This window comes from Neopelma chrysocephalum, unplaced genomic scaffold (genome assembly GCF_003984885.1).
Source record: "Neopelma chrysocephalum unplaced genomic scaffold, ASM398488v2 Primary Assembly neopelma1_23b, whole genome shotgun sequence".
Lineage (NCBI taxonomy): Eukaryota > Metazoa > Chordata > Aves > Passeriformes > Pipridae > Neopelma > Neopelma chrysocephalum.
The window spans coordinates 7,089,161-7,233,339 of NW_020897692.1; the positions used below are offsets into that span (position 1 = coordinate 7,089,161).

The 144,179-nt window shown below is 39.5% G+C and overlaps 2 protein-coding genes across 7 annotated transcripts; one reads left to right on the forward strand and one right to left on the reverse strand.

Annotated features, from left to right (window-relative positions):
- The first annotated feature begins 3,584 nt into the window (after nt 1–3,584).
- SNX14 (sorting nexin 14) lies at nt 3,585–55,065 on the forward strand. Of its 4 annotated transcripts, none has more exons than XM_027695935.1 (29): nt 3,587–3,757; nt 3,844–3,964; nt 4,811–4,887; nt 5,000–5,078; nt 12,279–12,322; nt 17,221–17,308; nt 21,326–21,410; nt 22,728–22,884; nt 23,162–23,237; nt 24,089–24,133; nt 24,212–24,292; nt 24,437–24,551; nt 26,115–26,270; nt 26,561–26,685; nt 27,011–27,069; nt 31,205–31,231; nt 34,936–35,068; nt 36,240–36,441; nt 37,395–37,478; nt 37,601–37,701; nt 37,979–38,090; nt 39,929–39,969; nt 40,149–40,268; nt 47,851–47,974; nt 48,490–48,654; nt 49,703–49,798; nt 50,503–50,594; nt 50,749–50,805; nt 54,231–55,065. In XM_027695935.1, the coding sequence occupies exons 1-29, from the start codon at nt 3,618–3,620 to the stop codon at nt 54,267–54,269; spliced, it is 2,841 nt and encodes a 946-aa protein (XP_027551736.1). In that variant the 5' UTR covers nt 3,587–3,617; the 3' UTR covers nt 54,270–55,065. The 4 variants fall into 4 exon arrangements, with proteins under 4 accessions (XP_027551754.1, XP_027551736.1, XP_027551747.1 ...); XM_027695946.1 differs by having other exon boundaries at nt 3,625–3,757; nt 4,814–4,887; nt 54,231–54,361; XM_027695953.1 differs by lacking the exon at nt 31,205–31,231 and having other exon boundaries at nt 3,585–3,757; nt 54,231–54,440.
- Nucleotides 55,066–56,242: 1,177 nt separating this feature from the next.
- NT5E (5'-nucleotidase ecto) lies at nt 56,243–82,023 on the reverse strand. 3 transcript variants are annotated; one of them, XM_027695971.1, is made up of 9 exons: nt 81,524–82,018; nt 76,816–77,038; nt 71,127–71,315; nt 66,313–66,510; nt 64,733–64,884; nt 61,487–61,595; nt 60,542–60,691; nt 58,782–58,982; nt 56,243–57,077 (listed from the first exon to the last, which is right to left on the reverse strand). In XM_027695971.1, exons 1-9 carry the CDS (start codon nt 81,863–81,865, stop codon nt 56,920–56,922), a joined length of 1,722 nt encoding a protein of 573 aa, XP_027551772.1. In that variant the 5' UTR covers nt 81,866–82,018; the 3' UTR covers nt 56,243–56,919. The 3 variants fall into 3 exon arrangements, with proteins under 3 accessions (XP_027551772.1, XP_027551780.1, XP_027551788.1); XM_027695979.1 differs by having other exon boundaries at nt 81,504–81,718; XM_027695987.1 differs by lacking the exon at nt 66,313–66,510 and having other exon boundaries at nt 81,524–82,023.
- Nucleotides 82,024–144,179: the final 62,156 nt, after the last annotated feature.

The following is a 144,179-nucleotide window of genomic DNA, read 5'->3' on the forward strand; positions in this document are numbered from 1 at the left end:
CCCTGTCTTTTTATTCCCCTGCAAGTCCTTATTTTGCCTGGTGTCAGTCAGTTTCAGTCCTAAATGCATCCTGGTAGGTATTTTCAGGTTTTCTAATTGACCTGTATTTCAATGGGGGAGGGGGGGGGGGGGGGGGAACGATAAATTTTGAGTGGCATGTTACAACTGAAACTTCTTAGCCCCCTCCCCTTAAGCTTCAATTGCTTGCTGAGTCTTTTTCTAAACAAACAACAAAATATTGAAGTCTGTGTCAGGTCTCTTGGCACTTCATTCCCTGCAGAGATCTTTTAAAAACTGTTTTGCACATCTTTTCTTACACCATTTCTCTCTCCCACCTGCTGTTTAGCTCCTTACTGCTCTGGAGCAGGTGAGCTCCCCCATTCATCTAGAATACAACTTGTGTGGGATTTTATCCAGGAATCCAAAGCCCCCTGTTGCTGTATCCAGCCAATACTTTTGGCCCCAGGTTATCACTTCCTCACCCAGTTTGCTTTAATCTTGTCATACTGAGGGTCAGTGTGTGGTCCAGGAAGCAAATATAATTACCAACAACCATGGGCAGCACACATTCCATACAGCTGACAAGTACAGGTCTGCGTGGGTGGTATAGAGACCGGCCCCCCAAATGCCATAAATCTGGACCATTTCCAATTTATTAACAAACAAATTAATATGACTATTTATAGCAGTAAAGCTAATTTTGCTTGCCAAAGTGCTAATAATTATCTACCTACCCAAACCAGAAATGTGTATCACACAGTCAGCTGTCTTCTCCCCCAAAGTTTCAGTGTTCCCTTAAAGGCCAAGAAGCACTACTAAACAGCAGCTTTCACCTCAGGTTTCTTGCATACACCTGAGTGATCTTGCACTGAAAACAGTAACTGTTGATGGGTGCCCTTTAAGTTTTGAACTTGAAGAAGTCAAGTCCAAGTGCTTAACTTTTGGGGGATCTGACTGACCAACTTCAGTTTCACTTCTTTATTTAAGCTTAGCTATTTGCTGAATATTAAAAATGAATGTTCTCTAAAGTTTTCTGCTAAATAGCTTAAGTTAAAGGTTAATATAAAGCCTTCTATTTAAACTTCTGGAAAGGGCCCACAAAATGAACAGGGACTTGTGGGGAATAATTATAATGGAAAATTAGTTTCTCGTTGGGTAAATATGAAGGATTAGCTATTGTAAGTTAGCCTTGACAACTGTATCCTTGAAAGAGATAAATATATAATGCCTTGAAAAGAGCAAAAGCAGACTTGCAGAGTAAATTAAATGCAATCAGCTGGTGAGAATCTGTGTATTACAGTTCACTGCCTGGTTTATTTAAAAATGGCATTTTTGAAGGTAAATAATAAAAGCACTTTGATAAATACAATCTCAGCCTTATAACTTATATTAGCCAACAACTGTAGGTTTATATTTTAAGTTGTTGAAAATCTATACTAATATATTTTTGAATGCTAGAATATACAAGCTTCTGTTGCCATTAACCCCTCCCCCCCCGCGTGAACCCCAAAACAGGAAGAACCAGCTCCATGCAATGACCTGTATGATCAGTGAAAGATCTATTTACATTTTAACTGCTAAAATAAAATCTATCTTTCCAGAATAACCCAGTCCTGGCCACATTCCTTCAGGACCCATCTCCAGATGCATGCTTTACCCTGGCAATTCTCCAGTTGACCACAGAATCTTTGTAAGCATTTATGTGAAGAGAGAAATACTTGATAAGGAATGGATTTCTCTCAGAATTTTGAAAAGCTTGGTGTTGTCAGTATTTCCCTTTTGTTCATCTACACTTTTATTTCATTGGAAAATAGATGTCAGCAGTGTCTTTCAGTGTACCAGAACAATCTAGGGGCCATGATGACAGTGTGATGGGCAATGCCAATGCTGCTGTCTCCAGCAGAGCAGAACGGTGTAAAGCAGGTGGTGGTTTTGTCTGCCCAGCAGATGTAAAGTCTGTAAACTGAAGGAAATTCCACAGCTTCTCAGATAATAATGTACAATTACTGCCAAATGTGAATGTGGCAGTTTTAGAGTAATTATAATCCTCAACAATGAAGCTACAAATTAAAGAAACTTAACCTGAAGTAGAGAATACAAATGGAAGCAGAAGTTTGACCTAAGCTCCTTCTGGTTTGCTATGCAAGTCACTTCCTATGTTATAGTTATGTGATGCTGTGGCATCTTCATGAAATAGTAAAATTTCTTTTTAAAAAACATGCAAGATATGTGACTAAAAATCACAAGCAGGACAGCTGAAGATAAAGTAAGCAAATGGCAAGAAAAGTGCATCTTAGGAAAATTAATTTACTCTGAATAGAGTGTATCGAGATCTGTGTGAATGCACCTTTTTTTTTTTTAACAGAAAACATGGACTGACATGAAATAATGTTTTGCAGAGGCTCTTAAAGAAATTCAAGCTGACCCTGGACTTTTGCCAAGCTCTCTGAGAAAGGTCAACATACTGAAGTCAAACTGCAGCATTTCACCTGCTTGAGAGGTCAAGGGAAGTGTTGCCTGACACAACATCTGAGCAAAGATTCTGAAAGTTGTTTTCAGCTTTTGATTTCTAGGTATTGACACTCCTTCCAAATACCATCTTTTCCTTAACAGCATCGTTGGAGTTCTCACTGACAATTTGTAAACACGATTCTTCTGAACAGAAGTGTTCCATGTGCTCTGGCTTATGAATGTGCTCAAATGTGCCTGCATGGGGCTAGTACAAATGAACATACAAGGGAACAGTAATTTTTTGGAACAGCTCAAAAGCAGGCACCTCTCTCTGAGCAGGTATCTTTCATATTTGCCACTTAGAAGCCCTTTCATCAGTAGGATTTCCCAGAAGTCATTTTATTTTGGCCATTGAACTGGTATTCCCCATAACCAGTAGTGTCCTAGTAACACGGCCTTGAGTTTCATAAGACTGCATAACTACAGAGCTGCTGAAAGGCACTCAAGTGGTTTGAAAGCTTGTGACTTGCAGTATAACTGAAGGCATTATTCATGTGAGGTTCAGCTTTAAATCGTTTTCACTAGCAATAAGCTATATTCCAGACCTCTGTTTTCAATGTCTTACCCTTGTACACTACTGATGTTAGGGTGGGGTCTTGTTACATTCCCTGCCCTATTCCTTTTCTTTACAACCAATTACAAAGCTTTGAGAGGTGTTTATACGGTTTTAGCGTCTCAGTTACTGAACGATTTAGTTCAGTCATCATCTAAATATAGAGCATTTAATCAGATGCAGCAGTTTCTGTCCGCTTGGCGCTGGGAGCCCCTTGCCGTCCAGAACCCAAGTATTTATAACTAGGTAAGCTTTCCGTCATCAGAGATCTCCTATTTACAGGGCTTGGCACGCTATGTTAGACGGAGAGCTCCAAATGCCACCGGGGGGCTGCTGGCAGGATCTCCCGCGGATCCGACGCGGGAGCTCGCTCCTCCTGCGCTCCCCCTCTGCCCGCACAGGAGCGGGGCTCGGGCCGCCGCGGGGCTGCGGCTCCGGCAGCCGCGCCGGGGCGGCCGCGCGCGCTGACGTGGGGCCCGTCACGACGCCGCCATCACAGGGCGCCGGCAGCGGAAGTGGCCCCGCCTGCCCGGCCCGTGCGGGCACGGCCGCCATGGGCTGGCTGCGGGCGGCCGGGCGGCGGCTGCGGCGGCGGCTGCGGGGCGCCGAGGTGGTGCGGGAGACCTGCCGGCAGTACCCGCTCTCCTGCTGCCTACTCCTGGGGCTGGGCGCCGCCACCCTCCTCCTCAACCGGTAACCGGGTGGGCGCGGCGGGGGAGCCGGGCCCGGCGCGGCGCTGCTCCTCATGCAGTAATGTTTCCTTCCTGTGTGTTTGTAAGGTATCTTCACGTCTTAATGATCTTCTGGTCGTTCGTGGCTGGTGTCGTCACCTTCTACTGTTCCTTAGGACCGGATTCCCTCTTGCCCAATATTCTGTTCACAATAAAATATAAACCCAAGGTAAATATGTCTAAACAGTCTTTAAAGATAAGAATTTATATTGGGTAGCAATTCTTGTGTAATTCTAGCTGCATTCAGAAATAACATACATCAGTACAGCTTATATCCTCCTGATAGGTGTTTTATAGAAAACAGGTGATGATTAAGACTTTGCATTCTTCACACGTTTTTGCATAGCCCCATCAAATCTATGTATGGCTGCAAATCCAGTTGTTGCAAGTGTTTATATATGTTATTTAGTACTTTGCTCATTTTACGTTTTGAGTAATTGTAAATAAATACGTTTTGAGCGTTTGAGTAGCAGGCGGTGGAGAAATTATGTAGTTGTTTGCTCTTTTACTGGGGCTTTTTGTTTTCTAAAGAAGCCTTTGGCAAGCCAGTGCTGAGTCCTTCTTTGCTCAGTGTAATCAAAATTGTGTAAGTGGTACTGCATTTCAAAGAGAAAAACATTCCCAAAGCAGACTGCTGTTTTATAGCTTAAAATGGTTTTGCACAGAATTTCATAGGGCTGAAAAGTTATAGTTGCAGTAGTACAAGGCTATGAGTAAGGCAAGTTTTGCAGAAAACCCAACTGGTCTGTTTATTAGACTGACTAATGTATGGAGAGATGAGATGTGAAAGGATATCTCTCTCCTTACGCTTTTTTTCAGTGGAAGCAATTTTTCTGTTTGGTTCAGTTTTTTCTCTTACTGTGCCATGTTATCTTGTTTTCCTGCTGGGAGAACAGCATTGTTTTATTCAGTTCTCTGTAGTAATATACTCTAAAAGGAAATTCACAAATGTGTCGATATATTAATAGAGTTATCATTTTGAAGAATATAAACTTGTTCAGGTATCTTCTCTTAGCAGTTGGAATTGCCGGAGCTGTTTCCCCGTGGTCACAGTTGTGCTGTATGTGGCAAGGTCAAATGCAAGAGGCACAGGTAAATTAAATCTGTGGTGCCGGTAAGCTTAGTATTGCTGATATTTTATACATCGTGGTAGGAAACTTTCAGTTACTTATTGTGACTTAAACTTTTCCATGCTCTCCTGTAGACCTACGTTGCTTCTGGAAAACTATCAGCCATGGCTGGATCTGAAAGTGCCTTCCAAGGTTGATGCGTCACTCTCAGAGGTAATTGGTGCATCGTTTCTTTAATACCTTACAGCTCTGTGGGTTTTTTTTATATGTCTTTTAGACCTTTTACTTCTGGTTCAGTAGATAGCTCAGATGTACTTCCCAGGTATTTTAATTTCTTCATGTGAAAGTCAGATCAAAAGGATACGTGCCAGGAGCAGAGAGGTGAGGTGGCCTGCTTGTTAACAAGGATGTGACTGCTTGTGTGGTAGTGCACCTAGAGCATAGAAGAAATGTCTGTTTAAATTTAGAAGAATTTTGATTAGAACAGTTATAATTGAACATGTATGATTCTTGAAAAGTTGAGAATTTTGCCCAGCTTGATTTGTTGGAGTAGACGGTAAGAGATGATTTGCTCCAGCTACAAAATTTCTGTAATGAAGATGATAATTTGAGGTAGGGAGACTAAAAGAAAGGTGGAAAGAGGCTGTTTACAAGAGCGTGTAGTGACAAGACAAGGAGGAGAGGATTTAAACTGAAAGAGGGTAGGTTTAGATTAGATATTAGGAAGAAATTCTTTACTATGAGGGTGGTGAGGCACTGGAACAGGTTGCCCAGAGAAGCTGGGGATGCCGCATCCCTGAAAGTGTTTAAGGGCAGGATGGATGGAGCTCTGAGCAACCTGGTGTAGCGGTGGGCAGGTGTTCCTGCCCATGACAGGGAGGTTGGAACTAGATGATCTTTAAGGTCCCTTTCAGACCAAACCATTCTACGATTCTGTCCATTTATTCAAAATGATCAGGCAAAGCAGTAACAAAATCTATCTAAAAAAAGAAATTAGTGGATTTACTCAAGGAAAAATAGCATAGGTATATTTTTAATAACGCTGTAAATCAGGAATTTTATTTTGTTCTAATCTCTTAAAAAGAAGCTATCTGAAGAGCAGTTTTTCTTTGGGCGTGTATTTGGGTTTTTCTCCCCTTGATTGGTAATTGATGGAATATACTGGCAGCTAAACAGATAAGCTTTAGTTGTTTTATGAAATACGGAAGGAAAATACACAGGCACTTATGTCCCTTAATATCCATTTATTTAGAATTCCAGCTTTGGAGTTCTGTGGCAGGAGGATGAACAATTAGTGTGCTAGAAGCGATAAGATTTTTGCATGTCAGTTCTTGTAATTAACAACATGGTTTATGAAGTCAGGGCTACATGTGTTTGTGGTATAAGCTATCACAGTTCAGCTCTGCCTGGTGGAGTCTCAGGCATGGACCACTGCAAGAATAGGAGAAGAATAAAAACCTTGAAGGGAGGGAGGGATGGACAGTTGAGGAATGCTTTTAAAAAAGAACAACTTGCTGACTTCCTTTAGTTTAATGAAGTGACTGCCTCTGCCATTTCAGAAGTGAACATTTATTCTCTTAAATGACTTAATCTATTATTTTTTTAAATAAGTTTAAGTGTATTAAAATGACAGTATTGCTGAATACCATTTCAATAGGCTCTTACTTGAATAATGGAATATAAAATAAACAGTTCTGTGCATGTAACATTTTTAGAATTTTGGGTACCAAATAGATGTGACAGTGTACCAAAGGATGTGGTAAAATACTGAATAACTGGAAATTTTCCTCTTTAGCTTAAATGGGAATTTAATGCTAAAGAGGTTCTTTGTAATATCTTATTCATAAGGGATATGAGCAGATACCATAATTATCTTCTAAGACTGATCTTTAAAATGTGTTGCTACACCTTGGCATTTTTTATTTGATTGCTGTTGCTGTAATTCTGCCTTTACCAAAGCAGTGAGCTTTTCTTTATTGTTACTTCATACTTAGGTGGCATGTCCCAGGCCCTGCTTTATTTAGCACTGTAGACGTGGCTTTTGTGTATCTATGCCGTGTCTCTCATCCCTTTATCTTTGTGTGCTTAACTAGAGGGAGTACCAGACCTGAGTTCTGTGCCTTCCCCAGGGCAGAGAGCCAGGGTAATCCTCTTCAATGTACCACAAAAAGCAGTCTGAGCCACCATTATCAGCTGTGTAGGGCAGATACTATTTGGAATGAGAAATCTCATTGCGTTGTTCCTCACTGCAGCTCTTCTCTACTGGTTAAAAGGATAGCAAGGATTCTGCCCACACCGTATTCCTCTGGGCCGTCTGCTCTGAGGATGCAGTATGCAATGCTGACCTGGAATTAGATAGCCTGCTTAAGGTTGGAAGGAGAGACTGCTCTTATTTTCTTTTATGGGTTAGTCATACATTAGAGAGAAGCTGATACAGTGTGAACTGAATTAGGATTAATTAGATTCTGAAGGAGTGCCCACTGCAGCCTGCTTTTAAAAAGCAGATTCTTCAAATACTTGGAATAATTCTGGGATTTTTTTATTATATATTAGTTTTTCTAGTTCTTCTTTTGTAGGTTGAAGAATTTTGGCAATATTCTCATTTCCAAATGTTTCTAATTTGAACCAGTTGTATAACCTTTAAGCTTGTGTTTTGAAGTGCTTTCAGAATAAATTAGTACACACTCAAATCAGAAGAAATCCAAGTTTTTCTCACAAGTATGGATTTTTTTCTCCTTTGAATTTTGATGGCAGTTTGTTGCGCTTTGCAAGTTCTTAATCTTTTGCAGCCTTTAGGGTATCTAGCTGCTGTACGTGGTTTAGAAGAATAAGAAAAACCTGTGCTTAGATGTTCCTCCTCCGCAGTTCAACTCTAAACTGTCTCAACCATGCATCTACCAATATTGTATAGCGTGGGCTGTATCCTGCACAAAAATAATGCAATGACCCAAGTGTAATTTTGTTTCCAGTTTCTAATCCGTTTTGTGTTATGTTCATTTCTTCAATGTTTTCTTTCTTTTTGAGTGAGGACATGATCTCTGTTGGTCAGTTTTATGTTCTATATAGTCCAGGTGCTACAGATTGCATAGAGGAGAATTTAATTCTGTTGTTCTGTTAATGAACTCATCTTTTTCCTTACAATCTCGTTGTTGCTATATGAGGGATGTTTGTAGTAAAATCTGTGGAAAGTTGCTCAGCTACTCTTGATTGGCATCATGAAATAAATGCCCTACTGGATCAAGGTGCTGCTGTCTTACAATTATTTTTTTTTTTTAATATTCTTAGCTTGTCAGGTTCTTGACTTGATTATGGGACTAGAATTTTTTTTTCTTTTCTAAAAGATAGAAATGGACAAATGCATGACAAGAAATCAGTTACTGTCTGAACGTGCTCTTTGCCTTTCCTGACCTCTTGTAGCAGCACAATGGGCTGCATGCTTTCTTGTTAGGAATGGCTTGTTCTACTCTCAGGAAGTGGTCTCAGCTATCTAGTTGGACTGCCTTTTAAGGATTTATAATTGTCATTGTGGTTTATTGCTCCTTCCCACTCTAATTTGGCCTGGTAGTTTTGACCTGCTACTGACTCAGTCATCACTCTGCTCTACAGTTCCGCCTCCTGATAGCTGGGGTCAGTTGTATGGCAGTCCCCAGAAAGCTTGTCTCAGCAGCAAAGACTGACTAGCTTGCGGTGTTGCAGTGCATTCTAGAAAATAATTTCTCTTTTTTTTTTACTGCAGCTGCTGCTTATATTGTTACCTGCTGCATTTGGTTTTACACTTATTCTATCTTTCCAATTCAAAGCTGCCCATGCAAAGTAGAAACAGTAATTTTGCAAAATGCTTGAAAATGGGTTGGCTTTAAATGAAATGACTCATCATTTATATTTAAAACTTGAGAGTAATAATTTACAGACAAGGAAATGGCTTATCATTAGCTGTCATTCTCAGAGATGTCCCATCTACTTTATTGGCATGGTGTAGTATGAACAATTGAGCTTGAATAATATTGTTGGTGTTGCTAGAATGGAAGTGGGTGCACATGTCCTGCTTTCCCAATGCTTTATGAAAGTGCAGTGGATAACGTGACACGTTTTTTTCTGTCTTACAGAATCACACTGATAGAGTCTGGAATGCTCAAGGGAAAACAGTGTGGACTGCATGCCTTGAAATCCAGTTAGTGGCAGTCAGTGGCTTATTATTCCTTGAGTGTTTGTATTTTGCAATCAGGGTGATTTCACTCCATAGCTCTCTTTTAACTTCTATACAGCACCTTGGTGCAATGGAGCATTATACATAACTGCTTCTGCCATGCCATGTGATTAGTAAATGTGCAAAGAGGGGCTGCTTTTCTGTGTGTCCACACATTTTTTTAAGGCCATATAGATAACTTGAGTTCTAATAGAACGTGTCTTGCCTTCTGATATCATGACCAGGGATAGGTGGACTCCATGTGCATTTTGAGTTAGTTGTTTGTCTCTGTGCATGTTGTCTCTGGGTCTTTGTCTAGTGGGATTACCTGCATGGCCTTGTCCTGTGAAAGCAGTACCATAAAGCCTGCCCTTACAGTGTGGATGTGGAAGGGAAACACTGGCAAGTCTGTAAAATGGTTCAACTGGAACTCAGTTACTACAAACATCTCCTCTCTCAAGGAGACTTTGTCCAGAGTGGGAAGGGTCATGTGCTTGTTTTATTTTTCTTGTTTATTTAATAACCACGGGAAGATGAATCTCAACCACGTGTGTTTTGCATAGCTGGCACTAAGGATGAGATCTCTCACTGTGGTCAGTTCTGCTAGTGGCTTCAGAGGCCTCTGAACTGTAGGGGAAAAGAGGGCCAGTAAGTTATATTAGCAGCTGATGAACTGAAATTGCAATGACACGTGTGTAAAGCTTGATGGACAGGCTTTCAGTTGCAAAGCAGTAGTCATGGATGAAGAAAGTTGTTTCAAGACGAGTGCATTATATTCCCTTAGAGTACAGTCTTGTGCTTGAGGGCTGTTCAAATGCACTTTCTGCGCCAAACAGAAGATGCTCTGCTGCTGTTGCTCCTGAGGGGGAGGCACAGAGCAAAAGTGGAGGAAGAAAGAAAAGGGCTCCTTTAATACATACATGCATAGTATGGATTTTTTTGCAGGCCTTTGCTTTTGTAGGGCACTTTTTAAAAAAGTCTGCATTTTGAGCCTTGAAAGAGGTTTATTTTGTTAGAAACTCTGCATGAACAAAAATAATATTGCAATACCTGCGAGACTGAGATTTCTGTCGAGTAAACTAGTGGGTGATGTACTGGCAGTGCTATGGAAAGCATCAGGGAAATTCGTTTGAGTGGCTTAATGTGTTCTTAAGGCCAGTGACCTGTGATTGCTGACTGGTGCTGGATGTGATCTCCTTCCTGTTGTCTGAAGATTAACTTCCAAAGAAGGTTGTCATCTCCCCCCACCTTTCCACCCTGCTTTTAATGGAAATATGAGATTGGATAGGGGGAGGATGACACAGGACAACATGACACAACATTTAACTTAGCCATCCGTCATTAACACATGATGGTATTACAGTTTCAAGATCTATTATTGCTATAGCACATAATATAGGATAATATAACACATAGGACAAAAGACATTGATGACTTTGTATGGTCCACAACACAGGTATCTGAAGTTATCTCGAGCTGGAAAACATTTCTCTAAAAGAGGGAGGAACAATGAAATGGAACAACTGAAAAAAAGAAAGCGTCTTATCAAATTTGAGTAGGTGATATTCTTAATAGTGAAGACAGAAAAAGACTATTCATTCATGAGCTGCTCAAGTCTGAAGAATTGAGAGTGATTAAAAAGGCCGGGGTGTGCTTTTTATTGAGTGTGCTTTTATAATCATGAGAGAAGCAGAGTCATGTAGTGCCCTAAAGATAGCATAAATTTAGAAAGTCTTGAATTCTTGCAGTGCATACTGTGTGAATGAGTGCAACAGCAGATCTTGTAAGAAGAGTAACACTTATTCTCATAAATGACACTTGTATATCAGCTGTTACATTCAGCTTTTCTTTCAAACAGATTTTACATTTTTCTTTGTACACAGTGGCTCTACAGAACCTTTCCTTCTATAGAATGTGGCACAGCAGCCTCACATAGCAACACATATATTCTGTCTTATTACCCTGATCAGCATTGTTGCTGCGGGGGACAAACTGATCTCTAAAGCAGTGATTCAGATTAAGGGGTAGGTTGCAACAGGAGAAGGTAACGTGGGCGATATCTTGGGGTTATAGTGAAGGAGGGGAAATCTCAAGAAAATTTCATCCTTCCCTCTGCTTCCTCATGTTTTTTTTCCTTCGCACTGTCTGATGATTTTCCTTCCCTTGTAAAGTTTTAATTTTACTAATCATGGTGCAGGGACTGTAACCGGTACTTGAAGCTTGTGTGTAGATGTAAGGAGAGGTGTCAAAACTGCAGTCCTGCTAGCAGTACACCTGGTGTACGTGGTGGTCGCAACCTGTTGGTTCAACAGGGACTGTCACCTCTTCTGCCCCTTTCTTCTGTCACATTGAAAGCCAAGCTGAACCAGGGCATGCTTGTGACGTGATTGCAATAATTCTGATTCTTCCTGATCAACCCAGGTTTTCTGGCATGGAAAAGACAACCACAGGCTTGATCTGTGTTGAACAGGTTTGATGGAAAGGTTGGAAAAGATTTGTCTGCAGAAATCCATGTAGGTGGGATATACAGGGGCTAGGAACAGGATGGAGAGAAGCCATGAGGATGCATGTAGAACAAGGACTTTGAAAAATGCTCTGATTAGGGCTTAAGTGATGACTGGATCATAAGGCAGGCTTTGTTGAAAACTGTGATACAGGATATGGAGAAAGGCGGATGGCTTTCATAGGAATTGCTTTTTATGACCCTTCTTTTGCTTTCTTTAAACAGTGAGCATACAGCATTGACTTGTTGTACACTGAGGGTGAGAGAGAGCTGGAAAAGGTGGAGATTTGGATGAAAAAGACTGGAGATACATGTTGGTAGGATGGGTAACTGTGCCTGAGGGACACTCTGTGCTACATCAGAAAAGAACAGGGACTGATCTCAAAAAATTGGGGAAGGGCTGTTTGAGGTAAGATTACGTGCTTCATAGCATTTGCCTGACAGCAGCCATGGCACTGTGCTTCATGTTACTGATAGTACTAGTGGCACATGTTTCTTCTTGATATCTGATGAAACCATCACTTTGTTGCTATTTGCCCAAAGTACTGATTATGATGCAAAGTAGTTGATTTCACGATAAGATTGCAACTTACACATTTATATGTTAAAGTTTTATGACGTATGAATTACACCCAGTGAGTTTTGGAAGGTGGTTTTAACTCTTCTAACAGGGATTTATAGTAAACTGTTCATTTTGTAACATGATTGTCTTTGTTCTGCACAGGTGCTTGAGTTGGTGCTGGAAAACTTTATTTATCCATGGTACAGGTAGGAGCTTTCCCTAAAACTTACTATTTTTTAATATGAAATATTAAATATTTAATATTTTTAAGAAATAGTCACCTGAAAATAAACATTCCTGTTCTTTAGTGGAATATAAAGCATACTTGTGAGTGCTACAGTTTCATCACTTTTTTGTCTCTTAGCAGAGTAAAACAGATCTTTTAACAATTTAGGTATGATAGAAGTGGTTCTAAAATTTGTATTTCATCCTAAAAACCCTTTCGTAGTGTTTATTTTTATATGTTCATTTTCTAATAAGTCTCACTTGGAAGCAAGTATGGATTGATTAAAATCTCTGTAAAAACTCAACCCCTCCCCCCCTCTGAATTTACTTCCAGATTAGAAGCATAGTGATCTATCATATTGCTTCAAAAAATAAATAAAGTACTTCACAGGGTTTTTAAAAAGACAAAAATTCCACTTCTAATCAATATAGAAAAGGTATTTTGAATACCTGTGGCCAAGTTTTTGGAGATCATCTGGTGATTTCCTGAGTTTTAAGACTGGGTGGTTATGTTGCGCTGAATAGAATAGTGCTGTGTAAATAGCTTTAAAATAGTGAATAAAGAAAAGACTATGACTAATTATTTTTCTGGGGGGTTTTATATTTATTTTGGGGGATTTTTTCCTTGTACCTTTGTAATTAATGCTTTGCAGTACTTTGTAAGAAGATATTAAAATATTTCTAATTGGTCATGCTGGGATTAATGTGTTAAAACAACATCTTGCCTAATTCAGAATGTGACTTTTTCATTGGATGGAAATGTTCAGTTTGTGCTAAAAAAAATAAATACTTGCTTTTATTTTACTCTATGCACTTTTTTTCCTGTCTCTGGGATCTAAAATTTTCTGGGCAGACTTACTTGCCTCTTTGGTTTTTGATCGTGGCCAATACCTGCATGCCTCACTTCTAACTTGGTGTAATGAATGTGCTGAAGTGTAAAATTTCACTGCTAATGCAAACAGCAGAGGGAGCTTTAGCACCGTGTATGTGAATCTTCAAGCTGGAAACCTCAAGGTTTTAAACTTTCAAATACAGAAAACTGTATTTGAAAACTGAGTTGTTTGATAAAGTAACAAATGTGAGGCAGCCATCTTCTGTATTTCATAAATTGAAAATAGTTTTTTCTTGGCTGGTGGAAGGTGTCTTCAATGTCTTTGTTATGGACTGAGAAGGAGACTTGGCTTCCACCAATTACTTACCTCTCTGACATCCAAGGCAGTGGAAATCTGGAATACATCATCTGGTGGGGCAGTAATATGCACAATTAGAAGTGCAGTGTAAAATATACTAGATGTGGAGCCTCCTAGATTCTGCTACATCTTGCCCTCTGGTGACCCATACAGGAGTTTCTCCACTGTCTTTAGTTTTGCCTGGCTGCACCTCCAGATTTTGAACTAGCTGCATAAAATCACACTGTGCTGATTAAACCTACTAAGCTTCCCATGAACCTGAAGTATTGGGAGTTCAGTGAGCTATAGTGAGTGCAGTGATATCTGAGTAATTCTAGAGGAAACAACTTGGTCCTGAAAGGCTTACTGGTTTCAGTTTAACAGTAGTAATGCCAGATCTGGTCCTGTTTCATTTAGATGTTCAGGTGTTTCTGTGCTTCTGTGTTTCCAGCAACGGTTGTGCAGGGAGGCCTGAACTGTGTGTCTGTGTGCCACTGTTTGAGGTCTGGCTTGTAGAGCATGTCAGTTCTGAGTTTTTCTGCTTAGCTGTACCTGCACTGTTTGCAAAGCTTGGCTCACCCAGGATGAAGGACTCTTGCATTCAGGACATGTTTTTTCTGAGCTAACAAACCTCACTGACTCAGCATAATTCTTCACAGAGCCAAATCAGAAACCTTTGCATCCAGACTGTCCTTATTTAGCAGTACAGTTGGGTAACCACCATCAGGCAATTCATACTTTTCAGCTAGTAAAACAGTTTGCTGCTTTCCCTTGCAAAAAAGTCTGGGCATAAGTCCTTATGGTAATTGCCCCCCTTTCACATGAATGGAATTTGTGCAGAAGCTACCTTTTTTTTTAATTTTTAAAATATATATATATATATATATATATATATGGTGGGTATTTTCGGTGCTGTGCCAACTGGTGCTGTCTTGCAGCACCTAGCACTCTCTTACCATCAGTGGCATCAGTGTTACCAGGATACATCTCGCTCAGAAGCCTGGCAAGTGTAATGTTTGCCAGAAGCCTATGTTGAAAGATAAAATCACAGATTTATTGCTCAGGAAATAAAGTGCTATATCAGAAAAAAACTGTGTTTTATGTTTGTTCCATTAATTAACTGTGTAAGAATTTGTAATATTTTATTACCAACTCAGAGTTTAAAGGGAAACATTCCTAAATTTGGATCACTTCAGGGGAGTGAGAATTAGTACTTAAAATCCAGTGAACTCTACTGAAATAGGTGGTTATACCTCTGTGCATTTTTGTTTGGTATTTGTCAAAGTATTCATACTGGTTATATTTAAATATTTGTTTTAAGAATTTTTTTCAACTATATGAGAAGAATAGAGCATAGTAATCCAAGTTTGTAGAGCTACAGACTATCTCGTATTGGCCTTTTTAGCCACCAACGCGCTTGCAACAAACGTGGGTAGAGCCCTTCCCAAATCTTCGTTCGCGAAGCCCAGCCATGATGATGATGATGAGAGCTACAGAACACTGGTCTGAGTTTATTGTTTATGCTCTATGCTATACAGTAAAACTCCATAATATCTTGCTAATACCAACCTCATTTTAAATAGGAGAGTGTCAAGTTTTAAAGAGTCATTCTATGCTTAGTGAATTTTTTGGTCATCGATGCTATTGCAACTCCACTTCTTTCAGATTAGGATAGAACTCAGTAATTACCACATTTTTGTAACACATTACTATGAAAACATTTTTATTTGATAGTGACTAAACCTAGTGTTTTCATATATGGAGCTGCTTATATTTTAAATGCAAGTAATGCAAGAAAAATTCAGAATTTTTGTTGAGTTACAAACCATAGCTTTACATTTTTACTAGCTTGCAACTTATTTTCTAGATCTTTTTGATATGAGTTAGCCAAATTTTGTAAGAATAATTGGCACACAGAGAAAAAAAATCGCTTCAGTATTTATATATGATTTTCATTTATGAGTAGATCCTGTAAGACTTTGCATGCAATAGTGGTTGGGTGTATCTCTCCTGAGGCATTAGACTCTGTAGCTGTTTACAATTAAGATTGACACCTTTTCTTTTAGCACATCTCTCCGCTACACTGACAGCTGTGTTTTTAAATTATTTCTGAAGTTCTGGGAAAATGCAGCCAATTTTTAAAATGTTTCCAAGCAAGTTATTTGGACCTTCCTCTGTGTCACTAGAGATTTGAGGTTTTACAGGTTCATGATGTTTTTTTCACCAGTCTTTAGTCTGCTGGTGATTAAAAGAAAGTCTTTGGAAACTTATGGCACATTGTGAGAGTGCGTGACATAAAGTCATGTCCAAGTAGAGTCAGCCAAGATACTGGTTATCCAAGTGTCAATAAAATATCAACTTCTTAGTTCAAATTACTTCATGTATCTTGTTGTCTGTCAAATACCGGTAATATAGTAATACAGTTTGTTTGCTAATCCCTTGGTGGTGCTAATCCCTTTGACAGTGCTAACCATGTTGTTTCTAAAATGTCAGCTGCTGATCTTAAAGCAAACCAGAGTTTCCCCTACAGTATTCTTATCTGCATATGATTAGCTGTTGGAGGATGATTGTGTTTCTTATGCCAGGCTGTTTTCTTTGAGGTGTCTTTTCATGCAATTAGTTGCATAGTTTGACTGTCAGGTCACTGGTATCTGTACCTAGCAGTTAATCTTCAATATGTGTTTGAATGCTATATAACCCAGCCTAACACTGCTTTAAAAAATTGGATGCTGAATAAAGTAAAATGATGTTTTGTGCATATTTTTTAAAAACTTTTAAATGTCCTGGTTTTTCTTGTGGTGATTTTTTTAACGCAGATAATATTTGTACTTACTACATATGCAATCATTACCGAAAAATGTGATGACTCTTGCATACGGTCATTAAATAAAGCTGGATGTGACTTTCTTTGTTGTGACATTACTCAGCTGTTAATAGCTGTTATACTGCAGTTTCACTGATATCTTTAGTCATACTCTAATGTTCATGTTAATTGCTGGTAGATTTTTGGATTTTCACTCGCATGTTGTGGAATGCTGTTATCATGGTCTTTTTTTCCACTCTGTTTAGTTGCATTTTCTGCATCTAAGACTTAGCGTATTTCTCGTTTTCATTCAGTTTCCCAAAAAAAGTCATGAAATTAGGTATTTTTCTTCCTTAATCAGCTTTGAATTATTTTTGCTGTGATTTTTCACTGACCATACATTATTGCAGCATATGGAAACTGGCAAGCTGGATAAAAAGTTCAGATGATATTTTGACAAAGTGGTCCTGAAAGGCTAACCGGAAATCTGTTTAAATTCTTCTTTGTTTCCAAGCAGGAACCACTTTAAATAATTTCAATTCAGTTTCCTTTATGCCACTAAATAAAGATATGTTTACTATGTAGAAACTAAGTTAGATTTTATTCAGTCAAAATCATGCAGATAATACATGAGAGCAGGAATTGGTATATCATTACAATTTGCTGACATATTTCTTAAACCATTGTGTGCACAGAGATAGTGCGAATGCTGTTTCCAGTATTTTCTATTTTCCTTGAATAGATGACTGCTTACTTTCTGATAGCTTTCATTTCAGTTAATACCAGTTGAAGTATCACCGTTGAACATCTTATTCCTGCTTTTAATAGTGCCGAATCTATTGTGGTTGGATTAATAAAAATGTATTTTATTCTGTTTTCTTACATGGTGTGCTTTACAACACTGCAGAAATATTACTGATGATGAATCCTCAGTGGATGAACTGAGAGGCACACTGCGGTTTTTTGCATCCGTGTTAGTTCGGAGAATTCACAAGGTAAGGCAACTTAAAGGTTTCCATGTTGGTTTTTCCATCAGAAATAATCATCATTCCATCATCTATCTGTACTGAGTTCTTTAATTTTTTAAAATGGTGATTTCAAAGTCAATCTTACAGACAGTGTTGACAGCTTCTAACCACCTAAGTTAGGTCTTTGTGGTATCTGCTCCCTCCTTCTGGAGCTTATCCCATTCCTGGTTGTAAACCATCTCTGAAGATTCATCATTGGAAGTGTTCAACATCCGTTTGGACATGGCTTTGACCAACCTGTTCCAGTGAAAGATGTCCCTGCCACGGCAGGGGGTTGGAATAAGTGATCTGTGAAGGTCCCTTGCAACCCAAACCATTCTCCAGTTCTTGAAAATGGGTATATTTCTTACACCAGGGCAAGGCATTATTAAAACCTTGTGATGATCTTTTAGCTCTCTTTTAGTGACTTAATGCAAGTGAAAACAATTTTTGAAAATTATTGAAAAAGACTGATTAGAAAATGGTTAGCAGTGTACCTGTCTTGTAGCTTCTGCTTGCTTGACTTATTAAAATGCAGATAAGGTCCTTACATTGTCTATAAAGAATAGACTGTCATTAGGGGAACAGCTTACTAGAAGAATTAAAACAGATATCGTTCTTTTATTAATGCAATTCTTAAAAAACATCCTGAATACAAAAGATAAAAGTTTTTGTTTACGGTGTTTGATCTATTAGCACATACATTCTCTTTTCTGGTAAAGTACTTCAACTCTGTTTTACCCAGACTGCTTCTGACTTTCTGGCTGTTCTAAGCAATAAGAGTTTCCAGAATTATTCAGTGCTGGCCCGTGTGTTGGAACCACTTCCATAAATATGTCTTTTTTCCTCCACCCTAGTAACAGCAATATTTCCTGAGCTACAAGTTGTATGTGTACTCTGTCATAATTGATTAACAGCTTGATTTTGTCATTGTTATATATCAAATCCATATGACTTTCTTGTTTACTGTAACTCAGGCATGTTGCTTTTTAAAGTGAACATGAGAGAAAATCAGGAAATGTCTGTGTAGCAAAGACAGTGTGTGCAGTTGTGGAAGTGGAGTAGATCTTTCAAAGTAAAAATTTGGACCAGGGTCTTAAAATTCAGTTTGGAGTTGTAGTACATGCCTGTATTAGTTACACTGTTTGTGGGTCTGTTGTTGACTCAGAAAATTATGTAATAAGGTATTAATAGTGTTAGATCAGCTACAGCTTCTTTAAGTAGAGTGTTAATTTACCATATCTGCCTTTGACAGTAATGATTTAAATGTAATATCTTCAATAGTATGTATATCGGTATTGTATATGCGCTACAAAAACTCAAGATATGTGCAAGTATTAAGCACTGTCAGGGGACCTACAAAATAATCACAGAAATGCATTGTTCTTTACAAATGTTTAAATTTATTTGTATGCATTCTACAGAATAATATAATATATTTTGACTCTTTGTGTGAAGTGGTACTGATACCTCAAGCAAAAATATACTCATAGAAACTTTGTGTTTTGGAACAAAATTGAAACTTGGCATGCTTAGCTATGCAGGGGTGCATGGTGTCTCATGCTATGCTATATTTTTCAGCTCATACTTTTTTCCTGCTGCGTGTTTTTGTTTATGCACACACCCACATACAGATTCAGACAGCTTCAATTAACAGTTGTGCTGCATGTACTTCGAAAAATGTTGTGAGTAGAAATTAGAGTTGATAGGCAAGTTGCAAATAAAGTACCAACTTTGTGTCATTTCAGAATTCCTAGTTTAAAGCTTCAGTAGTTAGCTCAAAAGGGTTATGGCAATGTTTTATATAGCCTTTCAGCTCTGATACACTGTCCTTTATAGCCTCATTTGAGGAGAAATTCATCACCAGTTGCAAAATAAAATAGTTATATACCTTTGCTAAGCAGCTGTATTTTGATGTGGATTTATTACTAAATTTTTGAAAGCAATAGTTCTAGCTAATAGAGATGAAGTGTTGAAATCAAGGAAGAATTGTGTAAGAAAAAACAGACTGTTTTTCCTCTTTTTAGGTTATATCTTTTTTTTTTTTGCCAAAAAATCTACTTCTGAATTGAGATGTAAAATTACGGGTTGCTTCAGTGAAATGCATGCTTTTGTTTTCTGTTTAAAGCTGCCTAGGTGGATTTTTTTGAGGCTGTTGAATGAGGTAACAAGCACCTTAGGTCAGTCAGCTCTTAAGTGTATACTGAAGTAATTCAAATCTGGGTTTTCCTTGTTGTGGCCATTTCTGGGTTGGTTATGGATTTTGAAGGGAAAGTAAAGGGTTTCCCTTTGTACAGTGTGGTATAGGTAGCCCTGTGTCTGATTGAAGCTTTTGTCAAACGTTCCCAGTGTCTACTGCAGTGTTGATAATAATTTGCTTGCTGTGCTCTTCGACTTACTTCTGCAGGAGTAAACACTGCCCTATCCCTATGTTCCGTAGGAGACTCTTGACTTATAGAAATTACTGTTGAAATGTGAGGCACAAAAGACAGGGGTTTTCCATTGATATGCAGAAGTTCCTCCTTTCCTGCTTGTAAATAGGAGGTTGACCTTACTTTTAGGCAGTTCTAATCAATTGTACTGGCTTGTCTGGGCTGGCCAGGCCAGATCATAGCTGTGTACCTCAAATATTACAGGGGAGTGTGCAGGAATATGTAATATTCTCCTTGTACAATTGAATAAAACCCCAGCTTTTCTCTCAGGTCTGGTGGCCTTTGGAATTGCACTGTCTCTTTCCTTGTCTGGTAAGAAGCACTTTTATGCTGTATGGAAGGAGAGACAAATTTGATTAGGAAAGAAACTTATTCAAAAGTCTTAGATTTTGAACATTTACAAGTGTATGTTTTTACATCTCTGAGATGTCTTTTGCTTAAAATAAAGAGCATGCAAAGTGTAAATCCATTTCTAGATGAGTTTCTGTGAAAACTGCTACAGTGGATAAAGAAGCTGTACAGGCTGGGGACTGACTGGCTGCGGAGAGAAGCTCTGCTTGCTGCAAAGGGCCTGGTGCCCATGGTAGGCTGTAAGCTGAATATGAGCTGTCAGTGGCAGCTGACGATGCCAACAGCATCCTGGGCTGTATTAACAGGAGCAGAGACAGTCAGTCAAGGAAAGTGATTATCTGGCTTTACTTGATGCTCTTTGGATGATATCTAGGATACTGATCCAGTTTTGGGCTCCTCTTTACAAGAGAGCAGAGCTGGTTCAACCAAGGGGCCACCAAGATGATTGGGGCTGGAGGAGGTGACTGTCTTCATCCCTGGAGGTTTTCAGCGCTAGGATTGATAGAGCCCTGAGCACCCTAGTCAGAGCCTGCTTGGAGTAGGGCTAAGAAATCACAAGGTCCATTTGTGCCTGACTTGATCTATAATTCTCCTTTCTTTTTCTTAACCATCAAAGAAAATTTAAATGCAGGACCGTAATACAATCCTTGATTAAATCATACATGTTTTTTGGCTTATGATCACATGGTAGCATTGTTGGCAGCAATGGTCATCCTAACTCTGTAACTCAAATTATCTTTTGGTTCTGCCACTGAGGTGTGACATTTTTTCTGCATGTGTGTAGGAGGGTCTCTCTTTACTTTTAGTCCTTGCGGACACAATTGCACAGTGCTAAGGTACAGAAATACTAGAAGCAGAGCATAGTTAACTTGTTGCTTTTGTTGGTGGTCAAATCTTCACGCAGAACTAGGCTTCATATACTGTGACTTGGAAATCACACTGTGTGTATAGCAATGGAAGAATTATAATGGGAATGAGTTGACAATAAATGTGTTAACAGTGTCATTTATGGCATTTAGTTCTGCATGCTGTTACGTGCTTTGCCCAGAAGAATGAGCATACTGTCAGTTCATCTAGAGAACTCATGAATTGTTTCTTGATGATTTGTTCTTTGCTTAGAATGGGGACATAGAAGCAAATTATTATGTTTGATAGTTGTCTGTAATAAATTTTGGGGAAAAAAATAGAACAATTTTGGCTTTATTTTTAAACTATTCTTTAGGTGGATATTCCAACTGTTGTAACAAAGAAGATGCTCAAGGCAGCAATGAAACACATAGAAGTGATAGCCAAGGCCAGGCAAAAAGGTAATGTAAAGACCTAATACATTGTCAGTTTCAAAGGGCAAGTTTGAATGTTTCTTTATGCATGTTTGAGATTGATTATATTGCTACAACTTTTCATCCTCATACCTTCTTTTAAAATAAAATAGTGATCCTCTTGCATTTTTCTTCCGATGATTGCAAAGACAGATAGGGAAAAAATTGCAGTACATATTTGTACTCTCTGTTTTGGGTTTTATTTCCCCACATTGAAAATACTAAATTTCTGTCTCTTTATGGTAAACAGGAATGTGTTTTTGTCTATTTAGAGCATTCAAGATCATTTACCAGTGCTTCTTGAAGTTTTTCCTTTATATTCCAGATGAGCAGTTATAGATGAAAGGATTTATATGTCTGTGCACTGTACCGTAACTCTAACTCATGAGTAGAATGGTTTCACATCTGCATTAGTGGAGTTGATCAGTATGTTGAAAAGTTAGGTTCATGTTTGTAAGCCATGGAGACACTTCGACCAGTAGTATATTTAATTATTATCCAAGTAAAAGTATCTTTATATGTCTAATGTAAAAATTGCATTAAAACTGCACATTGAAGGAATATGTGAAAACACTTGCTGTTGTTATCTTCATTTTTTTCACTGGCTGCGTTCCACAGTGCTGTATCTACTAAATGTGGTTTCATTCAACTTTTAAGCATAGATGTTTACTTTAACTGGAGTCATGAACTTTTCTTCCTTCCCTCAAAACTTCTGCTTGATATCCATAAATATATGCTATTGGTCCTGTGAGTAGTGGGTAATGAATAACATGACTAAGGAGACATAGCATAATTACGTTGGATCTCTTTCGTGGCACAACAATGATGAGATACTAGATAATCTGGCAGTACTGTTTATGCCACATTTCGTGTTTCCTTTGATTTCTACCAAGGAGTGGGAAACATTTTTCTTTAGCAGAAAAGAACTGTATTTTAAATGTACAGCACTGAAAACATAGACATTTTCTTCAGTGTTTTAAAGGAAAAGACTTGTTTCCTAAGGGCTGATGTGTGAAATAGCAGCTGAAAATGAGTTCTTTGATAATTATAGATGAGTAAGCATTCTGGATACCATGCAAACTGCAATTGTTTGGTGAAGGAATTCTTATTTTAGTGTGAGGATTTATTTTTACATACCCAGGCTTCAAAGTCTAAGCCAAGGTTCTTTTGTAAAGTTTCAACATTTTATCCCTTTGGCAGTTGTATATGTACTATTTACTTTTTAGCTCAAATGGAAAGCAATTGCCTTTTGTTTCACAGTAAGAAAAAGCTGAAACTACTTGTGATACTGTTTTTTACTTTCAGTAAAAAATGCAGAATTTTTGCAGCAGGCTGCTTTAGAAGAATATGGACCAGAACTCCATGTTGCTTTGAGAAGCCGAAGAGATGAACTTCACTACTTAAGAAAACTTACTGAACTTCTTTTTCCATATATTTTGCCCCCAAAGTCAACAGAGTGCAGGTATAGAATTTATTTAGAATTGTATTTTTTAAGGTATCTCCGTATTATGTAGTACAGTAATTTTGGGAAATGAAAGAATGAACTCCAAAGTAATTCTCCTCATCCCTCCTTCTTATCCCTTTGTTTATGATTTTTTTGATTTGTCTTTAAAATAGCATGCTTACGATATTATTAAATCCTAAAATATTCCCAGTAGTATATAACAGCATTGGAAACTTCACTTAGAAAATTATGTAATCTAATACTGGTTTGGATTTTTATTTTCTTTTCTTTCCAGATCCCTGGCTCTTCTGATAAGAGAGATTCTACCTGGTTCTGTTTTCCTTCCCTCAATGGATTTCTTAGCTGATCCTGTAAGACTTTGGAGCACAAAAATAATGTTAATTTATTCAGTATTACTGTTTTCCTACTAAGTTTGTTGTGGGTAAAGCAAATGATGCAGAATGATTTTACTTGCTGTGCATTTTGACTGCATAAAAGATAAAGGAATCTTGTGGCCAATGATTTTGTTTCTTCATGTAATTGGTTTGAGTATTTAACTCACTGAACTGACTAAAATAACAGTATTGATGTGATCTCTTAAGAATGTATTTTTAATGAAGAACTGTTAAATGGGAGAATGCTGTGCTAGTGTAAACATCTTCAAATTGCTAATTGCTATTGCTATATTTAAACAAGGGCTCGAGTACTTGAACTCTAGTTATGTGGGTCTTTATAGCAGTCTAAGTGAAACAGCCTTTTTTGCAGCTATATTGAAATCAATACTTTTGTCCTTAATTCTGCCAATAAAAGGGCATTTATTTCCAAAGATGGAACACTCCATCTTTGATTTTGTTTATGCATGTATTTTAGTAGGCAAAATTGCAATACTTATGCAAGCATCACCTAGCTGCAAACAGAAAGTACTGTAGCTGTGGAAGTATTAGTTCATTAGATCTGTGCTTACAGTAAAAATACTCTGTAGAGCTTTCTTCCGCTGGTAAAGAATGTTTCTGTGCAGGTCTCTTCAGAAACTCCCTGACTTGTAAAATCTTGAAGAGACCACTGAAGGTCGATTCTCAAACATGTGCTTCCAGACTTTGCTTTTTAAAAAGTATTAAATATAGTCATAGGTTTAAACTTGGGCATAACATAGTATTGAAATGATTTTCATCTATTTTGTTGAGTTTCTTTAATATTAATTTTATATTGTGTTTTCCTGCAGGACACTGTCAACCATTTGCTGCTGATCTTCATTGATGATAGTCCAGTAAGTACTGACAAAGGAATAGCGATTTGTTCACCTGTTAAGGAAGCTTTCTTAACAATTGTAATTTTTTTTCTGCAGCCTGAGATAGCAACTGAGCCTACTTCTTCACTGGTTCCATTCCTTCAGAAATTTGCGGAGCCAAGAAATAAAAAACCATCTGTAAGCAAGGGCAACATTTATTTCCTTTCCTGTTTTGAATAAGTGTTTTGCTTTACCTGCTGTTTTTGTTCTACAACTCTTTATATTATTTATGGACTCTCTGAAAGTTTGAAAATTGGCTGACTGCATTTTTAACTTACTCAGGTACTGAAACTGGAGCTAAAGGAGATTAGAGATCAACAAGACCTTTTATTTCGGTTTATGAACTTCCTGAAACAGGAAGGGGCAGTACATGTGCTGCAGTTCTGCCTGACTGTTGGTAAGATTGCATACGTGTGCTCAAGTTGTTTGATTATCATTAAGCATTTGCAGGTTGAAGTGAATATTTAGTCTCAGAACTAGGCAGCATTATTTAGCAAAAGATTACCTTTCAGAATCTGTGTTCACTTACTTTAATGTGTCCCAATTCTTCTGTGCTAATCTTGGCAACATTGATGTTGATGTGGACTGTAGGGCTTAAGTGTATTTCTGTTTATTGATAAAAGTTACACACTTTAAAATAGAATATTCTTGTAAGAAAGAAAAATTCTGGCCACTGATACAAAGTACAACTGCCTTTTTTTTGATATGTGGTTACTAAAGTATTTCTAAAATGAGATGTTCAGCATTAAAAGCTTCTCATGTTCATTTAGCTGTAAAATTCTGATTTCTGTAAAGAACAGAAACATAACATTAAAGGTATTGAAATGTTTTATTCAGTAACCTGTACCTTGGTGGTGAGGCATATGTTTGGTTTTAGCATTGCACAGGTGTTGTTTGAAAAGCCTTCTACTTTCCAATGATAAGATTTGTGAAGCTTCTACAAATTTGAGTGGATTATTTCAGGTTTGTTGGACAACAAATAATTACTGGCTTACCAAAATGATGTTGCTTTTTGGTTTTGGTAAATAAGTATTTTCATATTTCGTAGGACATAATGGATGTGCCTTTTTATCCCAAGGACATATATATATTGGGAGGATGTGAAATTAATTTAGACACACTTAATCTCATAAAATACTGCAGAAATCATTAATCATTGCAGAAGAGAAATACAAATAATCTCTGTGCTTCTTGTGTGCCCTTAATCCTTTAGCAGGAAGTTTACTCTGTTACCCATGATCAGTCTTTTTCTGGGCAAACCTCAGCATTTTCTTCCTTGTAAACTTCTCTTACATTCTCATAGGTGGCAAATCTGTGCTTAGCTTATAAAACAAAAGAATGAGGTTTAGGGGCCTCCAGCTATGCTGTCCCAAATTGCCTATGGTAGGTGGTTTTTCACTTGATGGATACATTTTGGGTAAGAAGCACTTACTGAGGAAAATAATAAAAAAAATCGAGTAGAATTGCACAGTAATAAATATATTGAAATTATTACAATGGATTAGGTCTTAGGAATGAAATAGCAGAATAGGCAGATGGGCAGATGATTAGTATAAAGGGCTGTTGGACCTCTGTATATGTGTGCATTTAGCGTGAACTGGAAATTATGCTAAAAGAAAACATCAATTTGCAATTGGGTAATTTAGGAAGAAAAAAATCATTTTTCTGATTCATTTTTATGCTAGAATGACTTAATGGATTTATATTTGCTGTGATAAGGAATAATTTGGTTTAATTGCAATATATTTTTAGTAATTTTATTAACAAATCTGAATTATAGTTAATAAGAAGGCAGCTACCTTATTACCTAAGATTTTGAGCTCCTTGTGCTTCTGTTAACTTTGAAGTTTTACAAATTGCTCTGTCTGCTGGAAGATGAGTTGATATTTTAGGGTTCTTCAAGATGATATTTGTTCACCAAATTGATCAAGAAATGCTTTTTCTTTCCTTTACTTCCCAGAGGAATTCAATGACCGAATTTTGCGACCAGAACTATCAGATACCGAAAAGATGTCTCTTCATGAGGAAGTACAGAAAATTTACAAAACTTACTGTTTGGATGAAAGCATTGACAAAATTAGATTTGACCCTTTCATAGTGGAAGAAATTCAAAGAAGTAAGTTTAAATTTGAAAGGAATAATGTACACTGGAATTTAAGCAGCATTCTGTAGTAAAGTGAAGAAAAATTTAGCTAACTATCGTCAGTTTTAAAAATTGCTATCTCCTTGCTATATTGCACTTAATCCTTTTTTTGTCAGTTTATTTCTATTTTTTATTTGTAAAACTTATAGTACCTTGCAAAGTAATCACAAGCTCAGACCAGGAAAAAAAACCTATGAACTTTTATGTCTGTGTATATATATATATATATCCCTCTCTATTCATACTTGTAATTTTTTTTATAGTTGCTGAAGGTCCATATATGGATGTTGTGAAACTTCAAACTATGCGGTGTCTTTTTGAAGCTTATGAGCATGTACTTTCTCTGCTTGAGAATGTTTTTACTCCAATGTTCTGTCACAGTGATGAGGTAAGTGTGAAAGATTTGAAGAGTAGTCTTAAAAGCAAGATTGTGTTTTTTTAGGATAACGCTGTTTACAACAGTCATGCATATTTAGAACTCAAAAATATGGCTTCATTTTCCACTTCAGTTAGCATTCCAGAGCTGGGCCAATCTCAGTAGGAAAACTGAATTTATTCTGGTTCAGTGCAACATCACAGAACAATTTGTGTGATTATGGTCAGCTTGCCTATTACTTCTGTTCTTGTTTCCTAAATTTTGCAATGTTGTTGCATTGTAGGCTTTTCTTCAATTAATCCAGTGTTTTCTTTGATACCTTATTTGTCTCCTATAGTACTTCAGACACCTTTTAAGAGGAGCAGAGTCACCAACACGCAATTCAAAGTTTAACAGGTAGGTATGGTAGAGTTTTTAAGTGTTTTTCTTTGATTGTTAGTTAAAAGCATGAGAATATTAAACTATAGGAATTTTGCTACTGCCTAATATTAATTTGACTAAATTTTTACCGCAGCTTTTTTGTTTTTAAATGAACAAATTACATATTAAAGAAGCAAGCAATATTATACAAGATATCTCTTCCCTTTGAAGTGTTTTATATAAAGAATTTAAAATGTGATTTAGACCTCAACATTTGGGAAGAGGGAAGGGGAAAATAATTGTACAGTGAGAATAAGATAATGTAGAAATATAGTTGTGGTTTAATTGACTGTGTATATGTAATAGCTTTTTAGTGGTGCAAAGCTGGGTCTTCTGCGATTTCAGATGTTAAAGGGACAGGTACAGTGTACCCTGTGTCTAACCAACCTGTATGAGAATCTCTTCTTTTTTGTGACAAGGAGGATTTGCCATGTCTCCCAGGTGAAATGTGCTTTTTATCCCCCAACTCCATTGCAGAAATGTAGTGTCAGAAAGCTTGTTTCTGAGCTTGGGCTATGTACTTACAGACCTCCTTCAGGCTCCTTAGGGCCTATGGAGAAGAGCATCTCCTGTGGTGTGGATGGGTGATCTCCCACTTTGGGGTTTGGTTGATAAACCTTGAGGTCTTATGATTTCTTGTCTTTCATTTTATATTGAATGTCATAGACTGGCCCAACTGAATTGCTCTTATGGCCTAGCCAAAAGAAGGAAAACTTCAGTCTTTAATTTGGATGGGCTTTCTTTCTTGGTATGAAGTAAGATCTGTGGTATAATGGAAAATGCTAGTGTTTGTCATCTTAGATGGTAAACTCTTCTAGAGGAGTAACAGCAATTTATTTTACCTTTTGTGCTTTCAATAGAGATACACCTAGCAGCAGCTCCCTTGTTTTGCAGCCTACTGTGAGATGTATTACTGGGACATATCTTTCTTCCCTGCTCCTGTTCTTCAAAAATACATGGTTGTTCTCTTAATATATCTCCATTGGTGACATCCTTCATGTAGTCTCCGTAGTTCTTGTAGATCCAGGACTGGAGCTTTAGTGCAGTGTGTTCTCACGTTGGTGCTGGGAAGCTTCTGTTTCTCAGCAAAGAGGCGTGGAATGCAGCTAGACCAAACTGCATTTCTTTCCTACGTGGTACTCCACTAGGAATGGTGACCTTTGAAGCCAGATAAGGCCCAGAAAGCAAATATAACTATATGAACAGTAGAGAGTTCAATTCAGAATATAAGTATAAGCAAGAAGTAGACAAACTTAGTTTTAGAAATAATCAGAAATGATGATTCATTAAAGTATGCAGAACATACTGGTACAGCAGAACAGAAACTCATGTACTTAGAAGAACTCCTTGATAAAGAAGGAAGATGGGCCAAGATCTGGGTATCCTTGCAAAATCATCAGAAACCTCTGCCAGATACACTAAGAAGTCAGCCAAAGTAAGAAAGTTCACAAAGTTCAAGATGAGTATGCAGAGTGGGCAGGGGTATTCCGATGGATGAAGGCCGGATCTCCCATCCCAGATTCTCCCCAAATTGAAGACCACACCTCTAACTCCGCCTAAACTCCACCTGTTATGAATATTGATAATGTATGTTGCAATTCTATGAATATGTATGCAGAAGTGTTGTAATCACTTGTAAAAATCATATATAAACCTGTTCCTTTACTGATAAGGCGGAGCAGTTTTTCCAGGATGACCTGACTGTTCCCCGGGCATTCCGGAGGCCCGCGAAATAAAGTACCTCCTGCTTAAAGGCTACAGACTCTGTCTCTAAGCAGTTTCCTTTGTTCGTGCCTTTTTGAGGGCAAAATCTTGGCATCACCTTAAAACACACTTCACCTTCTGTTGAAAATGGCTACAGGGTTTCATCTAGATATTTAAAGCTACTTTCTGGTTTCTTTCCCAAAATTATTCATGTCAGGGGTTGGAAGTATCCCATCATAGACTTCTTAAATCTAGGTAAAGTATGAAAACATTTAGGTCGCTTCCTTGGTGCTTTGCTTTTAAAAATAGAACGGGTGAAATTATAGGCAGTCTCTACCTGGAGTTTTTGAAATACCTCTCTGGCTACAAAATAAGCAAATTTTATTTGGGGACTGTTACAGCATTAGCGAAAATGTGTCTGGTTTACATTTTGGAACAATGAGAATGCCCTCAGTATGTATGCTGATTTATGATACTAGATTATATTCCTGAAGTGGTACTTCAGTGATTATTTCCATGAAACACAGATCCTATCTGCAAGTAGTTTGCCTGTTGCTTTGGAGTTTCCCTCTGCAGAATTTGGTACAGTCACTGCCAACGAGGGGGAAATTCTGTAATAACATAATAACATTCCATACTCATGGAATTATTCCAGATGTTATTCCATACACTTTGTCTTGCCTTCTCTTCCCTTTTCTGTTATTATTTCCACTTGAAAGAAGTCACATGCAAAGAGATGAGGTTTTTTTCCCGTATCTTTGATGCTTTGGTATGGGTACTGTGTGTATATTGCACAGATACTGCTGGTTGAAAAATCAAGTCAAGGAGTAGGTATGAAATCCCAGTGGAATGTGCATGTGAGTAATGTATTGAAACATTTCACTTATTGTAAGACAAGAAAATTACAGAGTTTCTAGAAAATACTGGTGGGAAGGTAGGAAGAAGTGACTGTAATTTTTTGTTTGAATCATTTCTTTGAACTGTACAAAATAATCATAGCTTTTTGCATACAGATAGGACAAATAATGTGTGCTATGAAAACTGCTAAGGCAATAGGTGGGAAATCTCAAGCGTTTCTGGAATGTAAAGAACTCACATTGAGGATATTCTGACAACTTGATAACTAGCTGTGGTTGTCAACAGTTTTAAGTCCATAACGATGTTTTCTACCTAATGTTTAATGTGTGTGGCCAGTGATAACTGGTGCTCTAAGGTCCAGTTCTGTTGCCTTAATTTGGATAGAGTGAGAGAGACGACAAGTATTCCCTCTCCTCCTCTCATGGTTATGTATTTATAATATATTACTACATTACTTAAAGGTATTCTGGGTTGGAAGTCTAACGAAAAAAGAAAAGCTGTCATGTAATATAAGCACACAGATTTCTGGACAGCTGTACATCTGTCTTGATTTTCTACATGCCGTGACCACAAATAGAAATAGATGCATGCTGATTTCTCATCATTGGGATAGCAATGAAATTAATGTTTTTGAAGTTAAAGGTCCAAGTAGAAAAGATACTAACAATTTCAGGGAGTGGTTAGGAGTAAAAACCCGTGGATTTAAGTCTGTGAACAGTTCTGTGCAGTGTAATAGTCACCATAATTTCTAACTTGGTAGGTTATGTTTCCAGTTTTGCAGTTAACATGGCTAAAGACAGTGTAAGATGTCTTACGATCAGACCCTTCTGCAAAACAAAATCTAAAATTTTAGTATTTTAATCCCTTATCAGTTTGTCCAGAGTTCAGTAGCTCTGAGAATTTAACACTGTCACCAAACATAGGATTTTATGTAGAATGTTACCAGGTTATGTAGAATGTCAAAAATACATGACAATTTGTAAAATCTGTGGAATAAAAATTGAAAAAAGATATTTTAATTTTTAATAGTGGCTTTTACTATATCTAATACAAAGGGGGGGTATGAGGTGTGTATTACTACATAAAATAAATCCACGGCCTTTTCATTGTATTGCCCAAATTAACTAGATTCCTACGTGACTTCTGAACATAGGTTATAGAAAAAATTAGCTGCCTGTTTGGCATTACAGATAGCTGAAATAATGAAAGTTGTTATCTGTAAATTGTCGTTTGCTTCTGTGAATGTCAGTGAAGACCTGAAAGTTTTAGTAACTGAGGTTTTAAATTCAAAGGCCAAGATTGTAGTGATGAAATGTACAGGTACTGTTCACATTTCACTTTCTTGGGATTTTAGGTCAGAAACTCCTAATTGTATCACCTTTTTTGCTAATCCATGGTGATGGTCAAAGCCAGTTCAGTTTTGCTGGGATAGGTATCTCAAATTTGGTTTGGGTTTTGTTTTTTTTTTTTTTTTTGGTGGACTTGGTTTTTGATTTTAACATTATTTTCTGCTGGGCTCTGGAGGTAATTTATGTGCCTGTTGTTGCAGAAGTAGCCTGAGTTTGGATGACTTACGGTAAGTCTATCTAACACTCAATTAATGTGCGTTAGTTACACTGCATCTCTTGTGACTTCATCACACAGCCTTTATAACAGTAGTTAACTGTCCATTTTATATGTAAAAAACATGTGAATGTCTTCTTTAGACTAAAGTGCATTTCTCCTCACAAAAAGCTTTACTCCCCATGTCCTCTTCACAAGTGTTTAGAAATTGCTTAATTACTAATTTCACGAGTTTACAATACATTAACATTGTTTGCTGTTAACAGTTTATCTGTTGTCATTTGTTGTGAAATATATTTGAAGCTTTTTTTTTTTGGCCTGTGACTGCTGATTGCCCCAAAATTTCCTTTACTCCATGTCATATTTCCAGATCCTGTTTGAGATTTTATCCACTTAAGTGCTTGTTTTGTCTTGCACAGCTGTATTCAGGGTGATCATTGTCTAACATCGCATGCATATATAACCATTTTATTATTATTATCAAGCACTCAAAAACAACAGTTCCCCAAATTAGTTCTCTCTGCAGCTTCTCTTGTGACTGTTACAGGTTTGATGACAATATATGCTATTTTTTATAATTGGCTGTAGGTAGACTGTGACCACTTATTAATGCCTTAATAGCTGTTCAGTGGTTTGTTTTCTCATTATTTGTGCCTCTTCAAATACATGCTATCCAAGCTTCTTTATGGACTTTTCCTTGGAATTTATCAGAGCATCAGTATGGCATAAATTTCCCTCGATACTAGTATGAGTATCTTTCAACTTCATTTTTCAGGTTAGGAATCAAGGTAATTAGATGCTTTTATATTTTATGTCCCAGTTCAGTGTGTTGAGTTATAACTTGCTAGATTGTTGAGCAATAAGGAGTACTTCAGATGTAAATGCAGCTCATTGATTTTTCAAGTGTGGCAATATGTGCTCAGCATTTCTCCTCATTGGGTGTAGGGGTTTTAGTCAGCCAGAAAGAAATGGTACTCTGATTTCACATGCATATTAATATCTAACCCATCTGGTATATACAACTGGTCTGATACTTCTTGACCCAAAGAGGCTCCCAACAGCATACTTCGTCTGTGTAGCCCTGGCTCATCACTTGCCAAGATCTGTTCGGTGCATTGAATGAGGCAGGTATCCTGTGGGAAAACAGTTTGGCAACTATCCATGATTAAAGAATGCCAGAGTGCTTAGTGGCAGTACTGCAATCTTTGGTCTGCATTTCCCAGTTATAGAGTGAACAATAATTTTAATTTTTTTTAATGTTAGGTATGTGTGACTCCTGAAAAGTTTTAAAAAAAAAAATATTCCAATGTTTTGTTGTCATATTCCAACATTCATCAGGAATATTGGAACCTTTAGGCTCTCTGCAGAGGGCCCTGCCAAGAAAGCAAACTATAGAATGACCATCTAATAATGCTATTACGTGGATTAGCTCCAGAGGGAGTGGGATGCTCTTTCCAGCGAGTTTTGTACATATATATATTTGTTGACAGTAGCAGAGTTGACAGGTCTTAAAAATTCTAATCTCTATTCTAAACTAGCTACCTGCTGTTCTCTTTGGTCCCTCATGTCTTGAGCCTGCCCCATCCTAGTCCCATCTCTTTCCTCCTACCTAGTATCAGGTTCTTTCTCCTGTTTCTGCTTAGCCAGTGAATATATTAGATTTTCATTGTGATACCTGGTTTTAGTATATATTTTTTTTTCTTGCTCCTTTTCTTCAGAATGTTAGTCATCCTGCTGTCTGTCCATATCCAACATCCACAGATTTTTTGCCATGTTCATCTAATGTGGTTTGTGCTCTGTGTGCTTGGTCAAGGACTTTTACCACACCAGTCCTATGTTCTCTTCGTATATGGAGAATGTCCGTGTATCCTCTAACTCACCAGTGTTTGTTCTGAGTTTATCTCTTCCTGTGAAGGGAATCCCATCCTAGTTTGTCACTTTATACTTGTCCAGTTCAGTGATTGCTCTTTATTCACTTGGTGTAATCTTTGGGCTTAGCGCTGGGGCTGAAGTGTTGGTTTCCTAGCTGTCAGGGTGAGTCCTGGCTCTATACAGGAGCAGTCACAGGTGTATGCTGCCTTCAGCTGGAGCATGATCAGTGTGGGAAAACTGCTTTGAGCCTGAAGTACTCCTATCAAATCACAGAGCTTGTGCAAATTAATGTGTTTGCTGAAGCTCTTGAGAATTGCACAGGTTTTCACAGGAATGATGAAAACTTCCTTTAAGAGTCAACACAGAGATCTGAATTATTAACCTTCCAGAAAAACTAGTTTTGTCTGATTGAGATTTGTGTTTTCTAACCCAGTGTTGAAGCACTTGAACAAGAGTCAAGTAGAAACATGAAACGGTTCAGTTCAGCACAGTAATGTGTAGTACAGGGTGTTTAAAAATTGAGTAAAATTGTTCAAGCATGGATTTAGACTACAAGCAGCCAAGCAACCTTATCTTTGCGTAGCAGAGATAAGTAAGATAGATGGTTCCAGTCTGCTTTGGAGCTGATGATAATATGAGATAGAAAAAGCAAAAGATTTGGAAATTACGCTATTTTAGTCAAGTATGCAGTCTGTGTAAAATTATAAACAGGAAGATCATTAGTAACACACATGTATGTTTGGAGTCAGCAGTTGATCTTGTCTGCATGGTTTTATGGGCAGTGAAGATTTTTTTATCTGCTGATCACTGCTGTTCTGTTTGTACTACTGTTCAGTAGTCAGTAATTTTTTGTTTTAAAGGAAAAAGAAACAGGATGGTTTTTTGTCCTCCAAAGTACCAATTGTCTTTTAATATTGGTCTATGCATTTCTTTTGAATCTTTGATTCTGCAGTTCACTGCGTCAATTTTTAACTTGACTGTCAACTGCATATATTGAATCACCCTAAGTAACCGCAGGCTGATTCCATATTCAACAGAAACTTTTTTCTTTCCAGAATTACTGGTATTTCTACGCAAGAAATAATCTTTGGTGTCAGGACTTGTGTAAGGCATAAGAATGCTACAAAATCTGTTCTCTCCGTAAGGAGTGTGCTTCCTACCCAAGTACCTTTCTTTTTCCGTACTTTGTTTGTTGCTTTTTGGATGCTTTGTCATAAGTGGCAAGACTTTAAAAGGTCTTCATCTTTCAGTCAGACTGTCTCTTCAAGCCAAGATTCTTCAGTTGCATCTGTTTTCTCTCATGCTCAGTCTTGCTCCTTGAACATTCCTTTTGTCTGTCCTTACTGCTTAAAAATTGAGATCTATCTTGAATGATACCTGTTTGTAAAATTCCATTAAGAAAATTCATCTAACTGCAGCATTTAAAGTACTTGGCAGGAGTGGATAAATATTTAAATATGAGTACATGGAAATGGACAAAGTCAATGACCTTCTCGATGTGCATGCGTGTAGCAATACCACAGTTTCTGCTGTCAAAACAAAGTTGTTTTACCTAGCTAATTGTTTATTCTGTGTCCTGAATTACTAGGATACTAGTCCAAGAGTTTTCTTGTGGTTAAACATACAGAAATCCCGTCTCTCTTAAAAGTGTAATCCAGAAATTTTGCTGATTGATCAGAGAATAGAACTATAAATAAATAAATTTTAACCTAAGTGGAACTGTAAATATATTGGCTACTTGTTTATAGAGTTGATTGTCTTATCTGCAAATGGTGTGCAATGGCCTACTGAGCAGCTGTGTAATAATATGCCTTGTGTTGTGAACTGTGGCTTATATGATCCTAGGACCGCACAGAAGAGAGGAGAATCATTTGGAATCAGCAAAATAGGGAACAAAATAAAAGGTGTATTCAAGAGTTCTGCAATGGAAGGAGCTATGTTGCCGAACTATAACTTAAACGAAGGAGAAGATGACTTTGTGAGTGAAAGCGTCTTTGTTGATTTGGAGTGGTTTGGTTTTTTTCCTTTTTTATTTGAAAATTTAAAGTTTCTGCCATCCTCACTACAAAGTTTTCATGTGCTGGCTTCTGATTAAGTTCCTTTGTATTCCCCATATTCATTCAAAGGCAAGGCCACATCCCCAGTTAGTGTACCTCTGAGCTTATTGCCTTAGTACATAGAATTATTAAAAGCAGCAGTCAGACATTTTTGTAGGCAATGAATTTTTCTCTAAAAACTTACCATGCCTTATTACCTAGATTTATAAAATGGCATGTGTAGGATTGCATACATGGCTCTTCTGAAGTTTGCTACAAGACCTTAAAACCATAAAGTAGTGGAGAAATTGCTGTCAAGTTAATCTGTGCAGCCTTTTCTCTAAAGGACAGGAGCCAGCAGTCCTTTCTCATTTGTCTTGGGTGTCTCCCTCAATGCTTTTCTTCCATGTAAACAGCCATGAGTAGAGCCAGTGGTAGAATTTATTGCATGGAACATTGTTATCTGAAGCACGATTGGGGGACAAATGGAAAATTTTAAAAGGCAAGAGGAAGGAATTGGTCAGAAGCTGTAGGTAGCCACATATTTTTTAGAGTGTCTGTCAGTTCAATCTTTTGAGCTATTCCTAACAACCAAAACATTTAAGTGTTTGTCACCTTGATAAACTGCTAGCTTATTTCCCATGCTTATTAACCTGAAGGTAAAAATGTAAATGTGAGTTTGTATTATTCACCTGGTTCAGAATTGTTTTCAGAAGAAGGTGAGAGCACTCAGCAACTTAGAACTCTAGACAGATTTGGTTTTTTTTCTTCCAGCTGTCTCTCCTTTAGTACTTCTGTGTCCCACTCCCTCTTCCTGAAGTATCATCTATGGAACTTGATAGCGCTGTAAAAATTTTCTGATCTCACCAAAAGTTGCTAATTTCAAATTAATTTGCAGCAGATCTAAACCCAGAAATTAATCTACATGGGAACTCCATTAATGAAATGATTTTTTGTTCTTTTATTACTTAGTGACACATACTTGAAACTTGATTTATGTTTCATTACCTTATAGAATTTTTGGAGAGGTCGCTTGTACCAGTTAAAATCTTTGTGTTTAAAAGAGAAATCTTTGTGTTCAAAATAGAGATCTTTGTGTTTAAATCTTTACAGATTGAAGAAGGCGTTATGGTAATGGAAGATGATTCTCCTGAGGAGGCTGTTACTACCCCAAATACACCCCGCAACCTTGCTGCATGGAAAATTAGCATCCCATATGTAGATTTTTTTGATGATCCCTCCCTGGAAAGAAAAGACAGAAAGGAGAGAATTCCTGTATTCTGCATTGATGTAGAGAGAAATGATAGAAGGGCAGGTAGGCAATGTTGTGGAAAAACAGTGTCATTTAAAAGTGAACTCAAAATTATTATAGCATGCTCTCTTCTGATAGCTCTTGCAGTGTGTTTTGCATATGTGTTCTGATTTCGAAATAATGGCTTAAAGGTTCTGAGGAAATGTGTTTGAAAAATAAATGATCACATTTCGTTTTTGCAAGTTGAGAACTGATTCCTCAGCATGAATCAGTTCTATTTAGACTCTGTGCCAGAGTTCGAGATGTTCTCTTCCCAAAAATATTTATCCTACAATTAACATTAACAGGCACCTGGCTTATTTTTCTTTCACCTACTCTGAACTTTGGAATAATAAGAAATAAATAACTTTTTATATAACCTTAAAATATAGTTCTTAGAAAATTAAAATGTTTTGCTTATTAGGAACTGTCCTGGCTTGCAGTTAGTTTATCAGTATCTAGACAGCAATATATCTGTATGAAGTGAGGGAAAACAGCATCATCCAGAGGCTGCATGGATTTGTGTTAGTGAGACTAATAATAAGCACAATAAGCAGAAAGTATTTAAGAGTTATTTAGTGATATCTTCCAGGATTAAGAATGATCAACATTCAAGCTGATGATACAGAGGACTGTATTCAACAAGTACTATTTCTGTAAATAATTTGGTTAAAAGTTTGAAAATAGATCTAACATAGCATCCCACATAAATTTTGAAGTTATGGAGCACTTAGTTGTTTAGATTTTAGGGATCCCCTAAATGATGTGATAGTTGCCTTGTTATTACCATATCTGTCTACTGTATCTGTCTAGTTATGCATTTCAGTTTAACACTAAAAGTATCTTAAAGTTTGTTACTACAATATAGGGGACTAAGGTCACTGAGATTTTTCCTGTCATAATCCATCATACGTTTCCTGTTGCTAATTTGTCTTTCTGGTGGCATAAAACCCGGTTTTTAACTTTTTTTTCCCCAGTTGGACATGAACCTGAACACTGGTCTGTCTACAGGAGGTATCTAGAATTTTATGTGCTTGAATCGAAGCTTACAGAATTTCATGGTATGTTCTCCATCATCTGGAAAGCCACTTTTCCCCTGCTGTGATTATCATTCATTACGATTATCATGTGTTACAATGAAACCAGTGTTTACTGCATTACAAGAATAGTTTATCTCTGTTAGGTACGTTTCCTGATGCTCAGCTTCCCTCAAAGCGAATCATTGGCCCCAAGAACTATGAGTTCTTAAAATCCAAGAGAGAGGAGTTTCAGGAATATCTGCAGGTATCAAAAAAACATTTGGAGTAAAGAATATTCTGAAACTAATGATACAAAACTAGTAAAAGAATATCTGCTTCTTTGGTTTGTTTCCAAAAACTTGAGTTACAGAGTTTGTCCAAGGGTTCAGTTGGGCAAATAAAACTTGTTGAAGTGACTGAAACAGAAATCTATTGCAAATGACAATATCTATGGCAATATAATGCTCTTTGAATATATTTTTGCTATAGAGAAACTGATTTTTAGAGACTAAAGTACTTCTTTATTTCCTTCTGTCTCAAAGAAACTTCTGCAACATCCAGAACTAAGTAACAGCCAGCTTTTAGCTGATTTCCTGTCCCCTAATGGAGGAGAGACTCAGTTTCTTGATAAAATGTTGCCCGATGTGAATCTTGGTATGTAATATACTATTTGTTTATGCTGACAAATAGTAATACTGTGGATGCTGTGATTGAGTTCTGTGATTCTCTGAATGATAGTAGTAATGAATAGATAATTCGTGTGGATGTGAAAAATAAGAACTCTGCTCCTTCACAGCCCCTAAAATTACAGCTCAGCAAGGAAGATATGCTGATACCTCTTTCTTGAAGAAAAAAGACCTTTTTGAAATTATGAAGAAAGGTATTTGTGGTTGCTTTTGAATTTTTGCGTCAGCAAGCAAGATGATAAGATTTCTATTAATAAATTTCATCATTCAAGAAGATTTATGGTATTGTCACAAGTCAAATCTGCATGAGTCAGTCATTGTTTACAGATGAGATGGTATAAAGAATTTTAATATAAAACTGTCTTTGGGTTTTAGTTGATTAAAATCTGTTTATTTGATTCTGAAAGCTACAATATTTGATATTTCTAGTATTAGCTAGTGTTAAGATCTTTTTTAACATGAGCTAATTAATAGATTTCAGGCAATGGTGTGTGTATGATATAGGTAGGTCAAATGGAAATTGAGAAGTTGAGAAATTTGTGATGTCTAATGTAAGAGTTTATAATAAATGGAAAAAGTAGACTGCAGTGTGACTTTACAGCTCGGCTGCAGTGTAGCTGTCTCAGAATAGTGGGCCTGAGCTGGTGAGGTCAACCTCATGTCTTGTACCACTTGTGGTTCTGGCACTGGTGTGGTACCAAAAGCCATGTCTGAACTGTCACTGCATTTCTGCATCTCCTAGTCCTGTTGTGAACCTGCTGGGGCTTAACGTGCTTTATGAGTTGTTGAATGAGATTTTACTTTTCATCATCCAGTTGAAAGGTTTTGGTTTTGTTTCAGACCTCTCTTCTAGATCCAACCATACATTGTTTAAAAAAAGCTTATAATTATGGTGTTTACTGTAATGCATTTCCTGCCTGACACTGTGCTTCACTTCCATAAACAGCACTGTAACAAGTCTTGACATTTCAATAGGGCTTTTTATGAGGATGAGAGTGTTTATTATTATCTAATCATTTTACATACCTTCCGATGTAAATTTCGAATTTAATGACATGTAGATAAGAAAAGTATTACAGTAAATGTAATGCTTAAAATAAAACTAGTCCTGGACACTTTCATTTTTCAGTATTCCAAGTTACTGTGCCATATCCTGATAGCCTTATCAGGACAGAAGAGCTGATTTTTAAGGCCACAGCTCTAACCTGTCCAATTTATAAAATTTTACTCTGAAGGGTTTTTGAGGCTGGATCTCCCCAGAATCCCTCCAGATTAGCTGATCTTTTCATGGAAAGAGGAGAATCTTGGTTATCTTGATTTCTTCTATGATGAGTGTTTATGATTCTATGAAGAACTTAAGGACAGGGAATTTTACCTGTACTGGTGTTGTAGTAGTACTGCTGTTATGCTGCTATTTTTATATATACCATATATATATATATATATATATATATATATATATATATATATGCATGTTTATAAATATGTTTAAACCTCTAAAAAAATTAAAAGGTAGACTTACAATACTTTATTGTGAGAGCTTTTTTTAAGTACTCAGATAATAATCTGTATATTTTTAATATTTTAAGTATCTTTTCTTGAAGAATACTAAGCAGTAAGTTACAAGATGGTTATGTGCAAGACTATTTTCTTAGCTTTTTGTGCCAAATAAAAAAAAAATCCGATTTTAAAAAATTATTGTGTTTTTAAGTAATGACTAGACAGTAAGTACTTAAAATGTAGCAGAGAAAAAGGTCTTTCAAATCGGACAGTGATAACAAAGTTTTTGTTTATTTCTAATTATAGGTAAAATCATAAAATCTGTTCCAGGAAAACTCATGAAAGAGGTGAGTAATTCTTTCAGGTTGCCAACATAATAATAACTACAATAACTTCAGTAACTAATTTTATAAGATTACTAACTTACAGGCTATTCAACACTTTGTTTGAAAATGCTTTTGTTGTTTAGTTTTCATTTTCCTATAATTATTCAAGTGACAGGTCACTCATATCTTTTTTTTTTCAGAAAGGTCAGCATTTGGAGCCATTCATCATGAATTTTATCAACTCCTGTGAATCTCCCAAGCCTAAACCAAGTAGGCCTGAACTTACCATTTTGAGTCCCACTTCTGAAAATAACAAGAAGGTATAGTAAGTCATGTTCCTTTCCCACTTCATAGGAGTGGGGAAGACTGACCCTCCCATGAAAATGGAAAGAATAAACAAAAAAACCTCTCATAAATATAAAAATTTACCTATTTTGTGTTACCATTTCATACAAGAGAGAGAATAGTAGCGGAGAGATCTTTTGTCATCTTCTGATGTGTAAATACCTTTGAATGGTTTTTGAGGGTTGTGGGCGAGTTTTGTTGTTTTGTTGTTGCTGTTATTTTTTACATCTTGGTGTATTTGGAGATGAGGAGACAAAGTAGAGAGCCTGGGAAGTACAGAGAGGAGAAGAAGGGGGGAAAACAAAGGTGTAAAACAGGGAATGTTTTAGTGACTTCAGGAAGCTGCTTTTTCAAAGTGAAGAGCTTGAGTGTTTGATGAAAATGTGACTTGTCGAAGTGCTACAAGCCAAATTGTCAAGATACCTGTTTATCTGCCTTCAAAGTGTTCATCCTTGTCTGACATTCATAATAGTTTAACTGTATCACTTCGCACATAGTTACTTTTTCTAACATTTGCACAGTGAAAGTTTAGCACTTCCAGTTTTAATCTTTTACTTGTCTGCAGGTAAAGATAGTTCCTTTCTTTGTTTTCCTGTATTTGTAGTTAGAGCCTGGTAAAATGTAATGTAAAGATTTCTGCTAGCTTCAGGGGCTTTAGAAAGATGCTGGTCTTCATATTTCTGTGTTGGACTGCATTAGAGTGATCATGTATTTGTGGAATTTAGAGAGGAATATTGTTTCTGGTCTCAGATTTCAAAGACCCAAACTCAGTGCTACAGAGCTGTTGTGGTTCAGGACAAAATACGGAATGTACATACACTTCACCATGTGAGAGGTTCTAAAGGAAAGCTCAGTAGTATGTGCTTTCCTGCTGTCTCATTTGCTTGGGAAGAGGAGCTGGATTACATATGTGACTGGACTACACAGGTCCCAGTCTCTTTTTCCAAGTAACAAGGGATAGGAAGAGAGGAAATGGCCTTATGTTGTTCCTGGGAAGGTTTAGTTTTGACATCAGGAAAAAATCTCATACTGGAAAGGGTTGTCAAGCATTGGAACAGGCTACCCAGGGAAGTGATGGAGTCACCATCCCTAGGGGTATGTAAAAGATGTGTAGATGTGGCCCATAGTTTAGTCTTGGGCTTGGCAGTGTTGGGTTAACGGTTGGACTTAGAGGTCTTTTTCAACCTAAATATTTCTATGACTAAGTGTCAGCTGGGACACTTCATTTTGCAAAGTGATAAGTGGGAGATGTATGATAGTCTGAAGTCTAATGCATAGCGTGAGAGGACAGGGGATAAAGATCAGGGTGGATTTTCTTTCCCTCTCTTCTCTACTGCAAAAACTAAGAGGCACTAAATGAAGGTGGTAGGAGTTGTGTTCAAAACAAAAAGTGGTAGCTCTTGCGATGGTTAGTAAATTTGTGGAACTCTTTGCCAAAAGATTTTGTGAATACTTGAAGGTTAAACAACTATGAAGTGAGACAGGACAAATTTGCAAAAAGGGAATGTGTTCAGGGTGAATACCTATAGAGAGACTGAATCCAGCTCTTGAACTTTTTTTTTTAGTTGAAAACAATTGGAGACTGGAAGAATTTGGTGAAAAGTACTGTCTAGGATGATTGTTCCCAGGATCCATTTATGGTTCTTGGTAGCGATGGGCTGTTGAAAAAATGGACCTTTTGATCTCCTTCACTATGGACATTTTTATAGTGTTATGACACTTACAGAATTTACAGCCACAAAATGTTTATACTGATTAAGTTTAATAGCAGTTAAATCTATTAATTTGTTTGGGTTTCATCTTCTGAACATGAAGGCTGAATTACTACAGCCAATATTTAGCGTTAGCTTACATGTGCATATACACAAAATTAGTATCCTTCATTTCAAGTTCTTTCTTACCTTGGACACTATTTCCAAGGTTAAGATATTTTGCTATTGCTCTCTATTCAGAGGGGTATAAATGTATCAGCAGTCTTAAAAATCAGATGTAGAGTCTTTGACTTGTGCTGGAAACAGAGTACATGCATAAATAATTCAAATGTTATTTATAAAACAGCTGACAGCACACTACAGCAGAGGATGAACAATCAGATGATTTTTTTATTGTGATCTGACAAGAACTGTGGAAGTTAGCAGTTTTAATACGTTTAACATACTTAAATACCTGAGCTACCAGCTTTGCATTCTGAAGCATTGCTCAGTTACTGTAAACACATTCTTTGAAGTGTCAGCGTGTTATTCTTGTAAAAGAACATGTGTACGGAAATTCAGGCTCTGAAATGAGATTTTCCCAATGCTTTTCAACCATGGTGATCCCAGGAAAGCAAAGAGCTGTCTGTACTTTGGCTTTTCTTTTGGAATACTGAAGTTTCCTTAAGCAAAACATAGATCTTTACTGCCTTCTATTTTCCTGTGTCATTTTCAGAAATATCATTGTGGGATAAACCTCCATATCACTGCTGACCAAGTGGCCATGTATGCAGTTCATTGGAGACACAAGTTTGTAGAATCTGAGGCCAAGTTGTTGCTGGCACTGCCGCTTAGCCTGTAGCAGATGCTCTTGTCACAGGATATGAGTTTCTTTGCACAGAGCAAAAAAGATGAGGCTAGCCCCAGCTCTCCATTCCTTCTCACCATCTGTGGTGAGAGCAAGTTCACTGTTTTTCTAAGCACCTTTATTCTAGTTAGCTCTTTCATGAATAATTGGTTCTGCATATGTTTTTTAAAATTTTTTTTCTTTCCCAGAAGAAATCTGTTTTGTTTTGGGGAGCCATTTGCTGTAAATGGATGAAAACTTTCACACTTCAGTGTATCTCCTGCAGAGCTGTGATTATTATTTAATGATGGGCACTCAAGACACTTTGCCTTGGGGGAGGCTGCAAGACAGTTCTGTGATCAGATACTGAATATCTGCTCAAATTATGCTACTAATTTTGACCAGCAGAGGCGAGTATGCATGAGGTATTCATGTGCCGACTACTTTCTCATTAATTTGCCATCTATCAGTTCAGCCAGGGCGCACACACTCACACAATTAGTGGTAATTATTAGAGATCTGATAAACCAGATTGTGCTGGGTTATGGTCTCTGCTGAGTTTTCCCATGCACATTGTGAAATTCATCCCTCTTGCTGATTGCTGGGGTGCTCGTGCCTTCTTTGGAAGATAGTTTTCTCTTTCTCAAGTCAGCCCACACATGGGAAAAGATTTGTGCTTGGTGCCAGGACACTGGACCATTTCCATCTTGTCACTTCCTGGATTGGATTTTTAAGCAACACTGGTTTCATCTGCCAGACCACTTTAGTTCGTATTGATGATGCTTTTTGGAAGTAAATCTGATCACCTCTGCGTGTCACACTTTTTCTCATACTAGGAAGCTGTCTTAGAACTCATTAACTGAATTTACCTCAGATGAAACTAAACTGGAAAATGCTGTCTAGAAATGCAGGCATCAAGGGTGTTCAGTTCAAAGGCCAGACCAGAGGTAGGCTGGAATAGCACCCCTCCCTACTCCCCAAATGTGTTTGGCATAGACTTTACCCGTTCAGTTCTGCAGTTCGCTTCTGTTGGTAGAACGTGACACCTTTGTGAAGATGTGTGGCCTTCCAATTCCTGAAGGGAAAGCTGGAGAGAGGCTTTTACAAGAGCTTTTAGTGACAGGACAAGGGGAAATAGTTTCAAACTGAAAGACAGTAGGTTTAGAATAGATATTAGGAAAAAATTCTTCTTTGTGAGGGTGGTTAGATGCTGGAACAGGTTGCCCATAGAGGCTGTGGAATTCCCATCCCTAGAATTGTTAAATAGCACGTTGGAGCAACCCGTGCAGTGCAGTTGGTGCAGTGGAAGGTGTCCCTGCCCATGTCAGCGGGGTTTGAGCTAAATGAACTTCGAGGTCCCTTCCAACCCAGACCATTCTGTGATTCTCTGACATAAGTGCTGTGCAGTAGCCAGGCACCCTCACTCCTGGTGATGGAGGTAGATGTCTTTACCAGGACTGTGTGAGCTGCCTGTATGGAGTCAATGAGGGGATCTGGCAGGCAGCCAGAGAGACGAAAGTTTTGGTCTTTTTGAGTGCCCATCTATGAGAAAAGCATGTTATCTCATAGCAAGAAAGTTCTTCAGTTTTTTGGTAAGTGGTAGAGTTGCTTTCCAGCTGATGCTTTTATTGCCACAGTGTTCTCCTATACCTTGTCTGAAGCAGATCTGTTTATTCCAGTTTCAACATGTTGGAATCTGCTGAGAATACAATGCACATTTCCCCAGTGCTGGTGCTGCCAACTCTGTTGCCATGAGTAGGGTACACCCAGACTACCTCAGCAGGCTGAATAAGAAATGCCTGAAGGTCTGTCAGGGCAGGTGAAAGCTTGAGTTCAGTCAGAAATGTTGCTAGTGCTCTGACAGATTTTCTGCATCCTGCTTCCTTTTGAATATTCCTGGTGCCTTTGTATGTTTGTGTGTTTTAAATATTGGTGAAAAGACTTCTCGTTAAAAATACACAATGAATGTGGATAGTCAACCATAGTGTAGCCGGGAGCAATTGGATTTTATCCTTTATCAGATCCACTAGATTGAAAGAGGTACCAACTGCCTGGTTAAAGAAAACTAAGCAAACCAAAACCGCTGCTCTCCCTTCCTACAGGCACTAACAGTGTTTCTGGCTATCCCAGCCATGCCTCTGTTCAGAAGGTCTGTAAGAAGCTTGATCATCTTCTGAAGATACTTTTGTCATACTTCTCAGGTGATACAGACTTTGCAAAATACATCTACAAAGGCATTGTTCTGCTGTCTTGTGATGGCCTGCCAACAGCAATAAAATCTGCTTTTGGAACACTGACAGTATAATGTATGTTTACGCATAGTTACTTGGGGGAAGACATGATTGCCTTTCCGTATGCTGAATGATGTGATTCAGGCACTACATACATTCTTTCTTCTTACCATTTTGTTATAATCCTCTGTACTATGCAAATGAGCAGGAAAAATAGGGGAGAGGTTCATGCCGCTGGCTGTGGATATTGTTCATAGTCATGGTATTGCTTTTATACACCTCACCTGCTGGAATGTATGCGGGCGTATGTTTGCATATGTGCTTGCTAACCATTGCACAACTTCTTTTTTTCCTGTGAGGCACTTTATGTGACCATTCATGCTTACTTTCCTCATTTTTCCCATCAAGGTGCGATAGCCTATTGTACGAGGGGTTGCTTCAGTCTTTTTCTTAATACAGGCCTTTTATCTTTCACTTGCTTCAAGAGCTTGACTCCCATTATTAATCAATACCAATTTGTGGAATTTCCTCATCCAAAGACTTTTAAGATATTTCATGGTTATAATTGTAATTACTGTTTAATCTTAAAGATACTTGTGAATAATTATAGCATTGAGGTTTGTCTTGCCAGTCTCAAATATTAGCATGCAGATAAACATTCAAAGCAAAATCCTGTGCTTATCTGAATTGTGAATGTAATCTCAACTTTTGTGTCAGATAACCAATTGTATATTTTTCACTTGAATTTCCTCAGAGGCAAAATTCTGGAAAGCACAAAACATAGAAGGAGAGATGTAATGCCACTTTGTGTTATGGCTGCTGCTGTGCATTGCAAATGACTATAGAATATTCACTTTCACTGGAATAGTATAAAAAATGTACTTTATAAAAACTGGTCATTGGCTCAGCTGTTTTGCCATGCATTGTACTGCTGTTACGTTCTGAAATGCCACATGCAAGAGTCTGAGCTTTCAAAGCTTGGCTCTAATCAAGGAACCATTATATTTAAGGTGCAAGACAGATTATCCATGTGCAGAGATACATGCATCATGCAAAAGATGCTGCTTCTGGTTTGGGATGAAAGTGGAAATAGCGTTTGGAAGTCAAAAAGCTTTCCCCTAAGCTGGCCTTCCTGTTTGATTTTTTTTTTTATAGGTCACCTACCAGGTTGCTGTTAATGATTTAGCTTGGCCTCCAGACACTCCTGAACCTATGTCTACATTGCACAATGGGCTGCTTTGAGTTGGCTGTGTATTGCCTCTGTCAGGTCATGGGGTCTATCTAAAAAATAAAGGAGGCTCTTGTTTAAGTTACAGTAATTCAGCTAGATTTTTTCAATATTGAGGAGGATATAGACTTCAGTTTATACAGGGTTTTTTAAACAACATACCAGGGACGCTTTCATACAGTAGGCGTGAATAATTACGTGTTCTTTGTAGGTTTGTTACGTTCCTGGATACCAGTCATCCCCCAGTGCATTAACCATATTTGCCCTTTCATGTAATTTATATAATAACCTAGTGTTGTTTAGTTTGAGTGAACCTTGTGAAGATAATACCAGCAGCTCAGCACTTAACAAAAGAGGGCCTGAAGAAGTACAGGTCATAACCTGAGTCTTGCCAGATGTCCTGATGTAGTTTTTCCTAAGAGCGTAGAGCATTCTGTTTAGAGACTTGCATGATTCAGAACTTGTGATTTGGATGTTTTATGGCTTTATTTCAGGGAGAATTGCTGTACAGAAAGTGAACCACATATAAGCAAATTACTTCCTGTTCCTTGGAACTAATTTTAATTTGGGAGCAATAAAGAAAAACCTGTGTCAGTGGCAATCATCTCAACACAGGAATGCTATGATTATGTTGCCTTTGCTTCTAGTTCTGGAATATATTTTTTAGGACCTTGGCATAAACTTTTGAACTTTCTTTTCGTAATACAGAGTATTTTGTATAAATACTTTTTTATCTTTAGATCAACTATTTTTGGGATAAGATAATTTAAAATAAACTGTTAATAGGGATTGCTAGGTATTAAATATGGAAAGCATCAGGATTCCGAGAGTTTTTCCTTTACAGCTGCTGGAATGCACAGACTTGAGGGCAGAGGGGGCAAGGAGTACTGCCTAGGTGGTATGGGACCCCTTATGGTGTTCAGGAAAGAGCCTCTTGGGGTATTGCGAGGATTATAATATCTTGTAAGAAAGAACCAAAAACAAGGAAATAGAGGGATCAGGGAGGGGTGCGATGACATCGGAAAATAGAAGGCTAAAGGAATATTAATTGAGAAATTATATAAATGGAAAGAAACGCAAACTTTAGTAACTTACAAAGATTTATGAAGTTTTTGCTGTAAATAATCAAGCTGGCAGGAAGAAAAGGTATTTCTCTACAGAAAAAAAATTGTATATTTTGTCCAGAAACCATTGTATTTTTTTCAAAATGGAAGCCAACAGGAACTTTTAAGAATACTTCAGTGTCGTAGGATCAGAATCATTTAGGTTGGAAGAAGGTAGCAGGAGCAAAAAGACTCATGAAATTAATGTCTCAGACACCCTGCTGATTTGTTCTGAACCCAGGTATTTTGGTTGTGTAACTTGGCAACATGTGACATGCTCTTTATTGGAAAGTGAAGAATTCAGAAAAACAAACCCAGAAACAAATCAACCCTTGTGATTAGTTCTTTGAAAGCTCTGGAAAGAAGCTACTTCTTTTTAAAAAAACAACCGAAAGGACTGATAGCTATCCTCTTGCCTTTGAATGCAATGATGTCAGTCTTATGTTTCTATTTTTAGCTGTTTAATGATTTATTCAAGAATAATGCAAACCGGTCTGAGAATACAGAAAGACGACAAAATCAGAACTACTTCATGGAAATGATGACTGTAGAAGGAGTCTATGACTACTTAATGTATGTGGGTAAGAAGTGATTTCTCTTAATTATTCATATACTTCATGCCAAATGTGAAGTTCATATTCTTTGGTAAGAAATAAAATTCTGTTGTAGGACTCATATATAGCTCAGCACTTTCAAGTTTATCAGTATACAACTTAGTGACACAGTCATTCCTTAGAAGACTTTATTGTGGTGTGAGAATGTCGTTTTTTATCATTCATTATTGCTTAATTGTTTTGTTATGTCTCTTTCTTTCTGCATCTCAGTATTATGAGCTTATGGGAGTAGGTTCCTTCCCTTTTCTCAGGTGTGCCTAGACTGCTCGTACACTCTGGGAATGGGAATGATTTAATTAATAAAAATAGCTAAAGGAAGTATTTGATAAGCACTGTGGAGAATACCAATTTTTTCAGCGTTGCACTGACAAAACTAAAATATTGCTTGCTTGCAATCTTTTTTTTTTTGCTTTTGAATAAATGATTCCTTTGTCAAGAGTAACAGGAGAGCCTCATATATGTATGTCTCTGTAACATTGCAGGTAGGGTAGTTTTCCGCATTCCTGACTGGCTGCATCATCTCTTGATGGGAGGAAGAATTCTCTTCAAAAATACATTGGAACTGTACACAGACTATTACTTGCATTACAAATTAGAACAACTATTTGAGGAGCACCGGTTGGTTTCTTTGATAACACTGCTGAGAGGTTAGTAATAGTTAAATCTTTGGTGTGAAAGTACTACTTCAGTTTGATATTTGAAATCCCTTCTTTGAAGTTTCCAAGTACTAAACTTTGCGAAGCTTACTAAGCTAGTGGAGTTTTAAAAATCAAGTGTGCCTATAAAAAGACTGCAAAAGCTCCTTGTGGAAAGATGCTGAGTCAGCCATGTTGTCTGTTAGTGATGATTACAGAAAAAACTATTATGAGTAGTAATTTGCTAAGCTGTGCAAGGAACAAGAAAAACAAAATAAAGGTTGTTTAATGTATCACAGCACGAATGTTTTATGCAGTCTTTAAGTTACTTCACTTCTGTGCTACGTCACAGTCCTTTATTGTTTCTCTTTTATTTGTTCCCTTTGTTGTGGGCTTTTGAGAGGGCTCAGCTGTTCTTGACCTTCAAATAAGGGAAGGGGAAAGAGGTTAAAAAATCTAAAAAATGTCCAGACAACTCCACCTGAGTGTGGTCTGATTTCAATACCACAATCTTGCTGAAGCTCTGGCATCAAGGCAGCTCTGTTCTTATCAAGCCAAAAGGGAAACTTGTGATAGACAAAAAATGACAGGAGTAAGTCTTTCAGAGCCTAAAACCAAAACTGAGCGCCTGTTATTTTTGATGAACAGCGGTTCTTGCTTTCTTGTTCATAGGGAAATCTGAAGTTTTTGACAGTTCCAGTGTTTTTGGCACAAAGTGTAAATACTGCTTATATTTTTGAAAGCATAAGGGAAATTGTGAGTTAGGAGATCATAACTAACCTAAAGTAGAATTGATCCAAACTTATAAGATAGTGCTTTAAAATTTATAAAAGAATGGAAACAAATTGTGAAAAGATGATTGACCTCCATAGGAGCAGGGATTCTGGATTTGATCAGGGTAATGTAAGCAAAAGACTATGATCTGGCAAGGCTAGAATTTCCTTCCAGTCAAGGTCATACAAAAAAGATACTCAATTTTGAAGCCACAATCCAAACCACATTTATATGTCAGTGATGTGTAGCTGCCTAAAGACTTCTTTTCAATGTGTCTTTGCTGCAGATGCCGTGTTCTGTGAGAACACTGAGCCTCGCTCTCTCCAGGATAAACAGAAGCGAGCAAAGCAGACTTTTGAAGAAATGATGAGATACATTCCAGGTTCTCTATTTCATGACTGTCTGTATGAGTGTGGTTAATTGTTCAAGCAGATATATAACCCAAATACAGTCACATTACCTTCCCAAATCAAATAATACTTGGGCTGCTGAGATTTGAGTTGATTGGAATACTAGGTGTAAAAAACCAGCAGTTAAGTTTAGTCACTTAAATGTTGCTGACTAAGGTTGTAGCATAGTAATTAATAAAGACATGCTGATAGAAATCAAGAGCTTTACAAATGTACTTAATATCATAATTTCTTCATCTTTAGAATGTTCCTATGTTTTGTATTTTATCCAGATGAAAAATGGGTTAAAAAAGGCACACCATGAAGCCAGAAGGTACATTTGAGCTCTCCTTACACTGTATAGATGAGGGGAGAGAAGCCCATTTAATCAGAATGTAACTTTAAAAAATCAGATTGTGGTTTATTAAACCATGCACTAGGACAATAGATTGATATTATAAAAAGTGTAATAATTACTTAGGTGTGCAGCCCTGAAGAAAAGGGAGGAAAAAAAGATGAACCAAAACTGTGTTTGTTTTTCCATTTACCATTTGAGATAGATAAAACTTGAACTTTTTATTTAATTTAAACTGGGGTTTTTTTGTTGATAATTACTGGACTACCATGATTGCGTCATACAGCTGTTTTACAGTGCTTCCTCGTGACTTGTGTATTTTGGTTTTGGAATTTGGTCTAGATTTAATAGGGAAGTGCATTGGGGAAGAGGCTAAATATGAAGGCATCAGGCTTCTGTTTGATGGACTGCAGCAACCAGTGCTCAACAAACAGGTAACTCATAACATGTGAGAAACTTGCCTTTTGGCACAGGATTTCCTGAAGTGAATGTTTGGTGTAGCAGAGGAGTGGGCTCTAATTCAGAGTTAAAAATAAAAAGCAGTAGTGTTGCCTTGAAGTGTCCTTAGTTTTATTTGTTTTCTTTTAGTTAACCTATGTTCTGCTGGACATTGGGATTCTAGAACTGTTTCCAGAGCTGAGTAAGGTATGTGCTAACTCTGTTCAAGAATGGCAGAGTTCTTCTAGCTGCTATTGAGTCTGGTCACTGGTGCATTTTGGCTGTTGTTCCCTTGTAATAATAATTTTAAATTTGGGGGGAAATCTGTGTTTTTCTAGTATTTGAATCTGGGTTATTTACATTTTGGTTAATTAGCTCTTTCCAAATCAGCCCAGGGCCGTTTGTCTAGCATACAGCAAGTATGAGCTGTCTTTCAGTGGAATTCAACAGAGCAATCAGTGGTCAAGATCTCTGTGCATTTCTCTTTGACTGATTTGTTTCCACTCTATTTTGTGCATTTCCCAATTCAGGAAAGGAATTCTGCATGCAGAGCTCATGTCAAGCTGCAGCATTTTTCTTGAGAATGTTTGGCAGGAGGGTGTCTTAGCCCTAGTTTGGTCACTGCAATATTAACTCCAACTTCCCAGATAAAGGAGACAGAATTTGCACAAGAGAAATGCATATCACTAGGTTTGGGATCCATCTAATATTTGTACTTATGTATATCAAACCTACACACGGTTTTACATAGCAATTTTACACTTTGGTCTTCATAGTAAGCAGAAGATATTTGCTAGTTAGCTAGACAGAAAAAAAACCAACCCAACAAATAAAAAAATGCCTCACTAACAATAAATGTTGGTTGCGTGAACCCTGTGTCTGAAAACTGCAAAGTGCCAGCAGTGATTTGTTTTGCATGATAAACAGAAACAAATATTATATATCGGAACAAGCCAGGACACCTTCCATTGTTTCCACTGAAATGAGGCTGGCTCAGTGTGTTTGACCTACTTTGTAGCTGCCTTCCTCATGCCAGTGTTCAGACAGTTAAAAACAAGCAAAAGAGCTTGTTTCCCAGCTTTGTCTCCCAGCTGACCAAGGGAACAAGGAAGTAGCCTGGAGACTTGTGTGCTGAAAAAAAGACCTAACTTAGACTTGCTGTTTTACTCTGCTGAACTGGTTTTGTGTTCAGTAATAGATACAGCAGCTAATAGTGTATGTGTATGTGTGTGTGTATATATATATATATGTAGGAACATTGGTCTTTCCTCAGTTGATGATGGAAAAAACAAGTGGCATTTAAAGCACTGGTCAGGCCCAGAGGCTGGTGATCAATGGAATGAAATCTAATTGGAGGCAAGCCAGTACCTAGGGAGGTATTTGTTGTGGCTCCAGTCCTGTTTAACATCTTCATTAATGCTCTGGATGATGGGACAGGCTGATGATGACACAAAACTGAGAGTAGTGGCTGATACACCAGAGGGTCCTGCTGCCATCCAGAGGGACCTAAACAGGCTGGAGAAACAGGCTGAACCTCAGGAATTTCAACAAAGGGAAGTGCAAAGTCATGCTCCTGGGGAAGAACAACTCCAGGATGGGCTGGGGGCTACGCAGCTGGAAAACAGCTTTGCAGAAAAGGACCAGGGTGTCCTGATAGACACAAAGTTGAACAGAAGACTGACAGTATCCTGGGCTGCATCAGGAGTGTTACCAGCAGGTTGAGGAAGGTGATTCTGCCCCTCTGCTCAGTGCTGGTGAGGCCACATCTGGAAATATTGTGTGCAGGACTGCGCTCCTCAGTACAAGAGAGACATGGACATACTGGAGAGAGTCCAGTGGAGGGCCATGAGAATGATGAAGGAACTGGAGCATCTGTCTGAGAAGAGGCTGAGAGGTGGGACTGTTCAGCCTGGAGAAGAGAAAGCTCAGAGGATCTTACGTGTGTAAATCCCTGAGGATGTGGTACAGAGAGGACAGAACCAGTGGTGCCCAGTAACTGGACCAGAGGCAACAGGCACAAACTGAAACACAAGAGGTTCCCTCTAAACATCAGGAAACACTTTTTCACTGTGAGGGTGACCAAGCACTGTCACAGGTTGCCCTGGGAATGCTGTGGAGTGTTCATCCTTGGAGATGTTCAAAAGCTGTCTGGACATGGTCCTAGGTAACCATCTCTAGGCGGCTCTGCTTGAGGTCTAGACCAAGTGACCTCTAGAGGCACCTTCCAACCCCAACCCTGCTGTGATTCCATAACTGTGTGTATATTTAATGAGGTAAAATATTTTTTCTTCAAAAACAAATCAAGAAAAGATTATTTAATGCAAATCAAGATCAAGTTTTGTACTTCTTAATCCATTCTTTTTTTCTGTGTAACTGTGACACTGCCTGACTGCTCTGCAGAGTTTCCTAACCACCTGCTGAAGAGGGACCTTTAATACCACCTTTGCTCCTGGTGAAACAGCAGAGTTGAGGGCTGGGCTTCCCCTTTCCTTGTGCCTGAAGCTGGTGGGAACAGAGCAAGGGAGTCACTGGCCCAGATTTCAGTAGAGGAAAGGAAGAAAAATACTTCAACTAGGAACTTCAGCTGTTTTCCTATTTCGGATGTACTGAGAGCAACACAGAACAAAGTGCTGCATCTGTGATGTTTGGCAGTGGGACCAGGACTGAGAAGGGAAATGCAAGGTGGAGAGGGTATGGACGGAGGAGTGGCAGTGGTTTTCATCTAGAGCCCTGGAAAATGTTTCCCCAAAATCACTGCAAACAGACTGTGAAGCCATTTAGAAAGAGAATTTTTTCCTTCTAACAATTGTAACGGGGAAGTTTAAAAGTAATGACTGGTTCTTACTTAGCTATCTATTATACTGTGGGGGGGAATCAATCCAATGCTTGTCCTCTCTATTCAGCAGAGACTAGTCCTTTTTGAGTTGCTTCATGCCAAAATGTGTTTGTAGTTATAGTGAAGAACAGAAAAATATTTCAGGTCAGTCATCATTTAAAGGGAAAACTGAGCATCCTGGAAGTTTTGTTTCGAGCACTGCTCCTTTGGCAGAGAAAACTGCGATGGGAGAAATGGGAAAATTGTCATTAGCAGGGATGTCCATCTGCTTCCACTCTTGAGATTGGTATCTCAAAGATATTTCCTGCTACACGTACCAGTGCGGATACATGCTGGATCGCTTGATGTGTTTGATGGCAGCATGCATAAGTGAGCAAGGTTGAAGGATAAGAGCCGTAAAACTCTGATACAATGTGCAGGCAGTCCCTTGGAAGTCCGTCAGACAGGATGCAAGGAAAAGGACAGCTGAGAGGGGAGAAGCATTCCTAGCAGAGGAAGGAAAGAAATCCACTTGAAAAAACATCGCTCCACTACCATTTCCAGAGCAAAAAATTGCTCTGTTAAGAAAACTGTATTTAGCAGTTAGGAGTGGGAGAGGTGGAACTTCCAGAGGGAGAAGAAAATACCTATTTTGACAAATAGTATTAAAACCCAGTAGCCGTCCTTTCTCTTAACTCTGGTTTCAAGTGGATGTTTTCAAATACCATTAATGATTGCAGCTCAATTCAGTCTTTTCTATGTAAATATGCATTTTCAAACCTTGAAAGTAAATTTTTTTGCCCTTATTGTTTAACAGGGTCCGAAGGAAACGAGCTCTGTGTCAAGTTGGATGTGAGTGAAGGGACCTTGTTGGACACCCAGTAGCATCTGCTGTGCACTTTTGTAATGGACATGTGACATTTTAACCTTGCCTTGTATATTTTGTTGTAAATAACATAAAATTTAAGTTCTAAAAAATATCTTTATTCAATAAAGACATAAAAATTTAATATCAGTTGCAAGTAAATAAAATATTTGTACTTTTTGTTTAAAATTTGTTTTAGCTGTTACCAGTAAAAGTCAAATTAATTTCCCCCAAATCTCTCCATGTGTGAAATTACAGGATGACATCAAATAAAGCAGTTTGGAGATCAACTTACGCTTTACCGAAAGAGCAATTACTAGGTGTCTTCCTTAAAGGATATGTAGAAAAAATATTTGGAAGAAGTTGCAGAATGCTCTCATTAAGTTATTTTTAACTGTCTTAAATCCTACTATTTTTTTAAAAAATGACATTATGTGATTGAATCTGTTGCATACAAATAATCTCAGAACTATCTTTGGCCTTTATGCTCTTTGTGAGCATGGAAAATAACATGTAATTAAGTCTTATTTAATACATGATCTTCAAGTCTAAAGCATTCTTAAAGTAATAATGGGTGTGAAAAGTGGTTTTGACTTTTACCCTAGCCTTTATTTTTCTGCAGTTTCTTACCTGGGATTGTTGGTTTTTTTCTGACATCTGGCATCCCAGGATGCAAGTCTGTTCACAGCTTTTTTTAAAAATTTATTCCTATAAAATTGAGTGGAAGATTTTTCCTGTAAATCTTAATTTGTTGGCCCAGCCTTTATAAAAGAGACTTTGAAATGGACTTTCATGTGTGGATTTTTAACAAGTTTTACTCACAGAACAATACAGCGATACTTGAATAGGCATCCTCAGTTTTTATTTTCAGACAATACCCATTTTCTCCTTTGCTACAAACCAGCCAATCTAATGCAGCATTGGTGTTCTTTGTCAATACAGTTTGTGCTGTCTGTATTACTATTGCAAACCTTTTCCTTCTCTTTGTCAAAGGAAGGTAAAATTGTTATTTCTCTTCTCTCTGGCTATGCCAGAGGAGCTGTTACAACTCTAAAAATTGGAGCGCAGGTACAGTTTGGTCCATAAGTGCCCTCTCTGTTACTGGTTTTATGTTGATTTGGGTAAGACCATTCTGTAAATTAACTACTCTTAAGGGCTGGTACTGGCAAACCATCAATGCCAGGGCATAAGAAGTAGTGTGTAAAGGTCAGTCATGGTTTGTCGTCCTGTTGCAGCTGTGTAGTCCAGAGCTTTTCATGCACAACCTTTGAATGTATGCGGAAATGAATGAGGTCTTGAAATTTAAATATATTGAGTGTTTATCTTAGCGCACCTTCTCCTTGAAATCTGCAGGTGCAGTGAATTTAAGAGCCAAGTAGCTTCAGGGTTGAAAAAGAGTGTAGTGAGCTTTCCAGAAAAACAAAGCGGGTTTATTTAAAACACTGATAATCAGTTTAAAATAGCATTGAACAACATGAAAACACATTGATGGCAAAAATTCCAATGTGAATGAACTTAAAAAAATAATGGTTGTTTGCACTCATTTATAATCAATCACTTCTTGATAAAGCATCAGAAGTGTACACTTAGCATTTAGTCTGATTTTTGATTTCATACTCATTAGCCTGTATTTACAACTGTATTTTTTAAACACAGCCTTCCCATAGAAGAGATGGGCTTTTGAGGTATAATCACAGTTATCATGAAGACAGGTTATGCTGTAAAAAGCCCCATTACCTCACTATATCCAAAGGATGCCACAGTGCTGCAGGAGTCAGTGCCTCTATCTGACATTCTCTGGGAATGTTGCTGAAACAGAGTAAGAGGCAGGAGTCCTGTGCTTTGTTCTTTGGAAAAGGTAAAAAATCAAGCATATTTATATGAAACACAATCATAGATTGTGTTCTTGCTCTAGACACGGTCCCCAAACTGGTCATATTAAAGAATGAAGAGTACTCAATTTGTTAAAATTTATCAAAATCAAGCTTTCATTTCATCCTTTATTAATGGAAAACATAAGTGAGATGCTGCATCTTCAAAAGTAAAACAAAAACTTTAAAATTGCATATTAAATGGGCCTCATGATTTTAATGGCACTGACTTTAATCCAGCTCTTTCAGATATTGGTGTAGGTATGATAAATATGACTGGAAGTAAAGGAGAAATATTAGGTTTGAATACTTTAACCCTGAGTGGAGATCAAAGAAAGGAATATACACCTATAATAAATCCATTTCTAGAAGCTTGTTTGCATTACTGAAAACAGGTTCTTAACTCATTATCTAAGGCATCTAAACGAATTTGACAATTTAAAAATACCCCATTACAATTTGTCATTGCTTTATGATTGAGCAGTAGGTATTCATTGGCACTTTGCTTCTTAAAACCTCAAACCGAAATGCGGGTACCTGCTGATTCAAACCAAGAAAAGTCATTAATTCTGCCCTTTCACTCTGCACAGAGTGCTTTGGTGCACTACCAGATAAAAGACAATGGATTGGGCTGCTTACTGCTAACATGCAGCAACCTCACTGCTCATTCATTGTAAGGTGTAAGAAAAGAAGAGAACAGTTCTCTTTTTGCTTCATCAGCATCATTTCTCCTCCTTTCTTCCTCCAAACAAAAACAGAGAGAGCAATAATCAAGTGTGCAAGAATGTTGCAGTGAACAATGCAGAGATCACGGTAAGACTTGCTTTGTTAAGACTTCCAGAAGAAAACTTTATTCGACCTTCAACTGCTGGGTAAACTCTCTCCATTCTCTGGAGGTAGCGGGAAACAACCTCAATATCAGGTTCACCTAAACAAATAAACATATAAAAAAGTGTTCTCTGCAGCAGTCAAGCTCTTAAGAGTTCTTTAAGAACCTGTCTAAAATTGCAGTTTTAGCTCAAGTTTTAAACTGTTTTCTATGGCTTGCAATGCTTAATCAGTACACATTGAGACAGTGTAGGGGTGTGGAGAGTTGTTTCTTATGCACAGAAAATCATCTGTGGTGGTTTGTAGCCAGAATTTTTGGTAGCAACTTGTATTTTACAAAATACAAAAACCAAAAAAGCTTCTCTTTGCATTGTCTATCTTGTTTTGTTTTGTATCTGTTACAATGCTAATTTCCAGTCAGTTTTAGGTAGATGGAGATAGTGCCCTACCTGTTTGGGTAGAGGGCTGTAGACCTGGCAAAGCTATCACTTAGACCTTCTCAAATTTAACTTTACTTTTTTGGAGGAATTTCTAGTCTGTGCACTACTGTGTGCACACAAAGTATAACATGGAGTTTCTGCAGTGGAAGACCCTCTTCAGTAACTGCTGCTAGCAATGTCACAAGCCCCTTCTGATCCAAGCTCTTACAATCCTAAAGTGTAGTCCTCCATCTTAACAATAGTTACAGTTTTACCCTCTTGCTATACTGAAAGACTTTACAAGAACCTTACAAGTTGTTCCCTTTCATTATTCCTAATGATTTATCTCTCTGGGTATTTACTTCTGCATACATGGATATTTACTGAAACTACAGCCTCTCCAAATTTACAAGCTGTAGGCTGAACTTGATTTAAAATACCAGTCCTACCTGTGAGAATCAATTTTAAATTGAAATACCTGCAGAAATAAAAAACTAGTCTATAACAAAGGTCCAAAAGGAAGATTTTGGGGGGGTAAAAGTGTGTTTTTATCATCCAGAAGCAGGACATACAAAATTAAAGTTTGGCAAAATGTAGGTGTGATCTTAGAACGTTGGCTTTGTTTTGTTGTTTTTTTTAACACAGCATTACATTCTTGTAATCTCAACATTTTAGTTTGTCTTTATTGAAGATGGACATGTCAGTTGTACAAATGCTGAATTTCTAACACTTCACATGCAACTTTAGAGGACCTTAACGCAGCATTATAAAACACTTCCTTTTTACCTCTCTGGCATGGTGTCTGTAGCACCTTGCATACTGCTGCCTGCAGGACTCCCGAGAATCCCACTGGTTCTGGATGGGCAGGCTAATTTTGCCTGCAGAGCAGGTCATCATCTTTCCCCTCACCCTGTGTTGCTCACCTGAGCTGCACGTCCTTTAGCAGTAGAGGTGATGATTCTGTCTTTCCGAATACTTGTATACAGTGGAAATTCAAGGTCTAAAGAACCTTTCTCTTTGATTCATTGTTCACTAATGAGTACAAGTGCACAGGCAGTACAAGGCAGTACGTGTAAGATGTAGTCTCCATGGTGCATTTTTTGCTTCTTTTGTGGTTTATCATGATCTTAGAAGTGCTCTTTGAGCACTGCTGTATTGGTAAGGCTTAGTTTCACTTTGAACCTTGTGACTTAACTGAAAAAGTTGAAAAAGTTAAAAAATTTCTGGCTACAACCAAAACCAGAGCTGTCAGATTAGAAGCAAATTTAATCCAGTAAAGGCAAGAAGTCTGAGACTAATACTATAGAAAGATCTTTTAACTTTTGGGAATTGTTTGTCTGCTACTCTGTTAGTGCCCATACTGACCTTTACTGCATTCCACTTACCTTTACTGTATCCCATATTTTTGTCTTTCAGCATATGATAGCCATCTCCTCCAAATAACATATAGGATGGAAGAGTCACATTGTATATTTCATCCATCTGGAGTGGGATGTAGGATGGGACTCTGCAGGCTGTGCAAAGCACTTCTAAGCTAACAACTCTGCTTCCTGGGGCTCTGGAAAGATCATAGACCACATGGATGCCTACAAAAATACACATTGGGATGTCACTTTTTGCAATGCCTATTGAACATATAGGGCTAGAAGCAGCACCCTCCCTCATCTTTAGCTGATTCTTTGCATTAGTTTCTGTGACTGAGAGGTTGTATTGCTCTGAATTACACCAGTTAATGCCCTATTTCTTTGCACACTTCTCAACTTTTATACAAGAAAATTCAAGAGAATAAGAATTGCTGAAGCACTGTCTCACCTCAGTTACTTATCTGTTCTCATCACTACTCCACAGAAGGAAATTACTAGTCATGGGATTAGGATACTGCAAGATAAAAATACCTTCCCTTATTTCTGTAGTCACATGCTTTCTCATTCCCCTGGCTCATTGGCTGAAATTACTTTTTGTAAAGCCAGCCAGCCAGCCTAACTTGGTGGCTGTTATGGGTAATGGGTACTGTACTGAAAATAGAAAGCCAGGCCAGGGCTTTACTTTGCGGTTTCTACTTGCTGTAGGAGAAGCAACATTTCTAGTTGTGAGCCTTCCTTGATCAAAGTTTGGGGAGAGCCAGGCTCCCAGATCAGCATTGCCAAGAATCTGCAGATCAGGAAGCCACTAAAGCTCATCCAAAGCACAGAGGCTCTTCCAACCCTGGCTCTCTTCCTGCTCTGGATCTTCTGTCCTGAACCTTTCCAGAGCTACTGATTTTCCTCTCTTTCTGTATGGAGGCAGCAAGCAAAACTTGCTCCTGCTTTACCTTAGTGGTATCTAAAAATGTGGTAACTTACTGGTGAGAGTGCCAGACATGGGTTGTGTCTGTGGCACATGAGGGTTCTGGATCACATGGTGGGGGTATTGCCCCCATTACTGGGCTGTGGGGGGGGAGAGGCATGGAGGGGGCAATGTATTGGCCCCTGCCCTTCAAGTTTAGCTTTTCTGCTATATAAACAATAAAATCTACACTGCATCACAGAGAGACCAGGAATAAATATGACTATAGCCTGGTACACATCTGGGTAAACATACAGAGAGCTGCAATTCAAGAAATAAGTAGGTTTTTAATATTAACTGGTCATTCATAAAATATTTAGTAATTCACTGGAGCAATTCCATAGCCACTTGGACAAACTCTGAAACTGTCAGCAATCATTAGAGAATTGCACAAAATTATTTTGGTAAACTGACATTTGGCAATAACCGGCACAGCCATCCAGTCTGGGGTTTCAGGTAGGCTGCCAGTGAAGAACTAAAAACTGGAGTTTGTTCTAGCTATTTCTGTGTTAAAGCTACACTAAGTTATATCTTCCTCTAGTTAACTGAAGTGTTAAACTGATGTCATTAAGGGTTCGGGAACCAGCTTGGGAACACTGTCTCTGCTGAAGGGAACAGAGGTGGCCTGTGTGCTGCAGTGTCTCAATTAAACATACACAGGATAAACAGTGTTAGCTGGCCAGCATGTACAAGACACAGAGCTAAGATATATGGCCAGCTTGACTTCCATTCTTAAAAGGAGGCTCCCAGCTGTAATAAACAAGGCTAACAGGAGGGATAGCCGGTTTGGAAAACCAGAAGAGAAAAGAAGAAAACGTACCTCCAACCTGCAGCAGCTCTCCACTTCCTCTTCCGTATCTATGCACACTGTGCTCAAAAGCTTCTTTCAGAGTGGAGCCTTTCACCCTTACCATATCAAAACGACCTCCAAATGGCAAAACAGACAGCAAATCTTCCACAGTAATGCTACCTGGGGGAAGGAGACTTTGTTTACTTCTTGCTTGTTTGTTTATTTGTTTACAGAATTATTTTAGAATTGTTTAACAGTAAGTTTTTGACAAGGAACGTGGCAAATGCAATTTAAGAAAATGAGGGCAGGTAGAGGTGAGAATCATATATATCATATCCCAATCAAAGAGCCTGCATCTTTTATCATCCAGTAAGTATCAAGACCAATAAATCAGAGTTTGATGTGAGTGCATGTTTTGCTATTCAAACAATACTACTAAAAGGGATGACAAACTACCAACCGAAGATGAAGAAACACAGCTTTTCCTACTAGGTCAGGCATTTTTTTCCAATTGATTGAGATTTACTGAAGTAGTCCTACAGAAAGATTTAGCTAAACTGAAAAAGCCTTTGTTTTCAGGTTTCATTTATGTGGTATCAGGAAAATAAAGAGTGTTAAAACCTTTGCATTCAGAAAAACCCAGAATTTACTTACTCTACAGCGGACTACAGAAGGCTCCCAGCAACCATACTGGATGGCCCTGTACAATAGGAGGTCTGTCTTTATTCCAAGATAGCAAAGAGAGAGGGAAATTATGAAAAGCATTGTGTACAAACAATGCTAGAGACTTCTATCAATGTCAGCCTGAGTGCAGTTGTGCTCTAATGATGTACAACCATTTGAGAAAGTTTGAAAACACTTCCAAATGCTGTGCTAATCCCATGGAACAAGGCCATAAGTAAAACTGTGTTCAGGCTGGCATAACTTGATTCCTTCTACTGATAAAGTTGCCATTCATCTTGTAATTTTACGTACCATTAGTGCTCTGTTCATCAATGGGTGACCGTATCCCACCTCCATTCAGGATGCACATTGAAACATGATTCCATGATTTTTTATCTGGACGCCCAACATTTTCATAAAGCTACCAAAGAAAAATGTATGAACTGATTTTATCTTCACTTATTCTAAGCTCTGGAAATTTACACCAAATAAAATCTGAGACTGAAAAGAGATAGACAGGTTTTATATCTTTGACATTAACTTCAGCACCATTGTAAAACAGTTAAGTATTTTGCTTTTTACAACTCTCCTCTAGTCTGTGTGTCTATATCATGGCCAGGGCAGGACAGCTGAACAAAGGAAAAGTGATTTTTTTGATTCCAATGACTGTAATAAAGACAAATGATTTAAGCGTATTTGGAGAATTGAGAAGGGAAGAGGACCTTAAATATTAGTGTACATTAAAAACACGTAGGAGAAGCATAAATTAATCTAGTTCTCATATGTTGCAGGGAATTAAGTTTTTCGGCTTCTCTATGGTCAGCTTTTAACATTTGGAATGGTCTTGGCACGTAGAACAATGGAGAAACAGGAAACAGGCATAGTAAATCAGAAAGTCTCTGCACAGCAATGTCTCCAATGGTGGCAAGGCTCTGGCGAAATACAAGAACAGGATAATATTTGCTTGTGACATCCTAAGTAGTAAAGAAAGTGGAGACTAGGTATTCATGCAGCTACATAAGGATGATAAGCCTACGGTGTTAATTCTCAGATATAACTGAGTAGAACAGGAAAAGGCTGAGAAAATAGATTAGGATAATGGAAGGGATTCACTGGTTTCCATACAGCGGTGACTATAGTCATGACTCTTCAGTCTCACAGAGAGAGAAATACAGGAAGCACATGACAGAAGCCTATACAATGAAGAAGACATGGAGGATGAATCGTAATCTGTGTGTTTTCTTGTTTCAAGAATGATTAAAAAACTAAGAAAGATTTGGCGAGGGTAATGAGGATGGTCAAAGACACGGAAAATCTTCTGAATACAGAATGATGAACGTAGGCTTGGACAGTCTGACCTGGTAAAGAGATAACAGAAGGAAATATTTGAGAAGCCTATAAAGTCAGGAGTGATGTGAGGGTGGACAGAGACCAAGTGTTCCAGTGCAAGGACCACTTGACCTCCAGCAGTTATCCAGCCAGTGGGAAGCAGCAGGCTGCACACCGACAAGACCAAGGTCCCTGCAGGATGTGCAGGTCAGTGGTGGAACACCCTGCTGCCAGCTGTTGTGAAGGCTGAAGGAAGGCAAAGGGAGATGAGGCAAATTCAGGGAAGAGAAGTTACGATTGAGCTAGTAAATATCAAGAGAGCCCTTCTGGCTTGGGGAATCCCTGAGCTGCAAGCTGGTGGGAGACACAAGCAGATCTGAGTACAGCAACTCCACAGGTTTGTCCAGGAGTATGCTCTTCTCCCACCATCCTCACTCAGTCACTCTTGGAGAAAAAACATTGGGATGGATAATCCCGTCATTTTTTGCAGGTGGGTCACTTCTCTGCTGCACCCCTACGCAAAGTGTTTGTAATCTCTGGCTTGCAGGTGTGTAAATGCTTTGTGCCTTCAGCTTAGTCATTAAAGATATTCCCTGACGCCAGATCCATGCTAATGTTTATAACTCATAATCAAAGAATGGATTGCAACTTCCCAGCCCTGAGCAGAGGCAATTTAAAAGAAGAGCTTACACAGTGCTGTTACAAATTTCACAGCCTTTTCACATTTGAGTTCCTTTAAAGTCCTTTGTAAAATGCCTGGACCTATCAACCTTTTATTCTGAGATTTTGGGCTAATGTTGGAGATGCATCATTGAACTAAATGGACCTCTGTTTTGATCTAGAACAAGCATTCAATCAGCCTTCTACAATTCTCAATCGCTCAATTTCTCAGGACAACTCTAAATATTAGAGGTCATGGAACAGGAGGGTCTGTTTTTCACCTTCATACCCCTGAACACATGTCAGCAGACAGGAAAGCAAGTGTAGAACTTGCCTTGGTAAGGCAAAGGACGTGAAGAGACATCAATGTATCTATCAAGAGACATCTAACGCACCCTGATGACTGCAGGTGGTTCTCTAGAGACATGGATTTAACTAAAGTAGAATTTGGCGCCCCCTAAGAAAAAATGTATGGCAAGAAATTCTACAGACTTCTGTAAGATTACAGAGTTAATTTCTTTAAGCTGGAAAAAGGCCAAGACATTTGTTCACATTTTTTCAAATAAAAATATTTTAAAGTCTAGCAGAAAGAAAAAGCAAGGTGCTGCAATTCTAGTAGAACTGCATGCAGACTTCCCAAATATTAATCTGATTTGGAAATTAGCCCTTGAACTAAGAAATATTTGAAGGATTACAATAAAAGCAATCACAAGGACTGTATAAATAGCTTTGGGGACATATCTAAATGAAAACTCATGATTATTAATTGACCCTTGACTTTGTGGCAATACTGCAGGACATTTATGGCAAAGCTCATTTTCTGGAAAATTTCACACTAGTGAATGTTTTTCCCTGAAACACCCAAAGGAAATGGTGCTGATGCAGGGCAGCAAAGCAATCAAAACCATGTAGTTTAAAAACTGGAAGTGACTTCTCGTAAAGAGACTTTCTGGTGTTCTGGGACTGTTGAAGTCCAGCGGTACCTGGCAGAATGCCGCAGGGGCTGGTGGCTCCTTCTGGGCTGGGATGTTCTGTGCCTGGCTGTGTGTATGGCCTTTCCCCGCACTTTGCTTCAGCAGGCAACTTTTGGGCTTCTCAGGGGGACAATTCATATCAGCAACTTGGCAGAAAACTACTCAGATTTTTAATCTGTGCTTGTGCGTTAAAGTGGCAGCAGAGCCCAGTGAGTAATGAAAGGGACAGAGGGTAAGTGCCATGAACAGGGGCCCAGAGTGGGGCAGGACTGGGGCAGGGGAGCTGAGCTCTCCTTTTTGAGGAATGGGGTCTTAGATCAGAATGCTATGTCTCTTAAAACTGCAGCCTCAGAGCCAGCTGTTAACAAGCTGTTCTCTATGTGAGGCTACACACAAAGAATAAACTGCTCCTTACTTTATACAGCAAGATTCATTATAGCCTTGCTTCTGCCAGGTCTTTCTAGGGTTGTGCTAGATGTTACAGTATTGAAAAGCAGCACAGAGCCCATGTGCCTATAGTTTGGAGGCTGGGAGCATTTCATCTGATAGCTCTGGATTAACCCCTTAATTGCTACCTGTGGTTCAAATATCTTACCACAGCATCACAAAGCAAATTTCCCATGTTACATTCCTGGAAACGGCATGCTTGGCTTGTACCATTCAGGTAAACACTAGTTTTTCCAATCTCTTTAGAATAATTCCCCAGGTTTTCTCTCCATTTTTCCACTTCTTCTTTAATGTGCTCATCTATAAGGTAGAACAAGTGTAAAATAACCATCACAAATCTCACTTCAGTGAATACAAACTTTAGAAAAAAAAACGAACAAACCTGTTCATGATTCTAAAATGTTACACTTTCCCTAAAGGATTCTCAATCAAATGACATCTATATTCACTTCAAACAATGCCTGTAAAGGGAGAAGGCAGGATGGGACAATCAAGTGAACAAGCTAGTCCTGTGCCACAGCAAGGTTATCTCCTCTGTAACACTTTCAAATACTTTTGCCCAGTCCTGTTCTAACCTCTGACTGATGGGGTTTCTAGTACCTACCTTGACCAGTGAGAGAATTTTTAATATACAAGTGAGGTTGGTCTTTATTTGACATCATATTTTTTTCCCTGTTTGTAACTTCCTCCCTTTAACATTGTGCTAAAAGGAAAACTAGTTCCAACATCAATGTCAAGGAATAAACCCTTTATAGAAATAAATTCTCTATGCATATCTGTCTGTCAGGTGCAAATTTAATTATTTCAGGAAAAAAACAAGGATACTTGTATATACGGACAGATATCACAACTATTTTATATTGGCTATTAGTTTTAATCAATTTGCTTACATGTGTCAGCAAGAGCATCATTTATAAAATAAGAGCACTGATGTATCTGAATTTTTACTTTTACTGACATCAGAGAGAGAATGTAGACTCTTTACATCATCTCATTACATTAATAGCTTTCTGAGAATAACACAGTAAATATCTATGAATAGATAATTTTTAAAGGATTTATTTTACAAATACTCAAGTAGAACCTAGAAACTCTTATAAAAGCTCAGAACTTCATACAGCAAACACTGGAGAAAAAACAAAGACTAGAGAACCAGCCCCACATAATTACAGAGCTGACAAAGAAACAGGTAGCAGAGCTCAGACAGAGTTACAAACAAAAAGCGACAAAGAGGCTCTCCTCCACCCAGTACTTTGAATGTTTCAGAGCTGAAACACTGAACACACTTAGCACTGAAAACAAGAAGTCATGGGTTTGTATATTATATTTGCACATCGGCAGAGTATTCCAAGTTTTTTCTGGAACATTTCCACTTTCCCATATTGCACTAAACTCTGTTTTGAAGAACTCAGCCCCTGGCAAAACAGTGTAAATTAATCGTCATAATCTTTTAAATCATAATCACAGGACTAGCCAAAACGGGTTCTACAAAATGGTAAGGTAGTGTATCACCTGAAATCCTACAAGAGGACTTTCCGGGATTTTAAATAAATAAAAACACACCCTGAATACGTGCATATTCAACTGTAACACAGGCTGAACCCCACACAGAAGAGAACAGCAAGCTCAGGAAGAAAGCTGAATTCTTCTTTGACATTGTATTTAACATAACAAGACTTGAATTGTAGCAGAGTGCTGCAGGCAAATTCAAATGTCTAGTCCACAAACCTTCAGGGATACTGCTGTCCAGCAAAATGGGGTTCCCAACTGCTTCAACTACATTTCCTTTCTTGTCAAATGTAACATTTAAGTAACCGAGATATTTTCCATAAGCGTAAGCTTGTACAACTGGCACCTTCCTCCCATCATCTGAGTCAACCATGAATGGATATGGGCCAGCTGGCACTTCAGTAGAGGGTGGGGTGCCTGCATGGAACAAGCATGTAAAGTGAATGTTCAGCTTATGGGACCTTCAAGGAATTATTAGAATGACATTTCAAATGTTTCTCAGCCTTAAAAAAAACAGATAGGATATTAGGCAGAAATGACAATGAATGCATTGGATGACAAGCACACATTTGATTGTTCAGTTATTTCATAAGAGACAATTTTGTTTTCAGGACATGAACTCGAATAACTGCCACAGTGTTTTTCAAGTTAAGTGTGACATCATGTCACAGTAGTAACAAAGGAACTTTTCATTCCAACCACTGCAATCTAAAACTCTCAGTAATACAAACATACCAGCCTCTGGGTGAAAAGTTTATTGAGCCTTCACACTACTTTATTCTGCATCAGATAGAAAATGAGAATCTTAGTAAAACATACATCGGACTTGATACAAAAAAGCCTGAACTATTTTTATGGTTAATATGCAGTCAGAATGCCTACAAGCAGTTGCATGAATTTGTGCATACAGCCAACTGATTTTTTTTTCACTAGACCGAACAGCCTACAAAATTTCAGACAGGATGCAAACCGTCCACAAAAACAAACTTCATTAGCATTAGAGTTCCATGGTCATGGTTTTAAAACTCTTATCAACCTGCAAAGTCTGAAAGGTGATTAGATGTAGGACTTGGAAACTGGTGGATTAAAGCAAGGCATTATCTCAGCTCAATTGGCATAGGTTACCACAGGATTTAAAAATGATACAGTGGGGAGAAGAGGCAAAGAAAGCTAGAACTACACAGCACAGCTCTTGTCTCAAGGGTACCAGCCTTCTCCCTTCTACCTTCTCTGAGTGGTATCTCTCCCTGCTGTTATTCCTGTCAGTATTTCTACCCCACTATCAGGGAAGAACCAAGGTTGGGCAGCTGCATGGCAGTCCCCACTACAGAGTCCTCTCAAAGCCTGTTGCTTCTTCCTGTCCTAAAGCTGGTGGCATTTCCCATCCATTTGCTGGTGAGAGCTGGGGTGCCAGTGAGGTGGCAGCATGGGGGAGCAGGTGTAGAAAATGTGGATCCAGAGGAAAGCAGTGTCCTTACTTCCACTGCTCACAGAACAACTTGTTTCCTTCGATTTACAGTAATTTATGTAATATGAAATCCTAAGATAAGCAGCATGACAAATGTTCCTTCAAGAACTCCAATATGATTCATATTTTGCTCTAATCCCTCCTTGTCTCCAGGGAGAATGGCTGTAATAAACTGCAAGTTGAACCAAACTTACCACAGAACTAGTTTTCCTGCTTTCAGCCTGGACAACAGAGCGGTGGAACCACTTAATTATTCATTTATTTTGGGAAGAATTTAAGAAAACCTGTAGCTAATGAGAACTCTACAGACTTTATGCATGCAAATATGCCTTTGGGGTTTTTGGAACTGAAAAAGGAATTGGTTTGGATCTCTCACCATTCTGTAGCCATCTAATGAGCAAAGCATTAGAAAGAGAAAGTTATTCTTTCTGGTCATCATTTTAGTTTACATCAGCTCTGCGTGGTTAAGCGCTTGTCCAGAGCCTTACTCATTTCTTGCTTTCTGAAATACTTTCTGATACTGATACTTCCTTGCAGGATTAATTACCACTATGACATTATTCCATTGTAAGATAGATATATCTCTTCTGAAATGCAAAGAGACCTTTCAGTGCCTCTTATCCCTGAAGAACACAGCACTAGAATCCATGCACCCATTTCAGTCAAAGTGTGAGGTGCTGTTTCATTACAAATGCACAAACTCATGCTGGGTAATAGAAGAACCTGTAACACTTTTCTATCTTCTTACCCTGCTTTAGCCAACACACTGCATTTTCAGAGCATCCATTCTGATCAAAACCAGAAATTAAACTGCTCCAACCCAAAACTACCATTACTGTTTGAACAAGTTCTACAAACCCAGTGTTGGCACACCCGAACAAGTCAAGACAACATTTGCCATATAATCTGAGGATAAACCAGAGATTGGCCAATGTCTTACAGACAGGACTAGTCCAACATTAAGCCCTTACGTTAAGATATCTCTGTGGATGTAATAAATTGGCATGGGCAGTACGTCTGTACACCTCCATGACAGACATTCAGATGACCAGCTGGTACATCTCCACTTAGACTAAGCTGAAACACTCTCCTAAACTCTACTGCCAGTTATTGATTACACCTCTTGATTTAAATGACAGCTTATAGGCTTAATATACACAAATATAGAGACACTTCAATTTAAGTGTTTTACTCTGCAGGGAAGTCACCTTCACAGGCACATCTATTCCACTGTGAATGTTGGCTGATGGCTTTGACTCAGCAGGGAATGGTTCACAAATGCACTCATGATGCTCCTGAATGGAGCATGTGCCTCACAGCACTTAGAATAAAAATTATATGCAGATCACTTTCTATCAAAAATCATATTTTGACAAAAAAAAATATATATATTTGGTGTATCTCCCCCAGACATTAATTCCTTTTTATTTTTCTTACCTTATTAATTTCTTACCAGTATTAATAAAAAAAGTAAGACAGTCTTGCTTTATCAAAATAGTAGAGCCCTCGGAAAAGGGACCAGAACTCACTCCCAGCTGAGCTCTTTAACCCAAAGGCTCCAGAGTCTCATGCTGTGTGCTCTCTCTGGCCTTGTGAATCTTGGACAGCTTCAAAAAGGGGGGGGGGATGTTACAGCTTGACCTAGTCCAGTCTGACAGCAGGGTACTCTCTGGGATGACAAGAGATGTGCATCATATCTAGACAGGATATGATCTCAGATAACTCCTGGAGCACTTCAGATCACAATTCCAAGTTGTGACAAGTGCCACCTCTTTGGACCACACCCACTATGGCTACTACTATGAGGCATAAACTCTCAACAGGCATTGACCAACAATTCCACTGTGTAAATCCACAATGAATGCACACTTCAAATATGGCATGTATCCTTGGTTTTCCCATCTCAAGAATAGTTTGGTAAAATTGCAGACTGCACACAGATGGTCTCTGTAGGATGTGCAAGTCAGTGGCGGAATGCCCTGCTACAGGCTGTTGCGAAAGTTGAATGTAGTTAGGAGGAGATGGGGCAAGTTCAGGAAAGAAAAGTTTCAGTGGAGCTAGTAAATATTAAGACACCACTTCTGTCTTAGGGAGTCCTTAAGATGCAAGCTGGTGGGAAGTGGGGGCAGATCTGAATAAAGTGCCTCCACAGCCTTGTCCAGTCCCCTCACCCTTCCCCCTTGGTCACACTTAGAGACAAGATATTATAATGGTCGGTCCTGTTGTTTGTTCCCGTTTGGCCACTTCTCTGCTGCACCCCCATGCAAAGTGTTTGTGACCTCTTACTTGTAGGTAGGTGTGTAAATGCTTTGTGCCTTCAGCTTAGTCATCAAGATTATTCCCTGAGGTCAAACTAGAGAGGTATTCTGATCTGCTTAATGTATAACTGTGGCATGCAATTGTTTCTTTTTAACAAGTGGGATAACAAAAGGTGAGAGCCCAGATGAGACAAAAAAGGCATGAGAAGCAGAGAGGAGATGAATAGGGAGAGGAGAGGATAATGGACAGTTGTAGTGGTTTGTAGGGGGCTCCTGCCCCCTCTCCTCGTGGCTTCAGAACGTGGCCATTTCTCCTTCCAACAACTACAACATCCTTCTTTTCCGGTCTGGCCTGATATTTTTAAATTTTGCAGGAGCGCTGATTGGATCAACCCCAAGGGACACCACCCCCTCGGGGGTTACCATTTTTTTAACTCCAGGGGGGAAAAAAACCACCTTTTTTTCCCCACCACAACAGTGCAAACCTTTTAAGTTCCTAGGGTACATGGTGCTATCCTCTGGGAAATTTTTCTGAAAATTACAGAAAGTTCCCATTATAGTCTCAATCAGTTATTGAAGTTTCAGCTAAATTTAATGAACTTAAAAAACTGAAGCAAACAGAACAACAAAACAGCCATTCTTTTACTTGTGTCCTTACACACTGGCACCGGGAACGCAGCAGTGCTGGGGAAGTTGCTGATTACAGGTTTCACCTAAAGTAGCATTACTGCAGGAGAAATCAGATCAGCAATGTTTATCTCTAGAATGACATCTACCTCTAGAGAAAAAAAGAACAAGTTCAGAGATTAAAAGAGGGACTGAAATGCACAGAGGAAACGTGGGAAAAGTGTTTTAATGGCAGGGTAATGGAGACCTATGAATATAGAATCAGATTCTAGACAAAACTGATGTTGGTACCATTTTGGAAACCTTTTAAGATTGATTTTTCAGGTTAAGTCACATACAAGTTTAAAAATAGACATCTTATTTAATCCATTATAGGTGTGAGCTTGAAACAGGTACAGTATGTTTAGCATTAATTTATCAGTGTTACTACCTTTGCTCCTGTGTCACACTTTGTATAGTTCACTTTGAACATCCACAGCATTAAGGAACCTTTCAGTGAGTTATGGTACTTTGTGTGCACAGACTGTTTTGAATAGGTTTCTTCCAAGGAAGTTATGGATATGTACCAGCTATGAATCTGGCTGGCTGCAGCCAGCAATAAACAATATTGGTGAAAGAGTTTAAAGAGAAACTGTTTCAGCTTTGCTTTAGAAGCAACATTTTAGTAAGAAGTAAAATACCTGTGTAAAGAAACGTGTTTGTATGTCCTCCAATCACAACATCCACTCCTTTCACTTTCTGGGCAATATTTTTGTCCACGGTAAAACCAGAATGTCCTAGTGCAATTATTTTGTTCACTCCCATAGCAGTAAGTTTATTCACTTGCATTTGCAATGCTTCAATTTCATCTTCAAAGATTATATCATCCCCTAAAAAAAAATAAATTATAAAGTACCTCAATTACTAGTTAAAAAAAGTAGTCAATATCAAATAATAGTTTGTATAATTCATGGAACTTTGAATGTCAGTGACTTTCAAATGTCCTTAGTTGGTTCAAACTCCTCATCTGATGTTCTTGAGTCTTTCAGGAGCACCTGTGTGCTTAGACTAACACAACATTCCTGCCCCAAGCTGTATGTACTTGCCTAGACTAAATAAGTTGTAACCCCATGAAAAATTCAGTGACACCAAATATAGGATCAAAAATTAAATGGCTTTTATTATTTGAGTAGAAAAAGGAAACTATGTCAGTGTTTGCACATAAACATTGTATTCTATTATAAAACTTTTTTTCTTCCCAAACTGCATTTCTTTGAGATCTTCTATCTTCTCCCAAGTTAAATCTCTCTTTCTTTTTACCCCACGCTCATTTTGTTCTTTCCCTTATCCCCTCTCCCTGAGGCTTTAAACAGCAGCTTCTTCAAAGTTCTCCACTAAACGCTGAATTGCCTTTTTATACAAATTATCTCGCCTAATGTGAACCACTGTCAGTAATACCAATACAGCACAGCACATAATCTGAAATACCATCCTCAAATGAGAACAAAAAGAACAGAAAGTCTGGAAAGGAGAGACCTTTTCTGGACCACAATGTCGGGATACTCTCAATCTTTCTGCAAGGCTTCTGTGCATGCTGAAATTATTCTAACATGACAAACAGTTACACGAGCACTAGATGAGCAGGTGCTTTTATCCTGGGCACAGTGTTTTGGGTTGCACAAAAAGACTTCCCATGTAAGAAGCTAATTTCTTTGACAAACTTTTAAGAACAGTCAACCAACTGTAAACTTAAACTTTCCGCTGAAGACAACTGAGTAACATTTCTACCAATTTCTCCTCTACCTAATTCCTCTCCTTCCTGCAGAATTTTTTGATCAAACCATTTGAAATATGCCTTTAAAGTCAAAAGATTTTCATAACAAAGGGAGAAGTGAAACAAATTCGCAATCCACTGCAAAATGTCTCAGGAAATGAGGAGGAAGCTGCTACAATGGAAGAGATAAAAGAGGGTTACATAAATTGGTTCACCACCACACCCATTGAATAGTTCTGTTACTGCCAGAGGGAATATCTGTACTGCACATTGCAGAGTGAATTGTGCGGTGCATCCCCACATTTTCTTCCTGTGGACCTCTTCTTAGAATTAAAGAATCATAAGTTAATTGAGGTTGGAAAGGACCTCCTGGGGCCATGTAGTCCAAAACCCACTCAAAACATGAACTCAAAGCCAGATGAGGATGCTCAGGGTCTCATTCAAGCAAGCTGAAATTCCACAATCTCTCTGGGCAACCTGTTTAATGGCTTAACTGCGCTTACCATGACAAATTTTTTCGTTATGTCCCACCATAATTTCCTGTGGTATTACTCGAGCCCATTGTTTCTTGTCCTTTCTATTCCCCTCTGTGAAGAGTCTGTCCCTGTCTTCTCTATAAACCCCCTCATGCCAGTGGAAGACTGCATTTGGTTCTCACCTAGCCCTCCTTCTCCTGCCTGAAGGACACCCCCTGGCTTCAGCCCCGGTTTGTACATCCTTGTGTTTGACAGAAGTTGGGCCTGATGTAGAGCTACCAGCACAAAGGGAAGTCCAAGAAATGCTGTCTGAGCGTAGGCTCTTCACATGCTCATCTCACTGCCGCGGACCAGCTGCGATTACCATGTGTTTCATGGTGTGGGGACCAGTTCTGTAAGGAGAGCTGAGCTCTCCAAATGAAGAGCAAGAGCGAGCCACTGACTAGCTGTGCTAGCACGCAGTTGCCTGCAGGCTAACTTCTCCCATGGCATGTAACCAGGTGGTCCATGATAACCAAACTCTCCCCATCAGCACCAGCTCTGTTATCCCTCTATGCCACTGCAGCCTACAAATGCACCATACACTGAGGACATATTGTCATTAATTTTCAACCCACAGAGTCATAGATCATTTAGGTTGGAAAATGCCTCTAGGATCATCAGGTCCAACTGTTAACCCAGCACTGCCAAGTCCACCATTAAGCCGCGTCCCTTAGTGCCACATCTACATGACTTTTAAATACCTCCAGGGACGATGACTCCACCACCCCTGGGCAGTCTGTTGCAATGCTTGACAACCCTCTCCATGAAGAAAGTTTTTCCTAATAATCCAGTGCACACCTTCCCTGGTGCAACTTGAGGCCATTTCCTCTTGTCCTGTCACTTGTTATTTAGGAGAAGAGACTGTTTCCCATCTTGCTACACCCTCCTTTCAGGTAGTTGTAGAGAAAGGATGTCAAAACAAACCAACCTACTTTCATAATGAGGGGAAAAACAAGGCCTCTCCCATGCCAATAAGCCTGTCTCTCTCCCAGGACTATTATGGCAGGACACAGGCAGACACCAGAGCTGCAGTGGGTCACCCCACTGCCAAACCACCCTCCCACCAATCGTCTGCTGTCCACCTTGCCCTCAAAAAGGGAATTCTGCTTGGGGCTGCAGGGGCTCCTTGCATTCCCTCTCTGTGACTTAGCCATAGCATTTCACATAGCTTTGTATTCCAATCATCTCAGCACTTAATGTAACTGGATGAAATGGGCGAGCAGGTTCAGAAGTTATACAGTGGGAGACTGTAAGAGTAATTACACAGTTCTCAATTCTCTAAGAAAGCAATATACTGTTTAACAGTCATCTGTGCATTTTTCAAAACAATCTGAATTGAAATAACTAACTTATTTAAGAGTTAGTTATTGCTCATGTCAATATTCCACTTCTCTTTCAAGGTATTAAATTGATGTTACATCCTCTTCTCTTTTTAGATGAGGTAGAGTTTCAGAAAAAGCACCCAAACTGTGCTACAAATGAACAAAGAAAAAGAACTGGCTGCATGTTAAAAATATTACGCAAGATAACTAGAATAAAGTGGAATAAATGGAATTCAAAACTCAGTTTTTGAAAACTCTGCCAAGTTGATAGTTTTAGTAAATATTTTGCTGTCCTTAGGGTAACAGAGTAAGCAGCTCTTGGTTTCAACCTTTTACAAGAAGACGGTGGACAAAACATCATTGCAGAACTAAAGGAAGTGAGCTGCTATCATCAAATACCAGAAAGATGGTCTTGGGATTATCAGTGCAGAGCAAAGACATATACAGCTCTGTCTATGTGCCAAGTTATGCACAACTCTTGCAGGACATGGAAAAACTGGCTGGGCATTCAGCTGAGATAGCTATATGTAGCAAAACAGAGAACTTCAGATAAACTGCCAATTGGCTGTAATCTATAAATGTGTTTCCCATCCCTATGGTTTCCAAATGTAACATTAACACTACCTTAAGCAGAGACTAATTGTTCCTTCCCAATAGAAAAACTGAGATCTAAGGACTTCATACTCTGTTCAAGTCTTCTGATAAGTGTTTTCATCAGACTACGAAAAGCGCAACTTGCAATTTCATAGTTGTGTGAAAGTTATCAAGATTTAACAATAGAAGAAATCACAGTCACAAAATACTTCCATGGAAAGTGATAATGTAAGAATTCACATGTTTCAGCATTTTCAAGCTTCCTGTTTGCCTTGAGAATGCCCTAGAGAGTGTACAGCATGCCAAAGTAGACAAAGGCTGAGAAAACTGAATCATCTGGAAGAAGTGCGTAGAGATAAGCGAGGTGCTGAATTTAAAATTCACAACGTCTCTTATTAATTGAATTAAGGAACTAGGTTGATAATTATTTAGCCACTGACCCACCTCTGACATGATTTTATCAATCTGAAGGATTGCTAGGTCATGGGTGATATATAGTCACTGAGTTACATTAACATATCCTGAATTCACCTTCTCAGAGCTTCCAAAATGTTCCTCCACACACTGAGAAGGCAAAGCAGAAGATTATAAAAACTCTGATCACTATAACTGTTGCTGTTAGAATTTGCTCTGCTTGTTGCTCAGTTACACAGTGGGATATACTTAGCTTAGGGATGTTTCAGCTCCATCTATGGACCTAACAATCCTTCCCTTTTAACACTGCTTTTTTCTATCTATGATCTCCATTACAATATCTCAGCATACTGAGGCATTGGATATGATGTCTAAATGTTATTGGAAACATCTTCAAATGCTTCACAGAATCACTCCAACACCTTCTGGATTTTCATGTAGTATATTTACTTGCAAGAAAGTTAATTTGATGATATCACCACACCAACAGAGTTGCTCGGAAGAAGGGCGGCAATACATTTTATTAATCCCTGATGAAGGACTATATTGGCTGCCTGTTATTCAAACTTAGTGTGGTGTCAGATGATATCTACCCTCATGCCCTCAAGTGCAGGTGAAATTCTATTGCCTACACAAAATACAGATCAATTTTCTTTTTTTATCAGGGGAAAAAAAAGTAGGAACACAAAACCATATTGCTGCAAAATAGAAGAGAGATAAAGAATTCTATTCAGATCTCAGACATTCCACTTCTCGACAGTTTAAACATACAACACTGGAACTAAAAAGCATAGAAGGAACAGTTTTATATTTTAATATTTCCTCAAAGTATTGAACATTCCTTTTGTAAGGAAAACCATGCACTATTTCTGTATTATTAAGACATGGAAAGAGAAAGAATAATATGAAGTCCCTTTTTGCTGTGAAAATGTTTTAAACCAGTGCTTAGGGCATCCATACTGCAAAACTCGGGGAAGAAAGTCTGTTTTTGTCAGAGGGGGCTGAGCTTTGAGCAGGCAGTGACTCATATCTCCTACAGCTGAATTAAATGTGTTTTTCATTCCAGTAGATAGTTTTATTTTCCAAAAAAAACTCCAAAACAAACCCAACCAAAACCCTCAACAAACCAAAACCCCTGAAATGTTGGAAAAAATAGTTAGAAATTGAGAAGTCTTTTTCCTCATCAATTCTAATTTTACTCATGAATGAAGCAATTGTGGTAAAAGCTGAATGGGTGTTCCTTCTGTAGTCTAATTTCTGCAAATATTTTGAGAGTCTAAAAACATCTTGGGAAACTTTTGCTTCAAAAACACATATGAAGCTCTCCTTGTTTTTAATAGGGCTTGAGCATGGAGGTATCCAAGAGCAAAATTTCAACACAGAGAGAAATGTCGCATTTCATGCTAGAGACAAGTTGTATTCATGTCTTAACTTTTGTTTAAATGGATAAATAACAACAAAATATCATAGAATATAACTTTAAAAACCCAAAAAACAATAAAACCCCTAAAGGCCCCACAGCTCTCTTGCAATCTCATTGACCTTCTTTTACTCTTAGATATAATCCAGGTCTATATGAAAATGGCTTTTAACGTTAACAAGCTTTCTTAAGGTTAAAAATCAGGTAAAGTTGCATAATACAAGTAAATACTGATAAAACAACAAAATTCTCACTTTTCAGCTGAAAACATTCATCTTTGGATTCAAAAAAGTGGGCAAGTAACAAAACAGTAACAAAGGATTTAAACATATACTAAAGGAAACATACCTGGCTGTGAAAGAAAAGAAGTTTCCTGTGTAGTGTAGCCAACAATTCCTACTGATTCTGAGTCAAAATGAACTATTTTAAAAGGATGAACATATTTCATCATTTCATTCCCTAATGGAGTTTTCCCTTTAATATTTCCACTCAGGACTGTAAAATTAGCATTTTTAAGAAGAGGATCCAATAATCCACTCACACCTTCATCGAACTCATGGTTACCCAAAGCCTGAAAAAAGCAAGAAGAAAGCATGAGACTCTACCCCAAATATTCAGTCTAAATAGTCTCATAAATTGTATACAAGGTATATTTGACAAAACAAAGTCTATTTCTAGGGAAGAAAACTCTAACTTGTCTAAACCAGCACAGTCCTGTTTCTCATGAACACAGAAATGCTATTTTTTTTTTTAGATTTAGGTTTTTGCTTTGAAGACTCTCTTACATCAATACAGATATAAAAGTCAAAATCTAAAACCTATCTGTTTGTAACAATGTACCAGATTAAAACCCACTAGTTTTTCATCCTGTAGATGCAAGAAAGAGGATTAACAATAACCACAAAGGAAAACATGTATTTTGTGTATGGAAAATACATTGTTTAAATGCTGAAGGAGATGTTAAATGTCAATTACACTATTTTGTTAACTTTAAGTAAAAATGCATTTTAAGAGTTTTGTGCTCGGACTACAGTTTTTAAAACACATTTATTATGCATTTAGTAAAGGTTCTTCTGTTCATTAACATGGAACAAGAAAATACCACTTCAATATCATCAATATCATTACCTACTGGAAGCTCTAACATTTATCAGTTAGGAAGAAATCCACAGTGGGTGTGTGTGCACACAGGCAGGTGCATACGTAGCACTGTGAAGTGCCAAGACTGTCACAGAAAACGAGCAGTCCAGTTTATTTCTTAGCAAGGTGGTACCAGCCAGATGAGAATATTTAGTTGTTCCAGGTTGGTTAAGCAGATGAAAAGGGACTTATCTTGAGGGAAATTTCTCCTAGCTGCCCCTTTTTCATGCTCAGCCTAAATTGCCACATGCCTGTGCCCGCAAGTTTGGTGATAAGCCAGCAAAACCTCCCTTTTGCAGAAGCACAATATACTCAAGGACTTTGTAGCATATTTAGGTGTTAGTGAAGGAAAAGATGAAAAGATATCTCTACAGAAACATGATAGCAGTGTAACTTGGTACACAATAACTTCATACAAGTTTTCAGGTGGCAAAGTATGTAAAAGCTGTTAAAGCCAATGTGCCAACTCTTCCAGGCAAAAATGTGCTCAGAATTTCACTCTGAGATTAAGTTGGGAAAGTCGCATTCATCATCTAAGGCTTGTATACCGTTCTGTTCTACTTAGGTAAACAACCTCTGCGTGCTTGCTCCAACTTTTATTCATCAAGTGGGTATATTAAGCCTGATCACGTTCCAATCCAACTAGGACCCTGAGGAAACTACAGGCAAGGAAGCTCAGTATTTCGATCAACTGATTGTCTCTCCCAAAAGAAAGACACTGCCAAAGACTCCCGACCCCTTTTATCCTCACAAGCAGGCAGTTGATGGCCCTGTGGAAAAAAATCAGTATCAGCAGTAACTTGCATTGGAAATCAACTGCTCCTGCTGACAGCTAATGAGAACACTACTCACCCCCCAGGGAAAGAGCCAAATTGTTGGCATACTGCTGTAGCACTTTTCCAGAAGAACCAAGAACTATCTTTAAGAAAATCCTGACTTGGGAAGACACAATGCTCTCCAACTACATTCCATTTCTAACTGTATTCTAATTGCAATCTAATTTGCTGTAAAAAACACAAATTAGGAAAAAGAAAAAAGAATGACACTCGTTTTAATGCTCTCTGGATGTTCTGAAAAGATATCCATGGACAGGTAGAGCATATCAAAATGGTAACAAGCTATTTCCTTTTGGCTGATGCACATGCCTTCTGCTCCTCCTAAATATACAATTAAACCCCAACCAAAAAGATTGCAAATTAATTAAGAAATTGAATTAGATATAACTGCCACTAGGAAAAAAAACAAACCCCAACCAACTTACGAAGCCTTGTTTCTCCTGGCTTTGTATCTTGCATTTGGATTATTTCATGTCCATTAGGATACAAGCTTTGATCCAAAGTTTTCCTATGGTGTAGGTGGTTATAAAGTCTCTTGTTCATGAGAAATCACTGGTGGCTAATAACACAATTTTATTTTTGATGCAACTCCTCCTTTGGGGAGGAGGTTGTGGATCATTTTGGGTTCCTTTACTCTACCTAACTATCCTTACACCCTTACACAGCTTCTTGGATTCTGTACCTGTGCAATATCCCTTCACCAGATCTGAATTCGTTGGCCAATGTAAGTGTAAGTCACAAGGGGGACTAAAGAGAAATATTCAGGAACACAGCATGTGATTATATAATCCTCCTTTTCACAAGAAGCAAACCTCAAAATATTTCTAAATCAGGATACAAATTAACAGAAGGACGAAACTTAAAAGTAAAGCTAGAAGACTTCCATCATCCCTCTAGTTACTGCCTTTGAGGTATTTAAATTGGATTTTAGTCTTAATTACACCAGAAAACAAGGCTAGTGCCAAGAAACATTTTGGAGGGCAATAACTGGCTAAACAGGAGAAAACAGTCTGGAGGTGATAACAGGCATAAATGAAAAAAAGGCAAAATTAAAAAAGGAAATTTGACCTGTTTGTGGAGCAAACCTCTAACACTTCCAGGCTGTCATAAATCCTCCTATGGCTCCTGCCTGCATCCTGTAGCAACTTTTACGATTCATGCTCCCTCCTTCATCCTGTTTGTAATTCTACTCCTGTATCTCACTTCCAAATACTTTTGTAATCCCCACCCCTTCTGTTAGGGATGTGACTTACCAAATTTTGCTTAAAGAAACACTAGCTCACCCTTCTGCAGCGTGGCTCTTACCTTGCTCCCTGTGCCCCCTCAGCCACCATGGTCTGCAGACAGAAGAATCAAAACAGATGCTGCAGCACTGCTCAACACTTAGCATCTGTCCTCAGGCTCTTTGGTAGCAGAGAAAGGTGCTAAAGTTTCTATAGCTTATGACAGAATTTATCCTGTCCCCTTCTATTCAAATTATAATAAGCAGCACCTCCACAGAGAACAAGTGGCTGACTACTTCACCCAAGGCATTAGCATCCAGCACAAGCCTCTGGCTATCTAGTATGTTGTGGGTTTACTTTTAAAGCTTAATCTGACGAAAAAGCTCACGGTCCTAAACCAGATGCATCCTACATAATGTGTTTCCAAAACTGAACACTATTTCAACACTGCTGATTTTGCCTGAAAGAATTTCTTCTTTTGATATGATCAGGAACTGTACAGGCTCGCAGGCTGCCCATGAACCAGTTAAACCAGCACACACAAGGCTGAGAAATGACAGACAGCAGAAAGGTTTGAGAAGAAATGTAGGAAAAAGCACCTTGAGCTATTTCTACACTGCAGAACCATAAAGTGCTCCCCAGCTCTTGGTGAGGATGAGTCCTAAATGCACATAGTCCTCCCCATCACCATTGGGAGGGAAAACCCTGTTAATGTTAGACTTACAATTAAAAACCCGTTCGTTAGGCCATGTGAACAGGGAGCAGTACCCTTCACAGACCTGTCTGTCTGGTATGAAGTATGTTTGGCCTAGGAAAGTGCACTGGGGCATGCCTTTCCCTTCCACAGCTGTTCTGAGGCAGAAAGAAGAAACAGGTGAAGTCATTTTTACCTGGGAAAGGAAAGTGCAGTCCTTTCCATAGAAAGCAAAAAAAGGTGAAGACAGAGAATCTGATATGCCCAGAAGCTTTTCCCCACAAACTCTCAATTGGAATGAAATAAACATGCAGTCACTCTCAAACATAACTTTAATCTCTCACCTCCTCTCTGGGGTTGTACGCAAGCAAAATAAGCTACTGCCCTGAGACAAAAGATTTAAGGGCATGGAGTGACACCCTCCAATCTCACCCTCAAATTTTACCTTTCTCTCAGCACTTGGACCAGAGTAAAGATACAGGACTGGCACAGTCTCAGAGAGCTCCATCACTGATGCCCTGTTACAGTCTCTGAGGCACTTGCACACAACCTCTTACACCCTGTCATGACCACAGCTCTGGTGGGACTGGACACCACCAGGATGGGATTGATGAAAACTAAAAATCCTCACCCTTTGAAACAGCACTGCCAATGTGTGCCATCTGTCCCTCCCCAAAGGACAGAAGCCGGACAGGCTGCGAGCCTCAGGCAGGGTTAACCCCTCCACCGCAGATCAGACTCCTCACCTGGCTTTTTCTGGGGTCATTCCTGCGTTTTGTCAGCCCCTCTCCAACAGAGCCTGTCCAGCCCCCTGCCTGTCCCAAGCCCCTGCCTCTCCCAAGAGACAACACTCTGCGTAGCCTTGTCATCACCTCCCGGTTTGTGGCTGCCCGTGAGGCTTCTAGCTCACTACTTAATTCGGCCGGGAGCCCATCACCTAGCTCATCACTTCCCTTCTTCTCGCTTATCTCCCCGATGCCTTTGGCCACGATTTAAGCATGACCTACAGAATTTTCTGATGCAGCGTTACGCGTTCAAAGAGGCGGCAATGCAAAAAACCGGCAGCGGGCGAGGAAAGGCAGGAACAGACCCAGCACCCAAGGGGAAGGAGGGAGCAACCCCCCCCCTCACCGCACCACTCACCGTCCCCCGGCCCGCTTTACCATGGCATCGTAGCGCAGGAGGTTCATGAAGTGGACCGCCTCCCGGCCCTTGAAGCGGGAGAACCACACCGTGCCCTGGTACTGGTCCCCGGCGTCCAGAAGCAGCACGTTGGGGTGCGCGGCCCGCTCCGCCGCCACCCTCGCCGCTCTCCGCGCCACGCCGCCGAAGCATCCCGGGGCATCCCCCGCACAGCGCCGCGGCCCCGCGCCCTGCGCCTCCACCCGCCCGTGCACGTCGTTGGTGTGCAACAGGGTCAGTCGCAGCTCCGCCGCCGCGCACAGCCCCGCCGTGCACAGCCACAGCCACAGGGACAGCCACAGCGTGTCCGCACGCCCCGCCATGATGCGAGGGCTGCGCGCCGCTCCGCAGGACCGGAGAGGGGGCGGCCGCGGCGGGAAAGGAGGGACGGGGCGCGCCGCTTTTTCGAGGCGGGGAGCAGGCGAGCCGCCGCGGGCACCGCGCAGCCTGCGCGCCGCCCCGGGGAGCCGCCGGCCCTGACCCGCTCGCGGCCGAGCGCTGCCCGCCCGTCGGGCGCGGCAGCCGCAGGTGCTCCGCATCTGCTGGGCGTGTGCGAGGGCTTGGGGCGGCTGCCCGGGGTTGCCGGCTGTGTTCCGCCCGTCCTCAGGGCTCTCCGGGCCCCAGGCAGTGTCCTGCGCCCGCTCACGTTCCGGCCCCCGCTGTCCCGTCTGCACCACCGATGTCCTTCACCCGAAGACAGCTGCTGTCGGGCTGGAGACGGGCTTTCAGCCGGCTGCTGGAGGTCAAATGGGATGAAAATCCAGCTAGCAGCAAAAGGACAAACTCCAGTGCTCACAGGAAGCCTTGGTGAATGTTTAGTACACTGAAAGGAGTTTCCAAGCCTTCGCATGGAAATGTTTGCCTCTCTTCTCCTCTTTCTCCAACGATGCTTAAAATAAAGACTGCTATTTCAGCCATAAAAAGAGTTATGCTACTTTAAGAGTTGATTTAATTATAGCTCTGGTGATTTTAGTGTAGACTCATGAATTGCTTTCAATATTTCCTTTCCGTGGTTAAATGCAAAGCTTTTAGTTGTGGTTTGGCACATGCTCACTGAGGGGAAAATCCGCCAATGCCTTAAATAAACAACTCGTTAGGGGCAGTCACACCACTCGTGGTGGGGTGACTATCACTTGGGTAAATCAAACTAACTAGAGGCCCCACCTGTTCCTTTAAGTCATGCATTCATAGTGGGAGTCCACATCTTCGTCCACTACTAAAGGCCAAAATTATCTGGAGAAAAAATTCTTTCAAAGTTAGTTTTTGAAGTGCTGTCACTTCCGTACAGTTTCTTGTCACTTCTGGACAATCACACATTGTAAGCAGTCACTTTTTTTCTTAAAAACAGAAGCTTACCCACTGTGCAGAGAAGTGACGGTTTCTTAGGGTGTTACAGAGGCTGTACAAGCCACTGTCTCCTTTCTGCTGGGTGATGTCATGCCCCAGTTTCCCGGGTACCCGAAGTGCACAGAATGGAATCTGAACTCATTGATCTGTTTGTTTCCTCAGAAAGTGGCTGGAAAGTGAATGAACCTGTATTTTCTTCCATGATGGCTGTGCTCCACTGTCCTGGTGCTCCCATAGGTGACTTGAATTAAACCAGTTGTATGGAATCTAGGTTTTCCCCCGAGTGACTGCACTGTGCACTGCCCACCCCACACCAGGGGAATCACTAATGGCATGAGCTGTGCACTAGAAAAATCTGGAGTTGTGTTTCCTTCCCTCCTTTTCACACCCTCTTTGGCTGTCCTTCCCTCCTCCACTGGTCTGTGCTGACAGCCTGGCTGGGATTCAGTTCAAAGCCAAGACACATTTCCTCAAGGAAATGCCTATATGTGCTCTAGTTTGCTTAAGTTTTCACTGTGGCCAGTTGAAATCTTGTTGGGATAATCACTGGCAGTTAGAGAGGGATCCAGTCACCCTACACACACCAGCTGGGATTCATCACCTAAACAAAGGTGCTGGTCTCCAGACTTCAGAAAGGAGGATCTTGTGTAGGTCTTGTGCCATATTTACCAGCGTCATGGGGCTGTCTTGGATGTCTGTATGTCTCTATTTGGGCAACTGAGTGTTTCATGCTGTGGCTGGTCTGCTGGATTGCTCTTTGGGGTGCATTCCCTGTATTGACTAGATCTCCATTGACTTGGTAAGTTTAAATAACTTGCAACATGTTGAAAGTAAATGCCTGTCCTGAGTTCAGTCACATCCTCTTCATCCTGATCCAGTGGCCCTGCTCTAACCTGCTAGACAAATAGCAACAGCAGCACTACCAAGTGGCTCAAATCTGCTAGGAAGTCATCTGTGTGAGAAACAAAGATAACTCTGGTTAGTCTCTCTACTTCTGGATGGCCAAACTCACATGTATGTGGGCACAAACACCATTTATCTCATTGGTGTCTGTCCGACCTTCTCTCCTTTTCTCATCAATCACTGTCCACAGCCACACCATTTCTGAATAGATGTTGATTCTGCCCACCGCAGCTGTGTGCAAACACAAAAACACAGCAAATCTCCAAAGGAAGCAGAAAGTACTTGCATAGACAATATTATCTTTGGCTTGTACAACATAGCCCTATCCCAAACTCTACAGAATTCTTCATGACTGGAACAGGCATGATTTATTCTGGTCTGGGACAGTGTAGCAGAAACATCTGAAATGTGTCCTGAAATGACGCTGTACCTCATGAAACATGGATGGACAATGGAGCACTCGTGGGGGGGTCACCCTCTTTCTTGTGCATGCTCGCCTTGGCCATTCATGATGTCTCCCTTATGAAGCTTCTCATTCTGATTCTGTGAAGATCTCATTTCCTGCAACATCCATTTACAAGGTGATCAGACACATAAATAGGCATTCTCTTGCCACGTAAAGGGCTCTTTGATGTTGCTGTCTTTATCTTGGAAAGCAGCTTCTTGGATATTAATTAAGGCAATAAGAGGGAAAATATGTGGGATGAGCTTTGTGCTAAAAAGGCCTAATCCAGAACCATGACGGGATGCCCAGACCAAGGATACCTGAGCCAAGAGATGTGCTACTAAAATAAGATGTCACTGGATACCTAATCCACCTGCTCTTATCACTGCCTCTCTAGCCTACCACTGATGCTTTAAGTAAAAGAGTAACATTGTGAAAATGCACACAAATACACCTAAGACTGCTAGAACTGAAGCTAGAGAAGACAAGAGAGCACCAGAGAGTGCCTGTCTAACAAGTCTATGAGAAAGAGAGGGGTCTAAACAGAGGTAAAAGGGCTTCATGTGTAACTGTTAGTTGACTCCTTCCTTTCTGCACTTCTGTTCCTCTGAAAGAAGTGATTAAGACTTGCTCCAGGATGTCAGTGGCACATCCCATGACAGTGGAGATCAGTCTTCATATTCAGTACTGGTGCATATCTCAGAATAGCTGTTCTGAAGTTTCTTTAACCATCTCCAAACCTCTCACACAGTTCTGACATGGAAAAGTGTTGCAAACCTTGGCTGATGAATTCCACAGCCACCCAGCAGTACCTTGAGAGAGCATGGGTATTACCTCTCCTTTGTTGTTGTTTCCTTTTAGGACGTAGCTTGCTCTGTATTGTTTCTCTAAGTCACTCAGCAGAGCTGTACAGGAAACCAGCTCTTAGTCTTACTCTGGAGGCCAGCATGGAACGAAGAATAATTAATACATCTTGACTTTAGGGGTTAAATGTTACTAGAAGTAATTTCCGGAGTTTCTGCAGAGGGTTTCCAGTAAATGGCTTCTTTTGTCACTGTATTTCTTCCTCGCATCTCTGTCATAGGGCGTAGAAGCTCACACCAGGCATTACAAAATACTTGATTTCAAAATATTCTGGAATGGGGCAAGACTCGGCCGCTCAGCTGCACTGATTGGTTTCTAGAGAACCTCAGTGCACTGAGGCCAAGGGAGCCCTCTCTTCAGGGTCTGGCTCTGAGATGACTAAGAGCTGTCACAGGCTCTGCCAGCCAGCTGGGTAAATGACCCATATGGTGGAATTTCTCATGTTCTACCACAAGCACTTCAGGGTGGTCTGGCTCAGCAATCTGCTAAGCTGTTAGGAATCATGATTCACAGTATTTCTTTGCTTGGAGGTGTTACAGGAATAACCAGACTTCCCTCTTCAGCATTGACATAGAAAGGGTCTTTCTCTGCTATCCTTCTAGCTGTGTGATTGAGAGAGTCTAAACTGATATCAGCCACTTCTTATCCAAGTGAGAACCCGGAACAGTGAACTGTCTCAGCCAACTTCAGAAGGCTGTCAGGGTCATAAACAGCGTCATTGGCTTCTCATACAGCTCATAACCTCCACATGTGGCTTCATTTTGCCCCAGCTCATGTAATCTCTGAGACATGCTGTCATTGCTTTTCCAGGGCTGAACAAGACACAATTCCTCATTGGGAACAGTCATGGCTGTGGCAGTGGGCTCTTAGGTATGCCTCAGAAGACAGAATGATCCTTCACACTGTTCTTTCCCCTAGTACATCCTTCAGACATCATTCTCATTTCCATACTGGTGCAATGGGGATCCTCATCCCTTATCTTTCCCTCCCGTGTCTTAGAAATATGAATTTTCATTGCAACGCTTAGTCCAAACAGACTCAGTCCCTTTTGATGCAACTCTATTTTTTACTTTTCTCAATATCACAGGCTCACAGAATGGGTAAAGTTGGAAGGAACCACACTGGGTCCTCTGATCCAACCTCCCCGCTCAAGCAGGGGCAGAGCACATAGCACAGGATTACATCCAGACAGTTCTTGAATATCTCCAGTAAGGGAGACTCCACAACCACTCTGGGCAATCTGTTCCGGTGCGTGGTCACCTGCACAGTAAAGAAGTTCTTCCTTGTATTCAGGTGGGACTTCCTGTGCATCGGTGTCTGCTGATACCACTAACTGTTGTTAGCCTTTTGACATTAACTGAAATACTCCCTTATCTCTGGTATTGTGATTTATTATTTTAATAACATCAAAAGGCACTTTGCTTTCACTGAAAATAATTCACTAACTGCTCTGTGCACGTGATTATGGACATAGGGAAAGGAGAGTGGCTATCTACCGACCGTACATTTTTTTTTGAGGGTTCTGTACCAAGGCTTCTCAAGCAGTATGGCTAGTCAGAAATGTGCAAAAAACCTTTCTAGGAAAAAGGTTCCTTCCTTCCCACAGCAGAGTAGAGCTGGATTGGAAAGGTGCCAGTGACTAATAGCATCCCTTCCAGTTGGTAAGGAACAGTCGTTACTTCTTCCCTTAGAATGGAACAGCAACCACATGTGGTTGGTTGAACTTTGTGCTGCTGCTGAAAGTAAATTGAACTTCCTCAGCCTCTGTTCCTATTCCCATGGCATCTGCACCATGGTTCACTATAGGCATTTGATCAGTGTATTTCAATTGTACTGCTTAGACCTCCTGGATGCAGTGCCCAGATCTAGAGAGCCATGGATTTTTGGCATAAACTACTTCATTTTTACCTAATCAGAAACCATTATGATGGTGGTATTATAAGTATTTATTGCCTTTTCTACAAAAGCGCTGTTTTTCAACCCAAGAAGTGTCTCAGATATTAGGTGTTACTGAGACAGCACATAAAAAAAGAGCCCTTGGGCCAGAGTTTACAGCCCAGATTAAGAGTACGTGGAGCCTGCTGTTAAACAAAGAACTGGCTAGGGAAAAGTATCAGATGGAAAAAAAGAGTCTGGAAAAGATAGTGCAGAAATCTAAAATAAAACAAATTTTGAGATCAAAGTTGGATTTTACTTACACTTTTATTCTTTAGTCAGAAAAAAAGTTGGGAAATCGAATTCACAAAATAGCTGTGTCTCTTTTTGCCTGACCTGTTAAATTGGGTAATTGTTTATTTTGCCTCTGCCGTTAATAAAGTATGTTGGTTGTCACTAACAATGTGAAGTATCATTGTATTTTTTAAGCCTTGAGCCTAGTTCTTAAATAAAATTTTTATGAGAAAACAGCTAGCAAGTAGATGTGGAGAGACAGGCAACCTTCCTGTCATGGACACCTACGCTGGAATAAAATCCGTATTCACTGGAGCAAGCCTACATGGCTGAAACTAGGTCATACAGGATGTACGCATGGCTTTCAACATACATATGCGATCTTTTACACATATTACTTACATCATACTGGTATACAAAATTAAGATTAGTATGTGAAATAATGTTAAGTTACAGAAAATCTCACAACCAATGTTGGCCATACAATATTAGTTTCACTTCACTGTGCATATGTATTATGATTAGATTTTAATGAAAAAATCACAACATATACTTTTCAACTGGAATTCTTATTCATGTACTGTGCAAGGCAGACTAGGGAATCCTTCACTGCTGTATCTCAGTGTTACTAAAATGTTACTTGATTTCTAGACCACTCCTCTGGAGTAACATAGTGATACCATCACCATTTTATAAATCAGGGACTTATGCTATACAGAAATTAAGATTTGAAGTGTCACTTCCCCAGCCTCAGTTTCCTAAGACATGGCTTTTCAGAGTACTCAGGTGGATGTAGTCCTTGTCTCAAGCATGGTACAGCTTCAGTTGTAGCCTTTGGTAGTCCTACACACTGCAGACCACTGATCCTCAAGGCAAGCACCAGATGACATGATCACCACTGAGAAAACAAAAGTAAGAAAAAAGCAAAAGAAAATGAAAGTGACTAGCAAAGGTTTCACTAAGTGAATTCACAAATATCATGGTGAACCTAGGACGTGCTAGGGTGCTAAAGTAAAATGCTATTATTCAGGGTTTGTCTGGTGACTCTAACCATAACACCATCCTTCTTCTATAAACCTCTGCCTCATGTCTTATGTCCTTCGTACTTCTGCAACAAATGAGGTACAAAGGGAGGGAAAACACCCTCCTTCACTGTACAAAACTGATCATACCCAAAACAAGCTTTTTCCATACAGAAAATGGAGTGGAGAAATAGCAGACGGCCATGTACTTCAACACCCTGTCATAATATCTTTTCACAGAGGACTAGGTAAAATAATGGCATTAGCGGGTTTTCCTAGATTTGACTCTATGACTTAAACAAGGTTTTAAAAAATCATTTTGTCTGCAGTGCCCTAGTGTTTTTAAAAGAAAATGAAAGAAAAAAACAAACTCAAAAATTCTATGGTGTGGCAGCATCTTATCTGCATGGTGCCACAATTGGCTTGGGACCTCTAAATCCACAGTACTGGCCTCTTCCTGCTGACTTTTGTCAAAATGACAAACGACAACAGCATGTTTTCATCCTTCTTGGGGCAATATTATATTATGTCAGACGTGGGGTTTCACAGAGACTTGCAGGGAGCAGAATAGTGTCACGTATGCATCCCAAGGCCTCCACAGAGATGGGCTTTACTGGTTAATAGAATACCCTTTCTGCTTGTTCCTTTACTTTTTGATCCCTCCTGTCTCATCTCTTCCATCGTCTTTTCTTTCTTCCCCTGTCTCTGGCTCCAGCTACTAATCTCATTATCTTTGCCTATACTACATCTCATTTCATTTTCTGCTCTTCAGTTCTGTGAGTTCATTTATTTTCAATGTCCTGCCCGACCACTAGGCTACTAGTCAACTTATTATTTCTTTGGCTAACACTCCACTCCTCCCTATATGTCTGGCCTGGATCTTTCTGGCTTCCACTTTCAGTTCCAGTCCCAGATTCTTTTTCTTACTTTTCATCCCCAACATATCTGTGTTGAAAAATATAGTCAATGACCTAAGAGCATCTAAGTATTATTCAAAAGCCATAAATGGGAAGGTATAATTATTTTTCTGGGAGATGTATTTGCAACTGACACCTATTATTTTATCGGAAGGCAAATGGTTCACAGCCGTAGTGCTCATGCACAGTTCGTCCAGGATGATGCTGCACTCTGCTGGACGCGGCTAGTTCTGCCACTTGCCTTTTTTAGTCCTCCCTCCCTTATTTTCTCGCAATTAGTTTGTATTCAGCACTTTTCAGTACATTTCTCCTTTGCAGCACTGGTTTTCATGAAAGCTGAGTGACGTGCCTCTTTCTGATTTGACTTCCATTGTACTCAAACCCTAAGATATAAGAAAATAAAAGGAGTGGAAATACATCTGACCATCCAGGTGTTTCCTTTGTGTTTGCCAGTCCTCAGTTCTGCAAGTGCCGTCTTCTGTGAGAATTCTCCATAGTCTAAGCCCCTTTGACCAAACATCCCAACTATGATAGGCTCCAGGCATCTTTCTGTAGCTCCTCTTCTTCAGAAGCACCGCTAAGGAAAAGTCTGCACGAAATTTGCAAACAATCAAGTACTCAACTGGTCTAATTAAAACAGAATGTACTAAGAATATATAGCAAAACCAGAGTGGACTGAAAGGACTTGTCTGAGTGAGTAACTAACTCAGTAAGTGTCAGGCTAGGGAGGTACATCTTGGATTCATTACAAAGGAAGCAATATCTTACTTGTCCTCCACTCCTATCCTGGGGCAGCTGTCAGCAAGACAATCTCTTCCTTCCTCTCTTTTCTGATCCTCTTGACTACAGCATCTCAGAGACACAGCCCCTGGTGTCTGACGTTTCTTGCCCCTACTGCTCCCACAAACACCGCTCCTTTATAGCCTGTGACCACTTTTGATGTTCAAGTTGTGACAGATTTCATTACCTTATAACATGGGCTGGTCACAGTTGTATTTCAAAAATGAAATGTCTGCACCATCTGGGATAAGAGTCTCTCTTCTCTATACAGTGGTTAACACCTTCTAACATGACCCTCATCCCTGCCCCCTCCAGCTAACTCTGGAGTTATATTTCCCAATTTCCTTTCTTGGAACTTGGCATTTCAAAAGCCTCTTTGATCTTGCCGTCACCTCGGCATGCCTGAAGGGTAAAGATGTGTAGGCCATGGTTTGCATGTCAGTCTCCCCTCATTCAAGGTGTTGGACTGGCTAGGTCGATTTGTCCATAAAGCAACAAGACTGGTATTTTCATATAATTTTATTACTGATACTTCTCCTCCATAACACCAATGAATTATTGACAAATTAAGGTCCATCCATACCATTGGCTAGGGAATTCACTGCCTTTTGGTCCATAGAGTTCTGTTTCTGGACTGTTTTTAATTCTGCATTTTTCATATCTAACACATTTGATTCATGTTTGCCCTGAATTGCCAAAAAAGGAAAAGAAGATTCCATCAGTGGAATGACAAGCAAAACAAAAAGTATAGCACTTCACTTCTGACTCCTTATTTGTGGCAGAGACAAGTTCTCAGGATCTGAAAGGCCTCACCTATAAAGAGCAAGCCTGGTCAAACTTTGAAGTAAAAAATTAAACCCTGTGTTCACACAGGAATGATGTCATATTACTTAGCTGATAATACCTTGATTTCTTAAGAATGCAAATGGCAGTAATTTTGCTCCTCCAGTGCTATGCAGCAACAAAAGGCAGTGATTTATTCTACAGAAATCCAGGACAATTTCAAGTGATAAAATTTTCACCAAAGGACAACATCAACAATCTCTTTCCTTGGCTCCAGTTCAGGTACTTTCCTTCTGACACTGTTCATAATGTAAGTCCTTCCCAATCACCAAAGGTCATAAACACAGGAAGGACCCAGTAGACCTCTTCTTTTACCATATTATTTTGCACACTCATGACCCAGCTGCTGTTTCTGAGCTATTCCCATACAGTTTAGCATGATTGTCAGGAGACTCGTCTTGGAAAACTACAAGTATTTCCCCTTAGCCCATCCCTTTCACCACCCATCTCACATTTTGGAAACAGTTTTTAATTTGCAGGTGTGTGCTTATTCTGCCCACTGAGATGTAAGTCATAGCTAAACAGCAACTACAGCACTGCTACATATAGATGCTGGAGACACTGGGATTTCAGAAGACGGCTGGGATTTCTTGGTACCTGTGATGCCAGATAATGCTGGTGACATTATAATGATGATGATTATGATGATTATGATTATTGTTCTTCCATTAGACAGTGCTTACATTTGGAACAAAATGTCAAGCTAATAGAATCAGTTCCCATTAATCTTGATTGAAAAGTGTGTCAAAGAGATGATAAGAGTTACCAGTATAACCTATTTCACATCTTAAACTGAAACTTTTTTTTTTAATTTGGAAGTGCACATAATTTGGAATTTTAGCTAATTTATGCTGAAATTAGTGGGAAAATGTTAAGGTCAAAAAGAACAACCTTTCCATTTTTCAGTGGACCTGTTTCATTTTCTATTCAGATTGTTTGCTCACCAAAAAAAAATATACAAAAAGCTGTGCCTTTTGGCTGGTTTTAGAGCAGGACTTCTAGTTTTGTGCTATAAACCTTTCCCACACAGCTACAGTGCCACTTGCCTGGGGTATATGCAAGTTACCCACCAGGCTCATAGATGACAGCAGGCCTGTGGGTGACAACAACAGAATTACAGAATTAATTAGGTTGGAAAAGAACCTTTGAGAGCATCGAGTCCAACCTGTGACCAAACACCACCATGTAAAGTAGACCAAGGCACTAAGTGCCATGTTCAGCCTTTCCTTAAGCACCTCCAGGAACGGTGGCTCCACCACCTCCCTGGGCAGCCCATTCCAGTATCTAATAACTCCTTCTATGATGAAATCCCTCCCAGTGTCCCACCTAAACCTCCAGTGGCTCAGCTGAAGACTATGTCCTCTTGTCCTATCACTAGTTTCCTGGGCCAACTCCTCCCTGCCTACCAACTCCTTTCATGCAGTTGTAGAGAGTGATAAGGTCACCCCTGAGCCTCCAGGCTTAACAATCCCAGCTCCCTCAGCCACTCCTTGTAAGACTTGCCTTCCAGACTCTTCACCAACCCCACAAGGGACAACACAGGAGGGTACAAAATTAACGTGGAGGGGCAGTCTGGCCATGAGGTTGGATTTGGATCCAGATGGACTTGGATCAAGGCCCGTGAGATGCCAAGGACACAGCATGGCCCCAAGGCTTGGCACAGCACCTCAGTGTCTTCAAAAGGGTGGCAGCTGTAGGTACACAGGAAAGGTTTGTAGCACAAAATTGGAAATCCTGCTCTAAAACCAGCCAAAAAGCACGACTTTAAACATTTTTTTGTGAACCAATAATCTGAATAAAAAGTAAAACAGGTCCACTGAAAAATTGAAACGATATTTTATTTTGACCTTAACACTTCTCCACCAATTTCAGCATAAATTAGCTAAAATTCCAAATGATTTCCCAGGCCATTTGCCTGCCTTTTCTAAGGTGGCTCTGAGTACACGCCGGGTGCCCCGGCTGCATCTCCCACTGCCTTGCGGGAGGGAGGCACATGCGGTGTATGTGGGGCGTTGCCAGAGATAGCTGCCAGATCTCTGCCTCCGCTGCCCGCGCAGCTCACCTGGGTTCTGCCCGCTGCCTTCCGCCACTCCACAGCGATCACGGCCATAGGGATGCCCATGGGGTGGTGGATCTCTGTGGGCATCAGCCGGCTCGCCCTCCCCGGCGGTGAGCCCCCCAGCCCCAGCTGGCAGGGGCGAGGCGGAGAGCCCCGCATCTGGAGCGGTGATGGCCCTGCGGGCTCCGAGTTGCGGCAGGGCGGGGGGACAGCCGGCCTCTCGGGGTGCCTTTCTCCCGACTTCCATGAGACGGGTCGCCGGCTCTCCGCCTGGCTTAGTCTTCCCACCGCTGCCTCCTTCCCGGACCCCGGGGCGACGGGGCGTCCGTAGGGGAGGCTGAAGCCTTGGGACGGGGTGACCGTGAGAGCGTTCACGTGAAACTTTATTAGGAGGCATGTGGTTTATTGGGGATCGTGAGCAGCGGAGGGGAAACAGCACTAGGGGGGCTGGTGCCGGGGCGGGAGCGGCCGCGGGGCAGAGCCGCACCAGGGCGGGCAGCGGCAGGAGCCCTTCGCCCGCCTCGGGTCACGCATGGCCCTAGCAGAGCTCCTGCCTCCTCAGGCTCTCGCCCCGGAGCATGCCTTCCGGGATGTAGAAACCCCTCAGGGACAAGGGATTGAGCAGTTTTTCCTCAGACGGAGGCAGAACGAGCAGAAGGCCTGCGAGGGAGAGCCCTTACAGGCCTGAAGGGGCTCCCGGCAGCATGCCCGCTCATTTGGGGACTAGTCAGGCTGCTGGACTTCACATGGGAGACCAGGGGGCTCTAGAGACTGATGTTGCTGAGGAGATGCCTCATACTCCATCCAGTTCAGTGTTGGGATAATCCCAGTTTGAATCTCAGCTGGTTGCAATCCCATGTGGAAAAGGGACACTCCAATCATAATATCCAAGTATTGCTGTATTTAAGAATATTTAGGGTTCTGCGGTAGATGTAAAACCGGAGTCAAAGCTGTCACAGAAAAGACTTGCTGCTGGTCTCTTTCATCCGAAGCGGTTATCTCTTCCTGCTTTCCTCATCAGAGGGAAAATCTAAAAATGTCATTTGGTTTAGAATATAAAAATAACAACAAGATAAAGCAGCTGTGAGAGAGCAGAGCTTGTGTGTCTCTGCTGTCAGAGTGTAACAGACCTAGGACAAAATGGTTGCTGCCCTTGCACATCAGTGGTGGCAATGGAGAAATGGGGAAAACACACACAGTTCCCTGCTCCCTAGCTACATCCCTTGATGCCATCCATCTTCCTTTGCAGGTCTAAAGAGATGGGTTTTGTACTGAAACTTGTGGATGTTTGCATTTGTAACTTATTAAATAATATACCATTCTTAGTATTTTGCCTGACTTTTTTAATGGTCTTCAGGCAGTCAGTATTACTATTAATTAGTATTAAGCCTAAGGTGCAGTTTATGAGTTTTGTAAGTGCTTGGGTATTGCGAATTTCCTTTTTTTTTCAGTGTATAATGGAGAAAGTGTCCATTTGATACCAGTTTGGGGGGATTTTGTCTCAACAAAGGTGTTAGCTCCAGTTCTGCTACTCCAGTGGAAGGGGGAGGTGTTACCATGTAGTGGGCATAGTGATTGTCTTCACAGAAAGCTCCAAGTCTGTGACTCTTCCGGCTACCAACTCAGTTTTGAGAGGGCAGTTGAAATTATAGGTGATAAAATTTAAAATTACATGCAGCCCTAAGATGCTTAATACCTGACAGGTTAAGTAATAGGTGAGGAGAAAAAAAAATTGTTTTCTGTTTTCTCCTAGTTCTTTTGTGGTATTCTAAGGATGCAAGTGGGGGCAAAATTTGCAGAGAGAGTTAATATGTTATCTTATAGAGTTAGAAAAATACATAAAAGCTCTTGGGCTTGCATGTGTACATAAGCACCTAAGAAGGTTTGCCTGTTTTTGCCAGTTATGTCTTTTTTTTTTTCTGATATTCAGCTGAATATCTGAATTTCCGGGTGTCTGAATTTGTTCAGAATCTTTCAAGGCCTTTCTCAGAGCCCGTTAAAGAAATGTCATAGTTTATGTCCTAAATTTCTTTCAATTTATTTATTTTAAAACTAGATGTATGCATATGCAGTGCTCTGATTGCACCCCTAATCTGTGTATGTGTGCACACATACAATATAAACAATATAAATTAGGGAAATGGAAAGAGAAATATGCAAAAAAATATTTCCAACAAGCCAAGGTTTGTTGTTGTAATATTTAAGCATACAGAAGACTATAAATGTATAATGCAGGAAGCAAGAACATTTTGTATCGCATAGATGATTTAGGATGTGCCACTTTCCAGTCAGGTCTTCCCAGTAATAGCTGCTATCCATCAGAGGGCACTCCTGATCCTACAAAGAAATAATGTGGTTTGCTAGAACAATTGTGAACAGTCGGACTTTCCCAATCTGGAAACATGCTTTACATGATTTATATCCCATTGGTATCTGGATTATGAGTCAACAGATGATAAAGTCAGATATTTATGACGCCTCCATTTACCACTCTTTACGGCACAGTGCTAAATACTGTATAACTGATGCACTTGATTTAAAAGGCACTTGCAGCATAGTAGTTCTAATGATTTCTTCACAATTTGGTACAGTACCTAGCTCAGGCTATGAGGGAAGTTTGCTAGAAGAAATGATTAACAATAGGTCCTGTGTTTCTTTAGCAATGTCCTTAGTGTCCATGTAAGAGTGTTAGTCCAGGTCAAGATGACATGTCTGTTCTTACTGACATTCACCTAGGAGCAGGTTATTTGGCTGTATGTGAGAGGAGAGGCAGTCAGATAGGTTAGGTGTGTGATTAGCAGAAAAGTTTGGTAAGCTTTAATACTTACTTTCTAGTTGTTTATATCTCTGTGAATTTTGCCTTATGTCCTTTTGTATGAGTGGCTTTTCTTCTTCCTGTGAGAAACATTCCTAAAGTATGCATTTCTTTTTTTTTTTTTAATGCCCTTCTGTCCTCTCTCTGAAGGGGACCACTTTTTTCCTCCTTGAAAAAGCAAAAACTTTAAAACAGCACAGTTTCCGAGTTTATAACAGAATGTTTACAAAACCAATAAATCAACTACCAAAATTTTTTTTCTCTTTCCCTTTGAGAGGGATGCTTGATGGCAAATCCTGACAATAAGACAGGCATAAAAAGTGGGGAGAACCTGTTGAACCTTTTCTTTTTTTTTTCCCCCCAGCCTCAGCCCCACAGTGTATTAGCATGTTTACTCCTTGAGAAGAGGCAACTTCGTGGAATTGGTTATGCACAGTCTCCTTGTACCAGTGTCAAGACTGCATAGAGGGATATGCAGGAAATAGGAATGTATCCAAGTGGATGGAACAGCAGGCATTGCTTACATGTATGATCCAAGAGCTCAGGGGTGTGTTTCTAGTTTGACCTCTGCTCTGGGTTCTGTATTCATCCCAGTGTTCCTCTCTGTGTTTTATCAGATGCTGATGCTAGTGCTTGAACCCAGCAAAAGGGTCCCATTTTAATGGGTAGATCCTGTTGCATCTTTTTTGGGGGGAGACAGTTTTGAACTGTGTGTTCAGAAATCTGTTGTACCATTCAGTTTAGCTCCAGTACTCTGCTGTTTGAGCTTCAGCATCCATGTGGTTCAAGCAGTGTTGAAATTTCTCCACGCTGCTGTGATGGTACAAACTGGACTGACATCTACCTTGACCCAAAATCCCAAGTCCCATCCCAAAGCAGTGTGTCTCCATAAGAGTTCCAGAGAGAATTTTCTGGCTTTTGCCACTGCTGTTCTCTGTCAGCTGATGGCTGGAAATCAAGTGTGTGTAGACATATTCAGAGGTAGTTTTTAAGTTCCCTGGAGTGCAAAAGGGAAAGGTGTCTCCTTTCTCGTAATAGGCTTATTAAATTAGACTTTACTTCTCTAGAATTAATTTGCGTGCTAAGACAATGGGCAAATAAAACAAAAGAGGTCTGATTACTTATTATCATGTCTTAGATAGATGACATAAATACCCATTACAAGAGTAGAGTTTGTTTTTTATGACTAAAACTGTCTTGTTTCCTGTACATAATTTACTGTTGAGTACTTAGGGTTTTAGGAAGCGTTGTCGTTGAGTCAGCTCTCTGTTTACAGTGTAAATTCAGAAATGCTTTTAACTAAGCAAATTCATCGAGAACTTTTTTGTGGCTTATTAAAATGTCTTTACTGATAGCAAAGAATATGAGAACAAAGTGTGGGTTGGGAGTACATGCCAGACACTGATTTTTCTTCAACAGGTCAAATGTTTCCAAGCTGGGAACATGAAACACTTTTAATGGCCTGGCACACTCACAGGGAACTGCCCGAGGAGTGTGTGTGCGCTCCCAAAGGTTTACTGGAAGCTCATAGGCATGGAGCTGGACTGTGTGAGATTTGAGCTGGATCAAGAATGTGTGATGGTTAAGGTGAGCAGAGCCAAGAAATTGTTGCCTGTTGGCAGGATACTTGGACTGAACTTCTGGCCATGGTCAGATAACCTAGATCCCACCTCAGCCCCTCTGCCTAGCGTGTGGAGAGAGCCAGGCAGCTTTGATGGCTTCTGGAGACCAGCCTAGAGAGTCTAAACAAGGCACTGAACAGGGAGATACCTAAAGGAATAAAGAAGCAGAGTTGGTTTTGCTCAATAGGAAACAGAGATAGAGTGTCCCAACATGCTGAGAACTGAGATTTGGGTGGATTCGCAGCTATTAGAATGTGGGTCTTCTGTTAATTAGTTGTCTCTCCCACTTTAAGGAGGGAAGTACAGAGCTGAACTATTGAAGAAGAGACCAAAGTCAGTCACACTGCTCATGAGAGGCTTAGTACTCAACATGATCCATGTGGTCAGGGGCCAAGAACTGATGTAGACCATTAAGTTTTGTGTGATTAACTCTCCTAATTTGACACAAGTTCTAACCTTCCCTTAGAAGGACAGTGCAACAAGTTTTCTGTGGTTCAGACTTGCAGATTACTACCTACTTGCTTTTGACCTTTTTTATGCAATGGAAATTATGACAGAAAACTATTGTAATTATTTGGCTAGAAAACTACTTTAAACTGTCTGTTGTTGCTGTCTATTTTTCCCCCATATTTTTCTCACACTTTCGCAAGATTTATTAAATGCTTACCTACTGGAAACTGTTGTGCAGGGGATTTCTTCTCTTAAATCAAGGGTAGCAATCATAGGACTTAGACTGCATCTGATCATAGGGCTGTTTTTTATATTTCTTTGAAATGATCCATTCATGGAGGAAAATGACCCAGGAATAATGAGATTGTTTGAAATTCAGAGGTAAAGTCCACCTGAAAATGCCCTTCAAAGGATCTAGGTGTGGTGATGGCAGTCATTATAGACCTCATGATCTGTCACCCTGTGCTGTCCCCGGAGCAGAGATAATAGAAGAGAGCTGTTGGTGGTTTCTGCCATCTCTGTGCGAGGGGTGGTCACCTCTGGAATTGGGAAAAGGCACACCCTGGAACACTGGTGTCTTAAACTGCCTCACCTGGGCCTGACGAAGTTGATCCATAGAGCCCAAGGAGAATAAAAGTGTTGTTCAGTGACAATCTTCCAAGTGACCCTGACAAAGCTGAGCTCATCCTATTTTCCCGCACTACAGAAGTGATGTGTGAGCTTGATTGAAATGCTGGGAGTGTAGAGTTGCTGGAGAGGCACAAGTGGAGGGCTACCAAGGTGGCCAGACCTTTTTTACAAAAAGGTGAAGGGTGCTGTGCTTGTAGAGCCTGATGAGGAGGCAGCTATGGGCAGCCTGCAACTGCTTGAAGGCAAACTATGGAGATGATGAAGGCAAACTCTTCTTGATAGTTTCAAGTTGCCAAAAAAAGACCACAGCATCAAATTGTGACTATGGAAGTTAGAATTGAAGTTTTCTTTAAGTGTTCACAGGAAACCTACAACACTGCTTCTCAGTGTTTTAAACAATGCTAGAGCAGCTGTAGGCTTTGAATAAAATTATTTTCCTTCTGAATAATCTTTAAAAATGGAGTTTTGTCACTTAATTCACACAAAATAAAGAACTTTTCATGCCACTGAATAAACACTGTAGTTGATTAGGTACTTCTCCCTATCCAGTATAAATAGCTGCTGCACATGTATGTGCACGTATATATAGGATATCTCTAAAAACTATAAACGCAAATATTTTTTCACTCAACAGACTGCTAGCTCTCAGTTGTCACCTCATAACTATAAATAATAGCTTTGGAGCTAGGTATATTTCAGACAGAGGTACAGAAAGAGCAAGCAAATAGAGTTATTTTTTTCCATATAATTGGCACACCATTGTTCCGCTGTGGTCAGCGGTAGGATGTACAAACAGTATTTCAGATTCCAAAGGAACCTGTTTCATATTTATACTAGGCCAGCATCATGTGTTACTCGACCGACCGGAGGGATGGGAATGATAACCAGCAGCTTGCTTGGGCAAGAAGGAAGAGGTGCTCTTCCATAGTTAATAAAGAGGCAGAAACTTGAAACAAAATTGGTCGAAGATATATGCTTTTAGAACTTGAATTTGCCTACATCAGCTAAGTTTTGTCATAGCAGAAGTGCAAAGAGGAATGTGGGAATGCTTTCACCATGTTGTCTTCATCTGAAAAAACAAAGCAAGAAAGTGAGCAAATGTTAACCAGAAATTGAACATTAACCACTTCTGTGAGTCTTTAAATGTTAACGTCTATGGAAGGAATACTATATTGCTGTGGCTTTTCCTCAGTGCATTTGCAGGAAATGGCAAACAGTAATGTTCCCCAGTTTAAGACATGAGTCATGTGACAGAAGGAAAACACACATGTAAATAGTATATTTTCTGCCTACTTTAATAAATTTTAATGAAGCTTTGTTTGTTGAAGTCAGCTTTTTGCTATAATCACTGCTGTGGCAACAATGGAGGAGAGCAATGCAATGGTTGCACACACAGCAATAATTTGGCAGTGTCCTGCTGCTCTGATGCACCTGAGTTTGCTCCTGTCACATTAAGGGTGTTTTAAAATGGGCCATCATTTACAGAGTCCATCTAAAGTAGTTCTCAGATGGCCCTGCAACTCATCTTTATGACCATTTCCTCTGCTGCATATTTGTCCTTGGAGAATCGCAAAATGCAGAGACCAAGTGGTTGTTCAGGTTCATTGAAATGCACAAGAAGGATTTTTACTGATAATTTCAAATTCTGTGCTAAGTTCACAGAAAAAAATTAATATAATTAGTAATCTGACCATATAATTCTTCTTGCCAATTTATGGTATATTTTCATGCAGTTTTAAAGGAGGAAGAAGGAGAAGCCGTACTTGAATCTGGCCTAAGTTACCAAAAAATTTTGAAGAGTTTTGCATAACATTAACCTGCCATCTCAGATTCAGAGAACAGTTGTTGTGGATTTCTAAATTTATATCATGGCACAATAGTGCTTTTCAGTTTGCCTACATGACAATGAGTTGGCAAAGAAAGCAACTTTTCTGTTGTTACAGTGATGTCCAGTCAGCTCTGTGGTTGATAAGTGGACTACTCAGGCACGGAAGGTCATTAGGAAGTACAGATCCATTGGTTGCACAAAAACTAAGAGCATGGTGTACTCTTTCAAAATAACTTACTTGAAGTCAGGTTTCAGTTAAGATTCAATTTTATCTTTAACTTCGTTCTTGTGGAAGTTTTCTTACATCAGTGATGGAAAGGCTAAATGACCTGTTCGAAAGTTGCATTTCTGCTTTTTTTTTATGTTTTCATCGTTATCATTAAGAGAATTCTTTGGACACATTGCAGTCCAAGTTACTGGTGTTTTTAAAATGTATCTGTACTTTCCTATTTATTTTGGTACCAAGGGGCTAATGGCAGTTATGTACAGTAATGCAAGTTCTTAACACTTAAGTCTGGTCCTGTGTGTATAATAAATGAGATCTACTCTGAAGAATTTGGAAAGCCAGGAGGTTGCAGGGTTAGCCTGCTATGGAATACCAGGGGACTGAGGCCCTGATCCCCAGTCCATTCTTATTTGTAAAAGCACTTCAGCACATATGTATCTCTAGGCATGTGTTTAAGACCCATTGACATCAATGAGACTTTAGCTGATGCTTAACCCCTGAGCATATGCTTAAGTTTCCTGCCAAATAAGGAGGGCCTTGAGCATATGCTTAAAAACACCCTGCTGAATTGCTGATCTCTCTCAGGCCTCTAGCCTGTCCCAAATACAAACCTTTACTTGCTCCTCTAGTTCACTTGTTTTGGCTTGGACTTCAGATTTTTTCTTCTTTAGCATTTCCTTTTCACTCAGCTGGCCAGATCTATTTTCTACAACCCCCATTATCACACACACATGGTGTTCATTATCACTCCACATTACTCCACATTACAAAGTCTACCCAGTTGGCTAATTTAATGCTTTCAGTGAAAGTGTTATCTATTTATAGTTTTCTGCAAATTTAAAATCGTGTATGGAAGAAGTTGTTGTCAGTTAAAAAACATGTTGTTTATATTCAGGTGCTGTTGGGATACAAATCTTTCACTTTAATCTTTTCACACTCTCACTGTGCAACATTATTACAGCATTAGGTGGGATATTTAAAAGGTTCCAAGAATCCATTGTAGCTCTCTTAGGGTTTTGGACAAATTGTAATTACTGTTGGCTGCAGTATTTAGTGCAGAAGATTTTCTTACCAAAAATACTATTTTGTTAATGTTGATTTTTTATAACGTTCCTTTATTTCCACTGGAAATATTCATTTCCCTGCAGCAAATACATCCGAAAGTGGTTTTTGTGCTAAATCAATGCTTCAGAAAAAAATATTTTTTGAATCATTTTAATTTATACTGTTGCGTTTTTTTGGCAAAAAAACCCTGGTATTTTGAGTCAAAGTGAAACTAAAACACTCCTTTAAAATTCTCAAAAATTTTCCATGATGAAAACCTGTAACTTTAAAGGAAAAAGTTCAAACAGAGATTTTTTTTCCCATAAAACAGTTCCCATGTATATATAAAAAAAGATATTTTCCATTTGCTTAACAAAGCAGAATTTACCTGATGTCTTTTATTACTACCAAGAGAAGGTTGTTAAAGAATAACCTAAATATGGGCTCACTGTTTTGAGCTTTTATGCAGTAGTCATTGTGTTAGAAGACTGACTGTGCTGGTCTAAATCGTGGATGTGAAACCATACAAAATCCATGGGTCTCAAGTAAATATTTCTTAAGATTCTTAGGCTTCTGAATGTGCCTGTGACTCATGGATTTCTGTTAGAACATAAAATAAATGTAGCAGATACCTAGGCACACATGAAATTATAAACATCTCCCAGTTCCAACAACTGTCTTTGGAAATGATAAAGCTTATTTACTTAACTGCTGTTTTTATTATTGGATGTCCACTTTCAGATGTTCGCCATTGAACATTCATGACTAAAACCGGTTTCTGCTGCACATACTGTTTGAATACATTTCTTGGACGAATCTAGAAAACCACCAATCAACGAAATGAAACTCAAGCTTCTACTCTACTTGTCAAGAGATTCTAGATCCTCATGTTACATCAAAACACAACAAACTGTTAAGATCATTTCACGCTTTGTTGGCTTCAAATAAACCAGAGGCACCCAGAAAAAGGTTTCCTCCAACTTTCATTTGTCTGCATCTGAATTTACCAAAATTCAGATGTTCTGCACGCTTTGCTCTTGGCTTCAGTCGCTGCATCTTACAAGTAGGGCAGTGAATTTCATTTTCCTTGCAAGTAAGGGACAGAAGACACATTTTTTTTTCACCAACGAAGTGTGGTTCAAGCTTAAGGGGGCATTTGTATTTTGCTCTCCAGAGAGGCTTACATTGTTAGCTTGCAAGATGTTGCCTCTGGTTGATGGAGTCCAAAGTGTCCTTGCAGTGGGGCAGTTTGCAGTATCACTGCAGGCATGTGGGTCCTGTGCAAGTGCCAGTAGCTGGCGTGATCAGACTGGGGATCTTCCAGGCCAGATGGAATCCAACACATATTTTATAAGATTGAGGACAGATTGGATTCTTAATTCAATGAAAAATTTCTTTTGCCTCCTTTTTTGCTGACTCAGCATATTGCTTGCAGCTGGACCAGAGTGGGAATGTCTGTGTAGAAGAGTTATATGACTTTCTGGAAAAACTAACTAGTATGGAACTAATTGCAGCCCACCCAAACCTAGCAGGAGGTAGGGTTTTTCTTCCAATTAAAAGCATTCTGCTAGAAGGCAGCACGCAAGATCTACTGAGTGTGTTTTGATGAACACTTAGTAAGAACTTTCATGCGCTCTGAAAAGAAAAAGAAGGTCTTCAGGATGAAGGCAAACAGGCTATGGAATTTAAAGAAAAATATTAACCAAGGGGTCCAATTCCAAACCAGAAGCTGGGAATATCTTCCCTGAAAAGAGTTTTTCATCTACTAAAGAGATAGATCTGAAAGAAAAATTATAAATGCCATTATTGACTGGACTGTTCTCATTTATTAAAATTTCTACAGCAAGCTGGCACTGCTCATCTTCCCAACCCCTCTTGTTAGCAAATTTTGAACCCTCTGGTTCTTGCAAATCTCTTGCCAGAATTTATTCTTGTTCTAAGACAGATGGAGTTAGGAGGGAAATCACCTCCTAAAACACAGGGAGCTGTGATTTAGGACAGGAATTTTACTGAGGAAAGCTCAGAAACAGTTTGGCTCAGTTAACAATTATGTTTGTGCTCTTATTACTCAAATTACTGACAAAACCAACTAATCCCTAGAAGGCTAAAGGATTTGAATTAAATATGGTAGAGGGAAACTCTTCAAAGTATGCTGTCTTGTCTTTCAGATGGCAAAATGAAGTTTGAAGCTGCCTGCTGTACAAAAGAAATTGTGAGCAGGGAAGACAGGAATGGAAATGAAACTGTGGAACAGCAGGGGGAGGCGATCTGATCTCTCGTGAAAGATAGGCTAGAAATGGTGATGACTGAATGATTTACTATCATCAAGTGGGATAGGGATCTTTCACAAAGGGCTGGAAGACAGGAAGGGTGAGAAAGGCTGAGGGAGTCTGCATGGAGCTGGCTTTTGATGGGAAAGGGCCTGAGAAAGGCCCATGGTACTGTGAGGCGCTACTGAGGAAAAGCACATGGTGCATGTGAAAGGTGCTGGCCAGACTGAAAACTTATGTATGAGAAGTCCTCATGACAGGGGTCTAAAGGAGGGAGGCAGAAGTCTGCATACAGGGAAAGGACAGCAGGAACCTGGTGGTGAGTTAGAGGTGAGAACCACACTCATCTGGTACAGCTGTGGGCAGGGCGGACCATGGAAAGGCTTTGGACCTACTAGGATTTTTGTGTTCCCACTGGAAGGGGCTGGGCTACTCTACCGTTATAAACGACCATTCTCCCCCTCTATGTCTCTCATTGTTTGGGGTATTGCATGGAGAACTTCTCCTCCTCCTTTTTTAGAAATTTTACCAGTATTTAAAAAAATTTTTTTTCATACATTTTAGGGGAAAAAGCCCCACTATCTACTGGAGACCTCTTTCTGCTAGTCTTTGAAGAGTAATATTTGAATAAGGATAATTTTCCATCCAGTAATAATGGAGAAAAATGTGATCTTAGTAGTGTGGTGCAAGTTGTAAAAATAATTTCTGCTTGCTTGGTAACTTCATCCTTTGAAGTATCCAGATTCTCTCAGGGGTGTATGTGACCTCACCTTCTAGTTACCAAACTTTTCCAAATGTCGGATTACACTCAACACCCGATTAGGAATGTGCTTGACATTTCTTTATAAGGTGCAGGAAAATATCTGGGTGGAGATGAAAGCAGATACAAGTGTAACTGGGATATTGGAATAAATTATATATTGCTACTATTACACTTCTCTTCCTGTGTTTCAGCCTACCTTTGCGCTGGATCTTTGGCTAACATTAAGTTGTCTGCATATTTGCTGAGAATTCATGAGAAATTTGTTCATTATAAGTCCAAATCACCTCAGAAAGGGGATAGCAACAGTTTACTCTGTAGCATTCACATTCGGAAACAGACAGTCTATTTTTACATCCTGGACTATTTACATCCACATCTTAAATTACAGGTGGTATTGCTGGTGCTGAAGAGCTGGTGGTTTGATGACTATGGATTACTGGAAATGCCAGTACCGTGTTTGAATCTGCTACTATTTGTATCTAAAATTTAAGTGTGGAAAACTGTAGACCAGCACCTGAAAATGCTTCAAAGCAATTTTGTTTTAAAATCATAAATATGATTAATCTTTTACAGAAGAGTCAAAGACTGATTTTATACTTCAGCAAGATGTATCTGTCCTTCATGGCCAAACCTTTTTAAAACACTTAGGCAAAACTTCACAATTTGGAATAGCAAAGAAACAGAAGTTTGCTGGGAGCTACACAGGGCTACTCTATAAGAATATTGAGCTCTGGTCATGACATGATTAATGGAGGCATCACCAAGATAATTATCTCTAGGCATTCAATATTTCTTATTCATTCTTATTCAATAGCATTCCTATGGTGAATTCAGTATTGAGTAGGCATGGCTTATGTTAATACATTGTTGGTTTTCTTAAGCAGAATATTATAGGCAGAATATAATAGAATCTTAATATTTATCATAAACTTGTTTGAGTTCAATTCAATGAGCTGAAAAATAAACTGCGTTGAATGACATTTGCTGATCTGTTTACTTTTCTTAGTATATTTTGTACCTGTCAAGTGTTTGCTCTCTTTTTTCTGAACACTCTCCCTTTTCCAGCTGGGGTGTGGTTAAAGGGACCATTTCATTAATCTCTTGCATCTTGACTTCTTCCTTATTTGAACCTTAGTTCTGGCACTTACGGAAGTGACCATTGCCTGTACCTTCTCCTCACCAAGTGCTGCTCTGCTTTTCTCTCCTAGTAAATTCCTCCTCTCTGGCCACTGTTTCATTACTTTAGGCAAACTATCACTTGTGTCTCTCATTCTGGTTTTTACACAGAACAATGCATGTGCTCTCTCTGCCATTTTCAAGGGTTTTTTCCCTTACGACATAGTAGGATTGTCTGATTGTGAACAGATATATAGTTTTACCTTTTTGTGGTATCTAACTCAGAATTAATATGTTCTTGTGTGAATGTGTTTGTAGCTGCTCATTCACTCTACTCCCTTCACAGTTCTTGAATAGCTGAATTCCTTTGCAAGCCTCAAGTCTTTCCTGCCAACAACACTTCAGCCCAGTGGACTGCCTTACCTTGATACTGCTTAGTATCTCCCAAGGAAAAAGCTGTGACCTATAGATCTTTTTGGCAGTGTAACCACCTTTTTTGCTTCCTTCCAAATCATTAGTCTGGACTTCAAGAAGAATTTCTTCATTGTGAGGATTGTCAGGCATTGGAATGGGCTGCCCAGGGAAGTAGTGGATTCACCCTCCCTGGAAGTGTTCAAGAAACTACTGAAGGCAGCACTTAGTGCTGTGGTTTAGTTGACAAGATGGTGTCCAGTCAAAGGTTGGACTCTAAGATCTTGGAGGTCTTTTCCAACCTTAATAATTCTATAATTCTGTGATTACAGTCCCCACTAGTATATCCACAGGCCTTCCTATCCTCCAGAAGGCTAGTAGGAACGTAATGTTAAATTAGGTGGATTCAGTACTGGGCCTATCTATGCTGCCTGTGTTGATATGAGTCTGTGGCCTTGTCTTAGCACATCATCTGCTGTCACTCACCTAGGGACTCTCAGTATGGTAGTTTATAAGACAGAAGCAAATGATAGAGAGGACCTGCAGTTGAATAACACTGGGGTTAGCAGACCATGATATTAAAGGCTGAGCAGTACTTGAGATTTAAGCGTTAACTCTTCTAATATTTTGAAACCTACATGTTTCTTGAGATTACCTTGTGCTATGCTTTATCTCCTGAGGCTTTAGATATAATCTTGATTTCTGAATTGAGGATTGTTTGAACAAGAGGTCCCTGAGAGTTTCCTAACAAACAAAAGCAATTCATAAAATGACCAGGCAGCCATGATGTTTTTTTGCCTTGTTCCTAGAAGTGATGCAGGGGTTGCATGTGTGCATCTGAGATTCAGGCAGTGCCTATAGTCTCATCCTGAAGGATCTGTGACTTGTCAGTTAGTCTTGTGCATGCTGAAGCACGAGACTGAAGCATGAGACTGAAGCATCTGCACATGATAGGACTACACAAAATGCTTTGCAGCCAGCCTACCCTGAGGAAAGTGGGTGGCTCAAGGGCGTGTTCCATGGTCACTGAACATGCACATAACCTGTAGAGTGAAAGTTGAACCCTATCACTGGCAGAAACCTGAGAGTGACTGTGGGCCTGTTGTTGTTGTTGACCTTTGTCTGTCAGGGATTATGTTTCTGTTTTGTTTTCACTATTGTGCAATGTGCCCTATAAATCTAAAGTTAATTTTGAAGGCGCTATGAGGTTTTTTTGGAAGGCAAAGAGGCCACTTGTTTTCTTGTGCAAGTATCTAAGAAAGATTGCTGACTTGTGGCTGCTTTTCAAACCTGAGGGAATATTGCAGAGAGCACCAGTATGTGCCAATCAATTAGCATTGATTAAAAAAATTGAAATAAAGGACACTTGTGATACTGTAATTGTACTTCCTAAAAAATGGACCTGGCTGTAATTGAGACCAGACAATTCCACACACACAGCCCTGTCAGTCTGAGATGTTTTTCAAAAATTCTTGATAAATAGTGTTTTTTCAAAACTGAGAGATAAGGAGCAAGGGTAACAGTGAGAAGCAATGGGAATCTGTATCCCATACAGATTCATAGGCTGAGGTCTGGTATTTGAAAAGATCAGGAAGAGAAGATCATAAGTGGAATGAAAGAAGCACAAAGCTATTTGTGGCAGTAGTGGAAGGAAGGGACCAGGATCTCAGCTTTGGGGATATATTGGGGATGTTCTAGTTAGACCAGGGGGGAGAGTCCTGTTCTGTACGTGCATCTAAAAGGAGCTATTCTCAACTGACTATGGAGAGAGCCAAGAGGAATTAGCTTCTCTAGGCTAAAATTAGCCTTCCTGAGTCCTGGAGTGTGCTTTAGGAAATGACTGAGAGCTCATCTACTCCACCATTAGGCAATTATCTACATTTATTGCAGGCACTGATGAAAGCTGCTCGCAAAACTCTGTTAATAGATTGGGACTGTTGAATTTCCACATCATGCATCTTGCCAGAGAAAGAAGTCTCTAATGTCTAAACTAAACCTCTTTTGCTGTAAGTTCAGAGCATTTTTGGCCAATTCAAAATCAGACATGTTCATGCTAACTGGTTAATCCCCTTCATGTTACACTACTCTATCTTTAAAGTACTATTACAATTTTGCAAATTGGTCTAGGTTTTTTTCCTAGACTTAAATAGCCTGTGGTCTTCACCAATTACTAGTTTTCCTCATATTGCTAGACATCTTCTTCAGACTCCCCACAGGAGAATGTCATCTTTTGTGAAGTGCTGTGTCAGCATTTGACAATGAGACATAGATTGGAAGAATGGCTGCTTTTTTGACAATGCCCTCATTGCTTCTTTAAAGAAATGCCAGTTCTCTTGGACTCCTTTTTTCTTTCTAACCTGATGGCATGTCTTGATGGCTCTTTTCCTGAAGTCTGTCATCCTTTTTGCTCTTTGCCACTTCTTCCAAAAAATCCACAGTCACAAATCCACTTCCACCCTCCTTACCCCATCCCTCCCTACTCCTTAAAATAGTTCAGGCAAGACCTCTCCTTTTTGCTCCATGACAGATATATTTCAAGAACTTGCTGGGAAGGAGTCAGCTGATGTATCCTAGACATCTTGACATCAGGTATCTAGACCAGATGACCAGACCATCTCTCCACTCAGTGGGTAGGAACACTCCCAAGAGTGATGGACTCCATTTACAATATCAGCATAGGATTAATAGCTTTTGTCAAATATTTGTATCTGTTCATTGACTATGAAAGTGTTTGAGTATTTGGCCAACTTGGATGAGACAGGCCTTGTAATATTCCTTTTTCAGCTAAAGGTTGTGAAATTCAAAACACCAAATTATACAGTAGAGATCATTTTGGTTGCAACCATCACAAGCTTTGCCATGTGGATTTCCCAATGTGATATTGTGCTGTGATCTAATCCAAGAAAATCTCAATAGTCTTCTACCCCTTTTAACATTGTCCAAAGACCTTAAAGCAACAGGTCTCTCTCTGGACCTCAGAGAAAGTATAAGTGTGCTTAGTATGTAAGACTTTTCCTCTCCTTTCTGCTGAACAAACTGTAACCTTCTATAATATGCCAGTTCTATATATTGTCCAATGAATTCTGCTATGCCAATGAAATCATAATTCTGATCTTTGGATAAGACTTTTGGCTCAGTGGTCTTTTTCCCCTTCATTGCTTCATGGAAAAGAGATGGTTCATTGTCCACCATTCTCTTTTGGCCTCTATAACCTTAGTGTAACTTTACCTTTTATTATTTTAAGCTCCTTCTGTGGCTGCTCTTGTTTAACCATTCCTTGAGAATTTCAAATTCAAGTGTCCACTAGTTCTAGTTTATAACTATGTTCATTAGGATAGCAAGCCAGTGTGCAAATATATTGTTCTTTGTTAACAGGAAGCTTAGGATCTGAGGGGAGATACTGGGATGGTGGGCTGCTGAGGAAAAAACATGTAGAAGAGGTTAAAACAAAAGCCTAAACTGTTTGACTTTGAAAGTATTTCTCACCAGAAATTTGAAGAACAAAATTAAAAACCAAGTTTCTATCCAAAATTTTGCAGTTCTGGCAAACCTCTTCCCTAAACTAAGTAACATAGTATTTTTTTTAAATACTAGTCAACTCATATGAAAAGAAAAGTCAGGTTTATTTTAGCAAGACACATTTACTTGTGTTTTGTTTTCAATCTCTTTCACAGTGTGCTGGTACTTGCAGAACTTGACTGAATAGTACTGAATAACTTGAAAGTGTATATGAAATATAAAAGAAAACAGTAGAATCTTGTCACTGGAACTTTTGTAGTGCAGGATAGTTTGAAGCAGAGTCTTTCTTTATTCTAAAATTAGTCTGAGAGATCTTATAAGAACAAACCCCTGTGCCTGGCAGTGATCTGTGTGATTTCCATCCTGCTCCAGTGTGAAATGTTGCGTTCTAGGCAGCCAATGAAATTCTGTAATGCTCTAATTTTTTCCACTGGCCTCAGAAAAATTGCAAACCTGGTTGTGATTGTAATTCATTAAATAAAATATCTGTTAAACAGTGTTTCATAGAAACATAGAATGACTTGGATTGGAAGAGACCTTAGTTTCAATAAATTTCAGTTCATATTCAGTTACTAGAGAACTGGCCCCACCTAATGCATCCCATCAGACTTAAACAGCTTAAGAGGTTTGATGTTCTCCATCAATTTAAGAATTTCAGATGATTGTTTGAACACCAGATTTGTAAGTAAGATATGGGACTATACTGACCTCTTCTTGCATAGAATCAAAGCTGTTTGCAGTTTCAGCCTATGTGTCACATCAAACTCTTTGGAACTTTTTCTGTTCATTCTGAGTGCTTTTAGAGATAATGCATGATATCACTCAAATCAGGTCTAAACTAATTTGTGAGTCCTTCTGCTTAAGACTCCTGGTGGATTCACTGCTGGTCTCTTTTGATGGCAGTGGAGTCTGCTGTATCCTCTTCTTCTGTGCCAGTGGTGGAATCTAGACCCTCTCTGTGCTTGAAAAATTGCTAAAGAAATGCTGTCAGTGGTTTAGTAGACTGCCAAGTATGACATGTGTATGTATGAAGCGATGAAGGAGAAGTTACTAATGACAGTTATGCAAGTGATGGAGCTGCTTAAAAAATGAGCTCACAAGTACTTGAATTCATGTGTGCAAAGTAACAGTGGTTCAGAAAGTATTGTAAAAGTCAATAGATTGATTTCCTTGCTTTAGGTGTCAACATTGCTTCTCCGTAATTTATGGATATCAGATTAGCCTGAAGCGTGATTGCAGATCCAGGAAAGAATACTTTTATAGGAAGTCTCCTACAGAATTTGGTCCTTAATTTTGTGAAACAAGAAAGTTTAAGTATTTACGTATTTATAAATACAGTCTGTAGGTCTATTCTCTAATCACAGGCTAGAAAAAAGTAAGAATTTTTATGACTTGGGAAAGGTTGAACTTCTGAAGGACAAGCTTTTATTTATAAATAGGACTCAGAATAAAGCTCCCTAAGCTAGTTTACTGTAAGACCATGAAGACCAGACCCTCATCAAATTTGAAAGGTAAATTAACATGGCTTCACTGAAGTCAGAGAAGCTGCATTCACTTATACCAGTTGAGGATGACAAATATTCTAAGCCTGAAAGTGGGTGGAGGCATGAAATTACTTCAGTATTATTACTTCAGCAAGGCCTTCTACACATGTTCCTACCATGGGACCACCATGGAGCATTTGTCTGAGGAGCAGTTTTGTCACATCAAACTAAATGACTTTCTGTTGCTGCTCTCACCACTCAGTCCCATCAAGGGCCCTCACATGGCTGTTGCTCCAGCACACAAGAATGCATTCAGGAAGGAGCTGTGATCAAAGCTCTACTGAAACTGGGAGCCTGGACAGAGGACCAGGGTTGTCCCACAGAGCAGCACACCCAGGGTGTGTGCTCATGGGGGAAGGCGGAGGTGAGCTGACTGCAGCTGGTGGGTGTGGGTTTCAGTTCGGCTCCAAGTTACGTCTTCACTTATGTTTCCTTCAATGTGAAATTATGTTTATATGAGTGTAATTCACTTTAATGATTTACTGTAATTTGTCTGTCTTTATTATTTTCTTGAATTTGTCTGTCTTTGTTAGACTTCATAGAAAAAAACCTAAACTGTATCAAAGAAGAAGGCAGCCCAACTGAATGAACTTGTCTTATGTGGGTTTTTCAGGAGACAGTGACTGACATTAGCTGTATCCTTGGCCATACTTCGTTTTTCAGATTTTGCTGAGGCTTGAAGTAGATCCTGGGTAACTTCCTGCTTGCAGATTGTAGAAGATAGCTGGAGTGAGCTCCTGTCTCCCCAGAAACGGACATTCTGAACATGAATTGGCAATTGAGCAACCAGTTTCATGAGACAAAAACGCTGCCAAAGTGGTCCCACTCCCACTCCCTGTCTGTATGTGCAACCACTTACCTAGGGTGGCTGTGGGACTGAGACCCCCTGGGAGCTGATTCAACTTACTGAAGTGGCAAAAAACAAGCCCAGCAAAGAAGTGGATTATTTTTGGCTGTGTAGTGAGTTAAATTGCCCAGCAAGGGGCCTGTGAGCATCACAGTTAGCACAAGAGAAGGGATGACTATGTGTGGCTGGGAGTAAGAGAGGGAAGGGGAGTGAGACACCCACCCTAACTCCTTTTGGGAGTACGCTCAGCTGGCCTTGCTGAGCATGTAGCTGTGAATTAGTTGCCTGGAGAGTTTTTGGGTAGAAGAGGAAAGTGTCTGATTAATTTGAGTGCCTAAAAGGTTAGACAGTTCTGGAAAGCAGGGAGAATGGATCACTGTTGGTGTACGTGGATTTTAGAGAGTGAAGTTTCATCTTTGGCAGGATATGAGCAAGCCGGATCCCACCCTGAAAGATCTGCTTATAAAACAAACAAACAAAAGAGTTGCTCTGTGTTTTTCACTGGAATGCCACTAACTGTGTTAATGACAATGGGGACCACCAATAGTGTGAACTCCCTGTTCTAATGCAATACTTCCAGGCTTTTTTATAAGAGGCATCAAAGGCAAAAAAATTCTGCATTAGCTCTATGGGAGCTGTGTGCATACATCAGAGGGAAAATTTGGCCCCCAGTGTTCTCCCTGCAGTGAATTTGAGTCTCTGATAGTATCAGTGCAAGAAGAATAGAGCAGTAGCTTAGGAGGCATGTGGCATTTCCTGGCTGGGTGCAATGGATTCCCCAGCTGAAACCAATAAAAATCAGTTCAGGAAGAATTTTTCAGAAAATCGGTGGTGAAAATGACAGTCTTGAAATGCTCACACAATTCTTGCAGCTGTGGAGTCCTTAAAGTCAACGAGTTCCAGGAAAAATGACAATAGTTCTGGAAACTTTCCCATGACTGCCTCTGGGCAAACATTCAGAATAGCTCGTTTACTTCAACGATGCTAATTCATTAATCATTAGAGATACTTTTGTTCAGTTCCCTTTGAAGTTGGCCACAACTTTTCTTTTCTCCTAAGATGAAATGTGGTCAATTATATCCATACATGGATATAACACGGGCAGGTTCTTTTCTTTGACAAATTATTTACTAGCTTTGTCAACCCAGACTTCTCATTCTCTGATGTTTCTCAATTGTATATACTGACCAGAAAACGTTATGTGTCGTCCAGTTTTGCTGTGTTATATCTGCTTTGAATTCAGCTCAGTCCATAATGTCCACAGTTGCTGTGGTAAATTTTGTTTGTCAATTTTAATATTATAGGACACACCATTTTTTGTGCTCATAGCCAACTCTAGCTTTATCCATTCTAAGGCACAACTAGTCAAACAGTACCCATGCTCCAGGAACTGATAAATTTTGAGAATTTCCCTTGCTTTTCCTGCCTTTCCTTCCATTTTGGAGCTGATGGGTGCCCAAACTTGAAGCCAGATGGTGTCAGAGCACTCCTCTAAGAACACAGTCTTATCTAGCCCTGCTTTTCTAGCAGCTTGGGCACTCCAGCACTTGAGCTGGACTGGAAAGAGCTCACTCTGTCCTCTTCAGTGTATCTGGCCTCTCCAGCAGGCTCCTTGTGGATGAGGTTTCAGGAGGCAGCTGAGTCAGTCCACGAACTTGCTGCTGGTGAAAGGGGCAGGACTGTTCCTGGGCACATGCTCCATTTGTCTCACTTCTGTCATCTCTGGGATGTGTCTGATCCATTAGCTCACTAAAGTGGTGAAAACTATTCACTTTTTCTTGATTTGTTTTGTTTTGTTGTGTTAGATTTCTGACAGTTTAGTGAGCTAAATTCACTTTCCAAGTGGTCAAATGAATGCAAGAGCTGGTGAAAGGGAAGGGTAGGTCTCCATAGCTGGAAGTAAGAGAGAGAGTAAAAATGATGTTGGTTAAATTGAGATGTTTTGGAAAAGGATGGCAGCAGCTGCTGTATTTTGCGTGTTCCTTCAAGCACTTGCTACATCGAATGTTTCAGGAGAGACTGACAGAGCATGCCTAGTTTGTGAATCTGAGCAAGGTTCAGGCCTCAGGAAGGTGTTGAACTGCTCAGGCAGTTCATCCTGAGGTGTTTCTCTGTGGTTGTCCAGAATGAATTTTAAAGGGCTTCAGGGGAGAAGTAATACGGGATTATGAAGAAGCAGAACATTCTGAAATTTTGGAGATTAGTGTCTGTGGTTGTTTACTTTGGCTGGACACTAGGTATCTATGGAGCCTGCACCCAGTTCCTCCAGGGAGAAGGAGGGGAAGGGGGGGGGGTGAAAGAGGGGAAAGAGGGAAAGGAAAAAACTATTCTGGGGCTGCTAAGGAAAATTATTTTTAGCTACACAAAAATTGAAAAACGCTATAAGCAATATGCATACAAAGAAGAAATAAAAATAAAGATACTTCCCACACAACCTCACCATCTCCAACACTATCTTTCAACAGAAAAATAGTCTGAAGACAACCTGGATGCATCCTAGATCCAAGCATTGGCACCTCATTGATTATGTCTTGGTGCGACGGAGAGATGTCCGCGATGTCCATCACACCCGCGTGATGTCTAGTGCAGACTGCCAAACAGACCATCGACTGGTGTGCTGTAAACTTAACGTCAACCTTAAGTTCAAAACTAAAAGGGGTGGTATTCCAAGGAGGAGACTCCAAGTTAACGATCTTCAATCAGCTACAGTGAGAGACAGCTTTCAGGCAAACCTTCAAACCAGGCTCGAAGATCGTTCCATAGATTCCTCTCCTGAAACGCTTTGGCAACGTATTAAAAACAGCATCCTGCAGTCCTCTGAAGAGTCCTTAGGATTCTCCTTCAAGAAGAACAAAGACTGGTTTGATGAAAACAATCAAGAGATCTAGGAATTGTTGAGAAAGAAAAGAACTGCTCACCAAGCACACCTTGCTCAACCATCCTGCCATGTAAGAAAAGTAGCCTTTCGTCTTGCATGCAGTAAGATCCAACAGAAACTTCGTGACATCCAGAACAAGTGGTGGATCAATCTAGCAGGAAAAATTCAATTATGTGCAGATACGGGTGATTTCAGAGGATTCTATGAGGCCTTGAAAACAGCCTATGGGCCTACATATCAGCTCCAAAGCCCTCTACTCAGCGCAAATGGTCAGGTGCTTCACACAGATAAAATCTCCATTCTGAATCGATGGTCTGAACACTTTCAGACTCTTTTCAGTACTAGCCATGTAGTCCAAGACTCAGCTATTCAGTACATTACACAGCAACCAGTGAAGAATGAATTGAACATTGCCCCTACTGTGGGAGAAACTCTTAAGGCCGTACAGCAGGTGATAACTGGCAAGGCAGCTGGAGTTGATGGAATTCCACCTGAAGTCTGGAAGCATGGGGGCCAAGAACTCCATGCTAAATTTCACGAGTTTGTGGTGCGCTGTTGGGAACTAGGCAAACTACCATCAGACCTACGTGATGCAGTCATCATCACCTTGTATAAGAAGAAAGGAATTAAATCAGACTGTTCAAATTACCGTGGTATTACTCTGCTCTCCATTGCTGGCAAAATCCTGGCAAGAATACTTTTGAACAGACTAATACCCGCTATAGCAGAAGAACTTCTACCTGAAAGCCAGTGTGGTTTCAGAGCCAACAGGAGTACCACAGACATGGTATTTGTTCTCAGACAACTGCAAGAGAATTGCAGGGAACAGAACAAAGGTCTCTATGTAACCTTTGTTGATCTCACAAAGGCTTTCCATACTGTGAGCAGAAAAGGTCTGTGGCAGATTTTGGAACGTTTAGGATGTCCCCCCAAGTTCCTTAAAATGATCATCTCACTCCATGATGATCAGCGCGGCCAAGTCAGATATGGTGATGCACTTTCTGAGCCCTTTCTAATAACCAGTGGTGTGAAACAAGGTTGCATTCTTGCACCAACCCTATTCACAATCTTTTTCAGCATGATGCTCCAAAGGGCCACGGCAGACCTCGATGAAGAAGATGGTATTTACATTTGATACCGTACCGATGGAAACCTTTTCAACCTAAGATGACTGAAGGTCCATACTAAGACCTTAAATCACCTTGTCTGGGAGCTGCTTTATGCTGATGATGCCACCCTCGTCACTCACACAGAAGCAGCTCTGCAGCGTTTAACATCCTGCTTTGCAGAGGCTGCTGAGATTGTTGGGCTGGAAGCCAGCTTAAAGAAGACAGAAGTTTTCTATCAACCCACACCTCAGGAAGTCTTCCATCATCCCCATATCACCATTGGTGAATCAGAGCTCAAATCAGTCCAGCAGTTTAATTACCTCGGTAGCCTCATCTCCTCGGATGGTAAGATTGATGGAGAGACAGACAACAGGTTAGCAAAGGCATATAGTACTTTCGGAAAACTCCATAAAAGAGTCTGTCGAAATAAACACCTGAAGAAAAGTACAAAGATCAGTGTTTACAGAGCCATAGTGCTTTTATATGGGTCCGAATCATGGGTCATCTACTGCCACCACCTGCGTATCCTAGAACGCTCCATCAACGCTGCCTCCGTACAATCCTAAACATCCACTGGTCAGATTATGTGACCAATACGTCTGTTCTAGAACAAGCAGCAATCACAAGTATTGAGGCCATGTCACTGAGAACACAGCTGAGCTCGGCAGGACACGTCTCAAGGATGAAGGACCACTGCCTCCCTAAGATCCTGCTTTATGGTGAACTTGCCACTGGCTACCACATGAGAGGAGCCCCAAAGAGAAGATACAAGGACTCCCTGAAACAACATCTCAGCCTTGGCCATATTGATCATCATAACTGGTCTACTCTGGCCTCCAATCGGGAGGTCTGGAGACACACCATCTATAACACTGCTGCTTCTTTTGAGAACGCACGCAGGATCACTCTTGAGGAGAAAAGACAATGCAGAAAGAATCGTGTCTTGCCGATACCATCCAAGGAGTCTTTCTGCTGTGCCTTTTGCAACTGGACTTGTCTGTCTCACATTGGCCTTTGTATCCACCAGCACGCTTGTAGCAAATGTGGGTAGAGTCCTTCCCAAATCTTCGTTCAGGAAGCCCAGCCATGATGAAATGCTTTTGCTGAGCAGTTGAAATGCTGAACCTCAGTCTCCTAAAATGGCATCTTCAGGACAGAAGGACTAGTTAATTCTGACTGATTTTTACTTGTGAAGTTTTAAGACCAAATAGTTTTCGCAAGGTATTAACATGTATGGGAACTAGATAATACAAATAAAGTCCGGTAAGTCCTTAAATCTGTCTTCTTTTTTTATTGTGTTTTGCCAATTAAATTGAGCTCCTAATTTACACCCATGAAGGATTTGACATTTCTTGATATACTTTAATTGGGTGCACTTTTCTGTTTGCATAATTTTTACTGTATAGGAGGAAGTGAGATTAATTCCCATTATAAAATGAGGTGAGTTGATTATATATTCAATGGACTTGCATTCCTTTGTCTCTCTGGTGTCCTAGGCTGTTCTATGCAAGTTTTTTTCCCACTTCTCTTTTTTTCTTAGTGTCTTAATAGAGCAAGAGCTGCTGAATAAACTGAATTGGTAACTATTTTGTCTTCTGGACATTCAACTCTTAATTATCAGAATATATAGAACTGTCAGAATTACATATGTATAAAAATAACGGTGACAAATGTTTCCCCCTCCTTCATATAATCCAGACACCTAAGAACATCTCATTTGTCCCAGTGAGACCTCTGTGAAAATATTGGCTAAATATAGTGTGGGCAAATGCAGATTTCATAAATAGCTTTCGTATTATTTGAGATGGCACGAGCTTATCTTGGAAAAATAACCAGCTCTGTTGGACATTTTGACATGAAAAGTGACTTACACATTTACTGGAGGGTAGCGAGGGAGAGGAAGTAAGCAAGAAGTACCACCCCAAGAGTGAAAGAGAAAGCAGGCCTCACATTTATCTAATTTGGTGTCATGGTATACCTTGGCCTCTCAGGGACTGTATTCATGTACCTGATGCAATAAGCCTATCAATGACTTCAAGCCTGAGAGTTACACCCATTTGCATCAGGGGATGGAAATGTTCCTCAAAGAATACTTAACTCTTTGGGACTTTGACCTTCAGCTACACTACTTTATCATCTGTTTTCTGATCAATTCCATCTCTGTGATTTAATTCTAACTGCCGCAAAACTTGGCTTATAGTGTACACAACCAGGCAGACAAAGCAGAGACAACTTTATGAATCTAATTATTTAAGGAAGCAATTCTTTTAGTTACAAAATAGAGCTGGTTTTGCTCCAAATCTTAATTCTGAGCCTTCTCTGCTATTCTTTTTATTAAACTAACTGATAAAATAACACAGATGAGCTTTCAGGCATACAAGCCGTCTTTCAGATATGAAACAGAAACAGCAAATGTCAAGGGCATAATTTACTGCCTGTGTCCGTGCCCCATTCCATGCACACTCATTCTTCATGCCAGTCTCTGTCTGCTGACTACTGTGTTATGCTGACAGAACCATTTGCAATGGCTCCTACTGGATTAGATCAGAAAACCGATGAAGGTGAGGAATGGCTGTGTTTTGTGTTTTAGTTCTCAGCCAGGTGAGCTCTTTGGTGAATTGCTACCTTCATGCTTGTGTTGGCACCAGAGAGGAAAGAACTGTAAAAAGCAAAACAGGCTGACACTGAGCCAAGGGCTGGGCCTGGGCACGCCATCTCCAGCAGTAGGCTGTGTTCAACACTAAGTGAGAATTTAGCAATATGATTTAGAACTTGCACTTAGGAGTACTGATCTCAGCTTATATTGCAAAGAAACATATCCTTTGAAACTATTATGTCTTACCTTTCTCTTTTCAGCTCAACCTTATTCTCCTGGTAATTTCAGCTGTCCGTTATGACTCATCCCATGTTTCCCTGCCTTTCTAGTCTGTCGTGCATGTTTTTATGTGATATCACCATACTGAGAATTAGCAAATACAGGAATCTCACCATTCTTTCCTTTCTTTCGCTGATGAACATTTTTTGTTTCCTTTGCACATTATCCTCTTTTCTACCTGTACCTCTTTTCCATTCCCCGCACAAATTTCACCTTGATTTGTTCTTCTGCAGATTTATTTTGTGATATCTGCCTGTGTCTCCAATTGATTACAGGAGGATCAAAGATTATTTAGAACCTCTGAAAACTCCAGGGAATTGTGCCTGAAAATGCATTTTATGAAGTGAAGGTAAGAAAAACTTACTAAAAATCATTTAGTGGCTAACTTGTCACAAGCGGTCCAGTGGGGCACAGTGGTCACCATCTCCACTTTGTTGTCGTCACAAATGCTGTTGCACTGTCACACTGTTACATAAAGGATGAGAGCTGTGGTGCAATGGATTTTATCTATTTGCAGTAATTCTCTGTTTAATTGTGTCCCTACTTCTGAAACCAGGAACAGTACATTCCTGGGAATTATGTTTCTGAGAAACAACGGCAGCCCAAAATGGCACGCTGCACTGCTGGGAGTGACCCTTTGAAATAAAATGAATGTTCTCTGACATTCTTTCTCTCTTCATTGTAGCTTAACTGGCATCAATACAAAGGTTTACATCTGTATTAAAGATGTTGGTGATTGCTGAATGCATGATACATGAATGGCCATTATCATCTGCAGAGAGTTAGTGTACTATGCATATAATCAATCAGGTTCTGTTCATGTCAGGAGCTGGCCAGCTCATTACAGCCCGTATCATATTAACCCTTGCAGAGGAGTGATAAAAGGCAGAAATATTCTGGAACAGTCCAAGTGGTCATTCAATCTACCTACTTTTTTGCCTGACAACAGCATAGGCAAGCATATTTGTTAGACACTAACCCAGACAGCCTGAACACTTTCATTTAGCCACTCATGTTTAGTCTTGAGTCCATTTCTCATACTTTCAAGAGAGGAGTTCATTTCCCACTTATTACTGTCCTGATATTCAAATTCTAGGCATTCTGGTACTGTATCTGGTCAGGAATGCAACTATTCTTATCTGACGTGCTGTCATCTAACTCTTGAATGATGGACTAGTGCTAAATCACTCACCTGGGAAGTGGGAGGTGGAGAGCAAGAGGCAGAAGGGAGCCTGACTCTACTCCTTCACTGTGCCTGGACCATGAGCAGAATTGGGATTTCCAACCATGCTCCCAGGGCTCAGTTGTTTTATCCAATGACATATCATTGAATTAAAATAAAAACAAAATTGAGAGCATGGTAGGAAGGCCGGCTTCATAATGTGCGCACACTAGAGCGATCAGCAAACTAAGCCAGTAAAATAACAGGAGAAATAACACTGATAAAGCTATTTCAATATATATAGATTTGAGTAATTTTAGTGACTCTATTATAAAGGATAATCCATCTAGTATCATAATCTATTCAAGTCCTTGATTCCTGGCTTTCCTGCTCTACTGATACTTCACGGCCACAACACTGGCTTAACTGGCCATATCAAGCATAGGAGGAGCCAGGGCTTCAGCAACAGATGGAGACAGATTATCTGATCTGTAAATCTGTCATTTTGCCATGACCTTTTCAAGGAATATGAAAAAACAAAGAACCTCATGTTTCAGCTATCACGGCAGAGTTAGGTTAGCATGATTATGGCTTTCCGTGCTCAAGTCTTTGCTAATTTCCATGATAACTCTCAGGCTCTACAGAATACTGAAGCGGCACTGAGGGGTAGTACAATGAACATCTGAGGAGTCCAAAGATGTCCTCAGACATGCGCTCCCACATCTTGAATTGACTGTGCTGAGATCTGAATCCTTATAAACAGCTGAGGAACCTCTTAAAATAGCCTTAATTTTTACAGTGAGATGATGACATCTTTGAAACTGTAGTCAGGCTTTGAAGCTGACAGTAGCAAAGCTGAAGCTTCTGGAACTGCAGCCTCAGAACCTGGCACAGATGTCTGCTCTTCACCCTGCATTTGGTTTATAATTGTTGGCATAATTTTTGAGTTATTAGAATTTCAAGAATAAGAAATTCTTCTAATCTAAACAAGTAAAATAGCACTATAAATAACATTTAATCTTCATTGTGACTAAATTAAGTGAAACAAGACGTTATTAAGCACATTTCAATTCATTGCCATAGCTTCTCTTAAATTTTATATGAAGCAGGAAGCTGCAGTTGAAAGCATGGAAAGACAAAAGTTTCTGACTAAGCCAAGGATGTGGCACAGCTGGAAAAAAGTAAATATAAATCCCAGACGAAGTTTGCTAGCAGAGGCATTGAACAAAAGAGGAATTTTTCTGTGTGGTACCAATACGACCTTAGCTGAATTTTCATATAATTGTATTTGCCTGTGTTAAAAAACAAAAAAAAAGATTCAAATTGGAACAGGTGCAGAGGAGGGTGTAAGAGGAAGCCTGCTTTAGGATGGCAGACTAAAAATAATTGATTAGCCTGACCAACGAATGTTGAGAAGGGATGTAAATAGTTTATAGATATATTTTGTGGGTTAGGAGAATAGGGAATAAACACAGTTGAGAACTATTCAGTCTTACCTAACTCTGGATGAAAGGCACAGGGCTGCAAAATAATATAGATACATTTAGGCTGAAAGTTAGAAGAGAATCTGTAACCATTAGATTGTGGTTATTTCAGCTTTTCCTTTTAGGACTAATGCTCAGTCCTAACCAAGTCTTCACCAATTGGGAAGGGGCCAAAACAGGAAACTGAAGAATTAAGTCGGAGGAAAACTGAAAGGACATGGTGGAAAGGTTGGCAAAGAGATTGCTAAGGCATGGGATGGGATGGGATGGGTTGAGATGGGATGGGATGGGGGACACTGGGTGCCCAGGGAAGTGGTGGAAGCTGTCTGGTATGCTGGGCTCTACTCAAAAAGGGGCGTAAAGGAGGGAGTGCACATGTGGCACACCTTGCCCCCCAAGTTACTGTGATTCTTGCGGTCATATATATCCTCCTTCTGCAGACCTGGGATGCTTGCTTGGACAGGGTCAGGTGATGATTGTTGAAGAGAGCTCCTATGACTTTATGAAAGTGACTTCTCAGAGAAAAGAATGTTGCATTTAAGTTAGAACTTCTCTACACAGGAAAGAATTGTATGTTTTAGATCCATGTACAGCAAGGTGAAGGCAATCCATATGAACAGTCCGTGTGGTTTTCTACTCCTACTATCATAAAAAAAAGCCCCTAATAAAACAACTCTTCCTTTAGTCAGCAGTATTACTGTTACAGTATGAAGACTTGTTTTGCCTCAGAGAAAACTGATTAATGACACATAAGGCTCATTAGAAACCTGCTGACTAGCATTACTCTGCAGTTACATTTTTGCGAAACCTATTTCAGGTTTTTGGCTCTTTTGTTTTTTAGTTTTTTTCTTTTCTTTTCTTGAGAGGTATGCCAAAAGGCTTCGGGTTTCATATCAAGCTCTGATCACAGTAAAAAACTGGACAGAGCCAGCTGTAATGACAGCTGCCTGTGCGATACTGACATACAGCAGGGTTTGATTGTGAGGTTCTTTTAACCTAGAAGTGGAAAAATGCTTCTCAGATTAACATCTTTACATGTCAGTATTTCATTCATGGCACAGAAATGGGTGAGAGATCAGACAGCCTTGACGATGTTGTGTGCCAGAATCTGTCTTGTGAAGGCATCTTTCAAGCACTTGGCATTGTTAGGTTTTTAATGTTTCTAAGCATTAGATAAGAATAGAGAGAAACTCAGGACATTGCATGAAGAACCAAGTGCAAATAGGAGTGGAAAAGAAACCATTTCCCACTTGATCAGGGAAAACCTCATTAGAGTTCACACCAGACTCAAACTGGAAGTGTAATTACACCAATGTTCATCAAAGATTCTTCTTAATTACATTTTCATCTTTCCTTCCCAGCTATGCAGCTAGTTCCAGCCCCATGAATTTGCTGGAATAATGGATGCCACTATAGCCACATAGGCCATACAAGAGGATCTCTTGTTTCCTTGCCAAAATATCTTTGGATTCCATTTGTTATGAAATAGGTTATTGCTGCAATATGACAAGATGCCATGTATAACATGTAGCATATAACATCATTGCTGTTGTTGGATGACCTTCTGGAATCAGTCTGAGACACCAGAGAAGCTCTGGTTTGTCCCTAGATCACCTGGACTCATTTTTTAAACCTGAAATTTTCAACAACCTGCACTATATCCTTAGAAAGACATGGATTCACATATAGTACCCTAAGTGAAAGTGATAATTTTTATTGGATATTTTTCTATTAACAATTCCATAAGTAAAGCCAAAAAATCCCTTCAAAACTCTCCAAACCCAACTCCTGTTTAAACATTTGTATTTTAACTGCCCTGTGATAAAAGCTTATTAATGCTATGAAAATAAAATAATGCCCAGATTGTATAATGATGTCCACTGGGAGAGCAAATTTCATGGGACTATCTTGAGCCTGCAACCTCTAATGTGTGTTTCTTTGACATTAGCCTGAATAGTAACAGTCTGAATCTACCAGAGGTCACACCAGTTGTGGAATAGTCCTTCTCCTGAGTCTGAACTTCAACATTTTCCCTCCCCTGTTTTGCTCATTGTCTCTGTTTGTGCACTGTTCTTTTTCCAGTAAAAGTGTTGGGCACATGTTGAAGCATATTCTTTCTCTATATCCTTATACACTGTCATAATTTTATAAAGCATATTCATTTTAATATAAACTTAAAGTGAAAGATATAGTTTTAAAATGCTGCAAAGTTCTTTCTTCTAAGCAAGAATGACCAACAAATGTACCTGAAGAAAGTCAAGACCTTGAAGTATTTTGCTAACAGACTTGTTGGCTTTGGTTAATTTTTACATTCTTTGCCTGACACCAATAAAAAGACTGTCCTACATTTGGCTGGCATCTCACCTGAATTTAGGTGTTCAACCTGGAAACTTATCTTGGAATTTAATCTAGACTGCCTCTATCAGTGAGATGGGCACTGCCATGTTTCATCTTGCTGATTTTAAACAGCTGGTCTAAGGTGCACCCTAGGAAGCATTTCCTTCCCTCCCTTCACTACAGCTAGAATTTAAGATGAGCTTTGAATAAGCACTTAATCTTTGAATGATCGGCTTGAGATGGTATGTAGTGAACCGACACTGTTTAGGTAAATGTGATTGTAACTCCAGGCTATTCAAGCCTATTGCCGTGGGGTATTTAGTCTTAACTATGGCTATGCCTATTTTAAGTAACAAACTTTAATGACTCTCCATAATTAACATTTCACTTATTGGTGCTACAGGTTTCATAACCTGGTCGTGAGAAGTTAGTGGCTTTTCATCTACCTTGACAGTTTGTGCAATAGGCCGTTCAGATGTATTTGCTTAACTTCTATTAATTATGCTATCTCTTGGACAGCATACACTTGAGATAAATAAGAAGTGGACAGTTTGCACAGATTAAAACCATGTGATTTGAAACAAAGATGCATTTTTAAGAAAAGGAAACATTTGGAACTTGTTAGCTTTGTGAGCTCTTCTTGCAAATAGATGTAATTCTAATGGTCTTAAGGATCTATGCAAGAAAGAGAAGGACTTCATCTTTGTTGACCTCTGAAGCAGAATGATTGGCAAGTTTTGAGACTTAATTTGTTGGAAAACAAGTGATCTCATGGTTTCAATGGCTTTGACAGTGAGTGCAGCAAGAATTATGAAGATGCAAATCACAGGGAATGAAAGAAATTTGGTCCCACATTCTTTTATTGTCATGAATGTTTTCAGTAAGACATTTACTCTAATAATCTCTATGCTGATGTACAGTAACATCTGTTAGTCAGAGAAGTCCAAATTTTAATAATTGTCTTGACAAGACACAAAAAGATCAAGTAGCATGCTCAAGGTCATACAGAGAGTGAGATTTGGTTTATGTTTGCAAAGAAATATTGCTGGACACTAACCTTTTATTTAGTCAGTAGAACTCATATTCTCCTTAATAACTGGAATTTGTTCCATATAGCCCATGATTAAAGTGCTTATGGCTACAGCTTCAAGACCTGCTATTATTTGAGTTGGAACCTAAAGCACTTCTACTCAGGGTGCCAATTAAAGATATTAGATAGAAAAGTAAACAAAGCATGATTTTGTAATATGTTGCTCTAATCATTTGGAAAAGCTAAGCTTGCAGAGGACAGTGCAGCTGCTAACAGCATAATAAGTAATGTGCAGTATTTTAATCCAGCTGTTTAAAAACATTTTTGACATTACTTTTAGACAACTGGGAACAGAAAAAGATCTACTCTTATATTATGTATTTGTTATTTAACATACCAAGCTCATAATTTTTAAAACACATGATAGTCCTAGTGTCCTTAAAATTTATAATTTATTTAAAGAAAGACCTTCACTTTGAGGCCTTGTTTAATTAAAAAAAGTTCTCTGAAAGGAATATTTTGGAAATTAAAAATCCTTTCCTTTTAAGGATGGAATCTGTGACTATTGGAATAATAATTTATTTTAATAAAAATTTAGGCTTGTGATGTTGCCGAATCTAAAATTTATTGGATATTCGTTCCAATTAGAAGTCATTTGGAAAAATTACCATGGTGAATTGCTTAGGGTCTAACAGGGTTATACAAGTGCATAATATCTGTGTTCAAGCAATAAAACCATTAGATTGGCCTTAGCAGTTCAGAGTAAGGGCCCCTTTATACCATTGTCCTGGTTCCAACAGTGGCTGCAAGCAAATGCTTGGAATGAGCAGGAACAGGACATGGAAGTGTTGGTACTGTTCCCACACTGTACTCTCCCAGTCCCAATTATTCTGTTTCCTGGATTCATAGCTTGTCTGTTTTGTAATCTTCAGTGGATCTGACCATTAAGTATGCATCCTAACTTCCCATGTGGTTATGTATGTGTGCCTTATCTGCAATACTCCTTGTTGAGGAGCTGCACGAGTTTGGAGGCTGCTGCCATGTCTTTCTGCTTTTTTTGATTGTGGCTCCTACCAGCTGTGTTTGATGTCTGCTGCTATTTGCAGTGGAAGATGCCATGCGTAGTTGAATCTTTCTTCGTGTTATCCAGAACTGTAGACCCACCTTTCAGGATAAACCATCCTGGCCTACCTTGTAAATGTCTGCAATGATTCCCAGTTCTCCTGAGGCTGTATTTAAAAATATTTTTCCCAGACTTGCCCAAGAGACCTTTTCATGCTTTCTGGTTTGCAGTATTTTCAGTTTTTAACAATCCAGCTCCCAGCTTTCCCTTCAGGTCTGTCTAGGGTAATTTTTATTCCAAAAACCTATAACACACCTAAATTTGCTGCCTATGCAGTAATCTGAATCATTCTGAATCATGTTTGATTAACTGTTTTTCATTGTTCCTGTTTCTTTGTTTTTAATATCCATAATTTAATGTTCTTTTTAATTTCCTAAATTAAAAAATAGAATGCTATGACTATAAAATCTCAGGTTCTCAAATATTACAGTGACAGGACTGAAAAAAGAGTAGATATTTTTAGTACACTAATATCACAAATTTTGAAAAAACCCTGGTACCTGGTTGAAGTTCTGTGTATCGTTTCAGTTCCTGATCCCTACAACGTGACAGATAGGTCTGAAAAAAATAAAGAACAGTGAAATTGCCAACTTAAAAAAAGGCATTTCAGTCATTAAGCTTATCCTGCATAAATGGTTTGCTTTTCTCTGAATCATAAAATTAAAAATAATATTTCATGCATCGCTTTAATTTTAAGGGTAATGTTGACAGTTTTCCTCAATATTCTTCAAAATGTTCAGCTTCGTCCCATCTCAGGCTGTGGCGAGGTATTTGGCACAAGCACCAAACAGTCTGGCAGAAACAAATCCTATCCTTGAGCTTTCATTGCTGCACTTGTGTCTGATCACCCAGTTTTCTGATGTGTTTCTGTATATATGCTGAAGAGATGTTTGTGTAAATGTGACTGATAGTGCAAAATATGTTTTTAAAATAAATGTTGCCTTCCTCAATTTATTCGTTTGAACACTTTGGTGCTGAAAAATTAGACGAAAAAAGGACTGGGAAAAGTGGATAGGAGCCTCTTACATCAGAAAGGAAGAGGAAAGGAAGCACAGGATTAAGCACTACAGATGACAGCGGCTCAAGCAGTGAGATGAAGGGTGACTCTTGTCCAGGACTGTCCTGAAGTACTCAACTGGCCAAAAAGAAAATTTGTTGTACTTTTGGTAACAAATAGCATTGCCAGTCTCAGGCATTCCAAAATCATGAACCAGGCCTGAGAAATCACAAGACTAAGAAGAAAAGGAACATTTTTAGGAACAGTACACATTTGAAGATATTTGTACCCTGTTTATTTAGTCTTTACTGTACATTGCAATGTATTTTTGAAGTATTCTTCCACATCCTTGAGGATTAACAGATACTCTTAAAAACTGAAATTTTCACCAGGTAACATGACTTGAAGAGCCTGAGTTTTGTGAAAACCACTGGCTATCAGAAACTTGGATAATGCATTCAAAAGGGTTAGCAACAAAGAGTAACAGAATGGGGAAATGAAGCAGAAAGGCTTCAAAAAGATTAAACTGCCTATCTGAGTGAGTTGACTAGCACTGTTACTGAAATTAAAGTGAGGCTGACCAGATGAGAAGAGACTGTAAAGATTTTATTGATTAACCTTGTGCAGGGAACACACATCTCATTTTTCCTGGTAAACCAGAACAGACTCCAAAAAGTAAAATGTGGTGATTTAGAGAACGCTCAAAGAAGAAGCAATGACAGGATTTATGGCATTCCTAAAAACACATAAAATAACTAAAATGTGGGAATGTTTTCCATGTCACTTACACAATCCTTGCATTCTGACGGTATTATATAAAGATCTTATAGGGCAGAAGCACAAAACCCCCAGATCCCACTAAGATATGTTGTTTTCTGTTTCCAGAATTATCAAACTCAGCAATAATTTTTTACAGGCAGCTGGGAAGAACAATGAAGAGCTGTATAAGAACAAAATTATCTATTTTGATGACAATTACTACCCTGAAGTTCAGAAAATTTGGAGACACGTTGGAACTAAACAAAACCAGCTTAGGAAAAGGAATAAGGTCCTTCATTTCATAATCATCACAGCTAAGATGGATATTATTATATAAGAACAAAAGGTCCCAGGGAAGCATTGCCAATGCTTGACAGTTCAGGCATTGTGATCCTTCAAAGAGAAGCAGCAGAAGGATAAAACAACCAGTCTGCAGTAATGAGACCAAGATCTAACTTAATGGCAAATTCACCTAGATTTTGTTAATAGGCAGGAGGCCTGACATACATCGGCACTCCAGAAAGGGCAGTAGAGAGAAAGAAATGAAATATGAAGTCCGGATGCTCTACTGTGTCCAAGGAGCAAAAGGGACACCCAGGGGAGGAAGTGTAAAGCTGCCTTTTTCTGAATTGCAGTGATCCTGCATCCAGACCCTTGGAGTAACTTCCAGCAAACTTAAGGCTGTTTGGGGTAATGTATTATCTGGCGATAGACTCAAGGGGCCAATAAAACAGCTGGGAATCAGCTTAGAGAAATACTATCTCCTGTGGAGGCAGCAAGAAGAAGAAGGGGAAATTCTGAACCTAAATCTCTCATGTTCTAGTAAGCATAAGAACACCTCTACAGCTGTATGAATCTCTTGCAGACTGGATATGTCAGGCTTAAGAGCAAAATCTTTGGGCTGTGAAGCCATGCCATCAAAATAGGCAACAAGCTTTATAAACACCATGTTCTACATTGTGCTGCCATGGTAGGTTTAATAACCAAATGTCACAGATGGATAATACGGATACTAGGAAGGGAAATAAATTATGAGATGAAGGTATTAAAAAGACAAGTCTGTACACTTGGTAGAATGTGCAAGGAAATACTGATAGAAGATGGGGTAAGTAGGCAGAGGAAAATACAGACTGCCTAAGTCAACTCTATCCATTTCAGAGTTGCTTTGTTCCTTGTTTTCTAGTTCTTATTCTGAAAAGTAAAGAAGCAAAAATTAGCAAAAAGAAGGTAAACTATATTGTGGCTTTCTGAGCTGTTTCTTTTTCCTTCATATTCTTTTAATAAAGAATAAAGCAAAAGCTGTCTGGGGAATCTTCTGGAAGGCAATTCTTTGTCTACTTCAGCTGTTAAAAATAGTAGTTGTAGCTCTCAGCCTACTGATCCTTGAAGCCACACAACTTTTCTGCTTAAATGAATTTGAATTCATAGACTATTGGTTTAAGTTATTTTTTTATCCTAGTCTAGTGCTTTCACCAGGTCAGAATGACTTTATACCCAGAAAAAATGTAATTATAGCTGTATTCTTTATTGCACTGTGCTGGATACATTTGTATTGCTGTATCAGGAAACTAAGAATTGCCTCTAAAATAAGAATTGCCTCTTTTTTTTTGGTCCACATTCCTCTTTCTTTAGTGCCTTTGCCTCCAGAAGTAGGTCTATACCTGCACATTAATGAACACCACAACACTTGTGTCTTTCATTAATATTAACATGAATATATAGATTTTTATACAAGATTTTGAGTCTCGACTATGAAGCATAAATACTGTGCATTTAACAGAGACATTTAACAGTGACATTTAATGTTTGTAGGGTTGTGGTGAAAGAAATTTTGGATATTATTCACACAGAAAAAACTTAAAGGACTGAACATCACAGAGCATCTACAGTATTAGTTGCCATTATCTTCTCTGAGAGTGGACTCCTAAAACTCAGATGCCCGAAAGGGGAGAAATACACGAAATTTAGTCAGCAGGTTGTGGTCTAAAACTTCTGAACCTCCTCAACTGTGCTGTAAATAGTTACTGTGGTATGAACACCAAATTAGCTATGCACTAAGTTCAAGACACAGCTAAGCAGCCATAGGGACTTTAGGGCTGAATAGATTCCGCTTTTTTCAAATATAGCTAATGCAAGCATCACATCTGCTGGTGGTTAAAGAGTCCTCAGTGTGGCTGGGAGACAATGTATTGTAAATTGTATGAGCAAATTATTGTTGGCTCTGTCTGTTACTATGACAGTAATGGTGTGTAAAATATGAAGCTACAGCCAAGGTCAGGATGGACAGTAATCTCAGTGAGTAAGATACTAAGGTATGACTTTCAGTGATATTCTGGCCAAATACAAATTTATTCTTACTATGTTGTTTAATGTGGCACAGCTTAAGTCTCTGAAGGCAGAACATAGAACTATGCTGGCTTTAATTCTCAGTTGATTTATTTGAAGATAAAAATAGATACAAGGAACCCTGTATAGATAGCTATTTCATGTGGAATATTTACCCCTGCTCTGTACAGCCATGTCATAACAGTGCAAAAAGTACAGAGGCATTCTGCTAATGTGAATTTAACAGATGACATAACTTACTGGTGCAAAGATTTGTTTCTATCTGAATTGTCAGAAATATGAGATCATCCTTCTTTCTTGTTTAGCCTGACCTTTTCCTCTAGAAAATATTTTAACCATAATTTCCATTACAGTCCTCCTTTAGGCATGCACAAAAAGGAACATTTTAAGAAAACAACACTTTCATCCCCCTCTCCAAATTTTATACACTACCTATCCTGATATTCCACATCAAATGGAAAAAGTAAATAAAGAAAAGAGAACTAGGTAAGCTGGCAACTAGTTGTGAATGGTGTAATAAATAATAGTATTAGCACTCCAGCTGAAAATCATCAGGCATACTTGACCTAACTTGCTCCATGTATTATTTACCTTATTTTGGAAGACATGCTCAGTTGCTTTTAATTTCACTGCCACAGCCTAGCAGTTGTTTTGGTTTATTTTCAACTGTAATATGTCCAGAAACACATCCAAGGGGAGCAGAGCGGAAGGGTGAAAGCTCAAACAACTTGATCACAAGTTGCTGAATCTTATATTTGAATTATAGAATGATGATGTAAAACAGTCTGTCACTGACCTTTTCTTGGGCTAACCTGAATAACTAAACTAGACCACAAAACTGCAAACTTTGCAGTATGATAGTGGGAATCACTACCTGGTTCTTGCAAGTAGTTTTACAGTAATTCATTTTGTGGGTAGAGTAGCACAGTGGCACTGTTGAGAAGATGCACTCTTTGTTTAGCAATGCATATTTTTAGAAACACAGCAGTGCCAACTGAGATTGTTCTCTACCTTAATTTCTTGAACTACACATATTTTCTGACGCTAGATACAAAAGGATAAGAAGCGCTGGAACACTGGAGAGCTGGCTGGCCGAACAAAATGTGATGTTACTGTTTTCTTTATGTGTGGGTGAGGTTGAACTCTTTCCTCACGTCATCGTCCGCCTTGCTGACTTTTCTCGGTCTAGAGTTCTGCTTAGTAACTGGCCTTCCAGTGGCCTTGCTCTCTTGTGCGTATCTTCGAAGTGTTTGAATCTCTAGATGTGTGCTGCCAGGCTCAGATCTCTGAAAGGAGGGCTAGTAATGCTAGAGGACTCTGTGGTATATGTTGTCCTCCATTTGTTTTTTTAGCCTCTGAGCTCCTTCTCAGATAGAGTCAGCCTGCTCCATTCCTAATTAAATGCTGAAGGCCTGCACAAGTCCAGCCTTGCCTCTCATATGTTAGACTGCTTGTCCAGACTCCTTCTTCCTTAATGGTCTCAAAGGGAGCTTCTAATTTCTTCTTTTCTCATTTGTGACTTCAGGCTTGCGTGGAAATTTATCACGCTCCTTTTGTTTGTGCGCTTTCCCCCCTTCTTCCTACTTTGTGCTACCTTCTTCTGATTGCTCCTTCTCTTTAGCCCCTTGCCCCCACAATTCTATTGATCTCCAGTGAATGAACACCTGTTTTTCTGAGATGCCAAGGCAGGATGTTGTAAAAGGCTTTTAATTCCTTCCTATTCCTCTCATGCACTGCCACCTGTAGTCCCTCTGGGCTAAAGTTGTGAGAAGCAGGCAATGCTGTAGAAAACATCTTGGCAGACAACTACAATATATCTAAGAGGGGTTAATTAGGTAGCTCATCAGCACAGTTCATATAGTGCAGTGGTCAAAATTTGTAAGTGAAACCCTTAGTTTCTCCATTCTTCCTACCTTTTTTATCAGGGTATATGACCTGCATCACTTCGGGATCCTCAGACTTGGTGGTGCTCCTCTGATGGATGCATTGGAGTCAGTCAACCCAGGAAGTGTGTCCAAGACACATCCAGCACAAAACAGTACTAGTGTGGTCAGGACTAAAAAACCCAGAAATCAGCACAACTTTACAAATATGCTGTTATTCTCTGCCAGGGAAAGGAAAACCTAGGTAATTTCTTCTCTCCAAAGAGTACTGAAGGAGAAGGATCACCAACTCGAGGTAATAAGGGGCAGTTTCCAATCTTCCTTTTGAAGCTGGACTGCTCTGTAAAAATAAATGCAAATTTTACAGACCTTGACGGGTGACTTTCTGTCCAAATAAGTGAGTCTTACTTGGGGGAGACCAGAGCTGAGCTCTAATCAATTCTATTAGGGATCTACGCTATTTTAACCAAAATTAAAATCCCAAATGGATAGAGTATAAGACACATCTCTGTAGTATTTGACGTTGGCTTCCCAGTATGGTCCCAGTTATCAATCTAATCTTCATCTGCATGATAGCCCTGTGCAGAGTGTAGAGAGCACCAGTGGCTGGCTATTCAGTGTTTTGGATTTGAGACTGATGGCCATGCAGTGTATAAGACAGACATTGAGTGGCTTGTTATCATTTACCTGAGTCCCTTTGTGGATCAAGCTCTGGTTGTCTTATTAAAACAGTAAGTAAAGACACAGAGAGGGAGGCAGTCCATCTGCAGTCCTCAGAAAGAATTTTGTTCCTAACAGCAGTCCCAGCTTCTCTCCTGAAGTGTAAGATGCCCTTCTCTTCACCCTTGTAGCTTTGCCCAGTCTGCTTCTACTCTTTGCTTTTATTTTACTCAAATGTTCTCAGTTGCCAGCTGGTTTTCCCATCCCGGTGACTGGATCACAAGGCAGACTAGAGCTGCTTGTGACATACTGAGTAGTATCTCAAAAGGTAGTAAATAAAGGCTTGTTTATTCAAAGGAAATGAAATACATAGTAACAAATAAAAATAATTGATTTTAACTCAAGAAAATAAGTCTAGTGAGATTTATCTGAAGAGTAGATTTTTTTTAATGTTTATTTTTTAAAAAAGTGTGTGGATGCCAAAGTTCCAGGTATTTTTTTAGAATACATTCATGAATTCTTCAGATGCGACTTTGAAGCTTTTCCCAACCTTTTGAAAGTAATAAAACTGGGTGGGTTCAGTGCCTCAGATGGAATCTCCTAGATGTAAAAGCCATCTACTAAGGTGTTTCATATTTTCTAAAAGCCAAAATCGTGCAAACTGCAGCCCAAACTACGAGGTGCTTGTTAAGCGTAGGCAGAAAACAGTGTCAAATGTTCTTTAGGCTGCCTTTCATAATCACTTGTTGGCTCCACTCCTGCCGGACCTCCTACAAGGAGGTCTTGGCCATGTTCTAAAATAATACATTTATCCATAAGCAGCAAAGGCTACAGCTGCAGCCTGGTGTTTGTGTGAGATTTAAACACCAGTGGAAAGGTCTTTTAACTTCTCTGAATTCCTCATTAAAATGCTGGTGTGATTTTCTGCAGCCACCTCAGCTGAGAGTAGCAGTCCAACAAAGAAGCACTGGAAGAGATTGGCGTTGTATAATACCTTTTGAAATGTGGCAAACTGGGGAATAAATTTGGATCTCCCATCAAGAAAAACTGGAGCAGGAAAAGTATTTTCGCCACTAGCAGCTGTGGGTAGAGATTCTGTGGAGACAGCTCTCCAGCGAGGAGTTGGTGGTGAGAAGTTCAAGCAAACACTCCAGTCTTAAAATGCTGCATGTCTTTGTGGGTTCTGTTGGCTTCTTAAAAAAAAAAAAAAAAGGAAAAAAAAGGAAAAAAAAAAGGAAAAAAAAAGGAAAAAAAAAAGAAGTTTCTTAGTTGCAATAGCTTCCCTAGCTGCCTTTGCCATCTGTTCAGATTCCTGGGACTGCAGATAAGACAGTATAGGAGTGTCAGGGCTGTATATCTATGGGTATGATTACAAACAGACTTATTTGTCAAAGGAATAATGAAAACCAATGGCCTGAAACTGAAGCCAGACAAAGTCACATTGGAAATAAGACAAAAGTTTTCAAGTTTGTAACAGGGAAAAGATTAGCCTTTGGAAAACACCACTGTGGGGAATGTTAGGATCTTCATCTCTGGACATCTTCAAAATCAAACTACCCCCCCTGGTGCTAGATCTGTGTGCTGCACTCGTAGGAGTCAGGTGCAGATACCTTAGCCAATTCCAACCTGCTGGGCCCAGCACAGGAGTAACTGCATATGATTTAAAGACCCATGAAGTCGGACTACGTGATTCAGTTCTAATGCAGCCTCCTCACTTTTGGAATATGAGAAAATTTGTAAGGAAAATAACTGAATACTCTGAAATTCATCCCAGCTTGAAATTGACAGGTTCAACTCTATTACATCTGGTTGCTTTTACTAGATGTGCAATGACATAGTCAAGAGATATTGTAAATAGTTTTACTTCAAGTCTTCTAAGTTGTATGAGCTTCTGAAAGCAGTTTCTCAAGGCTAGTGTGTACCTGATTTATAGATGTTTTCTGAGACAAATATAGTCGATTTTGTCATATTTTTATCACTTTTTCTAGACCTTATCTGGTCCTTGTGAAGTGAAAGTTCATCAACTAAATAAAGAAAACCTGAATCTTTCTTGGATGCATGATGTAGGACTGTGTGACACAGGGAAACTGAAATGGATGGACCATCTGCTGAGTATTAGGATGAAAATTTAATCAGACTGACAGTTAATATTTGTTACTCACCTATGACCAGAAACATTTTACATTTAGAAAATACCATCTGTTCTCAAAAGCTAAAAATAAAAAAATTAGAGTTTGGCATTCTTACAATAATTATTCTGACACAAGTCCATGATGGCATTGATTGGGCCAGAATTGGATGCAGCATGAGCGACAGCTGTAAAATTCAGTCCCTCAGAGAAATTTGAAAGCAACTGGAATCAGAAATCTTTTTTTCCTAACATCCCTTGAGGAGAAATATGTGCCTGGATCCCTGTCTTGGAGGTGAAGTTCAAAAGTGTGCTTGGTTTTATTTTTTTCAGAATATCTAGGATTCTGTTCTTGCTTTAAAAATGGCAGCTACAGTCTTCATTGCATGAATTTGTGATGGGTTTTTGTTTAAAAATCTGTATTAAATTTTTTTTTTGCACTTCAAAATCCCTCAAACTCTGTAGACATTTTCATAAATTTGCTTAGTTATAGAAAGCTTTTTTTAAAGGATTAAGTAATTTGATGTTCTCCTGACTTTGAAAAGGCCACAAGATTTTAGTGTTTATTCTTAGAGCAAAAATTATAAATTTTTTTTATTAAATTAGGAAAAGAAATCAATTTGTGGCTAAGATGAATGATCCTGTTGACAGGTAGATATAGGACCTGAAAACTTTGTACTGCTTGTGAAATGCTTTTTTTTTTTTGTGGAGGAGAGAGTTAAAATGCATCAGTGCTTAAGAAAAAAAGCATCACATGTGGCAAATTATCACTGTGCAGTAATAACCAAAAGGGAAGAGATCTGCAAGACTGCATCCAGAATTTTATTGACCTTTATGTATTTCTATCCCAGAAGAAGTTGAATCTGTGTGGGAAACTGTGGTGGGACAGCTATGTGAAGGAGTAACCAGTGGTGTGGATCCAGTAGATGCACTGATCAGTAGGGAAGGAGAATCCAACTGTGTAACTGAGGACATTACCCAAGGAGACTTTGAAAAACAAAGGTTGTCATCAAAATGTAACACTAAAAGGCACTGTAATAGGAATCTAAGAGCAGGTGTAGAGTAGAAGGAGTGTAAGTGTGGTGTGCATCTGAATTTCTGCTCACATAATTAGGTTTCATCTTCTTGCTCAGAACCAGTATTGTAAAACATTCATCACATCCTGGCCTAAAATACTGTGAAGAGCTTCTTGGCTTTGCTGAGTATTTATGACAGGTTGTCCTAGAGGCTGAGCACATTTCAGTAGTGGATGAAGATGTCCCCAGTATATTGGCCAAATATTAGCTGAAGTTTGTAAAAAACTTTAGAATCCTTTGGAGCATAAGGCCATGTACTGTAAGGCCATTATCATTATGTTTGCTAAGAAAGCTAGATTTGCTGCCAAAAATGAAAAAACATCCTTTAAACTTTGAAAGACTATAGCTAGATTCTTCACTAAAATAGGGCAAGAACAAAGTAAAATGGGACTAACCAGTAATTTCTGTGTTGCCTTTGCACTGCCTCCTCCCCTTGTAGGTAGTGTTGATCCTATTCCTTTTCACCTTCTTCCTCTGGATTCTCCAAAGTCCGTGGCTATAATCACGGGTTGGACTTGGCAGCAGTGTGTAGGACCTGGAATGTGTTTTTCCAGTAGCCGTGTCTGGCTTTGTGGCTGCCTTCTTTGGCTGACGCCACGGCTGGCTCTGCTGGCAGACACATCTTCTTGCGGGCTGTTTTGGGTTCACAGGGCTGTCAGCTCACTTTATGTTCTGCCTGGGATGCTGTTTTCCTTGAGTCACACTTTTTTTTTTCTTTTTGGAGGACTGTGTTTGTGGACAAACTTTCTACTATGAAAACACATGATACAGCAAAAATCTTTCCATATTTCAGTGTTCCTGTAATTGTTTCCCTGGGAACCAAGTGTAAATGTGCACATTCACTCAGTAAAGTAACTGCTGCTGTAGACGTGGTCATTTCCAAATAAAGCTGCTTGGCTTGGGACCTTCTGTGCCAATTTCTGCCACTGGTATTCTGGTGAATCCTGATTTCCATAACAAAAAGTGACCTACAGTGCCCCTCACTAAAATAAGACCTCAGTCTGCAAAGGTATTTAGTTGACTAACCATTACGTATGTGCTGCATTTCCACTGACTCCTATTAAGCCCACTAACTGCTTTTAAGGATGTGGGCATTAAACCTTGCAGCTAGCCAGAGCCAGCAGGTCATGTTGGTCATGCCAGCTTGGCAGGATGAATTTTCTCTCACAGTCTGCTTGGATTTCCACTTGTTCACTTGTTTACTGACTAACTGCTCTGCTGAAGTTTTGGTAGATTTCTGCAAGTAGTTTCACCAGGGGATGAGATAATAAACTGAAAGACACTAACTGGATTTTGATGAGAGCTCTGTATAGGTTTTTTTAGCTTTTTCTGATATTTGGAATATATTTTCAGTGCTGCTGAATGAGAAGCTGGACATGAGCTGGCAATGTGCAGCCAACTGCATCCTGGCTGCATCAAAAGAGGTGTGACCAGCAGGTTGAGGGAGGTGATTCTCCCCCTCTACTCTGCCCTTGGGAGACCTCACCTGGAGTACTGAATCCAGCTCTGGGGCTCCCAACACAAGAAGGCTGTGGACTTGATAGAGTGGATCCAGAGGAGGGCCACGAAGATGGTCAGAGGGCTGGAGCATCACCTCTATGAAGACAGACTGAGAGAGTTGGGGTTGTCCAGCCTGAACAAACAAAGATTCCGAAGAGACCTTAAAGCACCTTCCAGTACCTAAAAGGTGCATTCAAGGGAGCTGGAGAGGGATTTTTTACAAGGACCTGTGTCATAGGACAAGGGGTAATTTCTTTAAACTGAATGAGGGTCAATTTAGACTAGATATGAGGAAGATATTTTTTGCAATGGGAGTGGTGATGCACTGGAACAGGTTGCCCAGAGAGGTGGTAGATAGCCTGTCCTTGAAAACATTCAAGGCCAGGCCAGATGGGGTTCTGAGCAACCTGGTCTAGTGAAAGGCATCCCTGCTCATTGCAGGAGGGTTGGACTAGATGACCTTCAGAAGTCCCTTACAACCCAAAGTGCTCTGTGATTCTATGTTTGTTATGTCCTTTATTTGGCTGAGCTTGAGTCTAACTATTTCCAAAGCAGATTTTTTTTGAGGGGAATTTTCCCTGGAGTTCATCTTGAGTACATTTTTATCTTTTGCACCTTCTAATCCACCTTTAAAGCACAGAAGCTAGACTAAGAGGGAATTAATAAATAATGATGTGGCTTTGTGCAAGAGTAGTGGGAATATCAAGTTCCTCTTTTGCAAAAAAATGAGAATTCCAACTTTTTGACAAGGAACAAACTTTTCTTATTATAACAGCAAGGCTATGCAGCAAAGGGGAAGTACAAAATAACATTTTCTGAAGCTGCAGAGAAAAGTGAGAATCCTTGGATTCTGGATTACAAATGCAGAAGACAGTGGTTTTCTGTTAGCAATTCCAACTTGGCTTCCTAAACAATTGTTTAGGGGCAATTTTGTTTGTTTATTTGTTTCTTTTAGATGTGCAGTGCTATGGGTTTTATTATTTTGAAAAATATCTAACAGAAAATACATTCATGAAGTGTTTATGAGTAAAGTTTATGTAAGGGTAATATTTTGTTTGCTCTAACATTTTAGAAAAGTAAGGTTAATTGAGGTAAATGGCTATTTCAATTGAATGACTGACCACTTATCTTTGGCATTTTGATTTATAAAGATCATAAAGGAAGAAATTATCAAGCAATAATAGCTGTCAAGCTCTCTTGTCAGCGAGCCTCAGATAGATATATAATTTTTTTTTTCAGTGATTCATCCAGTTTAGTCTTGAAGTTACTAGGAACAATAAGACTCCTTCTGCTTTTCTTCTGATAATTATATCTAGGTAATAAGGCTCATTGTAAATAATTTACCCTAGTATATTTTTCTGTATTTTTAGCTACACCTTCTCGTTCCAGCCTGGTTATTTATTCCCTTCCTTGGTGTTTACACTCTACAGACACTTGAAGTGTATAACATATGGCTTTTGGACATTGTGCAGACAATCAAACATCATTCCTTTAATGTCTCCTCATAAATCAAACCCTCCAGCTGTTCAGTTTTTTTTATGGCTTTTTTCCACATACTCATCGTTCTGTTGTCTTTTTCTGGTATTAAAGTATCCAGAATTGTGCAGAAATTCCTGCCTATAATCCATCCCCCCAGAGGGGGGCTGAGTCATTTACCATTCAGTCACTGGTACAGTATCTGTGACCACATACACACCTAGCCCTGAACCCCAATTTGGGTTGCTGTCTTGCTTCTGATAATTTGGTGCTTTGTAGAATGTCTTTAATTCTGGTTAAATAAGACCAACATTTTGGACTGTTTTAAAGCTTGAATTAATAAATGTATAATATTTAAAAATTCTAGAAGAGATACTGTAAATTAATGATCACAGATTTACATAACAACCAACAGCAAACAAGGACTAAATGTGATACTGTGATGTCAGAGAAGGAGATGTACATGGAACAAATGTTTTGACATGGCATATAGGAAGGAGTTGCAGTATTCACATGCACTGAAGGATAATCAGTAGTATTATTGAATCGGAAAAATAAATTAGGAAGGATATAAAACATTACCCAGTCCATTATCCTGCTTAGAGGTAGGATGCAGTATAACTCTTGCTCCTGATGAGTTTATCTTTCCTGTTATTATGAATGTCCACCAAAAAGGCTGTAATTGCTACAGAAAATCTATTCCAGTACTTACAAAGCAATCCCCCTAGAAGGTTCTTTCTATTTTTCAACCTGCATAATTTTGATGTTTGATTAAAAGTTGCCTTTTTGCTACTTGAAACAACAAAATTGATGAAATATGGGGCTGGGACCTGGGTCCACCTCTTCCTTGCAACAACAAAAAAAATTATGAAAGAAATATCATTACTGTGTTGACTGTCATTATTAATCTAGCTCTCTAGTCACAAACTATTTGAGTAACCGTAATCAGTGCTCTTGAGAATGACTGTCTGGGAGGGAGATGCTGACAAGAAGAAGTACTATTAATTCAACAAGAAAGGCTTTTTCCATGCCAGAGATCCAGCTGCTGGTAAAGCTGATTGCAGTAGTGTTGTGCTGATTTGCAGCAGTTGAAGGTCTGTGATCTGTGTAGACTGAGTCTGTTTGAAAGACACAGAACTGTGGTACAATTTTCACCCCAGGTCCTTGCACGTGTACCCAGTTTCCTCTGAACTAACCAAATTTGACTTGTTACATACTATCAATTAAAAACTCTCCTAACAGATAAAAGTAGCAGGGCAAGATGCAAAGCCCGCAAAGCTGCCCTGAAATACTGTAAGAAGTTATTTATTTTTAAGTTATGTTTAGAACACTTAATTATTTGGGGTTCTGTGGTGCAAGTACATTGCAAGTGATTTGTGGATTTATTGATGCTTCAATCCAATATTCTAGCTATTGTCAGGAAATGCAGGGAGATATCATGGAGAAAATGCTATCCAAGTCCAGAAAGTGTTTAGTAGTCTGGGAAATGGGCCGCATAAGATATTCAAAGCAAAATATAGCACATCTTTTAAAAGTCTCAGAAGTATTCCAGTTCCCATGTAAGTATTAGCATTTACTGGAAATGCAGTACAGACATACACTTTTCTTATCTACACATTTCTAATACAAAATCTGACTCATTCAATGAATAAGTGGACAGTTTTAAAAGTAGGTACTCAATTTCTCAATTTTGAGGTGTGCTTACTGTAGAAATCAGATGTTCAGACATGCCATATATTCTGCCCTTTGCTGCTAATAAATGAAACTAATCATAATATTCTCAGTGTGGATGAGCCTGGACATTTTTTTTTCCCAGATTATACACCCAGAAAACATATAAGAAATGCTTCATGCCTCAGAGAAGTGTGCAATAGGTAAGAGAAGTTCTCTGGAATTTGCCCCTGTCAAGTGTGAATAGGGCCATCAAATACATCAAGAGTGTGAGCCAACATCCTCCCTGATGTCCCTTTTAAAAATAACAACAAAGGAAATCCAATAAAATGGCACCATCCCACAACTCCATACCACAACATCACAATACACTGACACATAACCTTGTAATTAAAATACACACCTTAATAGCCTACTTCAATCACACAGACTGAATCTCTCCCACAGCTCTCTCCTAGTCAGCCTTGCTGCAGGATTTTTGGGGGAAAAGGATACTGATGTATAACAGACCTAAAAAGCAGTAGAGTTAGACTCTAGGGAACAAAGTGAGGAAAGAAGACTTCAGAATCGAGATTATCTTACTTAAAATGTCCTGTATCTAATATAATCCTTTCTTACTTAAATTGGGATCCAGTCATGTTAGTGATGGAATTCCTGGTTTTTTAAGATGATGCTTAAAACTGTATAGAAGATTATTTTATACTACACAAATTGTTTGAAACACACAATTAAGGATGCATGTTTCTGTATATTGCGGATTGTATATGTACATATTAAGTACATAATTATCTATTCTATTTTTCAAATATATTTCTGCCTTTGGTAAGCCCATGTCACCATTGAATTATGCTCTCTAGTGAAATACAGGAGATAGGAAAGAAACCAAGAGTTAAAGCATCTCCTTCCAATAAACTAAGAAATGTTTCAAGGGTAACAGTATCTAGCAGTATCTACCTTACTAAACACTAATGCTCTACTAGCATTTAATGTGCAATACCATGCTTACAGTGTCTCTATTTTACTGAAGTTTTCCTTTCTAAAAGTGTTATTTTTCTTTGTGATTGACCTCATCTAAATGTGGGTAGTCTATGTCTATGCTAGTCAGCTTCATCTCCATTTATATGGAATGGAAAGAAATGGGCATCCCCAGGGAGAAATTGCATCTGTGCCTTTCTTTTCCTAAAACAGAACCACAGAATCATACAGCTTAGAAGCTTATCTAGTCCAGTTTCTGGCTCAAAGACAGAGCAGTTGCTCATGGCTTGTCCGATCTAGTTTTTGAAAATACTCTGGGAAACTTATTCCAGTGTTTGATCAACCTAGTGGTAAAAAGTTTTCTTGTTTTATGCAATCAGAATTTCTGTTAAATCTGAGCTCCAACTGGCATCTCTTGCATTTTATTTTATGCCCGTGCACCTCTGAGAAGGGGCTCCCTCTGTCTTTCATATTCCCTTTCATGAGGTAATTACAGGCAACAGTAAAGTCCCCTCGAGGCTTCTGTTCCAAAGACTGAACAAACCCAGTTCATGCAGACTCTTCTTGTGCATCCTGTGTGTTGGCCTCCTGCCCATCCTGGTGGCCTTCTACTGGGCTCACTCCAGCATGTCCATGCCTTTGTCATACTGAGTGGCCTAAAACTAGGTGCACTACTCCAGACGCAGTCTCACAAGGGCTAAATAGAGGCAAAGAAACACTTTGCTCGACCTGCAGAAACAGTATTAACACAGTTCAGTTGGCCCTTTTTGCTACAAGGGCGCACTACCGACTTACCTTCAGAGTGTAGTCCATCAGGATGCCCTGGTCCTTTTCTGCTAAGATGTTTTCCAGATGCTTGAGCCCCAGCCTTCATTGCTGCATGGAGATATTCCCTCACAGATGCAGAATTTTGTATTTGTCTTAGTGCTCATAAGTTTCCTATCAGACCATTTCTTCAGCTTGTCCAGGTCCCTCTGAAGAGCAGCCTGTGCTCCTGCATATTGACTGCTCCCCCCAAGTCTAGTATCACCCGAGAAGAGCCTGAGTGTCTCCAGGGATTAGTAACATTGAACAGTATCAGCCTTGCTGAGGTCAAGGTGTACAACAACTTTTGTTCTTCTGGTGTATGGAACTGGTCAGTTCATCACAGAAATCACCGGGATTGGTCAGGATTGACTTGCTCTTTCTAGAACCCCATCACCTTCCTGCCTTTCATGTGATCAACAATGGCTTCCCAAGGGATTTGCTCCATAATCTGCACAGGGGCTGAGGTGAGGCCAACTGGCCTGAGTCATCCTGCCTGCCCTTTCTGAAGATGGGTGTGATGCTGACATTTTCTCAGTTATCAGGAATGTCCCCTGACTGCAGTGACCTTTCAATGATGGCTCTTTTAGCAGTGATGTCAACCAGCTCCCTCAGCACACTCAGATGTAGCTGACCTGTTCCCATGGGTTGCATATGCTCAGTTTGCTTATGTTGTCCCTGACGCTGCCTTCCTCTCCTGCAGATACCATGTCATTCCATAGACTCTGCTTTCAGGGGTTGCAATACCCGAGGACACAGCTGCCTAGTGAAAACTGAGAGGAAAAAAAAGAGATGGAGTACCTCTGCCTTTTCCATGCCTGTTGTCATTGTCTCTTACTCCTACGAGCAACATATCCACATGCACATTAATCTTCTGCCCACTGGACATATTTCTCTTCAGTAAATACAAAGACAGAGCAGGTTGATTAACTTAGTCTTCATTAATTTTCAAAAGTCTAGAAAACAATGACTTCAATCACATTTCAGCTCCAAATAAACCTTTGTTTTGTGATTGACTGTTGCCATTACCAACCTGCACTGGGCTAGTGGCATGTTTGCAGTGGTTGACAGCTGTCTTCAGCAGCCTGGCAGGCTAGTGCCACCACATTGCCCAAGAAGCAAGGGCTTTGATCAAGCATCAAAATCAGGGTTTCCAGGCTTTTATTCTGTGTTGTGTTCTGACTTGTATAATGGTTTTAATTACTTGAAGAGTGATTCATGGCAGGGGAATACAGCTCCATCATCAATGCGGTCTCAAGCAGTTACTGAGCCTGTGATGATGTGAATCACCAGAAGTCTTCCAGCTCTTTGGAGGTTCCTGATGGTGTGCAAAGGACATGTGCTTGGCTTACTTGTCACATACAGCAGTTTTGTATGGTTGGACTTCTGACATGAAATGGTATTAAGTCAAATAAAAATGTCAAAGATTCCACTTCTCTTCTGAACTAGCACTAAAAAAAAGGTGGTACAGAAGATACCCGTAAAGTATTTAGAAGCACTTGAGGTAAGAGAAGTCATTCTTCTGCTGTTGTTCTGCAATGATTTTCTTTTTGGGGCAGTTTTAGTCAGAGAAGTAAAGACAGATGTTATCTTTATTGGTTCCTCCAATACTCAATGCCTCTTGAATGTTGGGCTGTGCTTTTGGATGCCTGATCTAGCTCATGTTTTCGACATCAAGGTTATGGTAAAAATCAAAACACATGAACTAACCTGAGAAGAGCAAACAAGGCAGTTTCAATCCTCAAACTCCTAAAGAGAATACCCTAAATAACGTTTGAGGGGTGCAGAGGGGGGGGTGTCATGATATTAGTGAGTGAAATGAGAAGTAGTATCTACAAGAATGTAAGAATAAATTGGTGAAAAAGAAGAAATAGTTTATCTCATTGGCCTCTCTGCCAGTGCAGTCCTTCCTATAATATCCATTGTAATA

Excerpts from the sequence above, each read along its gene's own strand:
- NT5E (XM_027695971.1), bottom strand. The coding sequence starts at position 81,865 with ATGGCGGGGCGTGCGGACACGCTGTGGCTGTCCCTGTGGCTGTGGCTG. Across the intron at positions 64,885-66,312 it reads GGACAGCAGTATCCCTGAAG|ATGAGCACATTAAAGAAGAA; the intron begins GTTTGTGGACTA and ends TCTACCTTATAG. Across the intron at positions 57,078-58,781 it reads AAATATGGGATACAGTAAAG|GTGAACCTGATATTGAGGTT; the intron begins GTAAGTGGAATG and ends TTATTTGTTTAG.
- SNX14 (XM_027695935.1), top strand. The coding sequence starts at position 3,618 with ATGGGCTGGCTGCGGGCGGCCGGGCGGCGGCTGCGGCGGCGGCTGCGG. Across the intron at positions 37,702-37,978 it reads AGTTTCAGGAATATCTGCAG|AAACTTCTGCAACATCCAGA; the intron begins GTATCAAAAAAA and ends TCTGTCTCAAAG. Across the intron at positions 48,655-49,702 it reads TTTGATAACACTGCTGAGAG|ATGCCGTGTTCTGTGAGAAC; the intron begins GTTAGTAATAGT and ends TCTTTGCTGCAG.